Source organism: Anguilla anguilla, chromosome 3, assembly GCF_013347855.1.
Source record: "Anguilla anguilla isolate fAngAng1 chromosome 3, fAngAng1.pri, whole genome shotgun sequence".
NCBI classification, from domain to species: domain Eukaryota; kingdom Metazoa; phylum Chordata; class Actinopteri; order Anguilliformes; family Anguillidae; genus Anguilla; species Anguilla anguilla.
In genome coordinates this window covers 3,393,319-3,515,214 of record NC_049203.1, presented here as the reverse complement: position 1 = coordinate 3,515,214, position 121,896 = coordinate 3,393,319, and the positions used below count along the sequence as shown (strand labels likewise).

The 121,896-nt window shown below is 47.1% G+C and overlaps 9 protein-coding genes and 2 long non-coding RNA genes across 18 annotated transcripts; 4 read left to right on the top strand and 7 right to left on the bottom strand.

The window, feature by feature from the left end:
* Positions 1-347: 347 nt before the first annotated feature.
* csf1ra (colony stimulating factor 1 receptor, a) lies at positions 348-19,826 on the top strand. 2 transcript variants are annotated; one of them, XM_035409185.1, is made up of 21 exons: positions 348-766; positions 5,496-5,771; positions 6,566-6,853; positions 8,113-8,249; positions 8,575-8,737; positions 9,137-9,338; positions 10,140-10,255; positions 10,698-10,809; positions 10,971-11,164; positions 11,979-12,070; positions 12,477-12,603; positions 12,883-12,987; positions 13,476-13,586; positions 14,216-14,378; positions 14,791-14,867; positions 15,204-15,313; positions 15,940-16,062; positions 16,904-17,015; positions 17,442-17,541; positions 18,745-18,850; positions 19,623-19,826. In XM_035409185.1, exons 1-21 carry the CDS (start codon positions 715-717, stop codon positions 19,779-19,781), a joined length of 2,925 nt encoding a protein of 974 aa, XP_035265076.1. In that variant the 5' UTR covers positions 348-714; the 3' UTR covers positions 19,782-19,826. The 2 variants fall into 2 exon arrangements, with proteins under 2 accessions (XP_035265076.1, XP_035265075.1); XM_035409184.1 differs by having other exon boundaries at positions 5,493-5,771.
* Positions 19,827-24,770: 4,944 nt separating this feature from the next.
* On the bottom strand, positions 24,771-27,559 carry LOC118223072. 2 transcript variants are annotated; one of them, XR_004764393.1, is made up of 3 exons: positions 27,486-27,559; positions 25,476-25,561; positions 24,771-24,861 (listed from the first exon to the last, which is right to left on the bottom strand). It is a non-coding gene; the product is annotated as an uncharacterized LOC118223072 (long non-coding RNA). The 2 variants fall into 2 exon arrangements; XR_004764392.1 differs by lacking the exon at positions 27,486-27,559 and adding an exon at positions 26,335-26,414.
* LOC118223071 (vascular endothelial growth factor C-like) lies at positions 26,592-34,184 on the top strand. Its single transcript, XM_035409187.1, has 7 exons — positions 26,592-27,949; positions 29,693-29,900; positions 31,184-31,374; positions 32,131-32,267; positions 32,432-32,535; positions 32,844-33,174; positions 33,781-34,184. The coding sequence occupies exons 1-7, from the start codon at positions 27,848-27,850 to the stop codon at positions 33,893-33,895; spliced, it is 1,188 nt and encodes a 395-aa protein (XP_035265078.1). The 5' UTR covers positions 26,592-27,847; the 3' UTR covers positions 33,896-34,184.
* Positions 34,185-37,513: 3,329 nt separating this feature from the next.
* Positions 37,514-56,962, bottom strand: hmgxb3 (HMG box domain containing 3). Its single transcript, XM_035407727.1, has 21 exons — positions 56,770-56,962; positions 54,492-54,649; positions 53,829-54,003; positions 52,877-53,404; positions 52,350-52,448; positions 51,903-52,034; positions 50,791-51,068; positions 50,406-50,581; positions 50,133-50,231; positions 49,678-49,766; positions 49,130-49,231; positions 48,079-48,225; positions 46,752-47,062; positions 46,268-46,395; positions 45,708-45,839; positions 45,057-45,241; positions 43,932-44,151; positions 43,703-43,836; positions 40,073-40,192; positions 39,543-39,752; positions 37,514-38,383 (listed from the first exon to the last, which is right to left on the bottom strand). The coding sequence occupies exons 2-21, from the start codon at positions 54,635-54,637 to the stop codon at positions 37,907-37,909; spliced, it is 3,888 nt and encodes a 1,295-aa protein (XP_035263618.1). The 5' UTR covers positions 54,638-54,649; positions 56,770-56,962; the 3' UTR covers positions 37,514-37,906.
* A 3,594-nt stretch (positions 56,963-60,556) lies between these two features.
* Positions 60,557-81,551, bottom strand: LOC118222246 (amyloid-beta A4 precursor protein-binding family B member 3-like). Of its 2 annotated transcripts, XM_035407664.1 has the most exons (13): positions 80,965-81,550; positions 72,945-73,132; positions 72,539-72,612; positions 70,308-70,365; positions 69,537-69,683; positions 69,168-69,295; positions 68,200-68,205; positions 65,279-65,393; positions 64,296-64,383; positions 63,887-63,970; positions 62,161-62,276; positions 61,474-61,653; positions 60,557-60,841 (listed from the first exon to the last, which is right to left on the bottom strand). In XM_035407664.1, the coding sequence occupies exons 1-13, from the start codon at positions 81,011-81,013 to the stop codon at positions 60,614-60,616; spliced, it is 1,461 nt and encodes a 486-aa protein (XP_035263555.1). In that variant the 5' UTR covers positions 81,014-81,550; the 3' UTR covers positions 60,557-60,613. The 2 variants fall into 2 exon arrangements, with proteins under 2 accessions (XP_035263555.1, XP_035263556.1); XM_035407665.1 differs by lacking the exon at positions 68,200-68,205 and having other exon boundaries at positions 80,965-81,551.
* A 2,349-nt stretch (positions 81,552-83,900) lies between these two features.
* LOC118224194 (SLC35A4 upstream open reading frame protein-like) lies at positions 83,901-86,850 on the top strand. Of its 2 annotated transcripts, none has more exons than XM_035411463.1 (3): positions 83,901-83,998; positions 85,315-85,413; positions 86,012-86,850. In XM_035411463.1, exons 1-3 carry the CDS (start codon positions 83,966-83,968, stop codon positions 86,207-86,209), a joined length of 330 nt encoding a protein of 109 aa, XP_035267354.1. In that variant the 5' UTR covers positions 83,901-83,965; the 3' UTR covers positions 86,210-86,850. The 2 variants fall into 2 exon arrangements, with proteins under 2 accessions (XP_035267354.1, XP_035267355.1); XM_035411464.1 differs by lacking the exon at positions 83,901-83,998 and adding an exon at positions 84,549-84,649.
* Positions 86,851-87,002: 152 nt separating this feature from the next.
* Positions 87,003-89,157, top strand: slc35a4 (solute carrier family 35 member A4). Its single transcript, XM_035411461.1, has 2 exons — positions 87,003-87,736; positions 87,770-89,157. Exons 1-2 carry the CDS (start codon positions 87,215-87,217, stop codon positions 88,238-88,240), a joined length of 993 nt encoding a protein of 330 aa, XP_035267352.1. The 5' UTR covers positions 87,003-87,214; the 3' UTR covers positions 88,241-89,157.
* LOC118224192 (trichohyalin) lies at positions 88,946-96,491 on the bottom strand. 4 transcript variants are annotated; one of them, XM_035411457.1, is made up of 15 exons: positions 96,340-96,491; positions 95,731-95,865; positions 95,481-95,555; positions 95,004-95,086; positions 94,491-94,601; positions 94,168-94,299; positions 93,571-93,707; positions 93,012-93,232; positions 92,743-92,808; positions 92,365-92,488; positions 91,797-91,933; positions 91,430-91,573; positions 90,916-91,083; positions 90,256-90,406; positions 88,946-89,750 (listed from the first exon to the last, which is right to left on the bottom strand). In XM_035411457.1, exons 1-15 carry the CDS (start codon positions 96,382-96,384, stop codon positions 89,668-89,670), a joined length of 1,812 nt encoding a protein of 603 aa, XP_035267348.1. In that variant the 5' UTR covers positions 96,385-96,491; the 3' UTR covers positions 88,946-89,667. The 4 variants fall into 4 exon arrangements, with proteins under 4 accessions (XP_035267348.1, XP_035267350.1, XP_035267349.1 ...); XM_035411459.1 differs by having other exon boundaries at positions 92,365-92,485; XM_035411458.1 differs by having other exon boundaries at positions 95,731-95,862.
* A 14-nt stretch (positions 96,492-96,505) lies between these two features.
* LOC118224195 lies at positions 96,506-97,739 on the bottom strand. Its single transcript, XR_004764600.1, has 3 exons — positions 97,625-97,739; positions 97,425-97,476; positions 96,506-96,632 (listed from the first exon to the last, which is right to left on the bottom strand). It is a non-coding gene; the product is annotated as an uncharacterized LOC118224195 (long non-coding RNA).
* Positions 97,740-100,792: 3,053 nt separating this feature from the next.
* cd74a (CD74 molecule, major histocompatibility complex, class II invariant chain a) lies at positions 100,793-106,622 on the bottom strand. Its single transcript, XM_035410631.1, has 9 exons — positions 106,382-106,622; positions 104,819-104,985; positions 104,256-104,353; positions 103,540-103,593; positions 103,318-103,401; positions 102,957-103,047; positions 102,333-102,536; positions 101,525-101,572; positions 100,793-101,357 (listed from the first exon to the last, which is right to left on the bottom strand). Exons 1-9 carry the CDS (start codon positions 106,456-106,458, stop codon positions 101,341-101,343), a joined length of 840 nt encoding a protein of 279 aa, XP_035266522.1. The 5' UTR covers positions 106,459-106,622; the 3' UTR covers positions 100,793-101,340.
* Positions 106,623-110,549: 3,927 nt separating this feature from the next.
* LOC118222284 (40S ribosomal protein S14) lies at positions 110,550-115,554 on the bottom strand. The gene is made up of 5 exons (XM_035407732.1): positions 115,468-115,554; positions 114,394-114,544; positions 113,938-114,099; positions 113,201-113,277; positions 110,550-110,664 (listed from the first exon to the last, which is right to left on the bottom strand). The coding sequence occupies exons 2-5, from the start codon at positions 114,540-114,542 to the stop codon at positions 110,597-110,599; spliced, it is 456 nt and encodes a 151-aa protein (XP_035263623.1). The 5' UTR covers positions 114,543-114,544; positions 115,468-115,554; the 3' UTR covers positions 110,550-110,596.
* Between the last annotated feature and the right edge of the window lie 6,342 nt (positions 115,555-121,896).

Below are 121,896 nucleotides of genomic sequence, written 5' to 3'. Positions count from 1 at the left end.
GGCCCGCGGTCGTTTCTGGGACAGAGGCGCGCAGGGGGGCGAGGCGGGGCAGAGCGCGGGACTTCACTGCTCCTTCTGCAAGCAAGAGGGACCGAGCAGCGGCCGCTGGCACCTCCGTCCTCTCTACAGGAGCCCCCCCAAAAGGTAGGTCCACCTGTCGGGTTATCCTGAGAACAGAGAGCGCTCTTAAAGGACGGCCAGGGAGGGTTCCACAGAACGCAACACACCACGGAGCACTGACTCCTATCGGAGCACTGACTCCTATCGGCGCACTGAGTCATAGCAGGCAGCTCCGATAAGCGTGCTAATCTGCATTTACGCAATTCAAACTTCCGTCTCATATACATACGCACCCTGCATTACGATTAATTTATGTGTAATATATTCTCTTTTTTGTTGGCATTTAACCATTTAACTGCCTGTAATCTGCGACGCAGCGCCGCGGAAAACGCGTCTGCGCACACCGTGCTTGTTCTGATGTCAGTGTCTTTTTTTTCTTTTCTTTTTTTTTGACCCCCTTTTGTCAGTGATTGGGTCAGAGGTCCCGCTTGCCCATAGCGAGAAAAGAGAAGTGGCGACAAAAAGGAGCTGAGACTGAATTGCTGAAGCCGTCAGTTCCCTTCCAGACCTCGAGCGAAGCTGAGCTGAGCAGAGCAGAGACTCTTTTTTTTTTACTTCTTCCAATTTTAATGCGACGTGATTCTGAAGGAGGGCATGATGCTTCTCCTGGTTCTGACGCTGGAGCTCCTGCGCTGTGCGGCCCAAGGTAAGGCGGCCTGCGCCCCCTCCGTCCGTCCGGCCGTCAAGGGGGGTAGACGCGCGCTTTTTCCCGCCGTTCGCGTGATCCTTGGGGGGCGGGGGGGGGGGGGGGTCTGGGGGGCTGGGGGTCGCTTTGGATGCGATCAGTACAGTGCGTTCCTCTGCACGTCTCGCAAACCAACTGTGGTTGTGCTGTCGACTGGTGCTGCCGGGCACATCTGTGATTTCCGCTGCTTGCTAGTGTTCATTATCAGAAGATCCAGAGGGTTTTGTCGCATTTTCAATAGCCTTCCTATATTATGTGCGGTATGGAAACCAGCTATGAGAAATTGACAACGTACATTATCATATAAGTTACACAACCATTTACAGAAAAAGTTGCTATGAACATATTTTGCAGGCACTTTTGGAGTTGTATTTTCACTTATGCGTGAAGGGATGCCTCAGCGTTACTGTACAGTGGATGTGCAGGGCTGTTTTTGGGGGTTTCAATTGGACTCCCCCCCCCCCCCCCACCCCACCCCCATCCCACACACACAGACACACACACATACACCACCATCTACTCGGATGAAAATAGTTAATTCTGCAGTGAGATCTGAACCTTTTTTTTAAATTATTATTAAGCTGTGTTAATTATTTGCAGTCTTGACCAAGCCCATCTCCACTTCTAATGCTGGGTAGTTTGTAGGCTGATAACAGCTACATCAGCGGGTGGCTATTTAAAAACTCGGGTAAGAACATGAAGAAAATACAAGCAGAAACCAGCGGTTAGCAGCCTTTGAACTGGCGGAAAGAAAGAAAAAAAAGCCTGTTTTTATTTGTGCGAGTTCTTCTGCTTCTTCTTCTTTTTCTTCTTCTTCGCCACAAACGTTGTGCACTCCGGACAGTGTGACTAACGGTGCGTGATCTTCTCCCTCCCTCCTCCGTCTGAATCATGAGTTTCCCCCGTCAATGTTCTGATTGTGCTCTCCCCCCGAAGTGTGATATCGTATTTTACACGCATGTTTCTCACCTTCATGGTCGTTCGGCCCGAGGTCTAGCTCAATGGAATAATCAGCTCTCCTCCGGTTAATAACAGATCGCCAAAATTAACGTTAGTTATTATGGCTTTTCAGAAATACATTTTTTGACTTTTTGGTTTTATTCTGGATGAAAATTATATCAGACACGTTCTTAAGTTTTTTAATGAGGGTTTGCAAGATGACGTCATTGAGCAAATGGTTTGGCAGCCTTTGTGCTTGTGGAATTCAGCAAAACTGCAACTATTTACGAATAGTCTGTGAAAAACATGTTAACCAAAAAGAAGCCAATTCGAAAGTGATTAGACTTTGGATTCTGAAGTTTTCAAAGTTTCCCCCTAACGACTGTTAAACAGTACTTGATTCAGCATTATTGCTTTCAGCATTTGATGCCACTATAAGTTAGCTTATGGCCAATGTGGGTTTGTTGGGTAGGAGCAGATGTCTGATATAAGTATGAGGCTACATATTTCAGTTCTGCTTTACAGGGAAGATTAAAAATAATCATTAATAATACTGTCACGTGTGTGACATCCATATCTCGAAGTTGACTTGCGCTGTTTGCTCACGTTTGATACATTGCTGGTGTAGTCAGGTGTAGGTTCTCGTGATCTCAACCCTAGCGTTCAGTTGCGTGTGACTAAAAGACTGCAGGTATATGGTCACAGGTGGGGGAGACGCCACTGAGCACCATTTACCTCCAGCGTTACCTGTTACCTTACCTGTGTGGCATTAAGTGCTCTATTGTGGAAAGCATTAAATATGTGCTGTTATGGGAAAGGGCTCAGTATTATGCACGTGTCATATGCGAATATATCGTACAAATAAATATATATAAAAATATTATATATCAATATATAGAATCTTTCATTAACAAATCTGATACATACACCAATCAGCACAGAGAGGTAGTTTGATGTATAAGATTGGCTCATAAAGACCCTCCCTCGTTTGATGTTGTGTTTACGAATATCGTTTGGTTGGTAAGGCGCTGACGGACGAAGCGGAACCGTAGCGTACAAAACTCCGGTTTCGCGTGCTGTTCTCCCTCAAGGTTCAGCGACCCCCTTTGAACCCGGGCTGCGATGGCGGCGCTGGGTGAAAGACTGCTCTGTTTGCGTTCTCTCCGCGCTCGTGGAGGGCTGCTCTGTTTGTCGAGCAGAGACTGATCTGGAGCTCCATGCCCATTACCGTTCATAAAAGGGCTCTCTATTTCAAAAAATGATTTCAACGGCTCTTAAAAAAAGTCGATATGTCCCCCCCCCCACTCCTCATCTGATTTGATGATGTTTATGGTTGGATTTATAAATTAATAGTCTGGAAAACAGCTTTATAAAAATAAAAAAAAGATTTCTCCGTGGTGTTGCAAGAACTTTTATGTATTCCTTAGAAAATGGATGCAGGAGAAATTTCCCAGAAGCGCATCCAGCTAAAACTAAAACACTAAAAACAAAACAAAAAATGATCTTGAAATGCTTTTTCAGTCTCCAAATGTGTCATACTTTACATAACCCCATAAATTATTGTTTTTGCCCACTTCTCCTCTTGGCACCATTCACTTAAGTGACCTTTCACAGTGACGACCCTGTGACGTTTTTATCAGTTAATTCCTGGAGTGGTACACTCGGTGAACGGCATTATGGGTACTGATCGTTCCTTCTAATCAGAGGACGTCATAATCATCGGTTCATAAGTAAATATGAATCCCCAGAATTCTGCTGCATGTGGAATGTGGAAGTGAGAACGGGCGCAGGAAGCCGAGTCCCTGCGTTTGTGTGTCGCCCCCCCCCCCCCCTCAAAATTAGTGCCAATTTAGCAATGTGTTTCCTGGAGGCGAGTTTGCCGTCTCACAGTCTGGAACATTTGTCCCAGAGTGCGCTGTGCGAGTGCTTTCATTTCCTCAACCTCTTCCCCCCCCCCCCCCCAGCACACACACACACACACACACACACTCACATGCATACACACACACACACACACACACATACTCACATGCATACACATACACACACACACACACACACACTCACATGCATACACATACACACACACACTCACCCAAAAACATGCTCCACAACTCCTCATACCAACTGCGCCAGATGAGGCCGCACGGGCAAAAAGAATTGAAAAGCAAAAGTCTCCATACCTGCAGTACAGCAGTGTAGTGCAATGGTTAGGGAACTGGGCCTGTGACTCAAACGTTGCGGGTTCGGTTCCTGGACAGGGCACTGCTGCTGTCGCACCTGTGAGCAAGGTGCTCCTTTGAGAAAGGTCTGAACAAAGATGGTGGAAGAAATATCAAGATGGAAGTCAGTGGAGAACAGGAAAATTTTTAATCAGAGTAGTAGTCCATCTCAGAACTCGCTGGACATACGTGGGGAGTGAGTAATATTAATATATGACTATTTACTGAATATTGAAGTGGCACATGGGCGTTGAGCAAAGCAATGGTCTTCAAAACTAGCTAAAAATGCTTCAAACCAGCTAGCCATTTTATTTGTCAGTCATGCAAGGACGTGTGATAGCCTGAAATAGTTATTCAACCTAAGGTACTGTAAATTCATAAACAAATGTAAGATCAACTTCATAAATATGAATGAAACACACAATGTGGAAAGGCAATGGGTCATATAAAATGCTTCTTTTTTTTAAATGGTCACACTTGTATTTTATCACTATATGTTTTTTATTTATCTTTTGATGACATGGGCATTACTAAAATTATTTTCAAAAATATGAAAGAATGTTCTGCCTTGGAGCAACCTTGTGACAAGGCTGTAAAAACTCCACTTGATTACAGAAAACACATTGCTACTTCTTCTGCATAGTTTTATTTTTTATTTTTTCACAGACATAAAGGAAAGATTAACACTCCTTCTGTAGAGTTACAAAGAACATATCATGCGTTACACACTGTATCTCCATAATATTTCTTTTTTATCAACAGATGAGCACATTATTGCAAGCATCAAACAGGGAATGTTGCAAGCGCTCGTGATTTTGACCACCGCCTGACTTGCAGCACTTTTAGAAACGATACGCTTAAATCACACAATACAGTTTGCATTACTACCAGCTCTGTGCAGACCTTACATTACATTGCGTTTATTTAGCAGACGCTTTTATCCAAAGCGACGCACAGTAAGTCCATACCAAAGGTCATTGGACCAACTACAAAACTACCGGTTCGATAAGGTGCGTTACTCACTTTGAACAGTTATTCACAGCCAGGAACACATAAAGTCCAGTTCACACAGTGAACATCACTCTGACCTAACCTATGCTAAGTCAAACTAGGGGGCAGTACAAGCTACAACATCAGGACGATGATACAAAATACAACCAGACCTTAGGTACAGGCCTTAGGTACAGGACGTAGGTACAGCCCTTAGGTACAGATCGTAGGTACAGGCCGTAGGTACAGACCGTAGGTACAGACCGTAGGTACAGCCCTTAGGTACAGACCGTAGGTACAGGCCTTAGGTACAGACCGTAGGTACAGACCGTAGGTACAGGCCTTAGGTACAGACCGTAGGTACAGCCCTTAGGTACAGACCGTAGGTACAGGCCTTAGGTACAGACTGTAGGTACAGGCCGTAGGTACAGACCGTAGGTACAGGCCTTAGGTACAGACCGTAGGTACAGACCGTAGGTACAGACCGTAGGTATAGATCTTAGGTACAGTGCAAACACTGGTGTGTCTTTTTTTAGCAGAATTGCAGCCGCCGGTGATTAGGGTGAACTCGAAAGTTCTGAACGGGTCCGAAGTGGTCCTGGGTCCCGGGACGCCCCTGGTTCTGCAGTGCACGGGGGGCGATGACGTCACCTGGAGCCCCCGCCTGGCCAAGCACCGGAAGCACATCTCCAGGACCCCGGGGAGGGAGAGCACCCTGCGGGTCGACCGGCCCACCGCAGAGCACACTGGGACATACAAGTGCGAGTACAGGGCCCGGCCGGGCCTGCAGGCGTCCGTCCACGTCTACGTCAGAGGTAGGGCTCTCGCCCGCGAGGAGCTGGGAGAGACTGCGCACCGTACGCAAGCCGTAGGCGAAACCTGGAAACCACTGACGTGTTTAGATTGGGTTTTTTTTGTTTCGTCTTGTTTCGTTTCGTTTCGTTTTTTTTGATAGCAGACGACTACGGAGAAGATCGGTATCTTCTGTCATGTTTTCAAAAAGAACGTGCTTGGAAGCGACCCAACTGGTGAATAAGCCAGATTCAAACAGCAAATGATATAGATGAGGATATTTTTTAGAATGGCGGGGGGAAAAAGCAGTGGAAACACAGCTGAACACCCACGGTTTATCCTTTTGGAGAGGTTTTCGAAAGTGGCTACTTTTGAAAGGTTTTCAAAGAGGATACTTCATAGAGTTTTATGAGCTACTTCAGTGCGATGTTCATAATCATGGATGATAAATCATAAAGTGGCACTTGAGCTCTCTGGTGTCCTCAGCTGGTAAAGGCCCTCATCACATACTCAGGCTGGGCCCATTAGACTGAACGTCAAGGGTGAACCTTTAGAAGAGTGGGTTATTTCTGAATGTTTTTTTTTTTTTTTTCCAAAAGTCAGTGTTCTAGAACTCCACTGCTTTCCCTTGCCAGCGGTGACTGTGACATCAGCATTAGAATGTTCGGTTAAAAACGATATTGTTTTTGCTTGCACGCTACTGTGTAAAGGTTCTTGAGATGGATGCGCAGTCATATGTACCTGCATATGTCTCAGAATAAAACAAACACCACAGAAATAAAAATTTTAAAAAGGGGAATTTCTTCTCCTCCGCTAGATCCGAAAAACCTTTTCACCACCACGAGCACCACGGGCCGGTTGGTGAAGAAGGAGGGGGAGGACTGCCTGCTGGCCTGCCTGCTGACCGACCCCAGCGCGACTCACTTCACCCTGCGCATGCACAACGGGTCCGCCGTGCCCCCCGGGATGAACTTCACGGCCGACCCCAGGCGGGGGGTGCTCATCCGAAACCTGCACCCCAGCTACAACGCCGACTACATCTGCAGCGCCAAGGTCGGGGGGCTGACGAAGATTTCCAGAGCCTTCTCCATCAACGTCATCCAGAGTGAGTCGCGGCAAGCCTCTGTCCGGCGCGCCGCGAGCGAATCCGCGAAAGAGTGCCCAGCGATCTGCTCGCCGGCCCTGCCTAAAACTCCATCTTAAACCAGCATACATCCAGCTTAAACCAGCCTACATCCAGCTTAAACCAGCCTACATCCAGCTTAAACCAGCCTACATCCAGCTTAAACCAGCCTACATCCATCTTAAACCAGCCAAAGTCCATCTTAAACTAGCCTACATCCATTTTAAACCAGCCTTAGTCCAGCTTAAACCAGCCTACATCCATCTTAAACCAGCCTTAGTCCAGCGTAAACCAGCCTACATCCAGCTTAAACCAGCCTACATCCAGCTTAAACCAGCCAAAGTCCAGCTTAAACTAGCCTACATCCATTTTAAACCAGCCTTAGTCCAGCGTAAACCAGCCTACATCCAGCTTAAACCAGCCTAAATCCACTTTAAACCAGCCTTAGTCCAGATTAAACCATCCTAAATCCAGCGAAACCAGCCTACATCCAGCATAAACCAGCCTACATCCAGCTTAAACCAGCCTACATCCAGCTTAAACCAGCCTACATCCATCTTAAACCAGCCTACATTCATCTTAAACCAGCCAAAGTCCATCTTAAACTAGCCTACATCCATTTTAAACCAGCCTTAGTCCAGCGTAAACCAGCCTACATCCAGCTTAAACCAGCCTAAATCCATTTTAAACCAGCCTTAGTCCAGATTAAACCAGCCTAAATCCAGCGAAACCAGCCTACATCCAGCGTAAACCAGCCTTAGTCCAGATTAAACCAGCCTTAGTCCAGATTAAACCAGCCTTAGTCCAGATTAAACCAGCCTAAATCCACCTTAAACCAGCCAAAGTCCAGTTTATACCAGCCTAAATAAATTTAAAGCCAGCCTACATCCAGTTTAAATCAGCCCAAAATATTCACGCTGGTTTAAGTTGTGTTTTTGGCACTTCTAGTTGACCGGCTGTTCACCACGGATCAGCCTATAGTCAGCCAGTCCACCAGTTTGGCCACCAGCATCATCAGCGTTGATCAGCCACAGACCAGCTTTGACCAGCTAGACGTGTCAAAAACACAGCTTGGACCATCTTAAAATTCAGGGTGGCTTCATTTGGGATTTTCAGCAGATTTGGATTTTACGAGTTCTTTGGCACTACTGAACTGAAGTATGGGGAAGTGAAACCAAAGGCGAAGCGTTTTTTTTTAAAAACTTTTTTTTAACGCCCCCCTCCCCATGTTGTACTTGCAGAGCTGCGGTCCCCGCCCTACGTATTTCTGGAGACGGATGAGTATGTGCGCATCGTCGGGGAGCAGCTGCGCATCCGCTGCACCACGCACAACCCCAACTTCAACTACAACGTGACCTGGAAGCACTCCTCACGCACTGTGAGTATCTGCTCCTCAATGACCCTGCCTAGATTCGGCCACGCCCATTTACCTAGGCTGAACCATCACACCCAATTGTGAATGCCCACCTATGGGTATCTCTGCCCTAACGGTCTGAACATTTCTGGCTGTCTTTGGTCAGTGAGATTTACCAAAAATCAGTCAAAGTCATGAGTTTGCATTGTTCTCCGCGAGTCGGTCACGTTCTATGCATGTTCAAGTTTCGTAACTATCAGACTGCCGCTCTTGTGCAATTTGGGCTTGCGCCTTAGTCTACTTTCAGAAGCTAACGCTGTTCTTCTGTCGCCCCGTGTCGCTCCCCCAGTTGTTACCCCCAGAGGAAAAGGTTCATTCGGAAGGCAGTCGCCTGGACATCGTGAGCATCCTGACCATCCCCTCGGTGAGCAAGGCTGACACGGGGAACATCACCTGCCAGGGCGTCAACGAGGCCGGCGTCAACAGCTCCACCACCTACCTGCAGGTCGTAGGTAAACACACCTGAAAATTTGTATCATTCCTGAATATAATTCTTAGCCGTTCAGCAGGGCTGGGTCCAATAGGGTGGCTGGGGCGGTCCTGGCTACCCTTCAAATCTAATTGGCCACCCCTATTTTTCCACCTATTTGTGGCTCCTCTCTGACTTCCTGTATGTCAGGTGACATCACGACCATCTTATAGCAATTTCATTATCCCTGGCCGCCAGGTGTGAAAGGTCATGGTAATTCTTGGGGCCCACAAAAATTCTATTTGTTTTAGTAAAAAAAAGGGGCGGGGGGAGTTTTGGGGGGGTAGAGCAATGTTCTGTCAGAGGGCCCAGAATTCCGAGCTACACCCCTGATCCCCGAGTCGGAAACTGACCCGTGTCTGTCCGTGTTCCCGTCCCGCAGACGATCCGTACCTCCAGCTCTCCCCGTGGCTGCCTCCCAAATTCACCCACCAGGGCACGGACGTGGAGGTGAACGAGGGGGAGGACCTGGAGCTGAGGGTGCGGATCGAGGCCTACCCCCGGATCCTGGAGCACCGGTGGGCGGCCCCCTCCTCCCGCAACATCTCGGAGCACGAGCAGAAGTTCTACGCGCGCAACAACAGGTGCGCCCCTTCGCCTCTCTGCACCTCCTCCCTAAAATTTAGGCAGTAGGGCACAGTCTGGTGGTAGGGTGTCCGACTGGCAACTGTGGAGTTGCTGATGGGGATGCAGGGATGCGGACCTGTGTCATGAGAGATGAAGTTGGGTCCCTACAAGAAAGAACTCTGCCGTTGGGCCCTTGAGCAAGGCCCTTAACCCAACCAACTGCCCCAGGGGCTTTACCCCTCTTTTCTCTCTCTGACTCCTCACTTGCAACTGTTCTCTCAGGCCTTTTCTCCCAGGGTACCCTTGAAAAGGAGAAACATGTTCTCAATGGACCTTCCCTGGTTAAATAAGGGATTTAAAAAAAAATCTACTTCCATCAGAGACAGAACTCCACTACCACTGCCATTTTGTTTTGTGTAATAGCACATTAGTGACTCGACAGTGAGGTCTATATCAGTCAATGTTGTGAGTTCTCACGTCAGTAAATGCAAAGCAAGCTGAGCTTGAGGAGTGTAGTTTCTTTATTTATTTTTAACATCACTGTTGTCTGTTCTTTTTTGTTTTTGTTTTTTTGAAGAGGAAGCAGTTCTGCGTCTTGAAAAGTGCTGATTTGGTAGCCTTGGTTAACCAGCTAACCTCATATTAACCCCGGGACCAGTGGCGGTTGTTGAGAAACAAGTTCAGGGAAGAGAAAGCAGAAGGCTGTACTGAGATGGGGAGGTACACAAGGATTTAAGTAGATGTTGGCCTATATGTGGAGTTTCACCCAAAGTGTGTGTGCGTGTGTGTGTGTGTGGGCATTCAATATTTGCCGACAGGTATGAGGCGATCTTGCTGCTGAAGAGGATGAACTTTGACGAGCAAGGCCAGTACACCTTCTACGCCAGGAGCAGCAAAGGCAACGCCTCTGTTTCCTTCAACGTGCAGATGTACCGTGAGTCTGCCCCCTGGTGGCAAACTGCTGCTACAGCGCTAACACAAAAACTACACCCAACATTCCAACATGCCCCACAGATACAGGCCTCAATCAGTATCCAGTGATTGAAATGTGCTGGACAGCCCCAATCCCCAAATCTTGTCTTGGTTCACCGTTCACTCTCTGACCGATTGCCCAGTGAACATTTCTGTGGTGATTAGTCAGTGACATGCCTTCTAGGCGTTCAGGGGGAAAACTTGGCAACATTTGGCTGAAAAGCAGAAGCTTTCTAGCTGAGTAGGAGAGAGTAAGGCTATATTCGGGTAAAAGCTGATCTACACTACGTTATCCTAGTCCATTTATGTCAAAAAAACGTTGCTCTACCAAGAATTCCACCCCTCTAAGGTGTCTATATTTCGGCTTTTGCTCACTGGGTGGTTTTATTTTCTTTGAATGACAGAGAAGCCCATCGCCGTGGTGCGATGGGAGAACATCACCACCTTGACCTGCACGTCCTCCGGCTACCCCGCCCCCAGGATATACTGGTACCAGTGTTCCGGAATCAGAACCAGGTGCGTTGTTTGGGGCGACAGTTTCACGGAATGGGAGTGTGACATCATAATAAGAGACAGCCTTTGCTGGCGTACCTGAACGGGGATCCCAGCCTGACGGTCTCAGACCTGCGGTAATGACCTCGCCGTTCCCCCCTCCCCCCCCCGTCACGTCCCGGCAGCTGCAGCGCGAACGTTTCGGCAGTGCCGGAGCCCCTCCCGGCGGAGACGGTGGAGGTGCAGCGGGAGAGGTACGGCCCGGTGGAGGTGGAGAGTGTGCTGACCGTCGGCCCGTCCAGCCGCAGGACGACCGTGGAGTGCGTGGCCTTCAACCTGGCCGGGGTGGGCTCAGACACCTTCGCCATGGAGGTCTACCGTAAGGCCACGCCCACCGCCAACGCCACCCCCCTAACGACACAGGACACAGACATTATTAACTGACCAGACTCGGTCGACTCGTTCCCCTCGTCCGTCATTCCCTTCCCTTGCCTACAGGAGGCGCTGGTTAGTAACAGGAGTTTTTGGGTGTTCCCGGACATCCATCAAAACCGCATTGCGTGTACATGGCATCGGTTTCTAGAAGATGCATTGAACAGAAATGTCTCAGTGTTCCATGGAAGGGAGGAAGAACTACCAGTGTTAAATGTGCAGAGTCATCTTATCATCTTATTTTGTCCATAATAAATATCTGTGCAGAGACGTCGCCCCAACTGGTCCCCAGATAGCATGTACGGGTTTTCACTGCAGATGATGTGACAAATGCCAGACTGATCTGAAACTGAGGTTAAGCACGTACAGTAACTCTCCTCTTGAATTCGGTAAAGGGCAAATAAAATGAGTGCAAATCAACAGCCACAAAAACTACAACCCTGGATACTGAGAACAGTCAACAGTCCCTTCAGAAACCAAGACTTCTGAACCAGAGAGCCAGCCTTCTCGCAGTGCACTGCTCTGTTGTGTTAATAAATAAAGGTCACAGCCTGTTTTTAACAGAAAAAAGTATGCAATTTTGAAACAGGAACTAAATGGGAGACATCCTTGATTTCCCATGCTCTGTAAATCAAGTTCATGTTTTTGTTTTTTTTTCCAGTGGTGGTTCCCTTTAAGCACAAGGGCTTGCTTTCAAATAAAAAAAAAAAAATGCATTGTGGGATAGGACAATTTTGCTTATGTCTCTTTTTTTTCTGTAGCTAAGCTGTTTACTCCCACCCTGGTTGGCGCAGCAGCAATGGCTGCCATCTTCCTGCTGCTTCTGTTGATCCTGCTCTACAAATACAAGCAGGTGAGGACAACGTCTTTCACTTTCACTCGCTCTCAGCCGTTACAGTTTTAACCCCCGGAAGAAGCCGTTACCAGTTTGACCCTTTGAAGGGCAGGCTTTTTGGAATGTTTTTTCAACTTTTTATTCTATGTCAATTTTCTATAACTCCACGGACTCTGCTTTCAGTAATGAGTAGTGATTGTTGAATCAGTGTTAGAATGTTCAGTTAAAAACATTCTAATCACATATCTGTGACGTTACACCTGAGTGGATTTTAAAGATCACCCAATGCTATTCTCTGAAAGCAACAATAATGTGAGAAAACAAATTTGATTGCTAATTAGAGAAGCATTTATGCACTTTTATTTTAGATATGAAAAGCCATGTCCAAAGATGCTTGAATGATGGCAATGATTTTTTTTTTCAGAAACCCAGGTATGAAATCCGGTGGAAGATCATTGAAGCCAGCGATGGAAACAACTACACCTTTATTGACCCCTCCCAGCTTCCGTACAATGAGAAATGGGAGTTCCCAAGAGACAAGCTGAAGCTAGGTCTGCCTCTAGCTGTGAAATTTATTTTTACACTGTGAAATAAGATGCAAATAAGTTATTGCAGCCTAAAAAACAAGCTTATTGCCATTTTCACAGTAATTCAATAGGGAGTCCAGTAGGAACCATATGTACTCTATTACAGTTAAAAGTACTTTAGTGGAGTTTTTTGTCCTGAACATTTTGCTGTGTGCTTGTATATGAAGCGTTGAAAAACGCTTCAGGCACTGTCGCACAGTCTCATAATCTGATCAGTGTGATTGGACGTTGGCCATATTCCAGGAAAGATTCTGGGTGCCGGTGCGTTTGGGAAGGTGGTGGAGGCCACAGCGTATGGCCTGGGAAAAGAGGACAACGTCATGCAGGTCGCCGTGAAGATGCTCAAACGTGAGTTGAAGCGGCTGAGTACAAGCTTTGTGTCAATAAGGGTTCGGTGATATTCTCCACTTAAGCTTGTGCTTCACTGAATTACCTCGTGCACAATTCCAAAACAGAATAATACAGAGTAATACAATTAACCTGCAGAGACTACTGACAGCAAACAAACCCTCATCATAAGTAAAAAAAAAGAGGTTATATTTTTTTTATTTTTTTTTTAAAAAGGTTGTATGTTTTGAAATATTTTCCTAAATTTGTACATAGTCATTGCATGTGAAGTCTGGCCAGGGACCCCCTATAGTACCTTCAAGGTCCCCCTGGGGTAGGTAGATGTCTTGTTGAAAAACCCAGGATCTAGAAACTAAATATGTTTCATTACCAAATGTTTATTCTGTCACATAACTTACCAGTACCAGTTAGTGGATAGGGCAGGTAGATGTAAGATGGCCGCGTGTGGATGTTGGAACTGAGACGGAGACGTCGTCGTTTGTCCACAGCGAGCGCGCACCCGGACGAGAAGGAGGCGCTGATCTCCGAGCTGAAGATCCTGAGCCACCTGGGACAGCACAAGAACATCGTCAACCTGCTGGGCGCCTGCACCCACGGAGGTAGGTAACGGGGCCAATCAGAGCAGCCGTTTCGGTCATGTGATGTATCAATAACCGCCCGGGTCTCAGAATATTCTCTTTGGTCCCAGTCATGATGACGTCCCATGCCTTTGACCAAATTAAAGGGACGCGGGACAGTTTTTGGTCTTTGAGGTGTGATTGGCTGTGTTATTTATTGGATGCCTTTATGTAGGGTGGCTTTACATGGTGGTCATAGCCAGAGGTGGAGAGCCCAGGGGTCAGAAAGTAAGAGTTCAGCCATGTGTTTCTTCCACCCGTCAACTCAGCCCAACTGATTTCACCAATTAAGTTCTACCTCTTGACTGAAGAATTGGGCTAATTAGCAAATCTAGGTAATCGGATCAAAATACTGGAGAGGAGTTTTGCTTTCTGAACCTGGACTTTCCTCCTCTGGTCATAGCCATAACCACGCAACACACATTGTAAAAAGTAAAAGGAAATTGTTTAAGAATTTCAAATACGGCACCTCAGAGGACATAGTCAACTAAGCTTATGTTATGTTGATCTGAAATGATAATACAGATAGCCCCTATCGCAACACAGACAAAGGGCCTTAAAAGTGCCTAAAAATAAATTTTTACCCACTTGCACTCATCTCCACTGTTCAGGACCAGTACTGGTGATCACGGAGTACTGCTGCCATGGCGACCTGCTTAACTTCCTGCGGGGCAAAGCCGAGACCTTCCTGAACTGTGTCATGACCATGCCCGAGATCCCAGAGGAGACCGGCGTCTACAAGAACCTCAGCACCGAGAAGAAGTACATTAGAAGGTACCGGAAGTCCTACGCAATGCCTACAGCACAGGTGCTGGATGCGGTGTGCTGAACAGACAATCACACACAGGCGTGGAGATCTAGTGCTCCTAGTTTACACCAAGAGGGCAAGTGTGGATGTACCATTAGTGTGCTGCACTCTCACAAAACTTGGCCCTTCCCCGGGCTGTCAATCTCAATGAGCAAATTAACAGGAATACCTCCCCTCCAAGATAGTGTTCTCTTTTTCAAGATATTAGTCCTCCCCCTTAGTCCGATACTAGATAAAGACTGAATGTATTTATTTTGTCAGTATAATATCGACACTAATGAATATGCATGTCAGTGAGATTATCGCCAAATATGTTCTGAGTGCTCATCCAGCATCAATTTTTTACCATTTCCCGCTCTCCCGGCTCTGTTTCCATAGCGACAGCGGGATCTCCAGCTCCTGCTCGGACAGCTACCTGGACATGAAGCCGGGTACCGTTTCCGGGCCAACACAGAGTAAGCATCACCCGCCTCCTCAAACCGCGCCCCCCCCCCCTCCCTCCGCCCCCCCCAAAACTGTCCCACCCCAGCCCCTCCCATTATTACCTGTGCCCCAACGGCCACTCCTTCCCCTCCCCGGGGCGGCATAGCTCAGGAGGTAGACCAATTGTCTGGCAGTCGGAGGGTTGCCGGTTCAAACCCCGCCCTGGGCGTGTTGAAGTGTCCTTGAGCAAGACACCTAACCCCTAACTGCTCTGGCGAATGAGAGGCATCAATTGTAAAGCACTTTGGATAAAAGCGCTATATAAATGCAGTCCATTTACCATTTACCATTTACCCCGGCTCCCTCAGGTCCATCCAGTGAGGAGGACGCCGTGGACTCCTGGCCGCTGGACATGGACGACCTGCTGAGGTTCTCCTTACAGGTGGCCCAGGGCCTGGACTTCCTGGCGGCCAAAAACGTGAGCGCACTCCTCAGTTCCCTCGGGGATGAGCCCATGTCCACTCGGACAGGGCTACACCACAACGTTAGAGAGCTCACAGACACAGCGAGGCCCAGCAGACTAGTTTATGGACGGCACTTTTTTCTGGCCGATTGTCACTGCTCATAATTTGCTGCATCTCCCTAGGCTGCATTGCTGACCTGGGCAATGCAATATTTACATTCTCTCAATGAAAACGCAAATTTGTTTGAAAAGACTCGGTTAAAGCTGGGTAATTAGACTTACAGACTGAAATACTAACAAACTGGCATGTTGGCTCTTTTCCTACCAACTGGCATTGGAAAAGTTTTTATGGTAGTATTTGTTTAGAGGAAGGACCCCAAAGTTTATATTCAGATTTTAGTCTGTCTGTCTGTTGGGCTTGAGATTGACAGCTGTCCATCTCTCAGGCATGAGATTGACAGCTGTCCGTCCCTGGGGCTTAAGATTGACAGCTGTCCGTCCCTGGGGCTGAAGATTGACAGCTGTCCGTCTCTCAAGCATGAGATTGACAGCTGTCCGTTCCTGGGGCTTATGATTGACAGCTGCCAGTCCCCGGGGCTGAAGATTGACAGCTGTCCGTCTGTGCGTTTCCGTCCCGGCAGTGCATCCACAGAGACGTGGCGGCGAGGAACGTCCTGCTGACCGACGGGCGCGTGGCGAAGATCTGCGACTTCGGCCTGGCGCGGGACATCATGAACGACTCCAACTACGTGGTGAAAGGAAACGTGCGTGAGACAAACGACGGCGGCGAGAGGCGCTGATGACCGCGTGTCATGTGCTCGGTGTAACCCGTCATCTGGGGGGGGGGGGGGGGGCGGCATTAGTCCCACGGGCGGCTCTCTGTCTCTCTGGCACGGGGGAGGGATGACCTTGTCATGTCCTTCACGGCACGTTGTTTACCAGCTCAGATCCTCTGTGATCGTCCTGGGAAACAGGAGAAGTGTGACACATGCAGACTCATTGCTTGTGAGCCAGCATCACCTCTTCCAAGTGCCTCAGCCACAGCCAGAGTCATGGGCCTGTGTGTGTGTGTGTGTCTGAGTGCATGTTTCCCTGTCTCTGTGTGCATCTGTGCATGTGTGTGTATGTGTCCTTGTGCGTGTGTCTGTGTGTATGAGTGTGTGTGTGTGTGTGTGCATGTGTGTTTGTGTGTGTGCATGTGCATTTGTATGTATAAGTGTGTGTGTGTGTGTGTGTGTCTGTGCATGCATGCATGTGTGCGTGTGCATGTACGCCAGGGGTGCATAACTCCGGTCCTGGAGGGCCGATCTGCGTGCTGGTTTTTGTTCCAACCGATTACCATAGATATAGTTTTCCGACAGCTCTATAAACTATGCTGCTTCACTCCTGCACTTGAGCTCAGTAAAATCCCTAGGATGCACTTGCAGTCTGCGGCTGCAGCTGGTGCTTATACGCATGTCGGATCAAGATATGAACGGGCTACTTAAATAAACGTTGGCAAAATGTTCACACAAAATCCTGAAATGGATTGGCCCTCGTTGTGCACCCCTGATGTACGCTCGTACGTGTTTCGGTTCCCTGGACTCTGCTCTCTGCCCTCCTCAGGCCCGGCTCCCGGTGAAGTGGATGGCGCCGGAGAGCATCTTCGAGTGCGTGTACACCGTGCAGAGCGACGTCTGGTCCTACGGCATCCTGCTGTGGGAGATCTTCTCCCTGGGTGAGGAGGAGGCTCCTCCACCTTAAAATGAGAGCGTTGCGCTCCTCGTGCATTCCTTTTGATACAGTTCATTCTACATACAACGGACCTCTGCTCTTCACTTTATCCAGCCATTTCAATTAACATTTTTTCCATGACATAGTAGTAAGTGTCAGAACTAACACACAAAATTTGAAAATCAAATCAAAGTTTATTCTTCATATGCCCAGTTACAGTACAGCAAGTTAGCAGATTCCAGGTGATAAGAAAATGTTTAGTCTGAGCTGTTTAGTCTGTTTAGTTCTGCACTCCTACAAAAATACATCCATTTTCTGTAGGACTTTGCAATCAGTTCACCAACACTAATAAGTGTATTTTGCTCCATATGGCAAATATTCATCCCAAAAGGTCAAAGGTCACTGGGCTTTGTCGCCATTGCTTTTCCAGGTAAGAGCCCTTACCCGAGCATCCTGGTGGACACCAAGTTCTACAAGATGATCAAGTGCGGCTACCAGATGTCCCGGCCCGACTTCGCCCCACCCGAAATGTGAGTGGGCCCTTTGAGGTTCTGCAGCATCAGGTTTTCAGTGCTGAGAAACGTAGAGAAGGACAGAGGGGAAAGAGGGAAGGAGAGAGAGAGAGAGAGAGGAGGGGGGAGGGAGAGGGAAAGCACTGTAAAAACCAAAGAATGAGTCAGTTTTAAGTATTTTAGTCTTACATTTAGATGTTATTTCTATTACTTTTTTTGCTAAATACGACAAAAGATTTCCAGTGTGGTGAGAGAGTTTGACTCGTTACAAGATTTGCCAATGTTAGGTAAGGTAAGACAATTTCACTTGTCAAGCAAAAGAAACTTAGAACAAGCTAATATTTTCTACTTGAGAGAAAAAAAAAATCTTCTAAGTCTCATTACAAGACAGAGATCCTTGTTAAGGCTGACTTTTTTTTTGCACGGAGGGATAACTTGTTTTTTTGGAAATCTGAAAAAGTTCCCTAATTTTCATGCCGATTTGATGTGGCTCTGAGTTACTCCTGAAATAAATTTTGAAGGGTGGGGTTTGGGTGGGGGGGGGGGGGGGGCAGATGAGGAAGGTCCCATCCTCTGTTCCCCTTTTGTGCCGGACCGTGACAGCCTTTAGTTCTGCCTGTTAGCCGCGTGTCTGCGGAACGGTGCTGTGATTCATCACGGTTCAGTTTGCTTGATAATGGGGGGGGGGGGGGGCTGGACACCCTGGAGCAGTAAAGTCACCAGTCTCCGCCCCCAGCCCCCCCCCCTCCCCATCTCACCTCATAAGCAGCAGTAATAATGTAAGACAGTGGTGCCCGTCCGCCAGTGTGTTCCAGACTGTGAAGATAAAAAGTTTTGTGATCTTAGAAGAAAAGGGCACTCAAATACATTTTAAAAGGGTTGGTAAAGGAGATCATTTATGTAAATTGGTGTTGATTGCAACATACAAAAAATAAGTCCATTTTAACTAGCATTTTCCTTTTGAACTTATTTCTATTACTTTTTTGCTAAATAAGACAAAAAAAGATGCCAACCGGGTAAGAAAATTTCACTTGTTTAGCAAAAAATAACTGAAATCACGCCATATACAGTTTTCATCCTATAATCCAAGATGCTTTCTTGAGCAAGGCACCGTAGTTGTTTCAGTGAACAGAGCTACTGAAACGTATATTAAATGTGAATCTGTAAGCTGACCTAAGCAGGAAGTGATGTCGCAGTGACCGGAGTCTTGCCCCGCCCCAGGTACTCCATCATGAAGATGTGCTGGAACCTGGAGCCTACGGACAGACCGACCTTCTGCAAGATCAGCCAGCTGATCCAGAGACTGCTGGGGGAGCAGCCAGAGCAGGTGGGGTTTGGGTGGATACATTTGGGTGGATGTGTCAGCGTGGTGTGTTAGATGGGGTGTGTTTAGTGGGGTGTGGGGTGTGAGATGGGGAGATGGGGAGGGGGGGAGGGCAGTTCCTGGAACAGAGTGGGGCAAACTGACAGTCCTCCAAATATACATAAATGATATGCAGGGACTTTATGGCCACTGTTATTTCCTGGAATATTTTGATTACATATAGGAACCACTAGAGGTGTGAATGTGCATGTGAATGTGTGCGTGTAAATGAACTCTATGAACAATGACTCAGATATGCAAGTTAGGCATTTTACAGATGCTCTTAGCCAAAGTGACCAAAAGAAAGTGCATTTAACACAGTAAGAAAAAGACCACTGGAGCTGGAGATAGGTCAAGCTACTTTCAATCAAAGCCATCATGGAGATGCTTACCACAAGACCTGCAGGATAGCCGTGGTGGAAATTCCAGCTTGGTTCCAGCCTTGGTTTAAGCTTTTCCAGCTGGTTCGAAGCTGGTCTGGAGATGGTCAAGCTGGCAACAAGATGGTTGACACAGCAGCCATGCTGGCAAGACCATGGCCAGCTGGTGGGCCAGCTTGGCATAGAAAACAGATGATCACCAAATTCCAGATGGTATCCGGCTGGAGCAGAAGCGGGTTCCAGCTGGATCCCATCTTAGGCTGGTGGCTGGAATTTCCAACAGGGAGCAAAAGAACGCTACATTTTTCTCAGTGTTTGAACTGATGCAGTGGCTACTTCCTGGTTCCCTCCAACAGAAGGTGTACGAGAACGTGCGCACGGACCCGCTGGAGGGGCAGCCGGAATCCTGCGAGGCCACGCAATGCTGCGAGGAGTCATGTGACCAGCCGCAGTCATGTGACCAGGAAGAGGAGGAGCAACCGCTGATGAACGCCAACCATTACCAGTTCTGCTAAGGTGTTAAAACTAACCCCACCCCACCCCACCCCACCCCACCCCTCCCCCCCTCTCCTGCCACACCCACCGGCCAAACTTTGCCTCTTAAATATCTTGGGCCACTTCCTCTTCATCTCATGTCAGAAATATTCACACGGTTTTTGAGCTGTGAGGAGAGTGCCTGCGGCCTCCCCCTTAATCTCGAAAAGAATCTCTGCATTGAGTTTTTCCACACACAGAGAGGCGCTGAGGTGTAGCGTTGCTTCCGGTGGCGGACTGATCTCAGGTCAGCGACAGAGAGGCCTGACTTCAAAGAGCTGCCAAAGAACTGTCACTCACACCCCGAGGTGAAGCGGAAGCGTCCAATGGTGCTGCTCGGATCAGAGACAGAGTTCTCTGACGTCATGTCCGTCAAATCGGCTCGAATGCACTCGCGCAAACAACCTCACGCACACATTTACGGCGCGTCTCTTCGTAAAGAATCCCGCGATTTTAGCGATTTCACACCGGATTCAGAGGCAGAGAATTCCATCACCACGGTACTTGTATCTTCCCGTGTTGGTGCAACCAAACACATAAATTATTTCGTAGTTCTGCTAAGAGGTTTAAAGTTTGATTTTATTTTCGCTTCGACCATAACTATGGGGATTAGCAGATACAGGTTTTTCCCGAGAATTGAGAGGGTCAGCATATTGGTTTCAGTGGAAGGAAATGAAGGAAATGAAAGTTCGCAGTCAAGCGATTTTAACCATGTTCTTGCGGCTTTTAACACGTAGCCTTGCGTAGATTCACAGTTTGCTTCGTGCGCCAGGGATCACACACGCGTGCCGAACACATTTCCAGCAAAAGGAGGATTGGTGAAATGGCCATTTTGCAAGACTGCATCTTCAATGGGGCCTTTCCACTGTTTCAGAAAGCAGAAATTGCCTAAGTCTACTCTGAAATGAAAGTGCACAGAAATGTAATTTCGTTGAAGGAAAGTCCTCATTCAACTGGTAGAAAAGAAAGTTAACAGTCTATGAGGTGTTACCAATATAGTTCTGCAGGTGTAAAGCATTAATTTTTCTCTCTAAATGAAGTAAGGCTGGGTTTGAATTATGCCAAAACTTGCTTACTACCAGGGTTTTGTGTTTGTCTGTCTACAGAGAACGCTGGAACTTCATGTCCTTCTAAGACCCAGCAGAAATTTAATTGAATTTAAATGTATTTTTATTGAATGCCCCTTTTCATTGTGGGTTTCAGCACAGTAGAATATGTGGTTCTAGATATTAAGACCAGATATTCATGTCCCCTACAGAAAATTTAACTGTTGGGTCTTAGGAGGATATTGGCAAATTCCAATAATGCAAAATCAATAACATGGCCAATGATTGGTCATGGTATTTGTTATGCACCAATCGTTGGTTGTGTTATTAGATTGTCTTATTAACAGAAACATGCTAACGGTGCTTGCTACAGCACGTGTGTGAGCTTGCTGTGCTACTTAATTCAACTGACAATACTTGTCATGGTTACTCAAAGCAACTCGCAGTCCTACAGCATCCAATAAGCTAAAATATCAACAGCTGTAGCAGAAAAACAGAGCTCAACACAAACGCAAGATCTTACGAATTTTAGCGTCATTAAAAAGCTTCAGTTTAATTCACTCAGTCTCAACTCACCTCATTGCATATTTAGTACACAATGTGTTAATACAGCATCAATGTTAATGTTTTTATGTTTGAATATTATGTAAAAATGCTGATTCATTTTCTCCTATGTAGCATTCAGCATATACTGCCTGAACATTTGTATAGAATTGAGATATTAATGTGAGATATAATTATCCCAGGTCGCCCTTATTCCCAAAGGCTGTTCTTGGTGTTTAAATGCCCTGGGAATAAGCAATGCCAATGTAATTTACTGATTAAGTGTTTTTCAAAATTATTTTTGTATTGTTCCAAAAGTATAAATTCTATCTGAAATCAATCTTCTAACTTTTGAAATTTCTATTCTTTAGTGTAATAAAATAATGAGTTAACAACAGAAGATTTCACAGTTCAGGTAATGGCTTGTCTATTGTCTGTAATTTTTTTTTTTTTTTTTTTTTTTTTTTTGTTAAACAAAAGGCTAAGGAAATCCAAAAATACTTTCCAGGACCTGTCTGTCAGCACTAGCCACAATGATGATCACCAGTTCAAGGAAGTTTTTTTTCTGTGTGTGTTGTGGCAGACACAAGCGAATGAGTCAGGTTCTTAAGTTCTGATTGGGAACACAGTGAACTTTTGTGGAGACAACAGCGAAGCTGAGCGCTCTCGCATTTTCATTACTGAATTAAAACATAATTTTATAAATTGTCATTTGGTTTTTGTCTTTTTTTTTTTTTTACAAGTCTATGAATGAGAAAAAATTTGGTAAAAATGTTCACATGAGTGAAGTACAATTTTAAGCCATCTCTTTAGTGACAGGTACTTTTAATTTATGGATAAAAATCAGCAGTGTGCGAGCCAGTGAGGGTCAGAGGTCACAAAACCAGAGTGGGAGGAGTTGTCAGGGGCTGCGGAACACTGACAGTGTTGACCCGAACACTTTGATCTCAGCAGAAAATCGATTTGATTGGTTGTCGAAGACTCAGTGGTCTGTATAGTACATGGATTGGCTGACATCTTGAGGGCTGCATCCAGCCTGCATAAAGATCAGCAAAAGCATTTATCTAAAGGAGGAAATCAAAGAACAGCTCCTCCTTTAATTGATCATCACAAAATGATTGGTCCAATTCTCATTTTGTCCAGTTAGAAACAAATGTAGATAATGTCTGTGAAATTGTCAAAAACAACATCTAAACGTCTGAGACAGGATCAACATGTTTGGTATGGTTAGCAAAAATTTGTCTAAAGTCATTTGCTCTTTTTTTTTTTTTTTTTTTGGCACTTGACTAATGTTCATGTTCAACAAATTTACTGTATGTGAAAGACTAACACTATCAGGGCATTTGACTAATGCAATTATCTTTCCTGTAAAACTGAACTGAATGTTGAACAAGCCTGTTGTAATTCTGAACTCTGTTTAGCATATAATGTTATCTAATAAACAGTTCAATCCTTCAGCCCACTGGCACTTTTCTTTCAGTGTTTCAGTTTTTATATTATAAGCATTTAGCAGCTCTTAGCCCGAGCGCCTTAAACTGCTTATATTCTTTTACATACAATATATCATATGGCAGGATATTTCTCTGAAGCAGTTCCAGTCTAGCAACCTTTTAGTTTATAAGCCAAACCTCCTACATTGATGCCCTAAAGCACAGCACACCTTGGATGTGAAAAATCATCCACAATTTCGGCTTTTAATAGAGCAACTTCCACAGCTTGCGTTTTTTGTTTTTTTGTTCCTTTCGTTTCAATAAAGGAAAAGCTGGCAGCTAACTACTGTAGCAGGAACGGGCGCAAGCTTTTTCAATCCTGCAATGACCTAATTCGAACAGTGGAGGGCAGTACAGGATTGTATTTTATGAATTTTAGTTTTCCCCTCAAAAAAGCCCTATTCGCACGGGACTAGCGTTACCTGGGGACCTCACGTGATTTAGAAATTACCCCCCCCACGTCTGTGTTTCGGGCGGGGATAAGCGAAGTCTGTATTTTACTCAAATTTACTGACATTATCCTCGGATATGATTGAAAATGTCAAGGCTCTGCTCTGCGTAACAGTAAAATACGACCCAAAATCACCGAGATGCCGATTCGCACGGGACTAATATTATCACATGACCTCTGTGTTTGGCGAGATATGGTAGGTAATTTGCGGTGGAATTTTTACTTGAAAAATTACGGACATGGCAGATTCGCTCGGGATTAAGATCACAGACGACCTCCGCAATTATTACAAGTTACTAGAGGTCCCCAGGTAATACTAGTCCCGTGCGAATAGGGCTAAAGAGACATATATTTAAAAAATGATTGGCTATGGCTACACAGCACAAAATATGCAACATCCTGATGATGCGATGGATGAGCTGAGTGGACGTGCAGTTCCTGGTGTAGCTTGTGAATTCTTGATGCATAATTAACTCAATTTCATTTCGGCACTGTTGGTTTGATCAAGTTTCGGTGTCTGGATTTAATGAATGTGTCCATATGAAAATCTAAATTAAGCATTCAAGGTTGTGTGGTGCAGTGGGTAGCACTGTCGCCCCACAGCAAGAAGGAATCCGGCCTGGGCCTTTCCGCGTGGAGTTTGCATGTTCTCCCCGTGCCCGCGTGGGTTCCTCCGGGTACTCCGGGTTCCTCCCACAGTCCAAAGACATGCAGGTAAGCTCTAAATTGCAGGCTTCTGTTCCCGGTTTATTTGACACCAACACGCTGCAGTTTGAGGTGCCCAGAACAGGTGACTGTGGCCCAAGGAGAGCTTGGCGGTGTAAGTCCATAAATGCTTCTACACTGTTCCCTGCGATCGAAAGACCGTCTGAATGGTTTCTTCGTAATTGGTGCACCTAAGAACATCTGCACTTCACCACGCAAGAGAGTGAAATGGCTTTTATCTTTTTTTTTGTGATGCTATTGATCCCAGTAATGAGCACCTCAAGGGCCCCAGTGGATCGTAATGAAGGAAACATTCCTCTCTTCCTGTTACCTGTCCATAAATTTAAAAGGCAGCATGTGATTGGCTGGTTAGTGATGAGGTGATGGGGAGAGGGGGGTGATGTCACTGGGTCACACTCTAGGGGGAATGCAGTGACTGCTTCAGGATCACCTTTCACGCCGCTAAGCCTAATCCTCTGAATGATCTGTGGAAGCACTGAACTGATCTCAGGCCAGTGTTTGAGGGCAGATTTTCTCCCCTGTCAAGTTTAGTGCACATATTCCAAACCTGTTTTCCTCTTCAGCAATACAGTCATCCAGTTTGCAGAGTAGTAGCAGTAGTACTCACCCACTGCATGCTGGGATAGGCTCCAGCACACCCCGCAATCCTGACCAGGAATAAGCGGGTTAGATAACGGATGGATGGCTTGTAATAATGGAGAGATGCAGCCCACACTGACGCAATGACCCCCTGCATGGGCGAGGGTTATAATCTGCCACCGCAGCACCCTTTGACCTTTCACCCCTTTGCTCTCCGTCTCCCCGTCTGAAAAAAACAGAAAAAAAAGCAAAAGGAGGGCAGACAGTCTGCTCTTGGTTTTAAAAAAAGACAAATATGATCCCAGTTCTATAATCTTGCAGGTGTGCAAAGTGCTTAGCAGACATTTCAAAACAAAGTAAAATGAGAAGTTAAAATAAATTCTTAATAAAGAGGTAAAAATAGGGAAGTACAACTTGGTGCTGTTTCTATTTTAACACCATGACTCTCCTCATGTCACCCTATATAAAAGCTCTTTCTGAACTTCGAATGTAAACTTTCAAGTTTAAGCTACTTCGGGTCAGACTGCTTGCTCTCCCTTATATTGCAGACTAACTGATAAACAGAATATTTCAGTACCAAAACATGGAACTTGAGAACACGTTAAAATGGTTGTGACATGTGTCCTGGTTTAGGTCTTGTGACTGTGTGTGTGTGTGTGTGTACACGCATGCAATGTTAAAACACATTAAAATGGTTGGTTTACAGCTTGTGACTGTGTGTACATGTGTGAGTTTGTCCAGGGTGTGCGTGTGTGTGCGTGTGCGTGTGCGTGTGCGTGTGCGTGTGCGTGTGTGTGTGTGTGTGTGTGTGCGCGTGCGTGTGTTCTCATGTGTCTTCACCTTTGGAGAGAGTGCATTTCCTGTACCGCCCCAGTGCATGCTGGAACCTGTTCGCCTCCTTCGCCAATGTGTCACACGCGGGGGCTCTGCCATTAAATCACAGCGTGGTTTACGGTTTATGGAGACGCTTCCGACATACGAGACCTCCTGGACTGCCAGGAGCTCGGAGGCACTGTATACACACCACTCAGTCTCTCTCTCTCTCTCTCTCTCTCTCTCTCTCTCTCTCTCTCTCAGCTAGCGTGAGCTCTCACAACACACCAAGACAAGCACTTTATCCATCTTCATATGAGCCATCACTTTGTACAACACACATAATTTAAAATATGAGCAGTGCTGTGGCATTTTTGGGGTGGGGGGGGGGGAACGGGCAACTGGTAAGAATCAGTCTGTTTATAAGCTTTGAATTTCACACTGACAGTTAACAGCGTAGACTATTCCTCAAAACATGAACGGACGATTCTGCAATAAAAGCGCCTCACTGGGGCCTAGGATAAAGATCTGAATGCATAATGAATTATCTAATTACCGTTAGATAACACAACAAGCAAACACGTCCACAGTACAGTTTCATTAGTCTCACAAAGCATGTCGAATTCCTGCTTTCCCCACCTAATTGTTGGTCGTCCTTTTGACATAATTGAATTTAGCTGAGTAATCAACAATCGCTGAAGATCTCATGACATTGAATTGATTAACTTGGCGAGAGGACTGTCCTCATGCGCGCAGGGGTGATCCTTGGCTGGAATGTTTTCTCGTAAAAGACTGTTTTCACTGCTGGAAGCGCACCAAAGCCAAAGCAAAACATCCAGCAGAAGGGATATAAAAACAGCGGTCTACCTGGAATTAGAATCATTACCGTTTTGGCCGGAAGCCCGGTGCGCTAACCGCTGCTGCAGAATGCCGCTCTTAGACCCGCGGTGTCAAACTCAGCTTCCCGAGGGCAGCAGCGTCTGCAGGCTCTTTCTTTTTCTTTTTTTTTTTTGGTGATTCGCTTTAAATCAGCAGCCAATTCGGGTGTTGAGAACAAGGCGTGCGGATACTTCTTCAGCCAATCAGAGAGCTTAAATTAGTCACCGATGCTGAAAGGGACCGGGAGCCAGCAGACCCTCCAGGGCCGGATCCCGACACCTTTCGCCCCTTAGAGACGCGGAGCGATGAGTCCAGTCTAAACGTCCCAGGTTTACCTGGGGAGCGACGGTACCTGCTCAGCGCCTGGGAGAGAAACCGTCACTGAAGGGCCTGGGACGGGGGCACAGGGGAGTGGGACGGGGGCACCGACTTCCCCAAGCCACCGTCGCACCTTCAGCCCTTTGAACAGCAGGGTTTTTTTTGTTTTGGAATGTTCAACATATCTAAGTGAGGGTTCTAGAACTCCTCCGCTTTCAGTCACCAGTAGCGATTGTGACATCAGCATTAGAATGCTCAGATAAGAACATTCTACTCACATATTTGTGCGCCCCCCTCCTCCCCCGCCCCCTTTATGGACCACCCGGGGAGGTAGTGTGGAGGTGAGGCTGGGGCGGTGGGGGGGGGGGGGGGGGGGGTGCAGGTAGCAGGTAAGATAAGAGCAGCTCAGGCGGGAACAGAAAGGCCCCAGCACGTCTCACAGAAAGAGAGATCTCAAAAAAGGAAATAGATTAAACGGTCTCTCCCACACCATTCCTTAGACTAGGACATACACGTACATGTACACACACACACACACACACACACACACACACACACACTCCATACAGCACAGAGAAAAGCCCCTCCCCGAACAACCCCTCATGTTCCTAGGGAGGCCAAATGAGAGCGAGTGAGAGACAGGGAAAGGGAGAGAGAGAAAGTGTGAGAGCGAGAGCGAGAGAGAGAAAGAGGAAGGGAGGGAGAATTGGAACTAGAGGTGGGAAATAACAGAAAGGAAGGACAGTGTTACACAGAAAAGAGAAGGGCAGAGAAAGGGGAGAAGAGAGAGAGAGAGGGGAAGAGAGAGTGTGAGAGAGAGACAGAGATTGTCGTACTCACCGCCAAGCATACCTTTGCAGACTTCGAACACAGCAGGGCTGAATATTCCCGGGCTCAGCTGCGCAGGATGGAGCCCATCACAGGCTGGTGCTGAACCCCGTCTCTTTCTGTCCCGAGTGGAGGCTCAGTGGGGTGGGGGGGGCGAAGAAAGGGGGGGAGAAGAGGAGGGGTGGAGAGCAACACGAGACGTTTGTACGGGACGTCCTGACCGAAGGGGGACAGAGGGACCCCTCCGCGGGACGGGCTGCCATGCTCCAGAGCTCCACGTCAGGATTCTGCCCCGACCCAAACCCAACGTCCCAAACGGAGATGGCTGAGGAACACCGGGGACCCCGCTGATCCGCCCGGCTGTACCCGACACCATGCGGACACCGTCGCTGACCCTGTGGGTCCTCTGGGTTTGGACCCTCTCCGGCGGGACCGGCTTCGAGCGGGACGGTCGGGAGGGGGCGGACGGCGCGGAGGTGAGTGACGCAGCGCGGGGGTCTTCCTCCTCCCGAACCCCGGCTGCTCGGGTTACGGCAGCTACGCGCGCCGCGAGGGGGATGCTGGCCGCCTCTTCATCCTCGCCGGAGGCAGAACAGAATGAGGAAGTGCAGCGGTCGTGTCGTAACAAGTTCTGCCTCCTCGTAGTGCAGCACCGGTCTTTAGCTGGATAAGAGGAGCTGCAATTCTTTAGCCTTCATTTCCTTCTCCTCCTCATTCTTTAAAAAAAAAAAAAAAAAAAACGAGAGAAAGAACTAAAGGATAGATGTGAGTGACAGATGTTAACTTGCGGGAGAGGGGAAGGAAATGGGAGCACGCATGAAATGGGGAAAATGAATAAAGAAACAGGGTCCTTGCAACGCTGGAGGACGACCTGTCAGGTGTCACGCTGTCGGAATGAGGGATGGCGTTAGGTTCAGTACCCACCTGTAGAGGCAGGGGGGCTGAGTTCCTTACCCAAAAACTGTGAGGGGACAGAGGACAGAGTTTAGAACTTGACATCATGGCAAGTAAGCAGATGGGGGTGAGTTCAGGTCCCAACGGCGTGTTTTTGTGGGGTGAGGAGTTGAACTCAATACCAGTCGTAGGAGGTTAAGCGAGGGAAGGGTTTGAGTTCTGAACTCATCAGCGTGTCGAGCGAGGGAGAGGGGGGGGGCGACTGTGTGATGGACTGAAACTCTACTCGAATTTATTCTTTGAGCTACAAACTGACTTGCTGAACTGCTTTTACACATTTTTGGTTTTATGAGATTTGGGGGCCTTTGCAAAGTAACAAAACGGACGAATACATTTACATCTGGATATTCTTTTCTGGATTCGTTAAATGTGAAGCGAATTTTCTGGAAAAATGTGTTTTAGTTTTTTTTATTTTCCCGCCTCTTGTTGTTTTGGTTCTCGGTGACCACATCGTTCAGACGCAGCTGTGTGAAAATGGGGGTCGGGGGGGCACGCTGGCCCGCTTTCAGAAGGGTGGTAACCGACAAACCCGCGGTAATTATGACCTCATGTCATGTGAGCGATGACATCATGCCACTCGAGCCGCGTGCGAGGGCAGATACGCTTTTGAACGCGAGTGCTAACGCTAGCAGAGGGCAGTACAAATCCAAAACCCTTCTACAGGAAAGCAGACCCTGGTCTTTGCTGCCACTGGTGGGATAGAGCCAAAGGCGTCTCACCACCGCAGAATCTCAGACACAAATTAATGTCACAGCCCAGCCTAAAATGAGGGTGTGGGGCCCATTCCACCGTAATGGAGAGCGCTTTTACCCAAGCGAGCCGCCCAGGACTTCAGCATCCTGACCAACAGCACAGGCTCTGTGATAGCACAGCAGATGCAGCCAGAGGAGCAGAGAGGATACGTCTGTCAGCGGTTCGGTTCCTACCATGTCTGTGGCTCTGTTCCTACATCGTGTCTGTGATTGTGTTTCTATGTGGGCCAATGGTTCTGTTCGGACGCCGTGTCAGTGGTTCCGTTCCTACATCGTGTCTGTGGTTCTGCTCCTACATTGTGTCTCTGGTTCTGCTCCTACGCTGTGTCTGTGGTTTTGTTCCAATTCTGTGTCTGTGGTTCAGTTCCTATGGTTCTGTCCCTACGCCATGTCTGTGGTTCTGCTCCTACTCCGTGTCTGTAGTTCCATCCCTACACCGTGTCTGTGGTTCTGTTCCTACGCCGTGTCTGTAATTCTGTTCCTACACCGTGTCTGTGGTTCTGTCCTTCTCAGGCCCAGCTGGGCGGAGCCAGGCGGAGAGGCCTGGGGGCGGTATCCAGTGTGGATGAGCTCCTGGAGCTCCTGTACCCCCAATACGCGCTGGTCCAGCGGTGCCTCAGGGGGCGGGCCCAGGGGACGTCCTCTCGACTCCGCCCCGATGAGGTCACCTGGGAGGATCCCCATGAGGCAGCACTCCACTGGGATGATGGCGCCATCCAAGGTAAGCAGCCTTTCACCCGGTACTGACTGTAAATTTCTCTGGATGAGAACTGAGCCTAAATTATTTAAATCAAAACGGGGCAGAACTGTGAAATTTGTTCCTGTTCATCTGAACCTATTTCTCCCCCCTAAACTACAGCAAAAATGTGTTTTATCAAACCAGTTCTGAAACATTAATGTTAAGCTACTGAAAGGGCAACACAGGGTTGGGACAACAACAGAATTCTTGGAGCACCTATAAGTGTTCTAACCACAAAAATCAAGAATTGTTTCACGACAGAGTTCATTCCTTTACAAGGACTGTTTCTTTTCTTGATAATATAGCAACTATAATAGCTTGACAGATTTTGTTTCTGAAATTAGAGAACAGATTATGAGCACAAAAGATTGCGATGAGTGATAAACTTGTCGGGTTTATAGGTCCTTTGAACAATTTAGTCTCAACTGAATTCCTTTTTTAAAGAGAAGCTGTCATATTTATTTCAGATAATTCACTGTGGGTTGTACAAAGCCTCGCCATGAAGTAACCTCACCGTAACCTAAAAGCAACGAGATAGCTCGGGCATATCCTCTGCGCTGAAAAGGAGTGCTCTCCCTTCAAGGCACATCAAAGCCCCAAAGCGTACACTATTATTAGCAAATCTGCAGAGAAAGCCATCTTTACAGTCACGGCTCAGTGCTGGACTCCACCGCAGATCCACGCCCGAGCACGTCATCTTCGGTTCACACGGCTGCTGGAAAGCTCTGGAAAGATAGCGGGTCCCAGCTAGACCCTCAATGCTTTCATCTCAAGACGTTTTACACTGCGACGTGGTGCATCGGTTCCAGTAACACTGGACAAAAAGAACACACACAAACTGAAAAAAGGAACACCCACAGCCAAACCATCTGGACAGGTTGTCGTCCCACTTTGACCATATTTCAAACCATATTTAGGCCGTATTTCAAAGTAATGTTCTCTGCAGAGGGGAGTAAAGTATTTTTCAGTTTGTGTGCCTCCACGCGGTCGATGTCAAAAACAGCGAGATGAAAAACTAAAGTGCTCCACTAAGATTTCACACTTGATTGCAACACAACTCTGCTTCAGACAATTGAGATATCATTCATTTATATAGCCGCTACAGTTCTCTCAAACAACGCTCAAAGTGCCCCACCTGGATTTGATCTGGCAACCAAGGCAATAAGATAGGATCGCTGACCCACCCCCTATAAAAGCTTCCTGAGAGTATCCTGTCAGTTGCTCTAATGGGCTTACCACTTTTTCCCATGATCCTCCTCTCTCAGTCATCATGGCGGAGATGGAGCGCACGGCGTGCCGTCCGCGGGAGGTGTGTCTGGAGGTGTCCAGGGAGTACCCAGAAAGCCCCAGGCACGTGTACGTGCCGCGCTGCGTGTCTGTGCACCGCTGCGGGGGATGCTGCAACCACGAGGCCCTGCACTGCTCCAACAGCAGCCACAGGCTGGTCAACAAGACCGTGAGTGTGTCTCCCACGCACACACACACTCCTACACACACACACACACACACACTACTGCTCCAACAGCAGCCACAGGCTGGTCAACAAGACTGTGAGTGTGTCTCATTCACACACATACACACACACACACACACACACACACACACACACTACTGCTACAACAGCAGCCACAGGCTGGTCAACAAGACCGTGAGTGTGTCTCTCACACACACACACACACACACACACACACACACTACTGCTACAACAGCAGCCACAGGCTGGTCAACAAGACCGTGAGTGTGTCTCACACACTCCTACACACACACACACACACACACTACTGCTACAACAGCAGCCACAGGCTGGTCAACAAGACCGTGAGTGTGTCTCTCACACACACACACACACACACTACTGCTACAACAGCAGCCACAGGCTGGACAACAAGACCGTGAGTGTGTCTCATTCACACACATACACACACACACACACACACACACACACACTACTGCTACAACAGCAGCTACAGGCGGGCCAACAAGACCGTGAGTGTCTCACACACACACACACACACACACACAGTGTTGCCCCAACACCAGCCCAAACGCTGGTAGACAGCACTATCACTGTGTGTACAAATGCACAGTGCTGCACCAGCCAGCCAAGACAACAGCCCTGGGAAAATATAAATACACAAAGATAATCACAACCAACGGGGTACTCTACCTTTCACACTTCCTGCGGAATGACGATGCGCTTCCTCTCACTCAGCTGGTGGAGCTCTCCCCATCTCACATGGAGCGTTCCGTCGTCATGGTGACCTTCGTCAACCACACGTCCTGCGAGTGCCGTCCCAAAAGGCCGCTGCACTCCGTCATCCGGAGGGAGGCCGACGCCCACCGTCGCGCGTGAGTGGCAAGGAATCGGGGGGAGAGAGAGCAAAGCTCCCACCGTTTTTTTAATTTCCCCGATCACAGGGGAGTGGGGTGCATTTTATGTCCCGCAGGTTTTTGAAGTGTCCCACGACTCACTCGCCTAACCCCTATCCCCCTCCCCTCCCCCCCCCCCACAGGTGCTCCGCTCCAGGTGTTCTCTGCAGCGCGGGTCTGGTGTGGGACCCTACGGAATGCCTGTGTGTTCACAGGAACGCGAGCTCCTTCTCTGAGCCAGAGCTGGGTAACTCAAGCAGAGATCTGCACCAACCCCTCTGTCCCATTCAAACACCACACACACACACACAGGCACACGCACATATGCACACGCATACACACATGCGCATGCACACACACACGCACACGAACACACACAGGCACACACACACATGCACACGCACACACACACACACACGCACACGCAAACACACAGGCACACGCACACATGCACACGCATACACACAACTCTAGAGTTGCCGACAGCTGGTCCACACTTAAAATTAGATTTATTTTCATTAACATCCTAACTCCATGTTCCCTCTCCCCCCACAGACCCCCTGGGTGACCCGTTGCTGGCTCTGTGCGGCCCGAACAAGGTTCTGGACCCGGAGCACTGCGGGTGTGCGTGCCGAAACGGGCTGACCGAGTCCGGCTGCGGGCCGGGCCGTCGTCTGGACAACGGCACGTGCGCCTGCGTCTGCGGGGGTCCGCCGGGGAGCTGCCCCCCCGGCCAGCGCTGGGACCCGGGGGGGTGCATGTGCGCGTGCCTCCCCAACTGCCCCCGCGGTCTCGCCCCCCAGCCCGGGACCTGCGTGTGCCGGTGCAAGGAGAGCCCGCGAACCTGCCTGCTGCAGGGCAAGAGGTTCAACCCACACACCTGCAGGTAACACCGCCGGCCACCAGGGGGCGCTGTGCAAACGAGGCAGTCATGCGCAGGGACAGCAGGGCATCCAATGATACTTTGGGCTCACTCAAATCGCTTTGCAGAAGTATTTTTTCAGAATGCGTGACATAAATGATCAACATGTGGATCCACCTCTCCCCACCTGCCACGTCTGTAACTGACAAGGCTTCAAACTGACGCTTGACTGACAAAGGACATAGCATTTGCCTAATGCACGTTTCCTTGATTGAGGAAAGGATGCAAGGAGGTAAAATAAGCGATTGGAAAGAACACTTTCACATGAACTTTTGACTTCACTGCACCCCCACTATCACCTCACCCCTCCCCTTCCTACCCACCCACACACAACAACATTCTTTTATCAAAGAGACAGCAGAGATGGTTTTTGGCAGCGGGAACAGCTTCCATTAGGATTTTGGCAGGTTTGTGCAAATCATTTTGCTTTGGACTACAATCTTCCTTCTTTTTTTTTTTTTTTTTTTTAATAAAAAGGCATCTTAGGCAGGACTTCCAAACACAATCACAGTATTACCAGAGTAGGGACAGGTAACAGATTAACCCCCACCTGTCTCCCCTGTCTTACAGCTGTTACAGGCTACCCTGTCGGACCCCACACAGGAAGTGTCCGTCCGGCTTCTATTTCAGCCATTTTGTCTGCAGCTGCATACCCGACCACATGAGGACAGACGAGCTGAACTGAGAGGGGCGGAGCGAGCTTTAGACACTCCTCCCCAGGGCTCTCATTGGTCAAAGGGGCTCTTTCTATGAAGGGTGCAGTGGCCCTCGAGGAGACGGGATGCAGAAGGAACACGTTGCGGTGAAGACATTTGGCAGAAGCTGAGAGCACTTGGTTTCTCCCTTTCCTGATTGGCCAGGGAGAGTCTGTGGATTATGACATCACTTGGTCATGGACAAGCTCACGACAGATTGATGCAACGATCCCCTTGTGCTGTTGCACTGAACATCCAAAATAAAACTACAAAAAACCAGATGAGCGTTCAACAAGATCATTTGCATGTGTAACGGCTGACATTACGGTTACAAATTAAAAGTTCTACATTACTCTTTGACAGCACTGATTAAATTAATATTCAGGCAACAGTCAGGGGGAGATAGATTTTCATTGCGGATTACCTGTGGGGATTTTTTCCTTTTAAAACTAACATTTCTTAAAAAAATAAAAAAATCTATTTTAACAGCAGAACAACTGTTGAATAACTTGTTTGCCATTTGTTCATATTTTTAGCAGACTGGCTAACACTTGATCTGTTTTTTTTTTTACTTGAAAAGAACAGGAAGCATAAACAAAACAGCTTTTCTGTTCATGCTTGGTCTTCATAAGAGCTTCATAACTCCTCCATACGTCTACATTCATAGTCATTCAAAACCATTCATAAGCAGTTTTTACTGCTGGTGCACGCCTGGATTCAAACCCACGACCTCCTGTTTGCTTCCTGCTCGCTCGGTCACATTCTTCTCAGAACGTCTTCCGGCTGAAGGCCTAGCCCACACTGGGAGCTTCCTCTCCCGATTAAGGCTTTGATAGAAAAGCTTGCAGTGTGTTCACGGACTAACGCAAAGGTCGGGTTTTTCAGTTCGACACCACTGAACCTGGTCACCCGAAGACAGCCGTAAGATGTTAAAGACAGGCGAACAGGATGTATGGTGTATGTGGGGGGGGGGGGGGGGATGGGTCGGGACCTTGTTCCTCGCCCAGCCGAATTCTGCGGTCCCCACTGCGGTCAGAGGACAAGACCACCCCCCCTCGCCAAGTCGCCGCCACACTTGACCGGCTCCGCGGGTTTCGGCGATGGCGGGCGTTTCTCCGGGGGACCGATCGACCCGGTCACGGCCGGTGGGAAAAGGAACAGCCGCTTTGAGCCTTTAAAACCGGGAAAATGCTTCAGATTAATGTTGTTACACAAGCCCTGGACCCGGCCTCTAATGGGGTCTGTCAGACTGCAAAAGAAGAAAGCTTCCTCTGCATTAGACCATCTTTAAAGATTAGTCACCATGGATAATAAACACAGACCTGGCATAAACACGACAAACACACTTACTGAAGGAGATTATATAATATCCAGGAATGTGCGTGTTCTAAGAACAGTATACGGTGTTTATATGAACAATTCACCTGGAAGGAGCCCCATTTTCCAAGTAAGTATTTAGAAGGGGATAAATCACTCCACCTTGCAATCCGCGTCTGTTTAGTCACGACACATGACTTTGATGTTCCGGAATGTTCGTGACAATACCCCCAAAGGCAACAGGACTGGCTCCCTAATCTTCCCTCGCAGCCAATTCTGATTGGCTACGCGGTGGCATTGCCAAACCCACTTTTGATTCCACAGGTCCTCGTTACAAACAAGTGGGGCTTTCTCAAATGAACAGCCTTGCCAAATAAAGGTGAAATAAAAAGGAGAAAACTCACACACTCGCAAAATCTGATGGAAGAGAAAAGATTTCATAATGGGGCAGCGTGCTAGACAGGAGATTATGGCTTAACTGTACATACATACGCAAAATTGTCACACGAAGATGGGTAAATAAGCAGAGCATGCAGCACTGGAAGACCTGTGGCACTGGAAATAGCTGCAGGCTCACGAACAAGGGCATTGCAGAAGTGCATGTGCTTCAATGGCTGCCCTGTAGCAACAGTAACCGGAGAGACAGAACCGGGAGATTCTAAGATTCTAAGAAGGGGAAAGAAATGAATGAATTAAAAATGAAAGCCAGAGCAGAGGAACGGATGCAGCCAAACGTCGTTTATTTTTACGCAGGAGTGAGTGTGACGTCGGCCCACAGATTCGAGTACCGCCGCAGATCGCTGTGGATGGAGAACAGGCCCCTTCACAGAAGGTAGGCGGAGTCTACGTCTCTTGCGAGTTAACCCGGGTTAAACCCAGGACTGACCCAGGTCAGGCCCAGCGCCAGAGGACAGAGGAAACCGAGGTCGATTCCCAGGCCTCCAAAAAAACAATGACAAGGCAGAGAGGATGTGTCACGGCCCAAAATGTGCGAGCTCCTTCTCTCCTGTGAGTTCAGCTGCAATAACAGCAGCAGTCTGTCAACAGGCCGTTATTAAGGACAGAGGTGCACAGCCCTGACAGACAGACAGACAGACAGACAGACAGACAGACAGACACTCCCATAAACAAGAGGGCAGATCCAGGGCTGCGCTCGACAACACGCACATACACACACACATACACACACACACAAATAAACACACACACACACACACACTCACACACACACTCTGACACACGTACACAAACACACACACATTCTCTCTCTCTCTCTCACACACACACTCTCTCTCACACGAACGCACACACACACACACACACACACACACAAATAAACACACATACACACACACACACTCTGACACACGTACACAAACACACACACATTCTCTCTCTCTCTCTCACACACACACACTCTCTCTCACACGAACGCACACACACACACACACACACACACACACAAAAGCCTGATGTGAGTAATACTCAGCCAGTATTCAGTGTCAGCCAGCTATTCTGCAGAAAACATATCAGATTCCAGAGTGCATTCTTCCCACAGTACCCTTTTCTCTGGACCCTGACAGGCAGAGAGTTCTGTGTATTCTTCAGTTCCAGCAGCATACGGCAGCAGATCTGTCCATCTGGGGGGGTGTGAGTGGGGCGGGGGGGGGGGGGGGGGGGGGGGGGGCAGTCATGGACCCGCCCCCTTTCAGAGACAGTACACTGGAACAGCGCTGTACCCCAGGGTCAGAAACGCCCCAAATAATACACCCCACAAATCAATCTGTCCTTTTCAGTCCTGTAAACACCCCTCACTGTTACCAGGCCTTGGCAAAGACGCAAAAAAAGAAAAAAAAACAAGTCCGGGTTCTGATATTTCACCCACTTCAAAACAGACACAAAAACACTCGTTTCACACCTAAACACTGTGTGCTGTTAGAAGCTGAGCGCCCAAAAGTAAAGGAATCAGAGGTTGATTCTACCAGAAAAGTTTTGGATAAACTCCAGTAACCATCAAAACTTAAGAAGTTGTGTAAGCTTATAAAACAAAGCCTCATTCTTTACTGAAAGTGAAGGACAAAGCACACTGTGGTTAGATTTTAAAATGGGTTAACGGAAAAACAATCAAGGAATAAAACTAATAATGCAACAAATAATAATAATAATAATAATAATAATACCACTCAGAGGGATGTCTAGGGTAGAAAATGACCTGGTGAGAAGCTCTCTCAGGTAGGTCACCTGGAGTTTCAGAACCCGAAGATTGGCCGGGGGGGGGGGGGGGGGGGGGGGGGGGGGGGGGGGCACTGGATCTGTGGGAGAGTGACGCTGCAGGGGGAGTTCTGCCGGTGCCAGGCCCGGGAGAGAGCGGGTTCTCCAGCTGTTCCCCAGGACTGGCCCGGTTCCATGGCAACCCGCATCAGCCCCAAAGCTCAAACCAAACGCTCTGGGTTTCTGCAGAACAGCGGAAAAGCCATAACAAGCCACTCAGAGAGGTGCGGCACTGCGGCACTTTGAAATTACTGCAGAACGAATTCAGCTCTACGTCCTGATTCTGAACACCAGAGACAGAGAGAGAGACTGCATTTATAAATACAGATTTATATAGACGTGACACAGACGCCGATGTTGTCCTGTTTGGAGATAACTGTGAAATGGGGGGGGGGGAGTGTCCCCCTCTTGCTTCAGGACATCACTATCTCCACCTCCGGTAGCCCCGCCTCCTCCCCGTCCTCAGGCTCCGCCTCCGTGTTGATCTGGGCCACGCCCAGGCGGTAGAGGGCGTCGCGGATGACCACCTCGCCCGGCTGGCAGCCCTGCAGCACCTCGCCGATCTGCTGGCTGACGATGTCCTTGCTGGTCAGGAAGTCCGCCAGCCGGTTGTACAGGTAGTAGTAGGCCGGGTTGTCGAAGGCCAGCGGCTTGGCCCGCAGGTCCGTGTCCCCGCACCCCTCCCCCGGCCCCGCGGCTACGCCCCGGTACGGCTCCAGCTCCTGGCACAGGGACAGGGCGTGGTGCCGGGACGCGGGGTCCCCCTCGCCCCCCTCCCCGGGGTGCACGATCCAGCGGGACGCCGATTTGGTGACGGGGTGCACCAGGGCGCTCTCTGACCCCGAGAGGTCCACGCCGTACTGATCCTGCAGTTCTGCACACGACACGTACTGGAAGAGAGGAAACGCCCGCGTTAGCCAACAAGCTAAACGCTAACACTTTAATATTTCCGTTTGTTTTTTTTTTTATGAATTTGGCACCCAAAGTGGGACCCAGCATATCCAATTTCCAGCCCAATTTGAAATACCCAATAAAACGCTTTGGTGAAAAAGGAGAGTCTTGGTGTTCTGGAATGTAATGTTTATCTGGCCACGAAAACCAATCCTCACACCCCACAAACCTCATAACCAAGCTTGCGGAGCACGGAGAGACCGTTTCCAGCGCTGAAGCCATTCCCAGCTGGTTCAGTCAGCGGTGGGTCCAGCCCAGCGCCAGTTCTGCTCAGGGCTTACGTAACACTACGGTATCGCACAGGGGCATCTCTCGCACACGCGGCTGACACGTCTCTGTGTTCCGATTAACACGCCAGTGTGTGACCCGTTCCGTTCCCCAGCGTTCAGTCCTGTTCTGCCCAATCACACGCGGCCTTCCTGTCATGCTCTGCCCAATCACACGCGGCCTTTCTGTCCTGTTCTGCCCAATCACACGCGGCCTTTCTGTCCTGTTCTGCCCAATCACACGCAGCCTTTCTGTCATGTTCTGCCCAATCACACGCGGCCTTCCTGTCCTGTTCTGCCCAATCACACGCGGCCTTTCTGTCCTGTTCTGCCCAATCACACGCAGCCTTTCTGTCATGCTTAAAGCAGTTCAATTCTTAGGCTGTTTCAAATGTGGAGACACTCAAGTAGGAAATCACACTATCCATGTCAGCCTCTCTCACAAGTTAAATAAGTTAATAATAGAGTTCCTGTGTCAATAATGAGTTCATTTAAAATGTCAGACCCTGTTAACACAAGGAGGATGGAGAGAGGAAAGTAGAACAGTTCACACTAAAAAAGGATTTGTTAATACCAAACACACTGTGTGTTACTATCAACACATTTTGTGTCAAAGTCACTATTTTTGTGTTACTAATGTACAACTTATGTGCTACAAAGGGAGACTTTTTAACACAGACTTTGTTGAAAGTTACATAAAATGTGTTGTCGTTAACTACACATGGAGGTGTGTTAAAATTTTTTTAACATCTGTTTTGAGGGAGCACACCCCTTCCTCTAACCCCAAACATCCCGTGTTCGGGCGGGCGGGGCGGGGCGGGGCGGGGCTCACCTCCGGTTCGCCCATGGGGTCCGAGAAGCAGCCCTGGTTCGTGCCCCACATGTGGGAGGCCAGCTCGGGGTACTGCACGTCGGCGCACAGCGCCACCTGGTGGGGGGAGTCCGTCACGTACACCGGGGGCCAGTAACGGGAGGACACCAGCAGGTCCACGTGATCCCGTGCGCTCTCCCGCCGCACCACGTACTTGGACCCGCACACCACCTGAGGGGTCGCCAGATCGAATCCGTTAGCAGCGAGCCAAAGCCGCAGACACGGTAAAGACTGTTTCGGACCTTGTGACATAAAGCACTCGCATGACCTTAATACAAATGGTGAACACATACAAGACAACACACAAATTAAAGACAATCACACCAAGCACCAAACCATACAAAACAGCATAAAAATGTCCAAAGACATGCAGGCGCCAGGACTTAACTCGCAAAAGAGATGTTAATCTCAGAGTGACCTCCCTGGTTAAATAAAAGTTAATAAAATAAAATTAAAATAAAATAAAAAAAACCACTACATTATTACCGCACCTGGTGTGGGCAGACCTTGTACAGCTTGCCGGCGGTGACATCATCGGGGGGGCGGGGCCCGACAGCCAGGCCGTTCTGCACGTGTGCGTACAGTGCGGAGACTGCCATCACCATCTCATCCTGAAAGGAGGAGGAGGAAGAGGAGGAGGAGGAGAGAGAGCGATTAGCCGCGGTCCGGAGGGTCCACACCACGGTGTGGTGGACGCCATCGCTGTCTCTACAGCGAGCGTCTCCAGCCCCAGTCCCAGAGAGCCGCGGTCTCTGCGGGCTTCTGTGGCTTCCTTTCAAATCAGTAGCCAATCGTAGGCCTCGGGAATAAGGTGCGTGGGTTGTAAAGCCAATCAGCAGGTGGCCCACCTGCTGACACACACACCGTGTCAGACACGTCCTGTATGCCAGGTAAACCGCCACCACACACACCTGAACTTTACACGCGTGACCAGTCCTGAGCATCGACACCCCCACAAGCTGTTCCCCGAAAAGACCGTCAGCATTTCGACATATCCGACATGTTTTAGTCACCATTTTACTGCCACATCACTTTGGAGCTGAAAATTAACATGACGACAGAAAACAAAAACACAGATTTTAAAAATCCATGCGCCGGAAAGTTAAAGCTACCCAGCAAACGGCTTTTTTTCTTTTCTTCTTAATAACAAAAAGATTCTTAATAACACTAATGAGTGATGGCATTTACTTCGCTTTACCGCACCGATTGTTGCTTTGTTCGGCTAACTCCGCAGTCATTGATATAATCAGCCTCTCTGTGCCTTCATGGTGATGTCACACTCCTGTACTTCTGAGACTCATTTTCTCCACCGGATAAGCTGCTCTGGATTAGAGCGTCTGCTAACCGACTGCAACGTAACGGTACATTTTTTCCCCCTCCATTGCTTTCGCCGTATTGCGTAACCTTGGCGCAAGTCACACTTTTATCAGTTCTGAGTGGCGACGGAGCGTGAGCTTCCCGCAGGAAGAGAAGAAGGTGGAGGAAGAGGAGGAGGAGGAGGACGAAGAGCGGGAGGAAGAGAGGGGCGCCTCACGCGGCTTGCCCTTGAAGGGCCGGGGTCCTGCGGGCGGGGATGTTTACAGATCACGCTGTTCCAGATTCCAGATGCTGTTGGTGTGAGTTTCCTAGGCGCTGGCTTTCTGGGGGCTGGGGGCTGGGGGTGGGGGTCTGAGGCACCCCCCCCCCCACACACACTCCCCCCACTCACCCCACCCCCCCCTCCTCCCCAACCCTTATCAGAACAGGGCGACAGGGAAAGGTCAGAGAGAAGGCGCCACGATCGTCCCTTTCAAAGAGACCAAAATGCTTCCCGGGCCTGAAGGCCCAGTTTAATGGAGCTTGAAGGCTGAGGATGATGGTGTGACAGGTGGGGGGGTAAAGTGAATGAGCAAGGCAGCTTAATCATATTTAAGCATCTGGTGCAGATCAGGTCCCCACAGAAACTTAAGGGGAGGGAATCAAAGGGGTTTGGGCTGTTTGGGAAAAGGGGTGGAAGATACCAAAGATTTAAATGTCAGCGTGAGAGTGTGTGTGTGTGTGTGTGTGTGGTGCATACACGTGAGTGCATGTCTGTGTGCCTGTTTGTCCATGTGTGATTGGGTGTGTGCACGTGTGTCTGTGTGTCCATATGTGCATGTGTGTGTGTGTGTGTGTGTGTGTGTGACAGACCATGACGGCAACATCCTGCTGGGCGAGAAGGGGAAATCGAGCGGGATTAAAACAAAACCAGTTTCGGACAGACGCCGTTCCGGAATAACAGGTCCACACACACACACGCACACGCACACGCACACGCACACGCACACGCACACGCACACGCACACGCACACGCACACCCCGTCACCTCGCGGGACGTCGACGCCGCCGCGCCAATCACATCAAGCTGTCGAATAACAAAACAAACAGACAGGCCGAAGGGCCGCTGGAGTGGTGCTGAGAAAGCCGCCTTTTAAAAGTTCCGCACGGTCGAGCGGGAAGGAGCGAGACTCCGTCCGCCGCCCCGCGGATCCGCCCCGTTTCTCAAAACCACAACTTCCTGCGCCGCGCATTCCAACCCTGCCCCAGCAATTTCTTCATTAGCGCGTATACTCAGGGGCTCAGTGTCTCTGGCTGCAGCGAGGCAACACCCAACCAGGGGCCTGCGGAACACAACCCACTCAGACTGAGCGCTCACGCACTGCGGCTGCAGCAAACATGAACACCGAGCGCAATCTGCGCGTACGTTTAAAAAGGTGCACAGAGCCCAATCTCAGGGTAAACCACACACACTCTTAGCTCTGGGGGGGGTGTGCTTTGGGTGGGTACCTTAGTGCTGTACTGTTTGTATGTTAGCTCTTGGGGCTGCGGTACGGGTCAGTACCTTGGTACTGTGGTACGGTTCCTTGGTGCTGTCGGGTTTGTACGTTAACTCTTGGGTAGTGACGTTTGGGTCGGTACCTTGGTACTCTCGGGTGGTGAGTTTTGGGTCTGTACCTTGGTACTCTCGGGTGGTGAGGTTTGAGTCGGTACCTTGGTGCTGTCGGGTTTGTACGTTAACTCTCGGGTGGTGAGTTTTGGGTCGGTACCTTGGTACTCTCGGGTGGTGAGGTTTGGGTCGGTACCTTGGTGCTGTAGGGTTTGTACGTTAACTCTCGGGTGGTGAGTTTTGGGTCGGTACCTTGGTGCTGTAGGGTTTGTACGTTAACTCTCGGGTGGTGAGTTTTGGGTCTGTACCTTGGTACTCTCGGGTGGTGAGGTTTGAGTCGGTACCTTGGTGCTGTCGGGTTTGTACGTTAACTCTCGGGTGGTGAGTTTTGGGTCGGTACCTTGGTACTCTCGGGTGGTGAGGTTTGGGTCGGTACCTTGGTGCTGTAGGGTTTGTACGTTAACTCTCGGGTGGTGAGTTTTGGGTCGGTACCTTGGTGCTGTAGGGTTTGTACGTTAACTCTCGGGTGGTGAGTTTTGGGTCGGTACCTTGGTGCTGTAGGGTTTGTACGTTAACTCTCGGGTGGTGAGTTTTGGGTTGGTACCTTGGTGCTGTCGGGTAGTGAGATTTGGGTCGGTACCTTGGTGCTGTTGGGTTTGTACGTTAACTCTTGGGTAGTGAGGTTTGGGTCGGTACCTTGGTGCTGTCGGGTTTGTACATGAACTCTCAGGTGGTGAGTTTTGGGTCGGTACCTTGGTGCTGTAGGGTTTGTACGTTAACTCTCGGGTGGTGAGTTTTGGGTCGGTACCTTGGTGCTGTAGGGTTTGTACGTTAACTCTCGGGTGGTGAGTTTTGGGTCGGTACCTTGGTGCTGTTGGGTAGTGAGATTTGGGTCGGTACCTTGGTGCTGTTGGGTTTGTACGTTAACTCTTGGGTAGTGAGGTTTGGGTCGGTACCTTGGTGCCGTCGGGTTTGTACATGAACTCTCAGGTGGTGAGTTTTGGGTCGGTACCTTGGTGCTGTTGGGTTTGTACGTTAACTCTTGGGTAGTGAGGTTTGGGTTGGTACCTTGGTGCTGTCGGGTTTGTACATGAAATCTCAGGTGGTGAGTTTTGGGTCGGTACCTTGGTACTCTCGGGTGGTGAGTTTTGGGTCGGTACCTTGGTGCTGTCGGGTTTGTACGTTAACTCTCAGGTGGTGAGTTTTGGGTCGGTACCTTGGTGCTGTCGGGGCTGCACGGGGCTCCACAGCGCTCCAGGACCTCCCTCAGCTCCTCGGCCTCGTGCTCCTGCACCTGGTCCGGCTTCAGAGCGCCATCGTGGATCAGCCGGACCAGCACCGCCGGGTCACCTGAAACGGGACAGGCCCAAAACTTAGAGCCCGCCCACACCAACCTGACCGAAAACGTTCGGAAATCCCGGGCTTAAGTAACGTCCGTCAATTACCCTGGGGAGGCGCGTCGGAGACGTCCTTGTCCTTCTCCGTGTTTATGACCACGGAGTTCCTCATGAGGGGGGGGAAGAAGGGGGCAATGATGGAGGCGTCGAATTTGGTGATGGGGATGCTGGAGGGGAAGGCGGCCTGCTCGATGGCCTCGCTCTCCATCGTCAGCCAGAAGTCGTCCGAGTTCACCTCGTCTGGCGCCTGGAAGTCCGGCCAGGTGAACTACGGGCGACAGGGCGGGGGGGGAGTATAATACAGGAATAGTATAGTAATAGTATTTAGTAGTTTAATAGTTACTAAATGTTACTGTCATTTATGCTGTTATTGTTGTTGCTGCATGTTTTTTTTATATTCTTACTATGATAAATTTGAATTTGACAGAGAGAGAGAAAGAACGAGTGAGAGAGAGAGAGCAAGAGAGAAATAGAGAGAGAGAAAGAGTGCGTTGAGGTGATCAAAGTCCCTATTTAACCGCTGCCTTCTATTTTTCTCTAAAACTGACACCCGAGAGCTCCTCTGAGTGAAAGCCGAGTGTTTTGATTGGCTGAAGGAAGCATACGTTAATTAACTTTCTAAGCTCACTTCATCTGGAGCTCATACTTCATTACTTACTCTTCATAGGAAAGCAAAACAAGCTCTTTTTACCAAAAATGGAGAGCAGACCTGTTTCATTTGATATTATTCAGACAGAGGAAAAACAGAACGAGCTACAGGCAGAGATGGGTGTACAGTGTAGAAAAGCGCCATTGGCGAAAATGGCGGGAACCGGACGCCCAACGGACTGCGCCACACACCAGGCCAGAATGAATAACTGCCGTTTAAATTAATTCACTCGTTAATATTTGATATTAGATTAACTGTTCATTTGAAAGTGAGCTGTGTAAAAAAAGAAAGACGGTTGTGTTGGGATAAAAAATGCAGACACATAACGTAAAACTAGTCATGAGTGGAGTTGGTTCTTTTTACCAACATGAGGCATCATTTCTAAGGTAGCACCTCAGCCCTTGTGGTCTTCCCCGCTATGAAAGAAAGAAAGAAAGAAAGAAGGAAGGAAGGAAGGAAGGAAAGAAAGAAGGAAGGAAGGAAGGAAAGAAAGAAGGAAGGAGGGTTTTTGTCTCGCGCCTCACCTCCACGTTGTGCAGCCGCAGCACGTTGGCGGCGTTGCGGCGGGCGAGCTCCACCTTGGGCGCGATGCCGCACACGCCGCAGATCATGTCGTTGTAGTCGCGCGCCGTCAGGCACTCGAAGGCCCAGTACCCGCTGCACAGGAGCTCCTGGATGTGGCACAGCTCCTCGGGGCTCAGCGCGTGCACTGCGCACACAGGGGAGGACAGGGAGGGCTGCGGGTTCAAATCCCGCCTGGGATGATGCCGTTCGAAAAGGCTGCCTGGTGCTTACAGGCAAAGGCATCTGCAAACGCTTATCTGTGTAATTATTACTGATTAGCCTGTCAACAGTGAGCCAAGCAATTTGCCCTAATCAAGGGGTGTTTACATCGCAAATCAGTGAAGATGCTTACAGTAGAAACAGTTTTTTTTTTTGTTTTTTTTTCCTTTTCTGGGTGCAAAAAATTAAATGCAGATGCAGGAAATTTTACTTCATTTACAATTAATAGGTCCAATTTAGTAAGTAAATAAGTAAATTCCCAATTAATTTATCCGATTTAGTAAGTCAACGATGGCAAAATTGAGAGGTTTACCATAGCAACAGACGGAAACCTAAATGGACTACAAATCCCATGAAAAAGCATTCCGATGAAAAGACCTGCAGGGACTTACCGGGCTGGTTCTGGACACCCCTGAGGATGGTGAGGGCGGCCTCGGTGGGGTCGTTTCCCAGCCGGATCTGGTTCCGGATCCTGAAGAGCAGGTCCAGGCTCACCAGCAGCTTGTTACCCACATTGAAGAGACCTGAAGCCCGGTGGAGTTCAGAGGTCAAAGGTCATCTCCACATAAGAAATGGCGCTTACAGCCACAATAGTAGTTCATAAAAAATTTATGAAAGAGCCTAAAAGCGGATAGCTTTCACTACTATAGTGTTTAAACCTTTAAATTTCATGCTGTGTTTTACATTGGTATGATACCAATCACATTTAACCATAATAAAACACTTGACACAGACCATTATTTTCCAGATAAATCTGTAGTTCACACGAGGGTAATCCTATCTGGCAAAGGGTAAAAACAGTAGACCTAACACCAATGTGAAATACTGCAAATTTTTATTATTTTTTTTTGGTATGAATTCTATTTTTTCCCAGGTACAGTGGGGTTTTGTGTGCAGTATTCTCCTCAATTAATGTGGAGTAAGATTATACCTGTAAAGGTGAGAGTGTTACCTGGATGGATGTCTGTGAAGCTGTGCAGAGCCAGGCACTGGGGGTTGAGGCAGATCTTTAGCTGGATGGTGGCCGTCTGGATGTGAGAGTCGGTCAGAAGCCAGCAGTCCTCCTGCCCAGCCACAGAGCTGCAGCACAGACGAAGCAGACCGCACTTAAACCAGGTGCACAAACACAGGGGGAACTGGCAGAGGGCGCACTCCCCCCCCCAGTGATCCCCTCCCCCCCCCACGCCCCCTGCTCACCTCTGTCTGCCCTTGAACAGGCGGAACTGGCAGAGGGCGCATCCTGCCAACAACCACCCTGTCCCCCCCCCCCCCCCCCCCCCCCTCACCCCCGCCCCCCCCCCGACCGCTGTAGGCAGAGGGCACTCTCGCCCCCCCCTCAGTGACCCCCCCTCACCTCTGGCCGCCCTTGAACAGGGGGAATTGACAGAGGGACCACGCCCCCTCCCCCCCTCCCCAGGTGACCCCCCCTTGCTCACCTCTGGCCGCCCTTGAACAGGGGGAACTGGCAGAGGGCGCAGTGCAGGGCGGCGCTCTCGTAGAAGCCGGGCCAGCCGGACTGCTGCTCCAGGGCCGCGCCCGGCTCGCCGCTGCTGCTCAGGACCACCTCGGTGCTGTTGAGCGCCTGGATCAGCGCCATGGCGTCCTGCAGCTCCGCCTCGCTCTCGGGGATCTGCACGCAGCGGCGCAGCAGCTGCAGGGTGGCCTGCCGCTGCGTCTCCCGCTGCGCGCAGCTCAGGGGCTGGTACGGGTCCAGCAGCCCCTCGCCCAGCACGGGCGCCGCCTCCACCTGGACACACGGGAAATCAGGCGATGCACGGAGACACAGGATACACAGACACACAGGACACAGACACAGACACACGGGACACAGGATGTACAGACACACAGACACACGGGACGCACAGATACACAGGATGTACAGACACACAGGCACACGGGACACAGACACACAGGATACACAGACACACGGGACACAGACACACGGGGAATCAGGCGATGCACGGAGACACAGGATACACAGACACACAGGATACAGGCACACGGGACACAGACACACAGACACACAGGATACACAGACACACGGGACACAGACACACGGGACACACGGGATGCATAGACACACAGGACACAGACACACAGACACACAGGACACAGACACACGGGACACAGACACACAAGACACAGACACACGGATACACAGGACGTACAGACACACGGATACACGGATATACAGGACATACAGACACACAGACACACAGGACACAGACATACGGATACACAGGACGTACAGACACACAGACACACGGACACACAGGATGTACAGACACAGACACACGGGACGCACGGATACACAGGACACAGACACACAGACACACACGCAGACACACACGCGCACACACATAACATAGACACAGACACACGCGCACACACAGACACGCAGACACAGGACAGGGGAGGCAGAATGTGTGAGAGGGTGGGAGGGGCAGAGGAACGCCCTGTGTGGTAGAGCCCTGCTGCCTAAACCATCTGGCACACGCCTGAACTACGGCTGAGAATTAGTTACAGGTTCAGTACGCACATGTAGAGAGAGAGAGAGAGAGAGAGAGGCAGAGAGAGAAACAGATGAAGAGACGGATAGACACAGAAAGAGAGAGGCAGAAAGGCAGAAAGGTAGAGTGAGTAAAAGGAAAAAGAGCGAGAATGACAAAAATAGACAGAGACAGCAGAGAGGTAGAGAGGCATAAAAAGAGAGTGATAAATCTAAAGAAAGCGCTCCGGAGGGAGAGGTGAAGAGTGACTCACCAGCACTTTGGGCTTGTCGCTGCGCTTCTTGCTGAGCTGGCAGCCGCAGAAGGGGCACTCCGGGGGCTTGTGCCGGTTCTTGTAGACGTAGCTGCACTCCGGGTTCTTACACTTCCCCCGACCCCGAGCCGTGGACAGGCCCAGGTCCTGGTACAGGAGAGAGGAGAGAGCGGGATTACACACACATACACACACACACACAGCACGCACACACGCAGCATACACACACACACACACACACAGCACGCACACACACACATACACACGCTCACAGCACAGTACAGCATGCAGCACACACACACACAACCACAGCACACACACTGCATGCAGCGTGCACGCACACACACAGCACACACACACACAACCACAGCACGCACACACACAAACACACGCTCACAGCACAGAACAGCATGCAGCACACACACACACGCACACACACACATACACACGCTCACAGCACAGTACAGCATGCAGCACACACACACACAACCACAGCACGCACACACATGCACACACACACACATACGCAGTACAGCATACACACACACACATACACACTCTCACAGCACAGTACAGCATGCAGCACACACACACACACAACCACAGCACACACACACACGCACACACACACACATATACCGCACACATACGTGCACATACACACACAACCACAGCACGCACACACACACACATATACCGCACACATACGTGCACACACACAGCACAGCACGCAGCGTGCACGCACACACACAACACAGCACATACACACACGAACACACACGCACACATACCGCACACATACGTGCACACACACAGCACAGCATGCAGCGTGCACGCGCACACACAGCACAGCACATACACACAGCATACACACAGGCACACACACGCACCATTGGCTTAAGTGACAGTATGCAAAAAGTCCCATGCCCTAAGATGGCACATACAGGTAGGGATGGAATATGTGCATGAGAGCGCTTGCTAAGAGAGGCCCAGGTTCACTGTGCTGGACCCTAGCATGGCAGTGATTATATCAGCCAGCAGAGGCGCTCACCAGATTCACACCAGGATTATGCTTCAGAGAAACGACAGACAGAACCTTCAGCCCTTTATCCGTCACCACAACCTGGCCACTGTTCACGGGAGCCGGCTGCTCCTGCAAGAGAGAGAGCAGCATCAGCAAGAGCAGCCCGTCACAAGGGCGGGTCCAATGCATGACGGTTATAAAGCAGGGGTCTCCAACTTTACCCGAAAAATGGTCGGTGTGGGTGCGGGCTTTTTGTTTTAGCCCAGAACGAAGTAACCTGATTAAACTAATTAGCAAATCAGGGTCCAAAATCAAGGCCTTGATGAGCAGCATCAGGTGTCGTAGTACAGGGGTTAAATGAAAACCTGCACCCACACCGGCCCTTTTCGGGTAAGACTGGACACCCCCATTAAAAAGCAATGGCCCTCTATTTCCATCCAGCTCAGGACTCAGATGAGAGAGAAAGCATATAATGTGAAGTGACAGCCGGTACGACAGGAGAATCCCGAGGCCCAGAGGCGTGATGTCACGACAGGGCGTGGCACACCCCCTGGGGGGCGTGGCCGACGGCTCACCTGCTGAGGCCGGTCCACCGTGACCGTGTGACCCAGCTGTTTGAGGGTGCTGGGCTTGAGGCCCGCCACCTTCCCCACAGGGCTCTTCACTAGAGAGACAAAGAGGGGGGCGATGCGAGGGTTAAATTACTGAGGAAAAACCACAGAAGAAGAGCCACAGGCTACGCTAATGTGAACCCAATCAGTCAGCTCCAGTGCCAATCACCAGGCTGCGAAATCCATACAAGCTACCTATGGACGAGGGAGGCTTCATCAAGGCTGCACGTTTCTGCACCTGAACTCATTCTCCTACATACACAGCTTTCACCGTCATGAATGTTCAGCATAAATAACAGAGAAACTCAACACTGATGTGATGCAAGCAGAACGTTCAGCAGAGTTAAGTGCATCGTGTTTGACTGAGGCCTCTGTTTCAGAAGGACGGGTCTACCCAGCGGTGTTGGCGTACGACCTACCTGCTTTGACGTTGTTTTTGGGAGCCTCGTACTGGAACTTATCCGTGGACAGCGCCACCCACTGGACCAGGCTAGCTCGCGCCACCGCGCCTGTCTGAACTTTCATCAAAAGCAAACATTTTAACAGGGTTAGGAGATAGTGACTACTGAATGTTTTTTTTTATGAACAATGCAAAAAAAACGAAAAACGAAAAATAATCGGTCGTCTCAAAAGATCACGCTAGTGTTTCAAATGGATCCACACCACAATAACAGACCACTGTGATCACTGACTTTGAGCGGGAAGCGGGCGTGGCTGAAGGGCGTGGGCGGGAGCAGGGAGGATGGCGCGGACGGGACGCTTCGGCCCGAGCTTGACGCCCTTCTCCCGCTTCTTAGACCTGCCCCCCACAGTCTTGGGCGGGGTCTTGGGCGGGGCCGAGGGCGTGGCCGTGGATGAGGGGGAGGGGCTGTGGAGACAAAGAGCAACAAGCCGTGTGGAGAGAGCGCCGTCGCATCCACCACTGGTACTGCACAGCAAAGGCATGGCTAATCGCAGTAAGCGCTAGGAGGAAAGCCGCTTTGCATGTGGGTGCCACAGCTCAGCACGGACACAGACGCATGCCACACATTAACCAATCGGAAGCCTCGCCAGCGCCGTTCCGCGGGGCTCACTCACTTAGCGAGCGCCTGCAGCTGAGGCACGGGTGGCTTGACGTCGCCCCCTGCTGGCGGACTGACCGCGACGTCCTGCTCCGTCTTGGGCGTGACCAAGCCCTGGGCGGCGCCGGGGTGTCCCGCGGCCCGGTCGACGTCGGCGCTGGAGTTCGGGACGTACTTCCCCTCCAGTTTGAGTTTGGGCTCGTCGGCGGGGGGAGCCGAGCCCCCGGACCGGGCGCGGGACGCCACCTCCGGCTGGATGGGCAACGGCGCCGATTTGGACTGGCCCCTCTTCGCCTGCGGGACAGAGAGGAGGAGGAGGAGGAGACCTGTCAATCAGCTGGGTGCAAGCTCCACCCCTTCCATTCAAATTAGGAATTAAACAAAACATTACAACACATGAATTCCCAACGGTGAGACAGATCACCAATAAAAAAATGTAACTAATACTTTATGTTTAAATACTGGAACAAGCTCAAGTTTTACATATTGAAATGGTGCGGTTATGTAAGTGTTTTGTATTTAATAACCAGAGGCTTAAATATTGTGCAAGGCTATCCCAGAACAGCATCATTACAACTGTATTCCAACAACAGGGCAGTCTGGATCTCATCTGGGTTTGGCCGAAATTCTGTTCATGAAGGCCAATTCTAACACACCCTCTCAAATGTCCACCATCAACAAACAGCACGGGGATGCCAAAAATCATCATGGGTACAAAATGTGTGCGCAAAAGTAAAAATATATGAAGCATGTGCTTTTTATTTGCCAAATCGCATTTCCACCAGGTAGGTCTTTGTTAGGTGACATCATCAATGGTCTGCACCATGAGGGAATAAAATGTATATGGAAAAATTTACACTCTGGGGAGCATTTCAAATAGACTTAAAAGTATATTTTTTCATTCTACTTTTCTGTTTGCACCCCAGTACTGTTCATCTGATAGGGTTCATAGCCAGTGGTAGTGAGGACATTTGGGTGTGTATATAATATTCCTTAATGGGGCAGTTCACAGCCAGTGCTAGTGAGGACATTTGCGACAGTATAATAGACTATAACGGGGGAGTTCTAAACCAGTGCTAGTGAGGACGTTTTAGTGTGTATAATATTTTCTAACGGGGCAGTTCTCACCACGGGAATCCACTTGCCCCCCAGGTGCTGCCCGCACTTGGGGCAGAAGGGCGGTTTGTGGCGCGTGACGTAGGAGAAGGAGCAGCCGGGGGAGCTGCAGTTTCCCCGTCCCCTCCTGGTGTACTTTATCGACTGAGGAGACAAATTTAAACAGAAGACCAGCGTTTACACAACACTCCTCACATGTCACTAAGTGACAGTAAATGAAAAATAAAACGGTCGGTAAATGTTTGGTAACTGGTCGGTAAATGCCGAGTAATAGGTTGATAAATGGTTGGTAAATGGTTGATAAATGGTTGGTAAATGGTTGATAATTGGTTGGTAAATGGTTGATAATTGGTTGATAAAAGGCTGCTAAAAGGTCACTTATCTAAAAGTACATGGCCGCTGTTGCGGCAGCCCCTGAGACAGAAACGACGCAACAAGCGAAATGAGAAGCAAACGCACCAGTTTAAACGACTGCGGGGCCTCAGGCTCCACGCTGGGGGCCACGGGCACGAAGAGCACCGAGCTGGGCGCAGGGGGCACTTTGGCCGCCACCACTTCCTGCGAGAAGAGAAGCCAGTGAACAATGGAGACGGCCGCTCGCCACAGCATCGCGCGTCACACAGGAGAGAATGCGGGTTATCTACACGCTAACTGACCGACAACAGAGAGAGAGAGAGCGCGATTGGGCGAGAACCTGTGATGTCATCAAATCAATTACACTGTAACGGGATTTCTCCAGAGAACGGTAGGAAAGACACTTCGCAGAGTAACAAGAGAGCTATACATTACAGTACATGGTACAGGCTACTGTATAAGACATAAAAGGTATATGTCATGGCTATAAGACCAAGCCTGCGCTCTCTATTGACACCCTCGATTAACTGGGTCCCTTGGAGTCCTCTTGCATTGCATCAATGTAACTGACCGTGGAAGAGAGGTAGGAGAGGTGGAGGTTGTCGATATTCACCGAAGGAAAGCGGTCTTACCTGGTTGGGGATGATGGTGACCAAGTGAGCCGCGTCCCGGCTGCCGTCCTGCACCGTCTGGCCGGCCACGCCCCTGTCCTCCATCACCATGCCGACGGCGCTGTTGGCCCCCCCCGCCACTTCGGCGATCTTCTCCTTGAGCAGGAGGCTGGAGGCCTGCCTGTCGGGGCCGGAGGAGTACTGGGACAGGATCTCCTGCAGGATGCCGGACCGGCTGAGGGCCACCGCCGTCTCGTCCGTCAGGCCCTCGATGGCGATGCACTGCTCCGACAGCTCCACCTCGCTGCCCAGCTCCATGGGCGAGAGCACGGCCTCCTGGGACACCGCCTGGGCCCCGCCCACGCACCCGCCCAGCTGGGGCTCCGCCCCCTCGATGAGCACCTCCACGGGGGTGGCGCACGAGGCGGCTTGACTGCAGGCCCCCTCCCCCCCCATCACCGCCCCCTTGGGGAGGATCACATAGTCCCTGCGTGGAAGGATCTTTCTGAAGCCCGGGACGTCCGTGGATGTTCCCGCTGGCTGCTTTTCCTGGAGGGGGGGGGGAAGGGGGATGATGGGTGTTAGGGGTGAGGGAGGGGGGCAGAGGGACACAATTTTGGGTCAAAGCCCTCCCCGTGTGTTCTACATTTTGCAGCCCACTTTGAAAGTTGTCTTTAATTCAACATGATGGGACATTTTCAAATAATTTGCAGTGGGGCTTATGGGAATTGAAGTCTTCTGAAGGTGCGAAGAGGGATAATGTACCAACTGTGGACTTCACTTTCCATCAACACCCTGATGAGCATATAAATGTGGCAGGTATCATGCACTGCACGGTAGTTAAAGGTGAAATGAACACAGGAGTTTTGATGACCCAAATGATAACCACTTTATGTTATCATGCTGCGCAGTCACAGATCTTAATACAAAGTGGATTGCCAGATATGACAATGTCCCCTGGGGATAAGCTCACCGGGTCGACTCCCTCTTTCTCCAGCTTAGCCTTTGCGAGGTAGTAGCCCTTATCGACGACGTTGAGCATCCTCCAGCTCTCGCTGATCCTCTTGTTGATCTCCGACTGCGGCAGGTCGGGAAACTCCTGCTGCAAGCTCTGGTGAACGTCGAAGTAGTAGAGCAGGAAGGCAGACCTGACGGGAGAAGATGACCCCCGTCACAGCAACAGTCAGACTAGCGTCCACAAACGGCAGCCCGTGAAAGGGGCCAACGGTCACCCGAGAGAACCTGTTCGATGACGGGACGTCCGTCAAGCTGGTCTGCACGAGGGATCGTGCATGACAGGATTCAGCACTCAGCAGTTCATGACAGTAAAAAAAAAAAAAAAAAAAGACTATTTGAACATCCTGTTTTACCACCACCAACAATTTCTAGCTGTATCACAGGCAGGGAGATTTTAAGTGTTTTGCATGCTGACCACGATGTACCTGTGGATTTCACATTGATTACAGAAAGGGAGAGTTTAAGGGTTTTGTGGGTTGACTGACAGGATAATTCAGCACTGAACAGTTCATGACTGTTAAGAATGACTATTTGAATATCCAATGCTACTACCACCACCAAGGATTTCTAGCTGTATCACAGGCAGGGAGAGTTTAAGGGTTTAGTGCGCTGACCATACCTCGGCTTTTTCTCCTTGTCCGCCTTGTCGCCCTGGCCCTTGCTCCTCTTGCGCCGTTTGGGCGAGGACACCTCCATCAGCGTGTAGCAGCTCTCCACCTCCTCCGTGATGATCTTCACCTCCGTGTCCTCGTACACGGCCTCCATTGCTCCCGGTAGCCTTGGGCACAGAGACAGAATCGGGGCCATCTTTTACATTACACTCAGTTAGCAGACGCCATTATACAAAGGGGTACACATTACCGGAGAAACATTAAACTTCCCATTCCCAGACCAGCGAGTTAAGAGTTATCTATGCTAATCAAGAAAAATAATACCAGTTCTGAGCACATACAGATTACATCCATCACACACCATGATAAACATAAATATATAGAAATATATCCTATACATACACACACTTGTATGAGCAAGTATTCGGGCATTCCAGACGTGTGCAGTGTAATTTCATTTCCATTGTGTTTCTCTCGGCAGAGCTTTGCCAAGAATTGTTCTGCTCTTACACACATCTATGAGTCTCAGCCTCACACAGATGCTCGGAAGCGGACAGCTACATATCAGTAAGTTTGTAGCTCAAAAGCAGCTACCAGAATACCTTTGTTTGTAAAACGGTGCCATTCTATTTAGAGATTGCATGAGTGACAGGACTGGCTGCCGATTGGAAGTCCTTCATTTCATTGGAGCTGGAAGAGTTTTCTGGGCCATTTGACTGTTCTTCTGAAGCTATTGGCTTTTTTTTTTTTAGTGCACCACACATTGTAAGCAGCCTAATGGCTGCTAAATCAAAGCATGGGGACAGGACTGGCCCAGACCACTGAGGACGTATGAGAAATATTCTCTCTTTTTTTTCAACAGGAGGAGGAGGATACTGTGGGAAAAGATGGGCAGATCATGAAGATGATGGAGAGTGCTGTAAATTATGAATATGGACAGCCACACAGGAAATAGGGTGGGCGAGAGAGAGAGAGAGAGCACTAAAGTGCCATTTGGTGTGCAGACCAGCTAAGCAAAGGCTGAACACATACAACAGACCAAAAAATACGATATATGAGCGGTTTCATAATATCCCCACACTGACGGAAAGAACTGGTTGTACACTTGAGACTAATGTGCTGTAGCCTACTGCTCACACAATGGGATAATACGAACTGGTGAAGTGCTCATTTTTTCTCTTGTCTACAGTTCATCTGTTCCCTCTGCTATTACATTTTTTAAAATCATCTGTGAGTTACATTGATGCCATGTATAAAAAAAGATATTACGTTGTATCAACTTCGTCAAATAAGGTCACGTTTACTGTGATGCGTTTAGTGAATGGCAAAATATTTCACAATAACATGGGCTCACTTCCTCTGAACAAAACAGCACCTGTTGATACAAAATAATACCATACCTTTAATGCAGCTAAATACGAACTGCACAGCAGAAAATACCGAACTAATTTACCCATGCTTATACGTGCATTAGCTACCAAGCTAACTTTCGCAAAACCCAAGCAGCAATTCATTTAGGTGACGAGGGAAAAGAGTGAGTGCGAGAATGCAGCCATGGACGTTAAACCCATTGAAATAGGAAGGGATTTTAAACCTGTACGTATATGAAAAACGATGGTTTGGGAGGGGATTTGCTTGGCTTGCTGGCTAAGAGAAGGCCTTCTCCCGTGACGCCGGTGGTTAAAAAAAGACTTTTGAAGGTCATTCGTTTGCCAACTCGGGTCACATAGTCAGCTAACAAATGTGTTGCTGTAACGTTAGCTACCCAGCCAAATAACATCAGCTCAACCACCTACGTTTTAACAAATATAACTTAGCTAGGCGGCTAACGTTAAAGCTAATGTTCAAAATATGGAAGCATGTCTAATTAGTTTCTTAGTAATCAAAATATCTCCGCACAAGGCTTGCTAATGAAGCAAACCACAAGCGGAGCTACCTACGTCCTAGCACGCAAACACTAGCTAGCTAACGTTCGCTAGGTGCCACACAACACACGTGTTGCCAAATTCATGTTCGATAAAATAGACATTAACGTCATCTTGCTCCGTTTGATGAAAGTGCCAAGCTGTTGGCATGCACATTGAACAAATGAAGTTAATTCAAACAATATTCTTAAATTTCCATTTATTTAAACTCGAGTGACACCACACAGTATCCTGCACCAAACTTTACTCTCCCCTTCACCACCTCCCCTCCCCGTGAGGAATCCGGATAATTCGTGAGTCTCCATACTGACTGCGGGCCCGGAGAAACATCCAATGAGCGGCTACCTTATTGCAACCTCACCTCTATTGCGGTTCGGGCATTTATGAATCCCTCTCGGTCAAGTCGATTTCACTCTCGAGTCGTCTTGCATCGTTAATATCCTTCCAAAATAGTAAAATATTACATTAAAATACTGTTCATGGACTTCCGTATCCTCCATAAGAGGGCCTTCTTTCGGACTTCTTTCCCATCCTGACCGTCATTCAAGATGGCGCTCCGTTGCTAAGGCAGAAAGCCAATCCGTTGGTAGAATGAATGTCTAGTTAGCCAATCAGGTGAGACGTTTTATACACGTGAAACAGCTCGTATCGGACTCAACAACAAGTTGCGGGTTCTTTTAAAGAGGCAAGCGATATATTGTTTCAGTACATCATTTTGACTCGAAACATTATTATTATAAAATATATTAGAGCAACCTAGCGACGTTACATGTCATTGGTAACTATGAATTAAGTTATCTGTTACGTTGTGTACAGTGGGCTGTGTTATCGTCCGTCTGATACAGTGCGAACAGAATCCAGTAATCTAGTTTAACCGGAGAGAAGGGGATTGTGATGGTTGCAGAGGGGTAGCGTTACACTTCAGGCATTTGAATGAGAGGTTTAAAGGTGTCTCTAGCTGTATTCTAAAGGAATATTGGCCTGGAATCGATAGCTCACTAACTTGCATTATATAGCATAGTTGGCAGTATGGACATTTCAGACTTGTAGCAAAGTATGTCCTCTGTCGGTCCTTAAGGACCATCTTGCTCTTTTTTTGAACACCCTGTAACATTTTAATAGATTTAGGGGATAATGTTTGGTGAGGTTATAGCGCTGTTGTCATTTGCTGTTACCAGAGACATACAACCAATGACATCACTGGGGTGGAACTCATATTTCCTCTTGAATGTCAGTGTTTCCTCCAATAAAATCGTCTCTATATCCTACTTGTAGTCCTCATATAGTGTGACTTGTGTGATTTCTTACTGGCATCATCACAAGGAGGGTTACTCACAGGGCGGTAAGGGGCAATTGGGGTAGGCCGCCTGACCTACCTAGACTTCACTGCTTAGATTTTGGGAGCTACTCAACATGGCTGATTTGTGCATTCATGTGCAAAACCCCAGGATAGGGAGTAGGGGAGGTCATTTTAGGACTGGATTCAGATGCAGCCCTCGAGTACTGCAATACGCATTCAGCTCAGTAGATGGCAGTAATGTGCCAGTGAGTGAGAGCAGGGGATTTCAACAGTTTCTTATCCAGGCACTGCCATCCATACTTTTTTTTTTTTTTTAAATTCCTAAATCTATATTATATCAATTTTTGGATCGGGGTCCACAAACTGCCTGTTAAAAACCCCGGAGTATTTTATAGAAGTATATACATCACACAAATAACATGCTTGGTATACACACACACACTTCTTCATGTTGCTATTTTCAATAAAACTTGTGTTCTTTTGTGTGTTAAAGTGTGATAATGTGGTTGCAAATAAAGCATATCAAGACCAAGAAGAGCAGAATGTTGCAGAGGAAATCTCTCTTAAATCTAACACGCAAAATAACGTACAAGTCAGTCAAAGATTCCCAAGCAATTCACAGTTTTATTGATCCAGTAAAGACCACAACTTCGATCCAGCGTAACTGTGTGTTATTATTACAATAAAAAAGATCAGCTGCATTTACATGACATCTTACTACCCTTTGTGCTAATTTACTGCAAATATAGAGTTCCACTATTGGTATAAATAGCAAAGAACACATACATTTCTACATGAATCGTTTATGACAGCGTTTCAAACCAATTCTCTTCAGCTAGGCATTGATATACATGTTATTACATGCGCGAATACAGTCCTTTCTCATACTTTTTTTTTGTTGTTTAATCTTCTTCAATAGCGAGGAGACCTGAGTTGATTTGTCTTATACAGCAATGCATGACTAGAATAAGGGGAGGAGCTACATGAAACGAGTCACTTCCTGAAGAGTGGCATTTCCTTGCCTAAGCGCCATTCCCCGTCATGCTCGGATGACACACACGTCTTCCACATACGCGTGTGCGTACGTGTCACAGCATACATGTAGAATCCTAAATAAATAAGGGAAAGCCACATGCATTCTGTCCTGGTACCCCAGATAGAACAACCCCCCCCATCAAAAAGTATCACTGTTTTTTTTTTGTTTTATTTTAATTATTTTTTATATATATAAGTGCCAGAACACGTGTCTTCATAAGAATAATAGCAGCAATAATCCACAATCATATTTTCAATTGTATCTTATCTTTGTGAATTTATATTGTTATTATTCATATTGTTATTTTTTTTTTTTTTTGGCTAAACTCTGAGCAGGGAGTGACACGGTCTTTTGAATTTGTGTCGAAAAAAGCATCCAAACGAGCGTTGCATTCTGGGACTGGGGCAGGCAAGCAGTGGTGCTGGGAAGCGAGTATAAGGACGGCCAGTTATAAAAGGAGATGCTTTTAACCTTACTCAGCTTATTTTAGTTTCTCGCGTTACATGCTCCTCAGTTAAGTTTGTATTTAGAATTTTTTTTCTTCGTCTTCTTTGTTGGCTGATAAGTAGGAGTTCGCACTCCATTTAAGTGGGTCAAATGTACCACCTGCATATTTTTTTTTCCTTCTCCATTGGCTGAGAAGTGGGAGTTTCCCCTCCCATTTTAGCAGGTGGAATATACCACCTGCTTTTTTATTTTTTTCCCCTTCTCTGTTGCCTGAAAAGTGGGAGTTTGCGCTTCATCTTAGTAGGTCAAATACCTGCTGGTGTGTACACCTGCCCTAGGCGTAATCCCGGGACAGTCACATAGCCCTGTCTGACACGAACCAAGGTGCCCCTGTCAGAGCAGCGAAAAGCCTAAAGGTCTTTTTGTCCACTGCTGCGCAGCTGCTTAAGACAGATTCAGCAGTGACATTGGCTGTATCTCACATCGTGTTTAACAGCGACGCGACACGCAGCATGTGTGGGTCTGGTGTGCCCATTTGATTTAGGATGAGCACTCAGAGGTCGGCTGTAATGAAGTAATATGCCATTAGACGTTGTTCGGCTCGAAGCTTAATGGATCTGGGGAGGCTGAGTCTGCGCGAGCACTACGGGTTATTCTATTAAGCCTTTTTCACAGCTACTGTTCTGTGCGGAAAAAAAGACTGAAACCTAATCTTTTCTTTTCTTTAGTTGTCAGCCTGGGCAGCTGAAAGGTTTACACAGCCATTCACAGGTACAGACTCCCTGGAAGTTGAGAGCATCAGTGTTAATACTGCATGTACCCAGTATATAATGGAAATGTAGTTTGAGATGTAGGGGGGGGGGTCAGTTAGTTTGTTCTTCATTGGTCAGGAGTTGCTTTTAAATGGTTTTCTTAGTTTGTCGACTCGTTGATTTGCGCAGATGTGTCCATGTCCTTTACAGGTTCCCGTTTCGCTCACAGACACCGCCGTTGATTTCCTCATTTCATCCGACCTGTTCCCTTTCATGTTCTATGGTAATCCGATATTAAAAGACTCTGTGTGTGGCTCAGTGTCTCGTCATAGAGGCATGGAATGTGGCAGAACAGCACCTCGATTCTCGTGTAAAAACTGTACCTCGGACGAAACCCCCATTTGGATATGTACATCACTACAAATACTGTATAATTGCAGCGTTGCTTAAAATTACACTTATCCCAGAAGGTTATGTTTTCTGTAATTACTGTCACCCATCAAGCCGGGAAAAAAAAACAACAACCCCCAGGACTTGAATTGAAAAGCTGGTTTTGTCTCTTTGTATCTCTCTCTTTCTCTTTCTTTCTCTCCCTCCACCCCACACCCCCCCCCCCCTTACCGCCCAACTACAGACCCTGCTCCTCCCCGCCTCCCCTCCTCACCAGGCCCTAGGGCATGGCCACTGCCGTCTGTTTGTTCCGGAAGGTGTCGAAGAAAGCCATCATGCCCTTCTTCACGCTGGACGTTCCAAATTTGGGGGAGGAGTTGCCGTGGTGACGGGGGTGATGAAAGGGGGAGATGTCCATGGAGGCGGTCCGTTTCACCTTGGCTCCGGCCCGCAGTATTTTGGACTTGATTGGCGGCGTCTGGGCCACCAAGCACTTCTGGTACTGCACCTGCAGGGGGCGCAAACACATAGACTGAGTCTCCAGGGCTGCCCAGCCCTGCTCCTGGAGATCTGCTGTCCTGTAGGTTTTCCCTAATTTGGCACAACTGATTCTACTAATTAACACCTCAATGAGATCTCTAGCTGTTGAATGAGGTGTGCTTTGTAACGGTTGAAGTGAAAACCTACAAGCCGGTAGAGCTCCAGGAACAGGGTTGGGCATACACATGTTGAACAAGACTGCCATTGCATCACACCAATTAAGACACAAACTGGCTTCAGTGCAATACAACATCACATTCACTCAGCAAATGCGCTTGTCCATCCACTCACAAAAGTGAAGAGCGTCAGTGTGCAGCTCAGGAATACAAGAAGGCATTGGGACATCTTTTCAAGTTCTTTATGAAACCCTCTATGGTAGGTGTGAAAAGGGAAAAGAAATTGAACCATTTTGCCTGACAAAGAACCCATGAACTAAATAGGGTTCCTCTACGGAGGCAGACACAAGGAGCCTTTGGGAACCCTTTTCTTCTGAGAGCGTATCCTAATTATGACTCGCTCATCGAGTCTTCTAAGCGCCACATTCGCAAAGAGCCAGCTCCTGTATCCATGGCAATAAGAGCTCGGCAACGAGCGGCGTACCATGCAGGCCGCCTGCACCGCCTCAGAGACGTTCCCGGCGTCCGGCTCGCACCAGAAGGCGTGGCACTCGAACTGCTGCTTCCCGGAGTCCACGATGACGGCGAAGGTGTGCGTGTCGTGGCCGATGCCCAGGAAGGTCAGGTAACGCACCTGAAACTCCCAGAAAGGGTCCTCCCCGTCCTGGGTATGGAGAGAGAGGGGGGAGGGATGGGGGGTGGGGGGGGGGTGGGACAGAGGGGAGAGGGAGAGAGGGGGGAGAGGGAGGAGGGGGGAGGAAGAAGGGAGAGAGAGAGAGAGGGAGGGATGGAGATGTAAGGGGGGGGGGGGGAGTGAGGGGGTGAGGAAGGAGGAAAAGGCAAGAAAAGAAAGATAAAAATGGCTACACTTGAAAGAGGAAGCACCACTGTTCTTTTTGTCATCTTCCGCTCTCTCCTCCCTCATTTTCTCCACAATACCAGAACATTCTGAAACATCATTATTAATACCCCATTATTATCTCTGTTCGTTCTTTTTTAAGGCTCCTCAGGACCAGACTGTCAGGCCCATCCGTGCGCTAGAACAGCGCTTTAACAGGATGAGTCACCCAGCAGCCCTAGGTGTTCAGGGATTCTACAGAGGGCTCACAGTGATGTCTTTCAGGACAGTGACATCACTGCGTCACGGTGACATCACGCGGGGTCCGCTCACCTGTCCCCTCCACAGCGACAGCAGGGTGTCCGACACGTGGATGGCAATGGGCTCCCACTCATCTCTGTCCCGCACATTCATGATGCTTTCGATGGCCCTGTTCAGCACCTCCATACCTGCGGGAGCCAATCACAGGAGAGTGTGTGAGAAGCGTAACTTCACATGTACGTCGCTCTGGATAAGAGCGTCTGCTAAATGCCTATAATGTAATGTAATGAGAGCGCTCCTTCACACCTGCAATGCAGCAAGGCTGGAGAGTGCAGAAGGGAATAGCCGGGTGCATGGGGAATCCTCCAAAACAGAGAGGGCTCAAGAATACTCCAGTCACTACAGGATTTAATAAAATGGCACCAAACCTCTCTACCTTACCGTCCACACGTTAATTCCAGTAACAAAAGATTGCCTATCACCAGCGCTTTACGGCCTCATTAACTGCTATTTGAAATGTTGGTGATTTATGAATCTGGGCCTTTTCTTTGTGCACTAATTGTAAGTCACTCTGGATATGAGCATCAGCTAAATTCCTAAAATTAAAATGTTTTCCATGACTTTCCGTGATGCAGATATTTCAAGGATTTGTAAGTGTTTTCATGTACCGTGGGAGCGCTGAATATGGGCACTAAGTGAGCGGTTACACAGAGGAGACGTACTGTGACAGTGCGCAGACCTTCGCACCAGATGTTTTCCTTGGTGGTTTACCGGCTCACACAGCCACCGTTAGCTCTTTTAAATGAGCTGTTTATAATAGCACGAGCGGTCACGCCCGCGGAGGGCGTTTTGTGGAAGCGCGCGTACGGCTAGGACAGCGAGGGCGCTCTGACATTAAAGAGCTTCTGTTCCCGGCAGCCCGCTGGGGAGAGGCGACTATCCGTATCGCGGTAAACTCCCGGATGAATACGGCCGTTTCGGAGCCCGTAATGAATGCGCTCGTCCCCGCGACGCGGCCACGGCTCGGCAGACACCGATGACACAATGACATTGAAAAAAAAGGCGAGACGAGTCCTCTGCAGGCTTCATCGGAGAAAGCGATGCAGTCGCCGGCACCGCGCAGAACTCGCTGCTGCTCAGAGCGCAGAGACCGCAATCCGCAGACCGTCATCTGACTAAAAACAGTCCGCTCCTTTTTACTGAAGCCTCTAACTCAATAAGAATTTAATGCTGGCGGGTGACGCCGAGCATTATCCTAAATAAAGCTGTCATAACGGAACAAAATTTGACCTTCAAGTCATGTATAATTATTGGCATTCAATATTATGTGTGGGCTATTTGCAGTAACATTAGTGCATCCACATCAAGAGAGAACGTGAGAGAAAAGCTACATAATTAAATATCCTATGACAACCTGGTACCCCTTAGTTAGTAAATACAGCGCCCTGAAGAAATTATTTGCCCCCTTCCTGATTAACTCTATTATTGCATATTTTTCACAGTGACACATCAAACACCCATTTCACCCACGTGAAAAAGTAATTGGCCACATAGTTACCCAATCAACCAATTAACCAAATGTAAATGCTAATTAGATTCGGCTGATTAAATAAATGATTTAAAAATTGTAATAGAGGAAATCAGGAAGGGTGCAAATACTTTTTCATGGCACTGTATAAACACCCATGTCACCCTTAGTCACTCCCCTCATTCACCACTGTCTCAGCCAATAAAAAACCGGTCTGCATCGGCTCCTCCCCTCCCCATTAGCTCCTCCCCCTCGTCCATACGGACTCACCCATGGCCCGAGGGACGGGCAGGTTTCCGATGTACTGCACCGAGAACTTCTGCACCCTCTGTCGCACCGCATCCAGGAAACCCACTGCAAAACACAAGGCCCGGCAGCGCAGGTCAGCTTCCCCGCCACCAGGGGGAGCTACTCGGGCAGTGAGCACACAGGTCTCTCACGTTCCGAGTAACGTGCAGACATCGTTACCGCAAAGAAGTGTAATTAATACTAATGACATCATTACTGCGCAAGAGTGTAATCAATGCTAATGAGCTTCCAGAGATAATAATAAAAAAGCTGGTACAAAAATGCAATTATGTTCAAGCCAGATGCAACTGTTCAATCCCTGGGGGTTTTGAGGGGGGGGGGTTAGCGCTTCAGCTGGGACTGAGGGGGTAGGTTGGGAGCGGGATGTTACCTTGCCGTGGTAAGTCTTCAGGTGAGATGCCCTCAGCTGTCAAAGAGCGTGTCATGGTGGGGTGCATGGCAGCCCTCTCCGCCATTATCTGGAACAAGACAGACACCTGGTCACCTGGACACCTGGTTACCTGGACACATGGTCACCTGGTAACCTGGACACCTGGTTACCTAGACACATGGTGACCTGTTCACCTGTACAGCTGGACCCCCGTTATTCATGTACACCTGAACACCTGGGCACATGGTCACATGGACACTTGTTCACCTGGACACCTGTTCCACGCACTGCTCCTATTTTCACTGCCTCGTACATGACTGGGTGCGTTGAGGTGCTCTCCGCCACTATCCAGACAAACAAACAGACAACTGGTCACCTGTTAAAGTTATTATTTAAAGATAATTTAAAAATCAAAAATCAATCAAGTGAAATTGTTTAGCCTTTTTCTGTATGATTATTACTGGGCACTTATAAAGAATAACCTCAATGGGAAGCGTTGATGAAGGTGACTTTGGCAAAAAGTGTTATTTTTTTATATGCTAATTTAAAGCATTTTGTGAAAACACCAGTGGCGGATTCTCTAGTTTCTGTTTTTAGCAGTCCTGCTCTTCCAGCCTAATTTTAACCAGCAAACATGGGCATATCCGAGCGGGATTAACCCAGGTGCGAGAAGGGGTGAATTTCCAGGAGGTGACGGAAGGCTTGCGCTGCTTTTAGCGAGCTCTGATAGCCGTGACCCTTTTGACTTTTATGAAAAATGATTTTCCTAAAAAGCTTATGGAGGACGATAATTCTGGCCATTCAGCAGGCCGGGTTCGGTTTCAGCCCCAGGTTCGGTTTTTGGAAGGCGATACGAAAATGAAGCGGATAAAAAAAACACGGAGGCACCGGTGGGGGGGGGGGGAGGGGGGGGTGTGTCGCGAGGGGGGGGGTTGCTTGTCGGGGGGGAGGGGGGGGGGTAGGCGAGGGGACACGGCGCTCACCTTGGAGCACATCTGGTGCAGCGCGGCGGCGATGGCTTTGGCCGGGACGTCGCAGCGAAACACGTGACACTTCAGCATGCACGTGTCTTTGTCGCTCGCCACGAAGGCGAAGTCTCTAGAGGGCACAGGGCACACAAATAATCAAACAGGGTACACAAATAATCAAACAGGGTACACAAATAATCAAACAGGGTACACAAAGAATCAAAAACAGGGTACACAAATAATCAAACCAAGGACAGGCAGCTCTCCGAGTCCCTCTCTAGAAGAGTAGCATACACTCCTAGACCCTCTCTGGAAGAGTAGCATACACTCCTAGTCCCTCTCTGGAAGAGTAGCATACACTCCTAGTCCCTCTCTGGAAGAGTAGCATACACTCCTAGTCCCTCTCTGGAAGAGTAGCATACACTCCTAGTCCCTCTCTGGAAGAGTAGCATACACTCCTAGTCCCTCTCTGGAAGAGTAGCATACACTCCTAGTCCCTCTCTAGAAGAGCAGCATACACTCCTAGACCCTCTCTAGTAGCATACAGTCATACATCTCAAAACACCATACAAAGAAACTACAAGTATACACGTTTAGTGCACAAACATCATGTGGATCCCGTTGGATAAGAGCAAATGATTTGCTATCCCAGGTGCATCCTTTATAACTCATAACTCCTCGGTGATGCAAGGAACTCTGCATCAAATTCCGAATCAAATTTCCAAATTTTGTTCCTCAGTTTCACAGTGATCGGCAATAAAGGAGTGACAGGATGGGTTCCGGGAGGTTCTGGGTTCCGGTTAGAGGCCGGGAGGCATGCAGGAGCATGGAGACTGCCTCCTGACTCAGCCCATTTGTCTTTTCGGCCATGGTTCCACCGTCTGACTATTTTTAGAGGCCGTAGGGACGGGTGGTGGGGGGGGGGGGGGGGGGGGGGGAGTAATGTAAACAAGCCGCCCTTTATTTCTGCACTGACCTAGAACTGTAGTGTCCCTCGGATGACTGGAGGGTAGAGTCTTTATAGTCTGGGTTCTATATATAACAGCAATCCATGCAGCGTTGCTAACCCCCCCCCCCCTCCCCCACCCCCCTCAGGGGCTGGGATGACAGAGAGGGCGAACACAGGAAGCTGCCGGCTGTCTGGGGACCGACGCGAAACACTCAAATCTATCACCCTCGCTTAAGGCAAGTGGCAGCGGTGCACAGTGGAGGTCAGAGAGCTGTAACGCTGGAGGTTGCAGGCTTATGTCCTGATTGAGGTAAAGCCCGCTGGGGTCAGCTTCAGAGAATCCCCTGTCGTGTAATTAGGTAATGAGTAAATTTTGCTAAATCACTAGTGAAATTTAATACCATAGCATCCCAGCTTCATAGGATATTAGTAAAACCCATGGGCCTGATTGTATCTGACCATTAACCCATCTGTCAGTTCTAATAGTATCATTCCTCTGAGGTTGATCATGAGTACTGATGGACAAATTGTCAACAGTGCCGATAACGTGTAATTAGCTGATAGGCCAAAAACCTGTCAAAATCATGTTAACCTAGGCTCCCTTTCTGAGTGACTGACATGATTCAAATTTACAGTGTAAAATGTGAGGAAGCAGTATGTTCACAGTGCACAACTGAACCTCATTTACATGTGCAAATGGCAGACAGAAGAAAAAAAAAAATCTAAATTCCCCCAGCTTTTCAATTATTAAGGGAACACACTTGAGTCAAAGGGAATAGTTAATGTGTTTCTCATCGGCACCAACAACAAATCTCCAAGGAGAAGAAGACGTAGACGAAAAAAATAACATTTCATTTCCCATCCCAGTGAAATACTCCACAGTAAATTCACTTGTTGGCAAGGGAGCTGGAGACTTGCAGAATCTGTTCACTGATCCAGGCAGTCTGTCATCTTCAGAAAATAAAGGGCCCTTCACATGGGATTCAGCATGAAGGAGGCGGACCCTGGGGCAGGCCTGCAATCAGTTCTGTCCAATATTTATAATCCCCTCTTCCTCAAATCGTGACTTGTGCTCAGGGTCTGCTGTGATGTTAACAGTGGGTTTGCAAATGGCGGTGATATCCTGAAATGAGCCCCTGTGATTTTTAAAACCCGTGCAACGCCGTACGTGCAGGGACCCAGGCAACAGCATCGATTTTAACGGCTTGGACCCAACCCAGAAATGACTCTCTGATTATTCATCTGAGAGGAGGGCGGTTCAGCCATAAACCACCTTCATCAGTTGTACTGAACCCGTTAAAGTAATTGATACCAGTGTGTTCATCATTAAATCCTTCAAGTCTCTTTTCTGTGCGCTACGCGTCAATGACAAGCGGCAGAAATTTAAAGATTATACACAAAGGAGGCACAAAGCCTGTAGCAATTTAAAATCCAAAACATGCAATTTTTAAATGTAAAACTTTATTCATAGATTTTATACGGGAGCAAACATATGCATATACACAGCTCTATATAATCACGCTGCCAAAAAGGCAGCACTATGTGCAAGTGAGGCCAGTCTCCCTCCTGAATTGGACTACAAAATAGATGCAGTTAACCTCTCATCCCTGCTCATATCTTTAGAGTTCTTTTGCAATTGAAAAAAATGGACCATATAACTGATTTTAACATGCACAAGACATACATGAAATAATGCAATAAAACACTGTTGCATTACTAGCATAAATACATGTACATGTTTAATGTACTTTTATGCCACAGGTCAAAGGGACTGCACTGTTCATGAGACTCGACAACATGCCACGATAACATATGGTACTGTAGATGAAGCATGGGCAGAAATTGGATTCAAGTCCTCAGTTAATGACAAAACTTTAAAAGGTCTCCAACGGCACTATGCAAGACTTACTACATGCAAGAGTTCACTACAAATGGCATATCAAAGAAAACTACTCAGAAGAGAAAGAGAGGAGAAAAAAATGATTACCTGTCTCTGTTTTTTTCAAGGGTGGCAATAAAAAAAGGAAAATTAAATGTTAAAAATAGATTTGTATATTTCCAAATCTGGCCCAAAAATGCCTCAGGTGATATTTGTTTTGTCCCTGCAGACATAATTTTGTTTGAAACTAAATTTGTTGTAATTTCAAGTGAATTGATTCTCTAAATCCAAAGCACTCCAGCTATTTCAGCTATTTCATTAAAATCCAAAATAACCAGGATGAGCTCAAAGAGAAGTGTATTTTTTATTTTTAATTAAACCCGAGAGCTCTCAAGATATTTCCCTTCTTCTCGAGTTCTGTCTGATTACTTTCCCTGTGATGACAGCTGCTTAACAGCCAGAATACACTCAAGACTCAGTCAGGTCAGCTGTTCATTTTCTCCAAGAAGTACCTCAAGAGCATGTCCAAAAATAGCTGCTGCCAGATTCATCTTGCCTCTGGCTGAAATGTTTTAAAGGCCAAAGCCTCAGTTGACCCAAAATGACTAACTTTACTCAACACAACATGGTTCCCCTACATACAAAATAACTTACATACATAATAATGTATCCAGGTGCCTACCTTAACACAAATCTGTTACTTGTGCAAGCAAGTGTACTTCAACCTGTAACTTCTCATCAGCAAATATGTTTGAACGAACATAATTGGTTCTCGTCTGATTTTCAGTAGAAATGAAAAGAAACAGTTTTTCATGATGATATTCATCCAGTAAGTTTAACAACATGCAAATTTGAATTGATCCTCACTGAGGATCCTCATTTGTGAAATTTACTCATTATCTATACGCTTTAATATCGTTTCACCTCAGGTGCAAACCACATGACTTTAAGTGAGGGAAGTTGTTACAACTGTCATACCCGCTTCCACCAAACACCTAGCTTTTACCATGATGATCCCGGCTCCAACCACACCCCATGGCCCCTCCCCCTTCCCATGGCCCCGCCCCCTGCCTCACCTTCCATTGTTGCAGCCCACGCCCCAGACACGGATGTTGGCGATTGGCTGGCAGTGGATCAGGCTCTGGTCGATGGGGTCCACCAGGCTGAGGGTGTCCTTCTTCAGAATCATCACCATGTCCTGACCCTGCAGGAGACCATAACATAACAGTGCAAACATGGACTTTAGAAAAAATAAGTGACTGTGACGTTACCCATTGACTTTCCATGGGCTTGTGAACAGCGTTTGGAATTACCACAGTTTTTTGTGCTGCCACGTTGTACAAATCCAAGCCAGACACTGTGCAGTATGGAAAAGGGGGGACCCTTAACATGATCATAAATTGCCAAAGATATTACCCCCACGCCATCCTAGGCCCCCCGCTCACCTGCCCCCAGGCCCCCACATCGTCCCGCCCTTCGCACTTGCTGTGGGACAGCTGCTGGATGCAGTTGTTGACAGCGATGCTGCTCTTCCCCGGGACCAGGTCCTCCTCGGGAATCTCCACCCAGCCCAGGGAGCGTACGGCAAAACACTTCACAGGGGAAAAACGTAGACAAGCCAGGAACAGAAACGATGTTAAAAGCAGCGCAGATAATACACCACGAGCCCTTAAAACCAGGGCTGCCCAGTTGGTTTTCACTCCAACCCAAACAAAGCAGGCCTCATTCAACTAGTAGAGATCTCGTTGAGCAACTAATTAGCTGAATCAGGCGTGCCAAATAAATGAAAACCTAGAGGACGGTAGATCTCCAGGGTTGGGTAGCCTTGCCTTCAACATAACCTTATCATGACCTTGTGTTTCATTACATTACATTGTATTATCAGCTTGCTTATTCACAACGCACACACAGCTTCTACATGAAATTTAAGGCATGAATTAGGAAAAAAAAAAAAGCTTCTGAACCGAACAGGCGGTTTCAAGGCGAATGTTTATCCGCTGTCTTTGCACGTGATATATAGGCTAATATTACATCCCTCATATCTGACGCAACGAGACCAAATTACAATGTCCAGTAGCTCAGAAGCGAAGTCTTCTCTGTGCGTAGCAGTGATTAAAAGCCACACGGCTATGAATCGTGAGGCAGTTTCAGTTGGTGTGCCTCTGCTGAAAGGTACAGCCGCAGGTAAAGCGGAAGCAGGTGTTTAACAGGTGTACCTTGGAGTCCGGATCTGAGTTGGAGGAGAAGTAGTCGTCCTGCCAGGACAGAGGCCTCCTGCAGGGGGAAGCAGGGAGTTCAGGAAGCTTAATTCAACTTATGTCCAAATTTTATGACACTCCTTATGTTTTGCGGTCAAACTTGAACAATTTATTGTAACAGAAATTTTTTTTACACTGTGTGTCACCTTCTCCTTGTCCTTGTGCTTAAATATTAAAGGTCAGTGAGAAAGTTCTCATTTTAGAGCCAGAGGTTTGAAACCTGTATGGGAAAGTGCCTCCAGAATCAACCAAAAAACAATTTTAGGTAAAAAATAAAAAAGGCTGTCTGTTTTTTAAGTGTTTTATACAGCTACTGAGCCTGGGGTCAAAATGAACCCACGAAACACCTTTGTATAAAAAGCAGGTACAGGACTTTTGAAAACATAGCATTATAATTATTGCATGTTTACTGTTTAACCCTACCAAATCAGGAAAAGTCATACAGTATCAAGATGAAAAAATAAGGTTAACTGGTTCTTAAGAGATGTCAAAACCTGAACGGGGTCAAATTGACCGCAAACACACTATGAAGGTTTAAGAGTATCTTTATAATCCCGCCCCCACAATGACGGATTCCCAATGGACATGTGGCAGTTGTGCAACATGTTTCAGGATTTAAATAATTAATTCGTAGATCTTTTTTGCTCCTCCCCTTTCACCCTGCAAGATGGCTGTGTGGTCGTGAAATTATCAGCTTTTTTTATTTCAGTGTGCAGACGTTCTTTCCAGGCTACCTTTCAGACGCCATACTGCCTTGTGTTACAAGATTCTGCGCCCAAGGCGTGGATGACTATTACTATTTCTTTTTAATGTTCACATTTATCTGCCTCTATTTCTAGGCTATTTACAGAAATGCTGGCGTCCCAGTTCAGACACATTCTCGAGACATTTGAGAATTTATGTTGTTTTATAAATCCACCCAAAGTCTATTATTGGTGGCATAAAAAAGATGGCAAGGAAAAATTCGCTGAAACATTGTCTCTGCCAGGATTAGAAGGTACAACCTGCCAACCGCAATAACAATCCCTACAAGTTTATTATCAAGAAATAAATCCATGGGGGAAGAAAAAAAGAGCAATAACTTTCGCAATTAATGCATCTACACGTTAGGCAGCGAACGCTTTGTTTTCCGTCAGATCTGTCGCCAGTAACTGCCGCCGTGAGAGATTATTTATGTAGATTGTTTACGACCGCGCTCATCCATATTCACAGAGACGCAGCCATAGCGGCTATGCGCTAGCGATAAAAACCAGCCTGCATGTCTGTCTGTCTCCGGTGCTATCTGCCTCTGCAGGGGGGGTGGGGGACATCAAAAATGCATTTTCTCTACCGCCACCAAGGCTCTGTATGTGGTGAACTCTCCAGGTAAGGGGTGCCCATCAAGGGGCACTAAGACAATGGCCGAAACCCTATCATCACGGCAGAACCCTACAGGATGAAGTCCCTTCAGCAGAGAGGTTTGGGAACGCTGGAACAAGTCCATGTTTTCTTTTAAAAGGTCCTAAATTAAGTTGGTACTGTATCGAGAGAGAGAGAGAGAGAGAGAGAGAGAGAGAGCTCATGACTGATTGTTGGCCAGCTTGGGGTGTTTCTTCATTTAGCTGAGTTTCAAGCCTGCAGAACCACACCCCCATCTTCCCCCCCCCCCCCCCCCCCCCCCCACATGCACCCAGTAGCTAATGGTCTGAGCTAATATCTTAATATCTGCGTCACTGATCCGTGTGTGCGTGCGCGCGTGTGTGTGCGCGAGTGTGTACGCGTGTGGATGTGTATGTGTGTGAGTACGTGGGTTTGCGAATGTGTGCACATCAGCCATTTCACCAGCTCAGACGCTGCTCTTATTCCCTTATTTTAGCACTGATAAGTAAACAAGAGAATGCCCAGAATATGCCCTGATAGACAGATGGGTAGGGGCTGTGTGTGCATGTGTGTGTGTGCAGTGTGTGCAGTGTGTGTGCATGTATGTGTGTGTGTTTCTGTGTGTGCGCAGTTTGAAAGCACAAGTTCTGTTCAGTAGAGGTTATTTTAGAGCGTGTAGCATGTAATGGGGTACTGGCGTAGGAGGCATTTTTGGGAGAGTGTAAAATGAGCTAGGTATACGGAGGCCTGACATGTCTCCAGGACCCCTACACACCTAATGCAGAGGAGAGATACTTCAGTCATTGGACGGTGTGGGGTACAGGTGTTACCTGTTATTTACAGAAGCCAGCGGACTCTCAATTTCCCTGCTCCGGGATCGCCTTCGCCCATCCACACCGAGGCTCTGGACAGGAAGAGGAAGAGAGGAGAAGGATGACATCACTTCCTCCGGGCCATGCCTCTGGTAACCCAAGCGTTGCAGCAGCAACAGAGATCATAGCTTTATTCCATATATTACGCTTGCATGCAGCAGCGCATTAAGTAAAGCAAGTCAGAGCAACACAGGATCGGTGGTCAGTTCTATTTCAAATCAGCTTAGTCAAAGAAATTGAATTCATGAATTTTAAAATCATGAATTGAAATCATGGGTTGAAATCATGAGTTGAAATGGAACGGCTCCGCACAACCCCATCCTGAGCAAGGGCAACAGCCCAAGTTCCCCGTCGCCGGCTCCACCTTGAGGTCGTCGGCGGTAATGCCGCTGATGGCGCCGTGGGCCTCCTCGGAGCTGTAGGAGGGGTGTTGCCACTGGGTGGTTCCCGTGGGAACGTGCCAGTAGTACGTCCCGGTGCTGTCCCGGATGGTGCGCCAGCCCGGGGGCAGGTCGGAGTCCGGGTCCAGGTTCTGGTCGCTCCAGATATTATCTGCAGCCCAAACAACAAGAACATCGGCACAAGAGTTCAATCCTAACTGAGCCACGACTGAGTTTGCCTCCGTCCAAATGACGCCATTAAAGTTGTCACCTGTCATTCATGTGCTCATCAATGAAATGTAGGCTAGTTAAATGTCAGATGGCACAAATGTAAGCACAAATTAAGTGAATAAGGGCCAGAAGTTGGTGTTAAAACCAAAAGCAGACACGGCCCTCATTGTCCACCTCTGCTCTAGCTGCTATTTCTTTCTTTTTTATTCTCTCAATAAGTTGGGGAAAAAAAGCTTCCTAAGAGAAGCAATGTAAAATGTTCGGTGTTAAATCACTCTGATAGTGTACATTTTACTGTGATAGAGTACATGTGATCCCTATTGGACTCATAAATAAACTCTGTAAAAGACTGCATTCTTGCTCATGGACAGTAAAATAAACTCTGCTGAAGATGGCGTTCATCCTCGAGGACGTTAAAATAAACTCTGTTAAATGGCGCGTTCCTCCTCAAGGACAGTAAGAGCACCAGTAAGGGTGACATTCAGCGCCGCCCTTGAGTTCAGCAGAGGCAGACGACTCATTGTGGCCCCTCAAACCCATCGACACCTCCCTCAGGAAACCGTATGTACCAATTAGCGCAGGATGCTAACAAAAGCTACGCGGTTCTGCCTGTCCCTCCCCCAAACAAAAATAAACACATGAATGTAATAAGCGGATTCAGAAGCACACCAGCGATCAGGGTGTGACGGTTGAGAGGGGTTTCCTGGCAGTAAACACAGCTGGGGAGGAGGCAGTGTAGTGTAATGGGTAAGGAGCTGGTCTTGGAACCTAAAGGTCACAGGTTCGATTCCCAAGTAGGATACTACCATTGTACCCGTTGAGAAAGGCAATTAACCTGCATTGCTTCAGTATATATCCAGCTGAAGCACACACTGTGAACCATAGCAGTGTGTACTGTGTAAATGCTATGTAGAAAAGTCGCGTAAGTCGCTCTGGATAAGAGCATCTGCTGAATGCCTGTCATGTAATGAGGTGGGAGAGTGTGTTTTGGGGAATGAGAGCGCGACGAGGGGAAACAGGGACAGGTAACAAACATTGAGCATGGGCCAACAATTCAAACAAAATGACCGAATCACAGAGCAGGAGAGGGAGAAAGAGAGAGAGATTGACAGAGACAGACAGTGGGGGTGTAGAAAAGTGGGTCAGTAGTGACATGAGATTTTTTCAGTGCAGACAGCTGAGACAGGGAGAGAGAGACACAGAGAGAGAGAGAGAGAGAGAGAGAGAGAAACAGAGACAGCATGTGAAAAGAAAGACAGAAAAAGACAGAAAGAGAAAGAAACAAATATACATAAGTATGTTTTTTTTAAATTGCGCATATGAACACAGACACACTGTGATTTGCGTGCCGTACACTGGGACTAATCACGAACCCGGGAGAGCCTGACGAACACAATCAGAGAACGGCGCTGATAAGACGGCACTTGTGAGGAGTAACTCCGCCTGGTAATGGATCCATTTCACCCCTCACCACCCAACACTGCACACCGCGGAGATCACACACACCCCAACACTCCTCGCTACCACCAGCTCAAACGGTGCAAACGACTCATCGCGCTCCTAAATCCTGATGCATTCTTAAATTATGCATAAAAATAGATATTCCTCGAGCTATTTTCCTGAGCAAACACCGAAAGCTTTCCTAAATAACCTTGCGTTGGCATGGCAACTCCCAATTCATAATATCACCTCAGAGATGACAGAAACATTTTTTTTTTAAACATGGCACATTTAGGCCAATACGTTGGCGGCATCCGTGCATGTCAGAAAGATTTAATCTACTGTGCGGTTTTTTTTCACAGATATGGATAATCTACATCGTGCTATTACGGCACAACAATCGCTTCCAGATGCCGGCGATAAGCACAATAAAACGCGAAGATACATTCTGAAATGAGATCTCTGGAAATCGCACCTCCTATCGCAATGCAAAAACTCCGTTGCTTTGTGTTGTGTCCCTATTTGACTCGGGCGAAATAAGGGACACCGGCTGTGGATATACAGACACAGAAACGGCCGATGGCTACAGTATGATGCTATCTTCCAGACAGATCATCGCTATACTTCATTAAACTGTAAAGACGCTTCAAGCATTCTCATGATTATTTCATTGTGTTATTTCGGTATCATTATTATACGTCGAGAAAATGTTTCTTAAATTTTCTGAAACCTTCCAGAGGATATCAACTTTCAAGGTCGTTTTAATAAAACAAGAAATATTTCACATTCTTGTTTTAAGACAAGTGACACACATGAATGTTGGCCCTGTCTCAAAATTTGCAAGGTGTACATGGTGTAACATGATGAAAAACAAATATTCCTTCATTTAGTATAGTACAGTTTAGGTCAGAGAAAACCCTCATCTACACCTAAAAAAATAAAAAAAATAAAAATCAATGAAGTCCTCAATCTGTTTTGACAGAGTACATTTTTCTCTGATTAAGTGCATGATCCCTGCTGAAGTGCTTGACCTGTGTTATGAGCTGAATTATCACTGAACATTTCACTGTTCTGGAACATACACCGTATAGGTGTTGCATAACTGCACACCCGGGCAGCGTGGGTTTCCGTGATTTTAGGCTTCCAAATTCAAAAAAAGAATCCAAATTCAACCCGTAAAACTATTAATCATCTTCATTATTACGCCCCCCCCTCCCCCCCCCCCCCCCCCCCCCCCCCCCAAAGCTCAATTCTCTCAGGCACTGCAGTGGACACCTTTCAGGTCTACAGGTGCTGCACACCTGTGCCAACATTACACAGGTCCCTGTGTGTCAACTGATTAAGCCACAAAGCCTGTCCAGCAACAACCAGGAACATAAATAAATTACATTTCACAGTTGTTGTTGAACGGGCCAATTTGGTGCCCATTGTGGGGCTCAGCATAGCCAATCACCAGGAAGAAGAAGAAGAAGAAAAAAAAGATAAAAAGCCAAATTTCTGCCCAGAGCTCTTAAATGACAAAAGGTGTGCAGGTGTGTATGTGTGTGTGTGTGTGTGTGTGTGTGAGTGTGTGCGTAGGTGTGTGTGTGTGTGTGTGTGAGAGTGTGCGTAGGTGTGTGTGTGTGTGTGTGTGTGTGTGTGTGTATGTGCGTGTGTGTGTGTATGTGTGTGTGTGTGCACTATCCCTCCCATATTTGAATCCTCTCATTATAATTCAGACCCTCTCCTCGCTGCACTCTGCACAGAACCTCCTGGATAGGAGCCAGAGCCCCAGCACCCTGTGCCGCCCAGAGAGAGCGATGCTGCAGATCATTAAAGAGCCCTCACGACTCACACAAAACCAACTCAGAACAGAACTCAGGACAGCCTCCTTTCACACGTGGAGGGGAAGGGGATTTCTCTGCATCTCTCTCTCTCTTGCTCTCTCTCTCTCATTATGGGCTGTTCTTGGTAATACGTGTGGAAGAAGGTTTACAACACAGCTGAAGCTATTCTTCGGATGCACAAGCATTATTGCAAAAAGACCGAGGCAAATAAAGATATTGTTTAGACTCTGATAAACAACACACACACACACAGACACACACATACACGGGCGCACACACACACACACACACACATACACACTTGCTGCTCCTTACTGATGCTCAGTTCAGAAATGAATAGAGAACCACTCTCAGATCTCTTCTCACTGATCCTGGATCAGCAGACATGCCTACACACGACAGCACAGAACACATCCTACAGACCTGCAGATCAGCTGACATGCGCCCCCTACAGGCCTCCTGAAACAGCGCACCACGGGGGCCGCGCCACGCACCCGTGCGGTGCCCACAAAGGGCAGCGGCTCAGACGGACACGTTTCCTGTTTGATGTGCCGACAGGAAGTGACAGTGAGGGTCAGGGCTGGAGGAGCCGTCTGGAGGCAGACCGTTAGACGGCAGGGCGGAAAGGCCATATGCTGAGGGGGCGGGGGGGGGGGGGGGGGGGGGGGGGCAAAAGGCCGTGTGCCGAGGGGGGGCAGGGGGGTCGGGGGGACCAAAAGGTCATGTGCCGGGGGGGGAGGGGGGTGGGGGGACAGGGGGTCGGGCGGGGGGCAGAAAGGCCATGTAGCCACACCCAGCCCTGCCCACACAGAAAAGAGCGTTGTGCCCAGAAACATCTCAAGCACATCTTGAGAAGAACTACGGGCAGAGGACAATGGATTCCCAAAACGTGCGCAAAGATAGAAACTTCCCGTGCATCATAGATTTGACCGAGCATGGTTATTTTAAAAATATTTTAAAATAAATAAATAAGGTAGAAAATCCAGCATAGTATGCCTTAAACATTGTAGACCAAAGCAAAATTTTTAGTGCAGGCCATCTGAGGTCAGTTCCATTACGTCCCCCCGCTACGATACCCCTTTCGACACCAAAGCAGGTTCAGAACAATTTTAAGGCAAGCTCCTTCAACGCCGATTTGAAATACAGTCGGAGATGTTTCCATACGCACTGGTTTATGAGATGTAAAAATTCCACTCCTCGGCATCAGGCAGCTATGCTATCCTGCTCTTCTGAGAATTTCTGGATCATCAAAGGAAAGAAATACAGAGCAAGAGAGGAAAAAAAAGATAGAAAAAAACACATTAATTAAAGGTGGTGCGGGTGAGAGAGGGGAAACATAAAAACAAGATGAAAAAGAATAAGATGAAGGCTGCTGAGCTGAGAGAGAGAAAGTGAGTGAGATTCATAAATAAAAATTTGAGGAGAGGAAAAAAGAAGTGAGGGAGAGAGAGCAGGAGGAAGGGAGGAGATATCTCAAGAGTATTATAAGAAAGAGAGTGGGTTGAGAGGGAGAGAGAGATAGGAGAGGGCGAGAGAGATAGAGAGTGAGAGGGAGAGAGACAGAAAGGAAGACAGAAAGGGAGAGAGAGAGAGAGAGAGAGAGAGACAGACAGGGAGACAAAGAGAGAGAAAGAGACAAACGGAAACAGAAAGAGAGGCAAAGAGACAGAAAGAGAGAAAGAGACAGACAGTCAGACAGGGAGACAGAGAGAGAGGCAGAGAGAGAGAGAGAGTGAGAGGGCGAGAGAGAGAGAGTGTGAGGGCGAGAGAGATAGAGAGTGAGAGGGAGAGAGAGAGATAGGAGAGGTATTGCTTTATCCGTTGTTGACTGGCACCGCATCTGCCGTGGCGTAATTCCACGGGGTCGCTCTGCACATTAAACACAAGGTCAGCTCTCTCCAGCCCGGCGGATTAGGGGCCAGAGTGGATCAGAGCATCAATCTCAGGCGCTGACGCCGCCGCCCGTCCTCCCGGAAAGCAGGATCAATCTGCCCGCCCGCGTCATCGCGAATGGGGCCGACACAGCAGCTCAGGAGGTAAGAGCGGTTGTCTGGCAGTCCGAGGGTTGCCGGTTCGATCCCCTGCCCTGGGGCGTGTCGAAGTGTCCCTGAGCAAGACACCTAACCCCCTAATTGCTCCCGACGAGCTGACTGGTACCTTGCATGGCAGCCTTCCACCGTTGGCGTGTGAGTGTGTGTGTGTGTGAGTGGGTGAATGAGAGGCATCATTGTAAAGCACTTTGGATAAAAGCGCTATAAAAATGCAGTCCATTTACCATTTACCAAATCCCCCGCTCTTTCATCTGGCCCACTTCCTGTGGCCGAGGCATCCACTTCCTGTCCAGCTGTAATGAGCACCCGGGCTGATCTTGTGCACAGACACGGACTGCTAGCTGAAGCACTGTCACTGACCAGTCATAAAATCTGACCTGAGAGCCAATCAATGCAGGCTCCTAAATCGATGCATTCTGGGAAAAACCAATCCCTGCTGGAAAAGGTGTTAGGCAGATCATATAGAAATTCAATGCCCATCGAATTCCCACAAATCTGACCCTTTGCATCAGACCAACCCCTACAATCTGATTGGCTACACAACTGCTTGCATTTCCTACACACTTTGATTTCCCAGGTCCTCGTTGTAAAAGACAAATTCTCAGCTGACCTAGTTAATATCAATGTTAAAACTATTATTATTATTATTATTATTATTATTATTATTAGTAGAAGTAGTAGTAGTAATTCACACTTGCTCATCCATTAGAGTGTCTTATGAGTAAAGATAGTAGGAAAGCCAAGATAATCATATATCAGCACAGATTTATGCATGCTTTTAATTTTGTTTATGGTTTTATTTCCACAGGTTGTCTCGTGGGGATTAAGAGAAACCTGTTCCACAGGCAGCAGTTGGCCAAGCATTAAAGAAACGTGCCTCGGTATAAAAACAATGACAGGATGAACAGAATGAGAATTCATTCACTTAAAACACTGAAACGCAAACACAGACACAAAATGTCCAACAGAATGTGAGGCATGCATCTGTTCCACCGGTAGCCCCTTCCCAAAAGGACCTTCGGTGGTTCTCCTCAGGGAAAGTGTTCTGTTTGGACAAAATGTACAGGCTACCGAAATGGAGGTGCTTGGTACTGCTAACCAAACTCTTTCATTCTAAGTTCAATTCTAAATGCTGATATTTCAGAGAACCCTTTTTCCAAAAAAAAACAAAATAAATACATAAATAAAAACATCAAGATTGAATTAAGTGTATCAATGCACATCTGTGATCTTGCACTGCACATTTCATTATAATTAAGTTCTTTTGGTTTTGTTTTTCGATGAGGTATAACCTGTCACCTTGTTTACCTCTGCGACTGGGAGAAGGACAGATGAATCACGTAAAGTGCAGATGCTGGAACGGGCCACAGGGAATCAGATTAAAGCCCAGAGAAGAGTAGCCACACCGCGGAACATTTTATTTCAGTTAATTCCCCGAAACCGTTCAGCGCTCTCACCCCTCTGCTATAAAAAGCAGGTCTGACGTCACCAGACTAGAAACCTGTGTCTGGGGAGAAACCAGACCCCGGAGGGGCGACCGTACCCCCCCCCCCCCCCATAGCGCCCAAACGGATGACGGTCACAGTCGCAAACCGACAAAGTCACACGTAGTCGGGACCCCACCCCCGCCCCCAAAACGATTTCCCTCCCCCTTATTAAACACACGGCATTCACACCTCCGTGAATAAAAAAAACCCAAAAACAGTTACCGAACCGAGTCCCCTCGGCCACAGCTGAACCGTTCCCCGGCCGGTGTGAATTCGAGTCGCGCCTCGGTCGAGTCCCACATATCGGCCAGGGAGTCAGAAAGACAGCAACACTGCTCTAGGGATCCCTGCTGGATATCTATCCATAACTTGAGAACAGGAGGTGGCTAAGGTGGGACTAAGGACCTATGAGCCGTGGTCCAACTGTCAGATTCCGGTTCTCTCTGTGGCTTTAAAAAAGAAAGAAAGTCCCCTGCGTGTAATTTAAAACGGCCAGTAACTGCATTACAAACTTTAATCCACTCAAAGAACATGCACCCGATACACAAAGAAGCCACAGGACACAGCTTCACGGTGGCATTAGTCATCATGCAGTCACCTTGTCACTGTCCACACCGGTGGTGCCTGTGAGCGTGCGTGCATGCGTGCGTGAGAGTTTGTGTGTGTGTGTGTGTGTGAGAGAGACAGAGAGTGTGTGTGTGTGAAAAACAGAGTGTTTGTGTGTGTGTGTGTGTGTGTGTGTGTGTGACAGTAAGAGACAGTGTGTTTGTGAGAGAAAGAGAGAGTGTGTGTGTGTGTGTGTGTGTAAGTGTTCCCGCATCCATGTGCGGCCACCGAAGGCTATTCTGGCACCGGCTGCAGCCATTCAAACTCCAGGGATGGAGAAAGAGAGAGAGAGACACACACGCACACACACACACACGCACACACACACGCACACACACACAAACGTGTCTCCATGTCACTCACCGTCATAGTTGACGATGATGATGGCGAGCATGTAGTCCTTCCCCAGCATGCTGAAACGCTCTTCCTGTCTGGCTCAGGTTAGCCGCAGCGCATCCCAGTCACAGCCCCAGTCACAGCCCCAGTCACAGCCGCGACCCGGCCAGCTTCCCCCTGTCCCGCGCGCGCACAGCGACACACAGCACCCAGCAAGGGCTGCTCTCGCATGCCAGGGGGATTAAAACTACGCTACGCTCGCTGCCTCCCTCCCTTTCTGCGTTTCTCTCTTTATCTCTCTCTCCCCCTCTTTATCTCTCTCTCTCTCTTTCGCCTGTCCTCCTGTCCTCTCACTGAAAGCTCAGTCGGAGCTGCACTCACACCGGTTAAAAGAAGTCCACATTTCGCTTTCTCTTTCTCTCCCTCTCTCTTTCTTTCTCTCTCTTCCCTTGAGGGATGCAGTGCGCTGCTTGTGAGAGAAGAGCGTTGTTCTCTTCTCCCTCTCCTCCCTTATTCTGTCTTCTCTCTCCCTCTCTCTGTCTCTCTCTCACTCTTTCTCTCCTCTTCCTCCTCCTCTTCGCTAGACTCTGTTTTAATGATGCCTGCAGCTCTGGTTGCCCCTCCCTCTCCCACCACCCATCTCCCCCCGCCCCACACCGCCCCCTCCACTCCCCCCCCCCCCCCACATTGTCATCCCCCAGCTTTTCTTGCTTAAGGATGTCTGTGAACACAGCTCACATCGGCTAACGGCTAACTCACCAAATAACTGGGGGTTCGAGAAAGGGGGGGGGGAGAGAGAGAGCAAGAGAACGAGTAAGGGAGTGAGAAAGAGAGCGAGAGAGAGCGATACATCTGTAAATAAATATTGTTTCCAAAAGGAAAAGAGGAGAGACCATCACAATTGGTGTAGAAATATACATGAAGAATAAATCAGAAGCTATCAGGGGAAATTTAATTTGACCAAGACCAAGCCGTCAGCGAAAAGGATACGTCCCATTCAAGTGCATGGTGTGTGTGTGTGTGTGTGTGTGTGTGTGTGTATAGGTGTGCGTGGGGCAAGTATCAGTGCTGCACCACAAGCACACGTGAGATTACCGTTTACCGCCAGACCTCTGTCTCCTCAGCAGATCAGAATCTTTGGTTGTAGCAGGGGTGGAGGAGATTCAAGTGATGTCACAGACAGCACAGAGGTGGACAGGGCTTCTGTGACACACCAGTGAACCGGTCAGATACCTGCAGATTTCTGCAGATACCAGTCATATACCAAACCTCCCGCCTCACATCGACTGGCTTTCTTTGGCGAAGTTGTGCTTTTATTGCATAATGACCATTATCTGAATGAGGGGAAAGATCGTAAATGTCAAAATAAATTCCTAGCTTGCAAAGGCGAAACAAAAAGCTACATGACTTTGTTAATAAGAACAAGGCTACACAGTTAAGACTGGGTAAGTAATATCAGAGGTGAGAATGTTGGGGAAATAGTAATGCTACTGCATTACACCTCTAATGCAACTCCACTTAAGTACACTTCTAATGAGCTATAACACGATTCTCCTGTAAACATATCATACCCCAAATGCAACTGCTTTACACCTCTAAATGGAATTGCGCACTGCTGCAATATAACTGCATTACACAGCTAACGTTAAAAAAAAAAGACTGCACTCCAAATGTAACTCCATTTCACCTGCAACGTGACAAGACTACACCTTTACTGAAGCTGCATTACAGTCGGAATGGAAATTAATTTCACCTCAGTGCAACTCCATTACACCTCCATTCCATTAATGGAAACAAACTACATCGCTAGTGGAACTAGATGGCACCCCAAGTAACTGAACTGCACCTCAAAAACGAAATGGAAATATACCTCAAATGCAATTCTATTACACTTAAATACAACTACACTGCGCACCTGTACGATGCAACAAGAATACACTCTTAATGTATATGTTTTACACCTCTAATGGAGAATGGGACTAATGTAAATGTATCGCACTACAAATTAATTCATCTTCTTCCAGCGGATGAGTTGTTTTATTGTTTTTTTTTTACCCCTGTGTACAGTTCCTGTAAATCTCGGCAGATTCACTGTCTTTTCTTTTCTTCTTGCTGTCAAACTGACCTTGAGAATTAAAGCAAAGACATTATTTTTGCACCTGCAACTCCAACCCCAACTGCCCGTAATTAACGATGTGTAAGGGTAAAGAGTCAGTCTCTGCGTCTTCTCCCCTCAAGGCTGCACCCGGCAATAAAACCTCCAGATGATGCCTACCGTCTGGGAACATGATGTCCTAATGAAGGGACATGGGCAAAGGGGGCAGACTGGTCTTAACGCAGCCACAGGGCTCCTCTCTGGATTGCGTATTTGGATGGGAAATTGTCCCTATGAAAAATAAAACTTGTTATGAAGGCACCGTAATGACTTACTGTATAATAATCATGAAAGAATCGATAAAGAGGTATGCCCATCTTCTGAGAATTAGGAGAGAACATTCCCCGAAAAATGAGTTTGCAAACAACTAACAAAGTATCTCTTGACCATGATGAGTTTATATTTAACTTTTAGTTTTTTATCCATTCTCCCTATTTCCATTAAATATTATTAGTGCATTGTGATATTTATCTCGTTTACCCCTACACAAATCTATAATTTTTTAAAATGTGAAAAACAAATTTTGCACTTTATTGTAGTCTATGTTATTGTAGGCTACTCAACCTACTTAAAGCACAAAATTAACTGAAAATATGAGACTAAAAATATATATTTTTAAGAGATACATTTTGTTCAATGGAATAGGGTTGCCTGCTCAGCTAAGCAAACACGCAAGCGCGCAAATTTATCGTCGCTACTGTTCATTGTTCAGGTGCCCCTCTTTGGGTCGGTCCACCTTAACCAACGGCCACGTCTGGCCGGCTCCCACATTCCGTCATAGCCTCCGTCTGCAGCATCCTTCTCTCACCCTCCAATGCGTTTCCATGGCAACGGCGGGCCCCGGCTCGCGCGGCCGGCGCCAGGGTCGCGAGGATGAGTGCGGATTACTGCTGCGGGATTCGGAAGGTAGGCCTACGCAGCCGGCCTGAGACTAAACTGTGACCAGGAGTGAACATATCGCACCACACCTGCTTTTATAAACATAAGTTTCATTAAAGGCCACCAATATGAATGCGCGTAAAATCACATATATTAAAACAGACTTATAAAATTCACCCATCTTGCTTAAAAAAAACCGCTTGTTAACGCAGTTATCCCATGAATAGGCTATAGCTTCTAAAAGTACCATAATCTTCCTTTCGTTCGATAAATGTAAACATTATATTTATTAGGTAAACAGAGAATAGGAATTCATATACAGAGCATAGTGCGTATTTCATATAGTTTGCGTTTGAATATTTGTTTGTTTATTTTATTTGAGGCAGTGTGCCTGCTTGTAACAGACTAGCAAGTTGCTTTTAAAATATTGCCCATCTGTAGGCTAATTACAGTAAATCGAATCCTTTCGTTACCACGAATGTAGTCTACTGGTGTTTATGCGTCGCCGTTATCTAATTCATTTAACATGTATAAACCTGTAAAATTAAAAATACCGGTGGCACAAGGAAAATAAATCGCATGCACATTCAACTATCCCTTTCACACAGCGACAGGCCAGACTAGTTGCGCAAAGATCTCGCTTGCGTACGCCTAGTCGGAAACATGGCGGACGGCAAGGTGAGTGTGAATTCTGGAGTGTAACGATCTGGACATGTAGTACTCTTTAAGATGACCAATAAATCTGCCCCTGTCTTGCGAGACGGACATACCTGTTTGTGTAAGAATTACAACTTTTGTGCGTTTCTCACTCGGTGTTTGACTGAAGTATTTTGAATAGTCTGCTAGCAAGATAGCAATCTTAACTAGCGCTGTGAGTACTTGTTAGCTATGGCAGTTAGCACACTGTTAGCTATCGTACTTGTACAGTTATAGCGAATGGTGTCGTTAGGTAACTAAGTTTTGTGCTGTTTGTTTTACTAATGTAAGTGACCATCGTATCTGTATACACGAGCGCTTTAGGAAATTGATACAAAGATGCCATTACCAGGCGGGTATAGTCAAAGTGTTTTAGCTTCACAAACTGATAGTCAATTTTAAATGGTTGTCAGCGTTATTTTCCATGATCTTTGTCTCGTTATCAAGTTGTAAAACCCCCTAATAATCTATGCATATTATAACTTAGCAAACAAGGGCTGCTATTAAGTAGCGTTAGTTTAACAGAAGTATTAGAGGATTATATTATGTTGTAGCATACTCGCACAACTAACTGACATGGAGAGAACAGGAGAACTGCAGTTTAGGTTTTTACCCCACGCCTGTCCTCTCTGACCGTCCTATCCCAGGACCCCCTGAGGCAGCTCAAGGATCTTGCGCAGCTCAAGGATCAGCTCGAGGACATCCAGAAGCGCGTGGAGGACGAAGTGCAGGCGGGGATCCCTCAGGTGACCCTCCTGTAGCTTTTTTTTTTTTTTTTGTGGCATTGTAAGTGTCATATCCAATATATATTTATGTTTAAGAACAAAGTGCAATGTCTTGTGTAATTTATTGAAGTTCTCTCAAATGTTTGTGTGTTGTACGTTGGATACAGTGAAAAGCGCATGTTAGGAAAGAAACCAACTTTATATCGCATTCAGCAGGTGATCTTATCCAGAGCAGCACGCACAAATGACAATGTTAACTGTGCATTAATGTAAGTATCCAATGTGACAATTTCAAGGTCCTACCTTGGACTCAAACCTCTGTATTGCAAGAGCAGTAGCGTAGCATAAACAAAGGGAACTGGTGAGGTTCGATTCCCTGGTGGGACCTATTTTTATACAATCTATGGGTGGGACACTGCTGTGCGTGAGACTGGCACGAGGCCTGAGGAGTCTGACTCCATCTTGGCTCTAGTTCCCTCAGGAGTCTGACTCCATCTTTGCTCTGGTTCCTGCAGGAGTCTGACTCCGTCTTGGCTCTGGTTCCTGCGGGAGTCTGACTCCATCTTGGCTCTGTTTTCTTGCAGGAGTCTGACTCCATCTTGGCTCTGTTTCCTTGCAGGGCGGCTCCTTGTTGGCCTCTCCCTTCCTGAAGGGCTTCCTGGCCGGTTACGTGGTGGCCAAACTCCGGTCCTCGGCCGTCCTGGGCGTGGCCCTGGGCACCTGCACGGGCATATACGCCGCCCAAAACTACCAGGTGCCCAACATCGAGAAGACCGTGAGAGACTACTTCAACTCCCTCAGAAAGGGGCCCAACTAATTCGGGTGGGGGGGGCGAGGCCACCCCCTTTAATTTGGGCAGGGGGTGAGCCAGGTACCCTGTTTTTTTCCCTCGCATCAGAGCCTGAAACTGGAAGATTTCATCTCTGTCTTCTCCTTTTTTAATTCTGAAAATTAATTATTTAAACGAAGGAGCCCTTGTTGAGTCTTGTGTCAAAGTGCAAAACAGAGAGAAAGTTTTATGGGGAGAAGCTAAGAAACTGAGTAACGCTGATATGGGTCCATGTTTCTGTATAAAATCCACCGGTGAGCAAGCGTGAAATTGTCAGCGGCAGAAATTTTGGGTTCACAGTTTGTTTGCGCAATGCTCACGTGTAACTGGAAAAGACGCTTTTATCCTTTATTAATTGTATTAGTATTTTGCGAGAGTGGAATCAGGGTTCGTTTAATTGCCTTAAGGAACTGGACGGCATGGCTGCTATCGTTGTCCTGAGTCGCCAATCCGCCATTTCAGCATCTGTTCGTGCGTTTCCCTCTGCTGTTTAAGTGTAAACATTTACCCAAAGAAAACAGAGCTCGATAAATAAGTTTTTTTGCAGGATAATGGCTGCTGCTTGAAAACTGAGCTTGTCCTCTCCTTGATTATGGCTTATTTTATCAAGGATATGATAAGCCATTTTGAAAAGAAAATCTAATTTTAAAATATTAAATGCGCTATTTATATACTAATTTCTGCATTTTAAACATATGCCATATTATTATGTGTATTTTTTAAAAATACGTGTAGCAGTGCTTCAAAATGCTAAGACAGGCCATGTTATAAGAAAGTATTTACAATTTTAGTAGTAGTAAATGTACTTAATTACTACAACAGTTACAGTAATTATTTTCTGTGCTTCTGCATGGTGCTTCCACAAGAGTGGATTGAAAGAACTGCTGTTAGAATGATGATTTAGAAGTCTCAGGTGATGCGGTGTTGCACTAGTTAAGGACGCCCCCTCACCGCTGCCACCCCCCCCACCCCTCCCTAAAAATATACGTGAGAATGATCGTCATCCCGAACGTGGGTTCCGATGTCCCGACCCCTCCGGAGAGGCGCTGGCCGAGGCGTTTGGGCTGGGCTCTCCTCCTGACCCTCTCTGTGCTCATCTACGGGTCCCACGCGCCCCTCATCGCCCTGTCCAAAGTGGACGGGCGCGTCCCGTTCAGCTCCTCGTCCTGCGTGCTGCTGATCGAGGTGGCCAAGCTGCTGGCCTCCCTGGCCGCCGTGCTGGCGTCCCGGGGGTCGGGCGGGCCCGCGCTGGCGTCCGCGTCCTGGGCGCAGGCCGTCCCCTACGCCCTCCCCGCCCTGCTCTACGCCCTGAACAACAACCTGGCGGTGCTGATGCAGGCGCACATGGACCCCGGCAGCTTCCAGGTGCTGGGGAACCTGAAGATCGGCTGCACCGCGCTGCTCTACCGCGGCTGCCTGGGCAGGAGGCTGAGGCCTCGCCAGTGGCTGGCCCTGGCGCTGCTCACGGGGGCCGGGGTGTGCCACAGCTACGCCAGCCTGGAGCCGGGGGGGGCCCGGGGGGCGGGCGGTGGGGGGGAGCCGGGGGCACGGGGGGCGGACGAGGGAGGCCCAGACCCCGCCAGGCGCCTCCACGTCTCCTCCTGGGGCCTCCTCCTGGTGCTCTCCTACTGCGCGATCTCGGGGCTGGCCGCCGTCTACACCGAGCTCACCCTGAAGGCCCAGCGGCTGCCGCTCAGCCTGCAGAACCTCTTCCTGTACGTCTTCGGCGTGGCGGTGAACGGGGCGGCGCACCTGTCCGGCGCCGGGGGCGACCGCGGCTTCCTGGAGGGCTACTCGGCGACGGTGTGGGCCATCGTGGCGGGGCAGGCGGCCAACGGGCTCCTGATGTCTGCGGTGATGAAGCACGGGAGCAGCATCACGCGGCTGTTCGTCATCTCCTGCTCCATGCTGGTCAACGCCGCCCTCTCCTGGCTGCTGCTGGGACTGCAGCTCACGCCCGCCTTCCTGCTGGCGGTGCTGATGATCGCGCTGGCCGCTCACCTGTACTACGGAACGTAGCCCCGCCCGCCCGCCGTCCTACCTGTCGGGAGTACGTTCGAGCACAGGATGATGAAACTTTCTCACGTTCCTTTTTTCTTGCGCCAAATCAAGTTACTGTGGATTCATTCGCTCTTTTTTTGACTTGAGTGGTTTGTTTTTGTTGCTTCATTTTCATTAGAAGTGCAATGTAAGGAGTTTCACGGAGAACTGATGTAAATAAAGGCATTGTTTGAGGTATTTTGGCTGCCACATTTCCACACGGTATTTGCCTGACAGTGTTGAGTATTTCAGAAATGGTGAAACTCCTACTCTTTCGTGAGCTGTTAAACCAAGTGTGTCCAATCTTATCCAAAAAGGGCTGGTGTGGGTGCAGGTTTTTGCCCAGCACTAAGACACCTGATTCTACTTAAGAAGGTCTTGATTAAAGACCACGATTAGTTAGTTGTATCAGGTTTGATAGCGCTGGCCTAAAAAACCTGCACCCACACTCGCCCTATTCGGATAAGACTGTTCACCCGTGTTAAACCAACCTGGCAGCTGTAAGGAGTTGTACTGGAACCTTCATTCTTCTACTGAAAACACACACGTCTGCCTCTTTCTCTCTTTGCTTTTTTGTTTGTTTTCCTGTAGTTTACATTTGCTTTTTTTTTTGTTGCATGGCTTTAAGGAAAATCTGACTGAAGTGTTTACTTTTCTGTGGACATATATCTGTTTTTGTTTTTGTTTTGTTTTTTATTGTTATGGAAAGTATAAAGATGTTTTATCGTTTAACACGTATACATTTCCCCATCTCGCAAGCAGGTGCTGAGAAGTGTATCGATGCTTTAAGTGAATAAATAAACAATGGTACATTAAAAATAAACGCTATATATTTATGTATTGGAATAATGGAGTCAAATGAAAGTCAAAGGAAAATAAAGCTCTATTGAATAAAAGGAGTCTTGTGTTAATTGTTCAGGTGTCTTTACAATGATAATATTTTTTGAGGACATTATGATGCTTTTTACATTAATTAGAGGAATGCTTTTAAATGTCAAGAACTGTTTGGAATGGATGTTCAAGGGAGATATAGATTTCTGTCATTTGGATAGAGTAAAAAATAACAAACCTCTTCCCCAAATCTGTGTCCTCTTGCCATGGTTCTGTTGCCATGGTTCTGACTAATGGGGCACTTTCTGGTAGTTGAGGGTGATTACTTTGCCCTGGAGGCAAGGATCTTGACTTAACCAAGAAGGACGAGCCCTGCCTGTGGTAATCTCCCTTAGATAGCCACGTTACCATGGGAACCGGTGCGTGATGTGTTCCTGTGGCCCCGCCCCTTTTTCGCCCGTGTCCCGTCCTAGCGGTCACGTTTCCGCCGACAAACAAATTCACCCCTCTGCTCCTGCACGATGCGTGTCCTCCCCACCCGCATTTTCGGGGGGGGGTGCGGCGGTGGGAGTCCCTCACTGCGGCTGGGATATCGGGACAGCTGCCCGCTCCTGGGGGTCGCCCCGTACGGAGAGGGCGTCCTTCAGTTGGGCCAGAGCTGCGGGTGAGAGGAGAGGGCGTGTCAGTGGCGCTGGATCGGTGAGCAGGGCATGCTGGGAAAGGGGGGTGCAGGTCAGAGAGATTCCCCGCGTCGTGATTTATCCGTTATTTCCCTGGTTCTGTGGCTCCGTGCGGTGCTCCCAGCACCTGTCTGTGAAAATCGATGGGCCCGGCCTGAGCTGGCCGTGGTTCAGCAGAGTCAGGCGGCGTTAAGTGCAGGCGCTGGGGGTGAGGCCAGCAGAGCGGGGGCCGGGGGGGGCTATCCACACCCTGTTCCCTAACTGCCATGAATAAGACTCACCTCACTAACTCAGTATTCCACCGCTTAAAGCACACTCACTAAATCACTCGCTGACTCACTAACTCACTAACTTGCTCACTAACTCACTCACTCAGTGACTCAGTAACTCACTAACTTGCTCACTAACTCACTCGCTCAGTGACTTATCTCACTAACTCAGTAATCCACCACATACAACTAACTCACTAACTCAGTGACTCACCTCTGCGCAGTTGTTTGTTCTCGACCTGCAGCTGCTGGTTTTGGGCGGACAGGTGGACTGCATCCTGGATGGCCTCCAGCAGCAGAGTCCGGTACCGACCCTCCACCACTTCCCCCTGCTCCTCAAACACCTGGCGGAACACCCTGAACACCTGGGGACACACCTGGGCACTGAACACCAGCCACACCCCCCCAGGCACTGAACACCAGCCACATCCACCCTTAACAAGGACTCGTACACTGCTTTGTTAACATGTATGTGCATTTCAGAGTCAATGCTCCCCTGGGTTAAATTCAGCGCCCCTCTCCATCACACTCTCTCAAAAAAGGGTTCTTTAGCTTGTCTCCATAGAAGAACCCTTTTTATCTCTTTATGGAACCCTCTATGGTAGGTGTGAACATGTGAAAGCTCCCAGCTATCTGCTGCAACTCACCTGCAGACTCTCCTCTCTCACAGAGTGCAGGTACGGAACTCACCTGCAGATTCTCCTCTCTCACAGAGCGCAGGACTCACCTGCAGATTCTCCTCTCTCACAGAGTGCTGCACCCACCTGCAGACTCTCCTCTCTCACAGGTATGGAACTCACCTGTAGACTCTCCTCTCTCACAGAGTGCAGGACTCACCTGCAGACTCTCCTCTCTCACAGAGCGCAGGACTCACCTGCAGACTCTCCTCTCTCACGGAGCGCAGGAGGTGCACGTGTCGGAGGTGCTGCGCCTCCAGGTCCTGTTCGGCCTCCTGCTTCTCCCGGCGAAGAGCCTCCATCTGTAGCACCAGGACCTGCCTCTCCCTCCCCAGCCGCAAGACCTCCCCCTCTGGCCCATCCGCCTGAGGACAGCCCCCCCCCCCAAACCAGTGGATATACCAAAATATCCTACAAATACTACAGTCACACCCCCCCAAACCAGTGGATATACCAGAGTGTCCTACAGATCCTACAGTCAACCCCCCCCCCCCCCCCCCAACCAGCAGATATACCCAAATATCCTACAAATACCACAGTCACACACCCCCCCCCCCCCCAATCAGTGGATATACCCATGTACCCTACAAATCCTATGGTCACAAACATGTTCTAACCTCTCCCCCCAAACCAGAATCCTACCATTACAGCCCCACCCCCCCACCCAACAAACATATACACCCAAAAATCCTCCAATCAAAAATCTTGTACCTTCTCTGTCTCAAGATCCCTCTCCATTTTAGCCAGCTCTTCCTGGATGAGAGACTGATGTTCCTCCATCAGTCTCTTCCTCCTGTGCAGGGCCTTGGTATATTCCACCTCCACCTCAGAAAGCAGGACTGAACCACTCTCACCCTAGAAACAGGGGTAGAACAATCTAAAACAAATGCAAGACATATACTTACACCATCTTGTTACTGTATGGCAGTTAGGAAAGAGAAAACAACCAAATTGTTTGAACCAATCGCTCAAGCAAGATGATCAACAAAGGAACTGCAATCCAGTACCTCCACGAAATACAGCCTATCCTCTTTCAGTTTCCCGGGACTGAAAGCTCCAGCGAATAGGGTGTGCTTACCTGGTTAGCGCCACTCTGTGATTGGTCGGATTCCCTGTCGGCATCTGTCAGTCTGCGCTCCTCCTCCCTCAGGGCCTCCCTCAGCTGTTGGATCCTGCCCACTCTCCTCTGGCTCTCCTCCACACCCACCCTCCCCTCTATGGATCAGATCGAAAAAAACAATATGGCAGCCGCAGGCACACCAGCATCAAGCCTGACCCCATCAGGGGTGAGATTAGCAACACTCCAGTTATATGCCATTATGCCTTCATTACACTGACATGAGCTACCACAAGCATGACATAACACCTGTCATAACCAGCCACAACCGCAGATTACACCTTATGACAAATGCCAGATCACTGACATAATATATACAGCTTATAATAAAACAGAATTCAAGACAACTGCTCCAAAATAATTCCTAGATGTGTTATGACAGTAGTATGCCATCCATTGCAAGCTGTAATATGCTGTCTTGACTGCCTATAACAGGTGCTATAGCACACCCACGGCAGTGTAATTTAGGCTTTATGGCGTGTAGTCCAAATAAAGTACTATAGTGAGGTTTTGCCCTGAGATGCCACACCTCTCAAATGAGCCTCCATCTCTTCCCTCAGCAGCTCCTGGAGGTGTGTCCGCCTCTCTGTCTCCCCCTGCTGGTCGGTGGTGCGACTTGGCGTCCGCTCCATGGCGCTTCTTGCTTGATACTGCTGTCCCATCAGTGTAATACATTAGTGTTAATGTATGTCCTTTCAATGACTCATTGATTTGGACCAGTCACTGTTTATCTATGAAATGCAATATGAGTCAGTGCACGTGACAGATGCACAAATGTTTGAGCTTTAAGAAGCCTTGGCCTCTCATTACAAGTATTCATTACAGTTCCAGTTGGTTATTAGTGCTTGGTAAACTCTGAAAGGATAGTGTGCATCAGGGTTTATGGTGCTATATAATGTAAAGAAACCTTTCTTTTTTCCTCGATTTCCTTTGACTGCTCTCTCCTCTTCTCCCAGTCTTGATCCTTCACCACCTGATCAAGAGCCAGAAATATATATATATATATATATACAAAATAAATCTTCCATCTTCAACAATCGTGGTTTAGAACACGATTCCCATCGTTGAAGTTCCACATCAAGCAAGAGACAGGTTTAGAAACACAGATAAGAAAAAATCAAATGTAAAATAAAAGTCCTTAAATCTGCCGGGGGGTCCCCGTCCCTGCCCTGTGACCTGCAGAGCTCGGATCAGTTCCTCAAGTCTCCTGGTGTCGCCTTCCTCACATTCGGATTGCGCCACCATCTTGGTCCTCAGATCTCGAATCTGCTCCCGGATCTCCCTCGCAGCAGCCTGGGGACTCCATTTCCCACAATGCCGTGGTGCAGTGCGAGTCACCAGGCCCCTGACACGCTGGGCTAAGGCCAGTGCATGGGGGGTCTCTTCATCTAGCAAGCCTGGGGGGGGGGGGGGGGGGGGGGTGACAGTACCTACTTACATAGTAACCATAGTAAAATATTGTAGCCTGCAGAACTGGAGGGCTGGTGCATATGCAGGTTTTTTGTTTAAACCAATTACACTTGCTATGAAATGACAGCCAAAGACTGTTCTTATGTCCCTATATGAAAAGGTTTACTGTGATCTAATCTACCAGTGAACCAGTGTTGGTATAAACAGTCAGTTAGCTCATTTAATCAGGGTAATTGGTGGAAACAAAAACCTGAACACACACTGGACAAAAATTGCCCTCCCTAGTCTAAAACCTGCCTACTCCAAACTGTAGCAAGGGCTCCACCTTGTGGCTCGATGCAGTACAGAAGGAAAGTGTTACAGCCTCCTGCCAGAGAGTCCCTCAGGAGGAGGGGGAGGAGCCTGTTGCCAGGGGTTTCACCCGACTCCATGAGCTCCAGAACTTTCACCAGAGGACTGACCCTGTGGATGCACAGCACAAAGGATTATGGGTGACCATTCAGTCCTGACCAGGAATAAATAAATAGGGAGAAGACAGCGACAGTGTTCCCTCCTGCTTAGAAGCCATCGAGTGACTCCACCAATCAAGGAGTACGTTGGTAATAAGAAACATAACAACAGCAATCATAATTATAGGGTATTTTTTTGGTTAACCTTCCCGCATCCGTTACAGTAGGTAGTCAGGATAACCAGTTGATTTTCAAGTACTATTGACCTTTTATTTGAGGTTATCAACGTACTCTGTGATTGGTGGAGCTCTACTCAGGCTTCTATTCAAAAGGAGGTGACACCAGTGTTCTATCGTTCAACGTCCTATTATCCCTGGTCATGACCCTAGTGTAGGACTCAGATCATACCGCTGAAAATTCTCATTTAAATTCTCAGCGAGGATAAGGAAAACCGTCAGACTGCCAGGTCTCACCCGTTTAGGTCGCCCTTGCGCGCCCCTCCTGCGAGGTCGAACACCCGGAGACTGCTGCGGCAGTACTGTCGGTCCCGACCCCCGGCCGAGCGGAGCCTCCTCTCAACGCTGACGGAGAAAACGGAGCTGCATCTGAGAGGGACGGGAACCTTCCGTCAGTCAGCCGTTTCCCTCAGGTTCAGATCGGATGACGCACCAGTCGATCCATCTCAGGTCAAACTATCCAATGTACCCCACCGCCCGGGAAGGCATAGCCACAGTCTACCAAATATCACAGATTAAGCAGTGCCCAAAGGTTCCCAGTAGGGGGCGGGGTGACTGACCTGCTATGTAAGTTCCCACTGTTGATCTTCAGTGTCTCCCTGCCCTTCTCGTAAAGGGCGAGGGCTTCCTCTGCTGTCTCTATGACGACCTCACACAGGCCCTCTACAAGACTGCGACAAGCCAAAACACACATACACAAAATATAACTGACTCGGTACAGAGGAAGTAGGGAAGCACTACATGCACATTAAAACTCACATTTGACCCATTATTTCATCCCCAGCTGTATCTAACACAATGTTTCCAAGCCATTATAATATCATAAAATATACTATAATAGTTACAGATAATAGCAAAATATTGCATTTATAAAGACCATTTTCGATAATGGTCTCAAAGAACATTTACCTGTCCTAAATATTGTCATATAGCTATTATTAAATTGCTGTTATGAATAGTATTTTTCATGCTATAAACAAAAGGCTGTATCCCTAAATGAGTGATGTAAAACTGTCAAACTTCATTTAGAAAGGAAAGAAAGGAAAGAACACAGCAGACGCGTCTCTCCTTACATCCCCAGGATCGGGTGAGTCGTTGGTTTCAAGCTCCGCCTCTCTGGGTTCAGGAGGTCAAGCGCGCTGTTGTCAGGATAAAACTAACCAGGTAACCAGGGACAACAACAGAGATGCTGTCATGATTAATTGAAGGGTGTCTAGAGACAGAATGTGACACATATTCACACAATGTGCTATAAGCAACTATGAGCCTACATTTGTAGTGACGGAAAAACCCCAGCCAATCAAAACAGACGTGACTGCTGAGATAGAAAATCGGAACCAGTTACAATCAAGAACACTTGAGCAAATTTCTGCATTTCAACCTGATAATGCTTTGCCTCTGACGCAACCACTGGAAATACAAAAGTCCAGCATTGTTTTATAGCCTTTAATGCAGGGCTGTTAAACTCCAGTCCTGGAGGGCCATGAGGACTACCTTGCTGGTGCCCTCTTGTGGTTAAAACCAGACACATTTTCTGTGTTATATTATACCTGCATAAAGGACACTGTAGAGAACCATTCTCCATCGCTGGCCTTGGTCATCTCACTGAACAAACCTGTAATCAGCTGGAATTAATAAACAGAAAAGATGTCAAAATAACCTGTACTCTATATATTGTAGTTTTGTGTAACATACTGGTAACATACTACTTGTCGGTTTGGCATTCAATCTGTACCAGGTACAGGGGTTTTATATAATGTTTTTCTTCATTGACAGGCTGTAACCTTCCTGCAATGTTACCTGTTTGACAATACCCTGGCCCCCAAGAATGTTTTCCTTCCCAGACCTGGAGGCTCCGCCCACCAGAACGTTTCTGTGGCAACCCGTGGACATCAGCCCTGTGATAGGCCGCAGGAGCTCGGGGTACAGCCTCTGCTAAAAGAATCAATCACAACACTTAGGCAACAAAATTCTCATCAATCTTAATCTACAACTTCTGTTTTGTTTTACAAATTGCACATAAATCCTTAACGTAATTTTGTTTTGTGTTTGTATTTCTATTTTTCTCTATTTCTCAATGTGCAGTTTTACTATTTTAATTGTTTTACAATTTATTGTGCTATTGTAAAGCACTAATAATAATAATAATAATAATAATAATAATAATAATAATAATAATAATAATTATAACTAATGATTATTATTTGAATTATTATAATAAGAATACAGACAGTAATCACTACAGTGGAATAGGTAAGGTTTCACCAGAATATGGACTGAATTATAATCAATATTCCAGTGAGCCAGAATTATAGTTTTTCTCTGTTAATTATGCCACCTACACTTCAAAATTTGGATTAACCCTGACATGATGCGAGGATATGCCCACACCTGCTTCGTTTCTCTCACCTGTGCGTTCTCCTGAGTCGCAACGGCATCGAAAGAGAAGGACATTCTCTGGCGTAAAAAAAAACAAAAAAACAAAAACAAACAAAAACCAAATCAAAGAGGTCCAGCGGGAGGCACGACAGACACAGTCGACCTCAGAAATGAAAATTCATATTTTTCTCCTCCGTGACTTTCACGCGTCGCGCGTTCGCGCGTAAGTGTTCTCACCGCGGCGGCGTCGCCGTCTTCCTCGCCCGAGTAATCCACGCCGCTGCGCTCCTCCCGTATCGCCAGTCTCTCATTACGGCCGCCATCTGCACAGGCGCGATAAACCCAGTCAGGTGCGTCGGGAAGGAGACCCGCCGCATTTTAAGGCCCGTCGCTTCGCTCAAGGTTGAGCAGCAGGACGCGAGGGGACTCCAAAAACCTGGGGGTGTTCAGATTCTGACTATTTAGTCTCTGTGTCTAATTTTGAATAGTGAGCTCGAGTCAGATTCAGTCGTTGAAATTAGCTGGGTGTAAGAATCAAGCCAAATGCAGCACTTGTTTAATTCCTCACCCAGAGTTAAGGACATGACAGACTGAGTTTAGATTGAATACCGTCGCTTCAGTTTCAAGCTGCATTCTGACCTGGAGGATTCAGCCATGTTGACTTTTCAGCCATTTCTGCACAGGGCATCAAGGTATCAACTTATGCCTCTCAGAGGCATAAACTCCAAAATCTGCATGCCCATGTCTAAGTCAGGCACTCCTCTTCCCAAGAGTCATGGTGCTATTACCTTCATACCTGTCGTCACATGCACCTGAGCAGGTACAATCCACCCATTCTGTCTCAAACGAGGAAATGACCTCACAAATGTCCCTCGCAGGTGACCTTACAAACATACCCCCAACAGATATGACCTCACAAGTATGTCCCCCCACAGATATGACCTTCCAAACATGTCCCCCACCACTATGACCTTACAAGCATGTCCCTCACAGGTTTGTGACCTCAAAAAATGTCCATAACAGGTGACTTCACAGATGTATTCCTCACAGGTCACAAGTGAAATGCCCCACACTCATGGTACAGAGAGAGGTAGCAGCAGGTTAGTCCCACTTACCTGCACTGTGAGTGATCAGCACCCCCACTCGCACTGCCATGTTCTCCCGGCTCTGAGGGGGACAAAGGCCGTTTCAGTTTCGGATGAACTCAAAGAGGAGGCTCCCGCTCGCAGGTGTTACCATTCCCCCCCCCCCCCCCCCCTTTACACAACAGCATTGTGAAAACACAGCATACATGTAAGGCCCAGGGGGTACTCACCACTGCCCCCATGTCTCAATGGAGCAAAAACACGAATAGGTCCCTCATCTACTACTACAACATGGAACCTCTGCGCTCGAGGCCTGAAATATTGATGAGCTGGGTCTGTGTTGCGGTATAGGGTTTCCCCCGGGGAAGAGGAACCGAAGGAGAACTCAGTTCCTCTTCGGGAAAGTGACTCTGAAAAAAGCAGGCTTTCTAATGAGGAGGATACTTTGACACGCCGCCACACGTTCACAAGAGCCCCCTCTTAAAGGACTTTCCGCTCGGAGCGTCCTTCTGTACGCAGAGGTTCACTGCCGCTGAAAACACTAAGAGAGGTGGTCTCTGGGGACACGCACGCTGCAAGCAGGGCATGAATATTTATTAGGATTGTATAATCATTTTCAGGCATTTTCAGAGGCCGTTGCGCTAACTTATCCCATAAACACATAAAAAAAATATAAGTACACCTAAAACAAATTAAAATGTAATTAGAAAAAAAGCAGATTTGATGCCAGTAATAATTTTTTATTTTTGAAATCAAAATATTTAAAAAAGGGACATTAGGAGGCGGTGGGTTACTAAAGTAGTAAGTTATCGAATTTCCATACAAGGTCAGAAATATATTCATCTTCCAAAAACTCATTCATGACATCACTTGCAGTTTCACATCCTCCTGAGATCTGGCAGAAAAAAAGTTTTTTTTTTTTTTTTTTACAGTCTACAAGCGTCATGGATGACATGACGTTGCGTTGGTAACATTCTCTAAAATATTTATTTTATTTCACTGGATGTCCCTTGTAGTGCAGGTTTCAGCAAAGTAGAATATATGGGTCTATATGAGATTAAGACCAGACTCATGTCCTGTGCATTAGACAAAAATGAATGGCCACACCTTTTAAAGATACGCAAGGTCAAGTTTGAGAGCTTGTCGCAACTCATGGCCAAATTTACTAAATTTTTCAGACTAATGTGGAGGCTAATAAAGCCTTTGTGTTACTCTGTTAATTACGAATAAGATTCTAAACACCATCGGGGTCGTTAGGGAAACGAAGGGACTTCAGTCTGTAAATCCAGCCCAGCCATTCATAAATTCAAATGACCCTTTTTATCATTTTTTTTTTTTTTTTTAATATATATTTAGCAGACACTCTTACCCAGACCAACTTCCACAGCTTTAAGGGCAGTGTCTTAGCTGGGAATTGAACTTGTAGCCTCTGCGATGTAGATCCAGTTCTCTAACTGCCCCCTTTAAAGTCGCACATTTGCGACGTGTCGTGATAAATAACAACTAACGAGGTGGGCTAGTGATCGTCTAGCGATGGGATTAAACTTTCTGAAACACAGAAAGAGGAATCTACAAGTCGGCTTCTTCAGTGAAACAGAATTCAGATTCGCCCGGATTTAAGGGTCCGTTGAACCCCCGTTGCGCAAAGCAAACTAATGACCGGTTAACCTTGTGTTGGTTTCTTTGACTTCACGTAATGAATTTCATATTCGAGCGAAAAGAAAATTTCATCATTGATATCTGGGCCCATCTGATATCCCCCGGCCAACCTCTCTAATTAAATGTAAAGTGGTGGAATGATTGGGGTTTTTTGAGTAAAGCAGACCCTTGTGTTTCACAATGCGGATGAGTATTAGACTGCGTGGGAGTTGGTCTCATGCTTCTATAAACAGATCAAAAGAAATGTTTTACTGTATGGAAAATGCCCTTGTGCTTGCCGACAAATCATTTCCCACAATCATTTATAGCTAAAAAAACTGACTTAGCTAGTCGTAATAACAATACATGCACTGAAGTAGAGGTTTTTGGTTTGTTTGTTTGTTTGTACGCAAGTATGAAAAATGCAGGACTTAAATTGTTTTCTTTTTTTTTTTTTTTGGGAAGGCAAAAGGGAAGTGTTTGTAGTAAAACCAATAAAATAAAATGAAGGTTGAGATAACATGTCCCTTAATATTTTAGCATGGTACTTAAACACCCAGAGAAGTGGATCCTCTTCAACGTTACCGCGAATCATTTTTCAGCTTTCCCCTTTCTCTTTCTCATCCTCAGTTCCTCATCTTCTTTTGTCCTTCCTCAAACACCCCACAACAAATATATAATTGCTAAGCGTTGGGGTTTGCGCACTTGTCATTATCGATCATCATAAATAACTTTTATCAAGACATGAAATTAATTACATGTGTTCTCACCATGGTTATTATGACAAAACAAAACTGAGATGAAAAGTGTGTGAGGGAAAAAAACACATTATTGTAAACCAAAAAAAAAAAAAATGAAAAAGCAAGTTTTTGAACAAACTAAACTAAAACTACCAAACCTGCTCTTAAAACTAAATAAAGCTAAAATGAAATTTAAATCAAAAGTTATCAAAAAATTAAAGGCTAATTAGATAGGTTAGTTAATGTGGTTAAAATCAATGGCATATTTTATATTAATATATTAATACACCTGTTATATAACAAGTGTATTAATATATTAATATTCAACACTTGTTAACATGACGTCTGTAACTACTTAAAATGACTTTGCGTGAATAATGAAGCATTCTAAATAGACATCTTCTGCTGGATGCTGGCTTTATGCGCGGATCCAAACACACTTAGACTCTGATCTTACCAAAGAACAAATTCTGAAATGTCCGTGGAAATGTTCGTAAGCACAGTTAACGATCAAATTCGATCGTAAGCACATTTCATGAATGGGGCTCATTGTTCAAGCTGAGGTTTTTTCCAATTCATGCAGTCCGAGTTTATCCGGAATGCCTGGGGCTTTCCACTGGATTCCAGCTTCCTGAAAATGAAGTTCGCCGTGGCAACTGGTGGTTTCACCAAGGTCGTACTGAAGCAGTGTTTTAACCGTTAATAAATTACCCAAGAATACTGAATACTGCATTACATTACATTACATTACATTACAGGCATTTAGCAGACGCTCTTATCCAGAGCGACATACAACAAGTGCAAGACTATTTCATAAAACAAAGACAAAATAGAGTTTTGGGATTATTAGACTTTTAAGAGGGTGGATATACATTACATTTCAGTACTGTCCCTTAGATTACATTACAGTCTCTTAAAATCATACTACATTTTCAGAAAATAAAAGGTCTTTAGTGTTGAAGCGGCTACTTGGGTATAACAATAAAAACGAAGTTGCAGATAATAAGAGAAACGGCCCTCTTTAGTTCAAATTACTTTATTAAAAGAATTTCTGTGTACATCCTGTAATATTCCAAACTTCCTTGTCTTCTATTTAAGCATACTTCAAATTGAAATTAAGGAAAAGATGACAGCTGAGTTGATTAGTATCATCAAAGTATCATTTATAAAATAACAATCTAAAGTGAAGGCTTTTCACCCATTAGCCACTGCTTGTGAGTATTTGAATGGAGAGAGCCTTTTCAGAACAGAGTGGGTGGATTAGGGCTAGCTGTGTCTAAGATTAGAGGGGTGGGGGGGGGGGGGGGGGGGAGAGAAGAGCAGGAAAGCTTCCATCCTCAAAGGCTTTCTAAAATGGCTTGCCATCCACTTTCAAAATGGCCGCAAGAAGTCTTCCTCACCAGCCGTACATAAAAAATGCTGCAGACTTTAAACACCTGCCACCGTAACAGAGTGTAAATGAAAAGGAGAGACGGACAGGCCTTACAAGCGGGTCATTAATGATTGTAAATCTCGCAGTAAGAGATAAAATATGAGAACCAATGGCGGCAGGGGTCAGGATCCTGCGTTCACTGGGTGTCGTCATCTGAAAGAGAGGGAAATCAGCGTTGTTTACTTGTGGAATCGGTCAGTTATGGACAATCACATTTTGACACACACTAGACCAGGGGTGGCAGTGTGTCTGCTGGTTTTTCTTGTGTTTTAGCTCTTAAACTCTAACGGTGGTTGCCCCCAGCGAAGCTGTTCTCTTACCCTTCATCAGCTTGGTAAGGCTGGGCATGGCCATCATCCTGCCAGCCACTGAAGGGAGGGAGAGAGAGAGGAGGGGCAAGAGAGCATGTGCATCAGCATAACAACGCAATATGAAAAAATATGAACAGAGCCTTGTGGCCCAGAGTGCCAAACAGATAATAAGAATGAAAACAAAGATGTAAACAAGGGTGTAAATCTGAAATTAAAATAAGAGTAATGTTTAAAAAGACGACTTTAAAAAAAAAATAGTTTCAGAAGTATGACTGTGGGCACCAGGGTCAGCCGGACGGAGACCTGGCCCTTCTGACAGATTTATGATCTCTCTCAGGCCTGGCTTTGTACCTGAAGCTTCAATAGGGATGAAATACACATACATACACACACACACCCAGATGCACACACACTTACACACACACACATACACACACTCTCTCTCACACATGCACACACAAATCCTCCCTCGCTCTCTCACACAAACACACACAAATCCTCCCTCGCTCTCTCACACACACACACTCCCTCTCTCTCACACACACACATACACTCTCACACACACACACACACACACACTCCCTCTCTCTCTCTCACACACATACACACACACACACGCACACACACACTCACACACTCCCTCTCTCTCACACACACACATACACACTCACACTCACACACTCCCTCCCTCTCTCTCTCACAAACACACACACACACACACTCACACACACACACACACACACACACTCCCTCTCTCTCACACACACTCACACACACACACTCACATTCACACACACACAGTCAGCTGCAGACGTACCTGCCATGCCTCCACACTGAGGCATCCCCCGTATGGCGGTGTTGGGGATCTCCACTCCGTCCTTGTCCACACACCAGCAGTAGCCGGTGCTGTGCCAGCACTGCCTGGGCAGGTAGTTGCCCTGCTCGTCACACTGCGGGCGGAAGTTCCCCAGCCAGATCTTACGTGTAGCCTCCAGCTGGCACTTAGTCTGGAGCTTGGAGGCTGTCAGACACAAACACACAGGCTCAGAATGAGGGAGAGGGGTGTGTGTGTGCGCGTGTGTGTATGTGAGGGAGAGAGGGAGTATGTGTGTGTGCGTGCATGTGCGTGTGTGGACGTGTGTGTGTGTGCGTGTCCGTGTGTGCATGCATGTGTATGGGTGTGTGTGTGTGTGTGTGTGTGTGTGTGCGTGTGTGTGTGCGTGTCCGTGCGTGCATGCGTGTGTATGGGTGTGTGTGTGTGTACGTGCGTGCGTGCACGTGTGTGTGTGTGTGATGGTGTGTGTGTGTGTGTGTGTGCGTGTCCGCGTGTGCATGCGCGTGTGTGTGTGTGCGTGCGTTTGTTTACTTTGTCATAACTTCTTTAAAGAAAAATGAGCCAACATGCAGAGTGTGTGATCAGTGTGCACGGATTGTTTGGTACCTGACGGGGGGGTGGTGGCGGGCACTGGGGTGGGTGCAGGGTGCTGGGCCATCTGGAAGACCAGCCAATGGCGCATCCAGTTCTCAAATTCCTGTCCGCAAACACAAGGGATCCCCCCCCACTTAGAGCTGTACGAGTGCACACTACTAACCCTCTTAAAAGGGCAAGGTCACAGATATGTGTGATTAGAACGTTCTTAACTGAGCATTCTAATGCTGATGTCACAATCGCTACTGGTAGCTGAAAGCAAGACTTGTAGAACACAGACTCAAAATTGTATGTAATTAAATACATAAATAAACATTCCAAAAAAACCTACTCTTCAAAAAGGGGTCAATGGTCCCAGTGGACCCAGGCTCACCTTCCACTCCGACTCCTCCGTTTGGTCCTTGAGGGCCTGCAGGTTGGCCATGAACGTCTCGTTGAACTGGGGCAGCTGATCGGTCTGTCAGAGGAGAACACAGACCGTTAGCGGGTCGCTCGGGACCACAGACAGGTGACCTCCGCGCGCGTCTGGAATACGGTCCCAAATATGACGGCTCAAGAATTGTGCTGTTGTAGGACGTGTTTTTTTTTTTTTTACCTTCAGGAGGTCTTTCACCTGCTTCTCCAGACTGACCATGACGGTGTTCTCCAGCTTTTTGAAAGGTGAACAGAAAGGTTAAGGGTCAGAGGTCAGCTCGGGTCAAAGGACACCTCAACAGCACAGTCCGCTCAACAGGAAAGAGTCGGACACAGATTCAGGGTCAGTGATCAGTGTCAGAGTATATGGTAAATGGTAAATGGACTGCATTTATATAGCGCTTTTATCCAAAGCGCTTTACAATTGATGCCTCTCATTCGCCAGAGCAGTTAGAGGTTAGGTGTCTTGCTCAAGGACACTTCGACATGCCCAGGGCGGGGTTTGAACCGGCAATCCTCCGACTGCCAGACAATTGGTCTTACCTCCTGAGCTATGTCGCCCCCTATATCAGCTCCACACAGTAAATTAGAGACAATAAGAAAGGGTCCTGATGTCATCTTACTCTTAGAATATCAGAGAGGGGCTCCACCAACCATGGAGGACATTGGAAACAACCAATGGAACAATACCGACAGTGACTGGGTGGATGCTTTCTCACCTCAACAACATTCCTCTGGACAGTAGCCAGAAATTATCCACCAATCACCATCAGCTATTACACAACATTTTTGGCACTAAGACACTGTGACTGGCAGAGCTCTCCTCTGTTTTTACCTGCCTCTAATTACGGTGACATGACGGCCATTTTGTTTCCTGCGCAGCGAGCGGGGCCTCACCTTCACGAGCGGCTTCTTCTTGGTGTCAGCGTCTGAGAAGTCCATGGTCATCAGCGGCGCGCTGTACACGGGCATGCGAACCATCTTGCCGGAGGACCCTGTAACAGGAAGGGGGGAGACAGGAAGGAAACAACCGTCAAGCCTTTCGCAGCAGTTCCTGCCAGTCACAAAAATCACGGGCACAGCCACAATCACAATTACACAGACGTAGTCGGCAAAAAAAGGGAGGAATTAGAGGGACATCTAATGGGCAACATTAGATGTCCCTCTAAGGTGGGTGACAGTGTCTGCAGGTGTTTGTGGTTTCCTCTCAAACCAGCAGCCAATGAAGGCCCTTGAGAACAAAATATGACTTAAATTAGCCACTTGTGCTGAAGCGCATTAATAACCAGCTGACCTTGGGGTCCTCCAGGAACGGAGTCTGACACGCCTGTCCTACAGCAAGGTTTAAATGGATCCCTTTGCCGCTCCGCAACCCCACCGCCCCTTCCCCTTCACATTGAATCCCAACCTCGTTCTTCCTACACCCCCACCCCCCCACTGCCCCGGACATCCTCCCCCACCTCTGGACGCCTGCGTCAGCTTGATCTTCAGCAGGTCCGCGGTCTTCTCCAGGCTGCCGATCTGGTCCTTCTGGTTGATGACGAAGTAGGCGGTGAGGCCCTGCCCGGCGATGAGCATGCACACCAGGAAGATGGCGCCCGCGATCTTCAGGTCGCTCGAGCGGGACCTGCAGCAGGGGGCGACGGACGGTGAACAAGAGGCAGCTCATTTATTTATTTATTTATTTATTTATTTATTTATTTATTTATTTATTTATTTATTTATTTATTTAAGCCCCCCCCCCCCCCCTTTTCCCTCATTTCCGCTGCTATCAATTCGTTGCTATCAATTCGGGGGAACTCAGACAAGCACACCCTCTCCCTCCCGACCGTGGGACCCATCCACACACTGGAGCAGAGCCTTAGCAGATACCAACAGGTTTTAAACTTTCACTTATTTCTGGCTCTACAATGTGAAGTTTCTTGCAAATGTTTTTTTAGGAATAAAAGGCAAGACATTTTGGATACATTAAGAAAGTGAAACAAAGCATTCTTTTTTTTTTTCCAATCACAATAGTTTTGTGTCGGTTTAAACTGCTGGGTTAAATTTACCCCCAAACATAGAAGCCAAACATGATTTTTCAACCTAACAATAGGGCTAAAAAAAAGGTTCCGTTTTTTGTTTAGGCTGTTATCAAACACCACTGAGAACGAAGAACGATGATGACATCACTCGTTGCTAGCAAAGGTCTGTTCTCAAGTGCCTTAAATCTCTGCTAGATAAAAAGTAAATACTGTAGGGCAAACGATTCTACACATCTATGTATGAAATTAAACAAGCGCATAAATGAACTTTTTACACATAATGGACTGCCATCTACCTAGCTATTTTATAGGCGTATATATTCTATAGAACAGCGGTTCTAAAGCTTGGTCCTGGAGGACCAGATGTATACTGGTTTTCGTTCCAACTAATCTCTTGCTCAAGTAAGGTAGTCGAACGCACACATTTAAGTATTTAAGTAAATTTTTCCCCCTTAAAAGTGTTAACACATTGCATGTATTGCTCGTCATCATTTGCTTTGTTTATGAATTCTCTACCAAATTATTAATTTTTGTGCCCATGTATCCACACTTCTACTAATCAAATGCCTATAGATTCATCAGTCCTTAATTTGATCGGTTAAGAAAAACTACGTCTCTTTATGTGACTGTTTGCAATATAGCACAATACCCACAATGTGAATTTGGAACTTTAATTATTCATAGCTTGTATATCATTTTTCTGATATAATGCGGCTTAATCGCTACTCCTTTTGAATTATTTTAACTAACGAAGCACCGACTGTACAGTACCTATACAATACAGTCCTAAACTTTATAATTTGATTGCATTAATGGTTAAAATATTACTGCAACAAAGAAAAAAAAAAGTAGGCTATTACTACATAATACAATATTGTGATGTAGCTATGTTATGGAAAAACGAGAAAAATACACACCGAAGCTTTTTCACATACCGAAGCCTTTTCATTTACAAAAAACGTATTATGTTAAAAGATGAATAATGAGGAAACCCCTCACCTCGTATTTCTCACAACGTCGACACTGCCCTGACTTTCAGAGCGTTCAAGGAGGGATGCATCCTGTTGGTCGGCCATCCTGCACTCGCGCACTGAATTATTATTATTTTTTCCCCAACGGTGTCAGACAGGTAACGCTCAGCGGCTAGTAAGGTATGAAACAACTGCGGAACAGGCAGTCGCGTTATAGAATAATTGAGGAGGAGAACTGAAAGTGTCTATGCAGGGAAGTCCCCAATTTAAGAGGTTGGGTGGGTTGGACAGGTTCAGGCCGCTAGATTTTGTTTCTGACATAGTTTCTTTTTTCTTTTTTTTTGATTGGCCGCTAGAATAATCATCATCAGTTGATGAAGGCAGATTACCGGAGAGCCCGACTCAAAGTCAAATTTATTTGCTCTTATAAGTGCCAGGGGAAATGTTATAGACTTATAAAAATCAACCGTTTTGTTTATTCTGTTCGTACATGTTATCCTTTAACATTTTTCAGATCAAAGAGGCAAGAGGAAGACTATAAACGGACAACTTGGAGAACATCCTAACAAAAATTTAATGTTCAACCAACATCTGCTATTTAGCCACGTACATATTTTTAATAATGATGATAAGGAGGATGATATTTATGAAGTCTAATTTCAAAATCAGGAGATTAAATAAACGGGTACATATAGTAGGAGTGATTGTTTAAGCATATTTAGCAAATATACATATTTTAATTGACATATGTTTTTGGCTTGTGTGTTTACTCCACAATAAATAAGAAAAAAAAATCACAAAGAAAAATGAGTACATGCAAAATCCAAAAGAAATAAAAGTTCAGTCATATGAAATGGTGAATATAATTAAAACCCTCATGCACAGTGTTGTACTGCAGTTCAAGATACACTCGGGTCACAGCAAGACAACAATTTTACGCCGGTGTTTGTTCTTTTTTTTCCAGGGGATTGTACAGTCTGAACTGCATGACCAATGCAATGCTCTTTTACGCAAAGATTGAGTAAATACATGAGATCAAATGAAAAGGGAAAATCTTGTACAACGTTGCAGTCTGCTCAATATTTTATTTTACTCAGCAACACCTTAGACTTCTTTAAAGCACTTTCTGATTGGCTGTTTCTCTCTGGGAGGAGTTAATAGCTTTTATTGTACTTAATCAATTCATGCTGTGGAAATACCCTAAGAACTGAGAGAAACTCTCGAGTATTCCAAAACTCCCTTGAGTGGGGTGTGATTATATCAATCATGCAAAACAAAAACAGCAACAGCAAACGTCCAATTATTTTTTCTGGACTAATGTACTTTGTTCAAGGTTCAACAGCAGTGTCCTACCTGAGACTCGAACCTGCAACCATCAGGCTACAAATTCAGTTCCTAACCCATTATACTACCTTGCCACCCTGTTAAATCATTGAAATACATGTCAAACAAATATATATTATACTTCCCCTCAACTATGTCCATCTCCTTACTGTACACTTAGATGTGTTATGAGTGTACAGTAAGGATATATATATATATACTCATATGAATTCTGATAATGTAAAAAAAAAAAATACTACGATTGATATATATATATATATATATATATATATATATATATCAAAATGTATCGTAGTATTTTTTTTTTTACATTATCAGAATTCATACGAGTCTTTGACAATAACAAGATCTTGAACATTGAAAATTAAATGGCATCAAAAGACTTCAGTGTAATAACAAAAACACCAACAGTAATGAGTTTCTCCAGTTAAGACAAGTATTGATGTGAAACAAGTGCATGAAACCATTCAAGGTTAAAAGCAAAAACTGAGCTCACTTTTCCATAATCACTGCTAGCCTGAGGCTAGGGCACTGTGATTTGCAGCAAACCGAAAGCAGATTGCTCACAGTTTAAGATCTCCATACATGCAGGGCTGATGATCTGGCGAGGTAGAGATCTTCTACAGTTGCACACCGAAACCGAATCGCTCCAGTTCTGCATTACCATAAACCTCACATTCCAGAGCTGTGGAAATGACCAACATACTGCTACAAATGTGTGTCGAGAATAACAAAATGTGATATGAAAATATGAATTTCATACTACACAAGCACCATGCTTACTTTTTACCAGCAAACAAATATGAATGGATTGATGAAAATGACTGAAGTTTATGACCAGAAAGCCGGACCACTTGTAGGGCAGTTTAGTACTTATGGAATGCATTACATTAGTGACCAATAAGCAAAAACAAAAAATACTGGGCATTTGTCAGTGTTTGGGCGGCAGTGTAGTATAATGGGTAAGGAGTTGGTCTTGTAACCTAAAAGGTCGCAGGTTCAATTTCCCTGACATCGCTGTTGTACCCTTGAGCAAGGTGTTTAACCTGCATTGCTTCAGTATATATCCAGCTGTATAAATGGATGCAATGTAAATCACATGTAAAAAGTTGTGCAAGTTGCTCTGGATAAGAACGTCCTCTAAATGCCTGTAACGTAATGTTAGTGGGGGAAGAAAGAACATGGGGGGACCATAAACTTTCCATTTTCTTTGAGGTTGTTACAAAATAGGCAAGATACTTTGTACGAGCCTCAAATCCAGCCAAAATCAAGTTTTACCACTGCAAACTGTGACCTCGTCAGTAAATTTCCATTTGATTTCCAGCATCTCCATCCGCTAAAATGTAACTCCAAGCCTTTCATCCTGGGTCACTCTACTCGGCAACAGGTGACGTCATCCACAACACAGCAAGCCTATTGGTGCATATGGAAAATAATGCGCCTTCATGTTTTTAATTGGCTAGAAATATTTACCCTAGATGCGTGAAGGCAGGGGTGTTCCTGTTTTGAAGAAACAACAATACTCTTGTGCCACAGCTACAGGAAACAAACTCATACATAAATACATTTCATACTTTCGAAAACCCATGCACTGGGTTCTTTCAAGTTGGTAGAGGAAGTAACATGAGCTTGGGCACAAGTAGATTCTAAAAGGAAATCTCCCAACTTCAAATATGGTCATGAGCATTTTTTTTCGCTTTTTTTTTTTTTTTGGAGACAGCGCAATTTCCAAACCCCAGGTTGCTCCAAGGGGCACGCTCAAATCTGGCCCTGAAGTTTTAGTGGTGATGCCGGTTCTCCCTTCTGCTGACAGTCCATAGTCCAACAATGTCACTGATTGGCCGGAGATGACGCCCAGTCCCACTGGGGCATCAGGTTTAAATCAGCCCCCGATTAGAGGGGAGGAATGAAAACCAGCAGTGCTACCGAAGGCCAGATACCTGGAGGACTAACTGAAGTTGATGGTCAGATAACTACATTTTGGCACCATCTAATGGCTGTTTGCATACATTGCATGCAGGACTCCCAACTTCCCAGTGAAGGCCTTTTTATATGGCTGTACACATGGTAGCAGGATCCATTTGGCAGAAAAACAGACCAATGACCCCCACACCCCAACCCCCACCCAAGTCAGGTCCACCCAGCAGTTTTGGGGTTGTGAAATCCGGAAGGTGCTGTATTTTTACATCGCCACTAAAATAATTACTCGCCTAGAGAGTTGACAAAAAAAATTGAATTTCCTCAGATTAAACTACGAAGCTGCCTAGATGACAGGGGGACAGGCATTTACATAAAACGCCTTTACATTTACACAGCATCATCTGGCCTGTACAGCGATGCATCTCTAAAAACACCCTTTGGCGGTCTGAATGTAAACATAGGCACTCATTAAAATTGCATTAGGAACACTGTATCCACCCGGCTGGCTTGTGGCAGTATTCACATCAGAAAGATTTTCTCAAGACAAACGCACCATCTCCATCTCATCCATGACTGAAAGCAAGCGTAAATTCATTTTTTTCCATTTTCGGTCTGTCTGATGATATCTTAATTTTTTCCTGCAGTCGATGGGGAAGGAAAGGACAGAGGGCCGAGCCCAGAGAGGACACGCGCGCTCGCGATTCATCCGCTCGATGCGCCTATCCGCACGTGCACCTGAACCCTCAGACGCCGCAACGAAGGTCACACAGAGGTCACGCGGAGATTCTGCCGAACGCCGTTGCAGCGGGCGAGACCGCCGCTGTAGGCTAACCGCGCAATTCCGCCGGGATTCAGAGCCACGTCGGCGTGCTGGATACGGAGGAGGAGGAGGAGGAGGAAGAGGAGCAAAAAGGAGGCGGAGGAGGAGGAGGTGGTGGAACCAATGTTTTATTGAGTGACCCAGAAAAATATAAACACTTTACAGACGTCGCCCACGACGACCGCCCTTCCTGCGTGTGCTGTCCGAGGGAATCGGGGTGACGTCCTCTGCAAGAGAAGAGCAAAGACACACGCACGCACGCACACACACACAACCACACACACGCACACACACACACACACACACACTACGTCAATGAACGTTCACCACGCCACAAATCAGATACACCAAGAACAGACTTTGACGATGTCTGTTCTTTAATGTACATTACTGAAAGCCAGTACAGGCGACATCGGCAAGAATGCACAACACAATAACATAATCACTGCTGACTTCCACATACATGTAGTTCCACATACACACCACATACCAAGTCAACATCAGGGACATAAACCAACATTTTACCCACAGAATTCCACAGCCCTTATTAACATTACATAACATATTACATAAGTAGTCTAGAAGTAGGCGAGTAGACTAAATAAGACCACGACCCAGTCACAAGTGGAAAAATCTCAGCTCAAACGTGATTAAACACATCACGCAGCACTGAAGCAGTATTTACTTTACTGCAAGTTTCCCATTCAAATGTTGAATCCTTAATTCTTAAGCCACACACACTATCTTATTAGAATTGGTGTTTTCTTGGACTTGGTCATAACCAGCCAGCACAAACTGTCCTCTCAGTGTTGCTGCCATGTAGCGCCAATGTTCTAACACTGACAGAAGATTCCAGTGAAGTCGTGAGGACATTTTGAACATTTTGTGTTGGCTGGGTGTGTGACCGCATGCGTAAAGATCAGGGCTCGTGCTAATGAAGTCTTTCAGAGCAGGAGTGCACATCTAGCATCAGTCTCCCCCCATCCATACCCTAACCTTGTCCATTATGAGCTAAAACACCTAACTGATCCAAGATCGGCGCTCTTATTCTGACACGCATTACGAACACGACCCCCGAAATGTGTCACATGGTTGCTTTGCTATAAGCTAACATGCTTTCTTCAGCTGGTAAGAAAATATGGACAGGCGAGTCCCTCCCAGCAGAGCTCTACACTGCTCCCATTTTACGAGCATTTTGTGCTGAAACCTGACGTGTGCTCACTGGAAAAAAATAAAATAAATTTAAGAGCACATCTACTAATTGGGGTGCATTTGTGCGCTTCTAAATTTTTCAAATGTTAACGTGGAGCCCTGCCTAGAATTATGCCCTCATTAAGCACTTGGACTCCACCGAATTACAGAAACAGAATGGAAACGGCTTTTAGGGGTTTTATGTACAATATTTTTAAAAACGAACTCAATTTTATCCCTAGTCATTATACTCTAGTACCTCTGACCAAATCCAAAGCTTTATTGGGTGGCACAGCTACTCAAGCAGACCGCCATTTCCCAGCAGGAGCGCGATTTTTATTTCATTATAATCGCTACGCGCTTGGCGGACGACTTTTATCTGCAGCAACCGTTTACCGTTTTATCGTGTACATTTGTACAGCTGGACTTTTACTGAAGCAGTTAACATTAAACTGCTTTTCATAACAGCAAAATGGCAGCTCCCAGCCTGGGAATCAAACCCGCAACCTGCTCGTCACCAGCTGAGCATCCTCAACAGCCAACAAACCGACACCCACACGTGCAGGGCCAAGACTAACTTCTGCCTAATGTGCCTAAAACTTCTGCACTCTGCTCCAACCAACAGACTCAATCACAGCATCGACACTCATACAAATACACAAGCTGGGTCTGCTTTACGGTTCTTTATGTTCACACTTAAGGAAGACTACAGGCTCACTGGCAGGACAATCCCACAACCAATACGGCATTAACTTTTTTATTTAATGCAGAAACACACGTTGTTGTTCCTACCCTACTAGTAATTAAAGCAGTGTTCAAGGCCTTTCAAGATCCTATTCGCCCAAGTTTAAGCATCCCTAAAAACTGTGCCGTAGGCACTATCAGCAGTAATGTTGACCATTAGAGTGAAGCAACATAAAGACCGCAATGTGCTTAAAGACACATGCACTCAGCCCTCAGCCAAACCCCCAACATTAAGCCTTCCAAACTCTTGCAGCAAAAAAAAACTGAGAGCACGTTAGACAATCTGAAGTTTCTGCCATTTTGCAGAACTGACAAATTTGCTGTTATTTTTCTGAAAGCGGTAACTCTGGTGATAACAACAGTTTTAAAGGAGGCTGAGAATCCGTTTGTAACACGGCGAAGGTTTCATAACGGAACAAGGCCCTTTTAATAATTTAGGAAGTGCGCTCTTGCTCGGGCAATATTGACCCAATAAAACAAACCGAAAGTAATTTTAAACTACAAGTGCACTGCGCGCTGTAAATCGCACCAGACAACAGCGTCCGCTGCATTAATGTAATGCACTGCTAATGGCTCAAGGCAATCTAAACGACAAGGCCTCAACTCCAAGCGCGAATTCACCCGCAATTCGGGAAACAAATGGACTGAAGTGAAAACGAGTTCACCCAGGCCGTACAAATAAGGCGTAAGTGCACAAATGCATACTGATTAAAATTCTGCTGCGTATATGTTGTGTGATTGAGTATGTACACAGAATGTGGGCGCCCTCTTCTGGGCTGGAGGGTAATGACAAGACAGCAGCGAAATGGCTGTTCAGTCCCTTCTTACCAATTCGGCCGATCTTCATGCCGGAGCGAGCCAGGGCTCGGAGGGCGGACTGGGCACCCGGTCCGGGAGTCTTGGTTCTGGAACAGGACAAAGACACGCCCCCGTTTAAAGTCACCAATCACAGTCTCGTATAAGAGAGGCCACATGCTAATGGTGTGCCATTTTTGCTCGCTAATTAGTCCAGCTTCGTTCACGATCGAGCTGCTCTTTAAAATATGAGTGTGGGTAAAATATGGTAGGTTACGTCAAAGGGGGCAGAACATCAAACATTAAAAAATGAAAAACCAAGAGCTTTGTGTGCCAATGGCCTTGATGAGCTTTAGCTGAACACACTGAACCCAGACACCTAGAGTTTATATTTATGCAACGAAAATAATGCTAAACCATGAACATCAGGCATTGGCCGGTTTTGAGGCTAACCCCCCGACCCACCACATCCCATAATGCACCTCACCTGTTACCCCCCATGCTCCCTCAGCTGTGCAGGGAAGTGTGTGTGTGCTTGCGTGCATGTGCACACGTGTGTGTGTGTGTGTGTGTGTGTGTGTTTGCGTGCATGTGCACGTGTGTGTGTGTGTGTGCCAGCTCACCTGTTGCCCCCCGTGCTCCCTCAGCTGTGCAGGGAAGTGTGTGTGTGTGTGTGCGTGTGTGTGTGCGCCAGCTCACCTGTTGCCCCCCGTGGCCCTCAGCTGTGCAGGGAGGTGTGTGTGTGTGTGTGTGTGTGTGCGCCAGCTCACCTGTTGCCCCCCGTGGCCCTCAGTTTGATGTGCAGGGCGGTGATGCCCAGCTCCTTGCAGCGCTGCGCGACGTCTTGGGCCGCCAACATGGCGGCGTAGGGGGAGGACTCGTCTCTGTCGGCCTTCACCTTCATCCCGCCCGTCACACGGCAGATCGTCTCCCTGGGGGGGGGGGAGGAGGGGAGGAGGGGAGGGGGGCAGAGAGGACGGGGGTGAGTTGGGAGGGGGCGGTTCGCTCGCCGTTTTTACTGGATAAGAAATGAGCCCAGTGGAACTCCGCCACAGAAAAGCCTCAGAAACAAACGGAGTAAAATAAATCAGGCAGGACAGAAGCAGCACGGAAACTAAATTCCCTGCTAATTTCACTAACGGTCTCTGGGTGTGTGTGGGACGGACGAGGAGGGGTGTGTGTGTGTGTGTGTGCAGACCGCGAACAGAGAACGAGGCTCCACTTACTTGCCGGAGAGGTCGGTGACGTGGACGAAGGTGTCGTTGAAGGAGGCGAAGATGTGGCAGACGCCGAAGACGTTCTCGCCCTCGGCCACCTGGGGTCCCAGGCTGATCACCTGCTCCTCCTTCTTCTCCTTGCCCTTGCGAGGTGCCATCGCTACGACAACAAGATGCAGTTTCCACGGTGATGCTCATACTCATACTCATGTGCGAAAAGTGCCGACTCTCAGGCCCGGGCATCAAATCCATTATTGCCGCATGACCAGCTGCGTGGTACATGCCCAATTATCGTTTATGGATGAATCTGCACTCTGAGATATGAAAATAATTAGCAAGCTGCCATGCTCGCTAGATGTAGTAATTTGCAAGCGTCCACTTGCAATTTGTAAGCGTTCTACATATCTAGTCAAGCCAGCAATATCATCTCATGTAACAAATTAAAAATGCAGTGTTTTCATAGCACAGCTCAGAAGCGCAGTGGATTCAAACCAACAGACTGCTGTATCCAGCTAGCCAGCTGGGAGAATCTCCACCGCATTTGCAACCGAAAATGTAAGACTGGCGATAAGTTATACCATTACATTGTTCCAACTCATCACAAAAGCGAATTGCCACAGGGAGAAACACAACTTGACAGTGTTGGCTAACTCAGTTGGAAGAAGCAACTAGCATGCAAGGGTACTCATCGTTAGCTTAAATGGCACATAAGGTTCGATTGGGCTACCAGACGTTATAGCCAAGTAAGCTAGTGAGTCCAAGCAACCAGTTGTGTTTAAAAGTCACCTTGACACGAAGTGTTTAGTTTTTTACAACGGAAATAACAGCGATATGGCCAGCTAATGTTAGCCTTGTACTGGTAACATGAAATGTTTTAGTGCAATAAGCACGGCACAGCATAGTAGAACAATTTGACCGTCTCTGATCCAAAACGGAAATTCATCATTTGAAAGGATGGAATTGTACTCATATCGTTTAATATTAAAAGACTTGGAATAGAGCAACAAAAATGTGTGCATAAATAATGTGCTTCATGGACTATAACGGATGATTAACTTGGATACAAATTCAGAAATCACTTACCTATGTACTTCTCTTTACGGAGCCGAAACAGGAAAGGAAGGAACAACTACAACCGGGTTGAGAGGTCAACACTGACTCACGAAACTGAATAAAAGTCCCCCACATTCTCCCCATTGTTCCACTCCCAAATAACAAATACAAAAGATTGCTTTTACAATACAAAACTGAATGCAATTAAACAGCATATAGCTTTACATAATATCGGGTTTATTAAATAAATATTGATTTTATTACACATTTATTTAGTTTATGTTTGAAGTTGAAACCTATAGAAAACGATTAAATATGAAATCTTGGCTGCTTCTAAAAATATTTTAAGCTTTTGTGGTGTATTCTTGCATGGATAATGTATGAACTAGTGCTTTCCTACCTTATTGTTGTTTTTTATTATATATTTTTTTCATAAATGTAACATTAGTCTAAATTAGATAGGCCTGTTTATTTTTCAGCAGCATGATAAAACATGGTTGGGTTATGACACAACACTAAGTATATTTATATACTTATGTGGTGTCAACAAAGGGTCCTTAGTGCAAATCCTGGCCGGGGCCTTCCTGTGTGGAGTTTGCATTTTCTTCCCATGTGTTTCTCCGGGTGCTCTGGTTTTCTCCCACAGTCCAAAGACATGCAGATAGGCCAATTGGAGACTCTAAATTGCCCATAGGTATGAGTGCGTGAGTGAATGGTGTGTGTGTGCCCTGCGATGGACTGGCAAACTGTCCAGGGTGTATTCCTGCCAATATTCATTCCAACCAATTACCTAGTTTTAGTCTTCTGACATTTCTATTAACTACGTTGAGTCACTCCTGTACTTGAGCAGAGTGAAATCTTAAGGATGAACTTGCAGTCTGCAGCTGTAGCTGGTGCTTATACAAATGTCAGATCAAGATATAACTGAGCCAGTTAAAACATGAAGAGCAAAAGTTCGGATCACCCCTAGCGGTGCACCCCTTCTATAGACACTGTGGCCTTCCAGGACTGGAGTTTGACACCACTGGATTTAAGACCATCAGCAAATTCTGTTTAGTAAGGCGAGATACTGGCATGGCCATGGGTTCTTCTTCAAATAGGCCTCAGCAAACTGTTCGTATTTAACTTAATTCAACTAATAGAATTTATGAGTCCAGCGGGGATAAAATGTAGGCTACTCAGAAATGCAGCATGGACTTCCCCGTGAATTCGTTAAATGCAGCATTTAGCAGCGTAAAAATACTTGCGACTGTTACCGCTCGGTGACAGAATGTGTGACTCGCAGAATAAAATTTGGAAGAGGAGAACGAACTCAACACTCTACTCTAGTTTCTTGAGCGGCGATGCGCGTTATTAACTCGCCTAGCCGTCCTTACGGCTCGTCACTTCACTAAACCGTGAAAGTGGCCAAGCGCATGTGGTAATGTGGAACGACACGCTGCATTATCGGGTACAAATATAAAAAAATAAAAAATAAACATTTGCATAGGCAATCAAGAGCAGATGACTCACTCCGTGCTGCCGTTGCATCTGGTGACATCTGTCAAGAACCGCGCTTAGAATCAGAACAAATTACATGCGAAAACCTGTCATGTCTAAATTAATAACTGCAACCGTTTCGCATTTATGGTAGTACAGACAGTTCCTTCGCAGGGAAACATCATCATGTTCCATTGTAATGCTCCCTCGGGTTCAGGCTGTGGGGAAAAACAGCATCACTTTAAGAATTTATACAAAATCCTATCATGCACCTCTCCATGCAAAATTCACCAGACGGAAAAAGACCACAGCTAAATATTGTTGCTTTTCCATATAACACATACAAATTAAATAATTTAATATTTAAACAATTTCATTTTCCATTTGTGAAAATAAGCATTTTCGCAAATGGAAAATGAGTCAATTTTGAGTTTGATGATGAATACCGAGGGTAAATGGTTACTGAAAACCAACATCTGAAACGTGAATTCATAATGCAATTCCAACATACGCTATAAAAACGCTGGTATTCCAGGTAATGCTTCACAATGAGAAATTACAATTGAAACAGGTTAATTTGTCACCAAGTAAAAATGTACCTTTTCATTCATGTCATCTGTTATAAAGTGCAATTTTCGAACTGTAAAAGTGAATTAGCCATTTAAAAAAATAAACTAATTATGGTTCATTACCTGTTCAATATATTTATCAGAAACGTGGGAGGAAAAACAGAAGAGTGAAGAAAAATAAAAAGACAGTGGTATTTTTATTTGTAAATTAAAATCACAAAAATATTAGTTACACAATAAAAATTATTAACAATTACAGTCTTTGATTGTACAGTCCAGGTGATTACTACCATCGTTACGGTTATTAATAATTCTCATTCTTTATTATTAATACTCAACATTAAAATACAGGACCTCAGAGAACAGAAAAGCTGGCAGTGTCAACATCACCAGGACTTTGAGTTCTGGAGGTGGGGGTGCGGGCGGGGGCGGTTATCCCGGGAGCAGAAGGAGTTGCAGGGTGACGCTGTGGACACAGGCGAAGCTCTCCTCTATTGGACCCTCCTGTTTTTAGAACTGCAATTTCAATAGGCCAAAAAAAATGCGAATTTGGAAAAACACTCCCGTACCACTCCCTTACCTATTCCCAGTATTTTAAAACACACAGCCTCACCATGCAAAAAAAAAAAAAAAAACCCAAACCCAAACCCCACCCCCAATTCCTAGTCCTAAGTAGCAGGATGAAAGCACTCTACAGTGAGGTTTTTTTTTTTTGCAGTAGATGTCTGCAGTAATAAAAGATGTCATTTTCTTATTTAAAAAAAACCCTTGATCTTGACTGTCTTAAAGCAGCCCCATGTGTCTCAAAATAAGAGAAGAAAGAATTTAGATGCGCATAAACGAGAGAATCTGTTCTGGAAAAGCTGCAAGAAGAAATTGGAAGGGGCAATTCCGGCCCCCTGCTGTGTGATGTAATTTCTCAGTAATCCTGGGACTGCAGTACCTACTGGTTTAAGAAATAATTTCACACTCCGAGTTGCATGTCTATAGGCGGACAGTGGCGGAATTCCGCACCGTCCACAGCTTGCGGCAGCCGCCCGAATGCGCAGCCTCAAAATTAAATGTTCATTCAAGCACTTTACAAAGGGAATCAAAACACGTTTACCCTTAACGTACAACGCTGCTCTACTCAAACTCACTGAGTGCAGGTCAGAGCATCACAGATAGCTTATTTTCAGTCCGTAAGAAATCTTTATATTGCATTGCGAACAGGGCAGAAACGCGTCTCGGGCGTCACGTGTACATTCTGCATGTATGTCTATGAACGGCACCCTCAACAGTGACAATCAATAAGTTAGAAAGGATACGTAAGAGACGGGACAGTTTTAAAAAAATGTGGACGATCACACTTTCAAAATTCCTACTGAAACGAGAGCAGCGTTTTTTGTTTGTTCCGATACACTCCGTCGCTAAACTGAGTCGTCGCCTACTAAAAATTGGAATACAGGTCACAGTTGCGTCACAGTTGAAATCCGTACCTTTTACAAAGAGAGAGGCTTTCCATCACCTCCCGAAGAACCTTTAAAAAAATAAGAATAAAAGCAAACTCAGAAATCCATTTGCTGCTTTTTAAAAATCCCGCTGCCAAACCTCTCCCTGACCCAGGAGGACTGAAGTTTGAAACCTTTCCTGGAGCAGTCGCAAAGAAAGTTTACCCTGACTTTTCTTGTGTAACACAAATAAGTAACACAAATACTAAATTGAAAGTTCATTTTCTGTGGTTCTGTTTGTCAAAATTACTTTAGTTTTAGTGCGCGTTTTTTTTTTTTTTTTGCTAGGCCCACCAACGGCTTTCGTGTTGAGTTAAGGACATTTTAGATACAATACATCCCCCCAACCTGTCGGCCTTACAGTGAAGGTATAGGGACGTTTGGTGTTCATAGTCTACAGCAGGAAAATACAACTAAAAAGCAGCATGCACAGCCACATCATGGCTCCAGAGGTTGTAGTGCGTCTGTTTTTACCCAATTATTCTTCCAAAAGATCGCTAAGCTCATTTCTTACGACACAATCCAACCCAACTGCTGCAGTCAAATAAAGAAGCACCAGCACAATACAAAAACTGATACTTATGTTCATGACTTTGAATATAACATAATAAAATTGTGTTAAACATTTTAGTTACTTGGAAGTGTATTTTCTTGCTTTAGACCACAAACCACATTAAATTCCCTGATAACAGGAAATGTAGAGCAGTCAAAAACGTCCGTGTATACGGTTCAAAAATTCTTCATTGTGCACAGAAACTGTCTGTGCCCCCAAGGAAACACGCACTAAAAAACTGAAATAATATCAAATAACCTCAGAAACTGAATTACCCCTTTAAACGCATGTGCTTTTCAAACCACCGACCGACTGTTAGGACAAACGAGATCATAATCCAAATGGGATAAGAATGCAGGAACATATCAGTTCACTAATGCAGCAAAGAGAGGTTTTGCTTCCAGATGTTTTAGGACACAATGTGCAGTCTTATCTTGGCGTAAATAATGTTATTTTGTGCCTCCTGGGCAAACAGTGGGGGGTGGGGGGAGGATGGAGAAAAAAAAGATCAGAATGCTTCATTCTCAGGACTAAGTGGTTCAAAAAAGATCTAACTCTCGCAGAGTTTTCTGTTAGAGCGTTACCTCTCGCAAACTTCTCACAGCTAGAAATCCAATTAAAACCTCTTTTCATTTCGCCTACATCTTTGTAGAACAAGTGTAGCTCTTTCTTAATTGAGCCCTTTCAACGAGGTTGAACCGCAAGGAGCGACGATGAATAATTCATAGAGACGGTGACAGACCGAAGAGCGAAGCCACCTTCTATTGAAAAACAATTTTCTCCAAAGAAGTCTTTTAAAGAGAGAGAGAAAGCGAGAGAGGGAGACCATGAGAGAGAGTGAGAAAGAAAGAGTGAGAGAAGGAGAGAGAAAGAGAGATAGATCCAGTTGGTCTCCTTTTTAAAGAGCATCTTAAATGCACTCTATTACCAGCGCAGCTCGAGCACTGGAGGGAAGGGATGAAACAGGATGTCACAGGTTGAGTTTGTCACCGTGAGAAAAACCAACGCCAGGAGAAGGCTTGTGGCAATCACCCGCACTGGCGCTACGAGGCTACGTCCTCAGAGGGTGTGATAAACGCGACAAGAGGCCGCTAGACAGAGAGCATGCTGGGAAACATCTGTGCTCAGTCAACGGTAACCTCGTCAGACAGGAGCGCTCCGGTTCGAGCTGCCTCTTTCACGGACCAGCGCACGCACGCACCCGCAAACAAATTTGGATGGCAATTTGGAACCATTACCTGAATTTAATAGCAACTCCCAAAGCTGCACAAAATCCTGCTGATATCTTTATGGAAACAGTACCTCATTACGGTCCCGCGAGTTTGTGTTTTTGGCTCGGCAGCTTATAAAATGAATTACCAGGAAATGCATTAATCATAGCAAACAGCCCAGGGTTTGTACGGTTTTTCTTCTTCAGTGTTGCCACTTTAGACAAATATCATGCGAAGTTACAATCTGGTAGTTTTAAAAAAGCATGTTATGAGTTGCTTTGGTTTCCCATTATGAATCATTAAAAATCCAGGGATTGTGAGAAACCGGCACGTTTACAGTTAATTTAATTCTTCGCCAGGTCTGGTTTACAGAACCAGTGAAAAATCAGGAAGCCTAGCTCACAGCCATCAGCGACAGCAGTACTTAACATCAGAATGTCAGAAACTTTGACAACACATTCAATGACGCACTGGGACCCACACAGACACACTTTCAACAAGAGAAAACGGCTGCTTTCAGATTGCAGCAGCTGTTGTTGTCCTAAAATGGGAAGTGACATCATGAACACCAAGAGACAAGTCACAAGGCAGGATTTAGCCCAAAAGCACAACAGCAGCCCTTCACTCCAGACTGCAGGAGAGTGACCAGCTTAGCTGAACCTTTATTTAAAAATGTAAATAAAATAAATGCGTATTCTTGATTTAACAGGAAAGGGTTTAAGTGTTTATTTTGGCCCAGGATGGTTCCCCTGTCCAGGACCCCCTACCCTCTCTCCCAAATCTACTCAACTCCCTTCGCCTAAGCATAGAACGCAGCAGCTCACACTCCTGACCAATCAGCATACAGACGTGCTCACGTGCTGTCTGTCTGGCTGCCTGCCTGTGTCCATCTGTCCGTCAAAATGCTAGTTTTATACAGGAGACACGAGAGGCAGCGAGCATGTGCGTTCATTCAAAAGCGACGCAGGATGTCAGACGCCGCCCGCGCGCGTACAGCATTCCCGGGTAACAAAGCAGGTGAAGGGCGAACGGAAATCCAAACGCCTCCGCACGACGGCATCGGAACACCACGCAGGAGACGTCCGGGGAGCAGCGAGGGGCCGCAGGATTAGGCTGTCGGGGCGGAGGCTGCACAATCTCTCTTTGCTGCATTAGCC

Coding starts and splice junctions, on each gene's coding strand:
- csf1ra (XM_035409184.1), top strand. CDS start 715: ATGATGCTTCTCCTGGTTCTGACGCTGGAGCTCCTGCGCTGTGCGGCC. Junction 767..5,492: donor CCTGCGCTGTGCGGCCCAAG/GTAAGGCGGCCT, acceptor GTCTTTTTTTAG/CAGAATTGCAGCCGCCGGTG. Junction 10,810..10,970: donor TGTTCCGGAATCAGAACCAG/GTGCGTTGTTTG, acceptor ACGTCCCGGCAG/CTGCAGCGCGAACGTTTCGG.
- LOC118223071 (XM_035409187.1), top strand. CDS start 27,848: ATGCGGACACCGTCGCTGACCCTGTGGGTCCTCTGGGTTTGGACCCTC. Junction 32,268..32,431: donor GCCGACGCCCACCGTCGCGC/GTGAGTGGCAAG, acceptor CCCCCCCCACAG/GTGCTCCGCTCCAGGTGTTC. Junction 32,536..32,843: donor CTTCTCTGAGCCAGAGCTGG/GTAACTCAAGCA, acceptor CTCCCCCCACAG/ACCCCCTGGGTGACCCGTTG.
- hmgxb3 (XM_035407727.1), bottom strand. CDS start 54,637: ATGGAGGCCGTGTACGAGGACACGGAGGTGAAGATCATCACGGAGGAG. Junction 46,396..46,751: donor CTGTTCAAGGGCGGCCAGAG/GTGAGCAAGGGG, acceptor TCTGTGCTGCAG/CTCTGTGGCTGGGCAGGAGG. Junction 39,753..40,072: donor ACAAGGTCTGCCCACACCAG/GTGCGGTAATAA, acceptor GCGACCCCTCAG/GTGGTGTGCGGGTCCAAGTA.
- LOC118222246 (XM_035407664.1), bottom strand. CDS start 81,013: ATGCTGGGGAAGGACTACATGCTCGCCATCATCATCGTCAACTATGAC. Junction 70,366..72,538: donor CTGGCTTCTGTAAATAACAG/GTAACACCTGTA, acceptor TTCCCCCTGCAG/GAGGCCTCTGTCCTGGCAGG. Junction 61,654..62,160: donor TGTCGCTGTGGAGGGGACAG/GTGAGCGGACCC, acceptor CTCCATACCCAG/GACGGGGAGGACCCTTTCTG.
- LOC118224194 (XM_035411463.1), top strand. CDS start 83,966: ATGAGTGCGGATTACTGCTGCGGGATTCGGAAG. Junction 83,999..85,314: donor ACTGCTGCGGGATTCGGAAG/GTAGGCCTACGC, acceptor GTCCTATCCCAG/GACCCCCTGAGGCAGCTCAA. Junction 85,414..86,011: donor TGCAGGCGGGGATCCCTCAG/GTGACCCTCCTG, acceptor GTTTCCTTGCAG/GGCGGCTCCTTGTTGGCCTC.
- slc35a4 (XM_035411461.1), top strand. CDS start 87,215: ATGATCGTCATCCCGAACGTGGGTTCCGATGTCCCGACCCCTCCGGAG. Junction 87,737..87,769: donor GCCTGGAGCCGGGGGGGGCC/CGGGGGGCGGGC, acceptor GAGCCGGGGGCA/CGGGGGGCGGACGAGGGAGG.
- LOC118224192 (XM_035411457.1), bottom strand. CDS start 96,384: ATGTCCTTCTCTTTCGATGCCGTTGCGACTCAGGAGAACGCACAG. Junction 93,233..93,570: donor GTACTGCATCGAGCCACAAG/GTGGAGCCCTTG, acceptor CCCCCCCCCCAG/GCTTGCTAGATGAAGAGACC. Junction 91,574..91,796: donor CACAGAGTGGCGCTAACCAG/GTAAGCACACCC, acceptor CCCTGTTTCTAG/GGTGAGAGTGGTTCAGTCCT.
- cd74a (XM_035410631.1), bottom strand. CDS start 106,458: ATGGCCGACCAACAGGATGCATCCCTCCTTGAACGCTCTGAAAGTCAG. Junction 103,402..103,539: donor AGGTGAAAGACCTCCTGAAG/GTAAAAAAAAAA, acceptor CTCCTCTGACAG/ACCGATCAGCTGCCCCAGTT. Junction 101,573..102,332: donor TCAGTGTGGAGGCATGGCAG/GTACGTCTGCAG, acceptor CCCTCCCTTCAG/TGGCTGGCAGGATGATGGCC.
- LOC118222284 (XM_035407732.1), bottom strand. CDS start 114,542: ATGGCACCTCGCAAGGGCAAGGAGAAGAAGGAGGAGCAGGTGATCAGC. Junction 113,278..113,937: donor AGGGCCACGGGGGGCAACAG/GTGAGCTGGCGC, acceptor GTCCTGTTCCAG/AACCAAGACTCCCGGACCGG. Junction 110,665..113,200: donor CATGAAGATCGGCCGAATTG/GTAAGAAGGGAC, acceptor CTTCTCTTGCAG/AGGACGTCACCCCGATTCCC.